The sequence below is a fragment of the Plecotus auritus genome, assembly GCF_963455305.1.
Source record: "Plecotus auritus genome assembly, chromosome: 2".
Taxonomy (NCBI): domain Eukaryota; kingdom Metazoa; phylum Chordata; class Mammalia; order Chiroptera; family Vespertilionidae; genus Plecotus; species Plecotus auritus.
Window position 1 is genome coordinate 10027870 of NC_137771.1, and position 140103 is coordinate 10167972.

General features: G+C 53.8%; 4 protein-coding genes across 4 annotated transcripts in view; 3 read left to right on the plus strand and 1 right to left on the minus strand.

Annotated features, from left to right (window-relative positions):
* The window catches only part of PADI3 (peptidyl arginine deiminase 3), a gene marked incomplete at both ends in the record, with an annotated part of 24504 nt that extends 6794 nt beyond the window's left edge, over positions 1–17710 (plus strand). The window contains 14 exons of the mRNA XM_080656000.1: positions 996–1068; positions 4569–4630; positions 5816–5933; positions 6257–6382; positions 7665–7843; positions 8064–8167; positions 8258–8369; positions 10248–10355; positions 11469–11620; positions 13328–13472; positions 13559–13661; positions 14903–14982; positions 15658–15783; positions 17477–17710. Of these exons, the coding sequence (XP_080512126.1) occupies positions 996–1068; positions 4569–4630; positions 5816–5933; positions 6257–6382; positions 7665–7843; positions 8064–8167; positions 8258–8369; positions 10248–10355; positions 11469–11620; positions 13328–13472; positions 13559–13661; positions 14903–14982; positions 15658–15783; positions 17477–17710 (1722 nt within the window). The remainder of the gene's footprint in view (positions 1–995; positions 1069–4568; positions 4631–5815; positions 5934–6256; positions 6383–7664; positions 7844–8063; positions 8168–8257; positions 8370–10247; positions 10356–11468; positions 11621–13327; positions 13473–13558; positions 13662–14902; positions 14983–15657; positions 15784–17476) is intronic.
* A 13821-nt stretch (positions 17711–31531) lies between these two features.
* PADI4 (peptidyl arginine deiminase 4) lies at positions 31532–57401 on the plus strand. The gene is made up of 16 exons (XM_080656001.1): positions 31532–31652; positions 37546–37726; positions 39388–39454; positions 41128–41195; positions 42358–42475; positions 43922–44047; positions 45784–45962; positions 46079–46182; positions 47109–47220; positions 48671–48778; positions 51399–51553; positions 52590–52728; positions 52925–53027; positions 54213–54283; positions 54940–55080; positions 56924–57401. The coding sequence occupies exons 1-16, from the start codon at positions 31561–31563 to the stop codon at positions 57155–57157; spliced, it is 1998 nt and encodes a 665-aa protein (XP_080512127.1). The 5' UTR covers positions 31532–31560; the 3' UTR covers positions 57158–57401.
* A 3141-nt stretch (positions 57402–60542) lies between these two features.
* PADI6 (peptidyl arginine deiminase 6) lies at positions 60543–81038 on the plus strand (the record flags this gene model as incomplete). Its single annotated transcript, XM_080657088.1, has 16 exons — positions 60543–60646; positions 61359–61542; positions 63298–63370; positions 66129–66196; positions 66686–66794; positions 67548–67673; positions 69239–69417; positions 69645–69748; positions 72251–72362; positions 74025–74132; positions 74341–74495; positions 75282–75438; positions 75534–75657; positions 76952–77022; positions 78099–78260; positions 80805–81038. The coding sequence occupies exons 1-16, from the start codon at positions 60555–60557 to the stop codon at positions 81036–81038; spliced, it is 2058 nt and encodes a 685-aa protein (XP_080513214.1). The 5' UTR covers positions 60543–60554.
* Positions 81039–82687: 1649 nt separating this feature from the next.
* Positions 82688–107988, minus strand: RCC2 (regulator of chromosome condensation 2). Its single transcript, XM_080655044.1, has 13 exons — positions 107743–107988; positions 106288–106573; positions 100886–100979; positions 97484–97627; positions 94902–95033; positions 94459–94547; positions 92792–92906; positions 90694–90860; positions 88837–89017; positions 88488–88593; positions 87613–87685; positions 85719–85796; positions 82688–85003 (listed from the first exon to the last, which is right to left on the minus strand). The coding sequence occupies exons 2-13, from the start codon at positions 106564–106566 to the stop codon at positions 84899–84901; spliced, it is 1563 nt and encodes a 520-aa protein (XP_080511170.1). The 5' UTR covers positions 106567–106573; positions 107743–107988; the 3' UTR covers positions 82688–84898.
* Between the last annotated feature and the right edge of the window lie 32115 nt (positions 107989–140103).

A 140103-nucleotide genomic window follows, 5' to 3' on the forward strand; every position in this document is an offset into this window, starting at 1 on the left:
TTATGGCTGATGGGAACCACGTCTTGTCGTATGGGAGCGATGGAGTTACACTCCATGTCAGGAACGATGTTTTGGAAAACTGTCCCTTTAAGAGCACTGACCATGAGCTCATCCAGCCCTCGCAACAAGGTGGCTTTGATGCATCAGGCTCCAACTGCTTTATCGTCCTCACGGCCTCCGGCCCCGCCTTGGACAGTTACTGGGTGCTGGCTGTGGGCCAGGCACCATGCTGAGCATGTCACACGAGTTCCTTCCTTAATCCTCACAGCCTATAATCACTCCTGCAGGTAGGAACTGTTATTATCCCCCGCTCTCCAGCTGAGGAAATTGAGGCCCAGAGCAGATAGGAACTTTTCCCAGGATATTTCCACGTGTTGCATCTGAATCTGAGCCCTTACACAATGCCGCCTGCCCACCACTTACAATAGCTGATGTTTCCTGGCACTTTCTGTGAGATCAGTCTTTTACACGTGTTGTTTTAGGCTGTACTATAGTCCTCTGAGATGGAACCTGTATGGTCCCAGTTTGCAGATGAGGAAACGGAGGCGGCTGGGAAAGGTGAAGGGCTTTGGCCAAGGTCATACAACCCAGAGGTGCTGGGCTCTCTGAGTCCAGGCCTGTCTGAGTCCCAGAGATAAAGACATTGGCTTGGAGAGTGTCCCAAACCCTGCCCAGTCTGAACTCCTCGTTGTACAAATGGTGGGATTGAGACTCCGAGGGGAGAGGGGCTTGCCAAAATCACACAGTAGTCATTGGCAGCACTGGGACCAGGTCTCCATAGAATTCCTCACAAATAGGCCCATTTTACAGATGGGCCAACCAAGGCATGGACAAATAAATGGCACAGAGAAGGCTAAAGGAAGAGCTGAGTTGGTAAACTCAAGTTTAGTGCACAGAGATCTCCTCCCCTCCTTGCCAGATATTCCAAGGCCTGTCCTTTGGGGGTGGGGGCTCTTGGCTTTAGCCAACATGACCCTGGGCCCATCTCTCCACAGGTTCAGATTGCCTACTACTCCGAACGTAAGCCCCTGCCCCTGGCGTACACAGTGCTCTACCTCACCTGTGTTGGTAAGTTGGGGGCCATGGTGAAGGTGTGGCCAAGGGGCATTGGCCAAAGAAGGCAGGATGGGAAGTGGTTGAGAATGACACTGAGCAAGGATCTTGTTACCAAAATCAATGACTTTTATTTATTTATTTTTATATATTTTATTGATTTTTTTACAGAGAGGAAGAGAAAGGGATAGAGAGTTAGAAACATCAATGAGAGAGAAACATCGATCAGCTGCCTCCTGCACACCTCCCACTGGGGATGTGCCCGCAACCAAGGCACATGCCCCTGACCGGAACTGAACCTGGGACCCTTCAGTCCGCAGGCCAACGTTCCATCCACTGAGCCAAATCGGTCAGGGCGAGTTTTATTTTTTTTAAAGTAAGAAGTGCACATTTAAAAAATTCAAACAGTAAAAAAGAGTATATAGTTGACCTTTAAAAAACATGGGTTTGAACTGCATGGGTCCAATTACATATGGATTTTTTCCCCAATTGACCCATGCAGTTCAAACCTGTGTTGTTCAAGGGTCAACTCCGTGGTTGGGAATCTGAGTCTGCAGAGGGCTGACTGTAGTTATATGTGTGAGGTCAGTGCCCCTCACCTCCAAACTGACCCAAGACTACAGGTTCCCCAGGCCCAGCATCCTTCGAAGAAATGCTGTGTTTATATAAATAGACACATGCATACGTGTTTATTCCCCCCTTTCGTAAGCAAATGGAAGCATATATAGACATGTAACTGGACCTTGCTTTTTCCAACTTAAATTTTTTGGGGCTAATTCTCTACAAACTGATATATAAACTCTATGCAACTATCAGACAGGAAATATAAAGTGATTAATATGTTAAAGGCTGTAGAGGAAAAGGTGGGTAACATGCATGAATATATGGGGAATTTCAGCAGAGAGATGAGGACTATAAGAAGGATTCAAATGGAAATGCTGGAAATAAAAATCCGATGAAACATGTTTTTGATGGGTCCATAGGTAGACGTGGCACAGCTGAAGAAAGAATTGGTGAACTCGAAGACAGGGCAACAGTTACCAAACTAAAACACAAAGAGAAAGAAAGAACGAAATGAACAAAATAACAGAACAGAGATTCAACAGCTCTGGGCCAGTATCAAACAGTCTAAACAGAACGTTATAGGGCTGATCTTAAATCTCATATGGAAGAGCAAAGGGCAAGGATAGCCAAGACAATTTTGAGGAAGAACAAGAGGGAGGGATACATGGTACCAACGGCTTTTCTCCAAGTTGTAGTAGTTGAGGCAATCTGATTAAATACAGACCAGAGAACCGGTAGAGAACTGGCCATAGACCCCTGCTCACGTGGATACCGTGTGAGAATCAATAAACTTGGAACCATATCTCGTACTATACTGAAAAATAAATTCCAGATGGGTTAAAAATCTTTTTGTAAAATGTATTTTTATTGATTTCAGAGAGAAAGGGAGAGATAGAAACATCAATTATGAGAGAGAATCATTGATTGGCTGCCCCCTACTGGGGATCGAGCCTGCAACCCTAGGCATGTGCTCTTGACTGGAATTGAACCCGGGACCCTTTGGTCCGCAGGCCGACACTCTATCCACTGAGCCAAACCAGCGAGGGCGGGTTAAAAATCTTAAGGTGAAACCAATATTTTAGAGCTTTTAGAAGAGAATATCTGTAAACTCAAGGTCAATGTTGTCTTTAACAAGGAAAAACAATAGCACAGATCCTAAGGGGAAAGACTGATAAATTAGGCTGCATTCAAATTTGAAACTTCTATACAACAGAGGAATCCAACTCTGGACTGGGAGAAGAAATCTGCAATGCATATGGCTTACTTGGAGCATAGAGATTATGGAACACTGCCATCAGTAAGGAAAAAAGACAAATGACTAGAAATAGGCGAAAAATATGAACAAGCAATCCACAGAAGAGAAAGCCCCAGGGATCAGAGCCCAAAGGAAAAGACGCTGAACTTAGTGCTGCCAAGGATGTGGAGCTGGGAGCTCCTTGCACTGTGGGTGGGAGTTTGCACCACTGTGGGTGGAACAAGCACTCGGAGAGCAATTAGCAAGAAAGTTAAAAATGCTCCATCTTCAGGAGGCATTTTAGAAGCAGAACTGCTGAGTTATAGGAAACGCACATTGTACATTTTGATAGATATTGCCAAATTGCTCTCCAAAAAGACAGTACCACTTTGTATACCTGCCAACAGCACGTGGGTGTGCCTTGCCAACACTGTGCGCTCTCAGCCTTCTCCCTTTGTGCCAATCAGAGAGGTTGTATCTCATTGTTGCTTTAATTCGCCTTCTTTTAGTTAGGACTGAGGTTGGCTATCTCCCTGCCTCCCCCTCCTTGAACACACACCTGCACCCTTGTTCATTGGAAAATATACAAGCAGAAAAGTGCAGAACGCTTTATTTTGGTACTGATTTCAGAGAGGAAGGGAGAGGGAGAGAGAGATAGAAACATCAATGATGATAGAGAATCATCCCGCACACCCCCCACTGGGGATGGAGCCTACAACCCTGACATGTATCCCGACCGGGAATCAAACTGTGACCTCCTGGTTCATAGGTCAACTCTCAAGCACTGAGCCACACGGGCCAGACAATAAAGCTTTATTTTATACACACACATTAATGAATAGTTACAATAGAACAGCCATCGCCCAGGTCAAGAAATAGAACATGACTAGCACCCCAAAGTTTCCCCCAAATATACCCCTCTCTGATCTCTGGCCTCCTTCCTGTAGAGGTAACCACTACCTTGTGATAGTATTTTCTTGCTCTTCTTTGTGGTTTTTGTCCCCTGAATATGCATACCCAAATAATATAGTCTATTTTTGCCGCTCTTTGAACTCCCTATGGGTGGAATCACAGTGTACATATTATTTTTCGGGTGGGACTTCCTTTGCCCACATTCTGTTTGTGGGATACATTCATTCACTTGTTGCATGATGGTTGGGGATCTTTTCAAGTTTAAAAATTATTTCAAATGTTTCCTTCTTCCCCCTCCCCCTACCTCTTTCCCGTGAATGCCCCATTTGTGTTATAAAATCTCCCCCAGTTCTAGGGAGACATGTTCAGAAAGTGGGATGGAAGCTGGGATTTTAAAAGTATGAGATGAAGCCCAGACAGGCCACAGCCGGCAGATGGCGGAGCCCGGATTCACATCCACATCTGTCTGACACTGAAGTCCAGGTTCACTCCCCCATCCCAAGGAGATGAGACAGCTTCTCACAGACCAAGAATGCCAGGGCAACCTGAGCTCAGTGCAGGGTGGGCCCCAGACAGTGAGGGCTGTAGGGATACAGAAGAGGGAGGGATCAGGGAAGGCTTCCTGGAGGGGGCAGCATTTGTCCTGGGCCTTTACTCTAACCCTGCTTCCTCCCTAAGGCTGCTTCCTTTCCCCAGCCCAGGGAAAGGAAGGGCCCTGAGAGCAGAGGTAAAAGGTGAAGGTCATAGGCCTGTGCTGACCTTCTGGGAACCCTGTGGTGACTTACCCTCTGCCCTCCCCTTGCAGACATCACTCTGGATAGCGACCTGAACTGTGACGGCAGGCAAAACGGAAGCTTTGTGGACAAGGTAGGACATCTCACCTGGGCCCAGAAAGGGGTGTGGAGTCTAGAACTGCTCTAGGCTGGGTTCATAGAGGCGAGGTTGTGACAGGCACCCCCCTGCCTCCAGCCGATGCCGAGGTCAGGGGAGCCAGGCATGGTGGGACTCTTCTATTACCAGGAGAAAGGTCATCACCAGGGACTATGAAGCACACACGTGCTCAGCCCCAGGCTAGGCCTTGCTTTGTGGGAACGTCCTTCTGTATTTTTCAATCTAGGTTGGGGGTCAGTAAACCTTTTCTGTAAAAACAAGGTAGTAAATATTTTAGGCCTCACAAGCCATACAGTCTCTGTTGTGGCTACTTGATTCTGCCATTGTAGTGTGAAAGAGCTATAGCCAGTATGTAAACAAGTGCATGTGACTGTGTTCCAATAAAACTTTATTTACAAATACAGGCCAAGGGCCGGATTTGGCCCATGGGCCATAGTGTGCTAACTCCTTGATCTAGGTGTAAAGGGAAATCTACCAAGTATGAAACTGTTAGAGAACTTTGGGCTGAATTGTGGTGGCACTTCATGTAGTAGGAGCTCGGAGGAAAAGGTCAAGGTGGCCTGGGTGAGCGAGGAAGATTTTCTGGAAGCAAGTCCACTTGAGCTGGGCTCTAAAAGGATGTAAAAGGCAGGGCAGTCCCGGTGGAGGGAACAGCAGGAGCTGAGGCTGGAGGGAGGGATGGACTTAGAATTAGGAGGTTGCCTGTTGCGAAAGAGGACAGACAGCCACGAAAGACAGCTGCCAGTTTGGACTTGATGCTGTGGGCAGTAGGGAGCCATTGCTGTTTATTTATTTTCTTTTTTTAAAATATTTTTATTGATTTTAGAGAGGAAGGGAGAGGAAAAGAGAGATAGAAACATCAATGATGAGAGAGAATCATTGACTGGCTAGCTCCTCATGCCCTGCACTGGGGATCGAGCCTGCAACCCAGGCATGTGCCCTGACTGTGAATCGAACCGTGAAATCCTGGTTCTTAGGTTGATGCTCAATCACTGAGCCACACCGGCCGAGCCATTGCTGTTTCTTGAGCAGGAGGCGCTTCAGCGAGAGTGGACCTGTCCTCAGAGGGCAGGATGGGATTGGCCAGCCAAGAGGATGCTGGGGAGGGAGGCACAGGTTTGGTCCCACCCCCCATCACCAGCTTTGCTTTGTCATTGGCAGCGCCAGTGGGTCTGGGGGCCCGATGGGTATGGGGCCATCCTGCTAGTAAACTGTGACAGGGACGATCTGAACTCTGATGACCGGGACAACTGTGACCAGCATGTACGCTGCCTGCAAGGTGAGGGGCCCAGGGTAGCCCGTGTCCCTGGGTGTCTAGGGTCATTGCTCACCTAGTTTGTAGGGACTCCAACTCCACGGCCCTGAAGGTGGAGCTCGGGGCCAGAGGTCCAGCTCCCAGACACACCTTGACGGTTCCCCAACCTGCCTCGGGCTGGCAGCTGCCCCTCGCAGCATCCCCGGTGCCATGCACGCCCCCCGGATGGAACTCAAGAAATAAGCTCTCACCTTCCTCTCCCTCCAGGGGAGCAGGGCATGCTAACATTATCTGAGCACCTACTGTGGGCCAGGCCCTTTCCCCAAATTCTCTGTCTGGCTCCCCAGACCTGGAAGACATGTCCGTCATGGTCCTGAGGACCCAGGGCCCCGCTGCCCTCTTCGACAACCACAGACTCGTCCTCCATACCTCCAGCTACGATGCTAAGTGGGCACGGGTCTTCCACGCCTGCGGTGAGTTCATATCCCTTCCCCTCTGCCCAGCGCCAGTGGACAACTCTGCCCGGGCTCCGGGTGCCCTGGGGGCCAGAGGAACAGTCAGATGCGTGAGCCCTGGGCCCGGCATCTCGAGCACAGGCGTGGCCCGAGGTTGTTTTATTGGATGAATGAATTTTTAAAATGTGTTTTAAGCATGTTTAGAAATGTGTGCTCTCATAATATATCAAATGTGCACAAAAGCAGGGAGAACAGTGTAACGAACCCCCAGAAGCCAACCCCTCAGATTCAGCAGTGATTGCTCTTCGTCCTTCTTGCTTCATCTACCCCTCACTGTTTACCGAGGTATTCCTCAGCCAGTCCCGGACACCACGGGCGTTGGCCCTGCAGAATTCAGCGTGCATTTCCCGGAGAAAAAACCATGACTACTTCACGTAGCCACAATGCCAGTATCGCAAGTCCAAGCAAGGATGTAAAACACCTTCTAACAATACAAATGGACACAAGTAATAAGATGCTCACTTTTTTAAAAGACCAAACAATATAAAAGCATCTAGAGTAAAAAATAAGAGTCCTCTATCCCTAACCCTAAACCTGTCTCTTAAAATGTGTTCACTGTTAAGGATCCGGTATGTGTTCTAACCACTTTTTCTATATGTACTAAATGTGCCTCTCTCTGTGTGTGTGTATGTGTGCACGTGCGTGTGCGTGCGTGTGCATGCATGTGCATGCGTGGTGTGCCTATTCTGCTTTCCAACCTGTTTCTTTCACTGAACTATATACTCGACCCCTCTTTCTGTGTATTTATCTGGTCTGCTTCATTCTTTCCCCAGCTCCATAGCATCCTGAAGCATAGAGATGCTGTACCCTACCCTGTCCCCTGGGTCATTCGGCTGCGGATTTTACAGTAGGTTCATTGAGGCAGGGACCTAGCTCACGGCTGTATCCTGAGTCCACACTGTGCCTCAGAGGTACATAGTAGGTGCTCAGTAAATGTTTGTTCGATGAACACGTAAACAACCAGTGAAGACCCTTGTGTGCGTATTTTGTAGGAAAGATACCTAGAAGTGGAATCGCTGGTTAGGGGTACACATGACTTTGTTAGATGCCGCCAACTTGTCCCCCACCCCCAGCCTTGCCCACACGGCGCATTAATCACCTTTCCCCCCTTTGCCAGTGGGAGGTGAGGTGCAGGAATTGCCTGGCCTACATTTTGGGTGAGGTCACACAGCTCTCCTGCGTCCCTCACGCTCCCCGGGCCCACCAGGGAGCCACGGCTGCTACTTTGGTCCCCTCCCAGGTCCCGAGGACTCGTGCGAGGCCTACAGGCATGTGCTGGGCCGGAACAAGGTGTCCTATGAGGTGCCCCGCTCCCACGGGGACGAGGAGCGCTTCTTCGTGGAGGGCCTCTCCTTCCCCGACGCTGGCTTCTCGGGGCTCGTCTCCTTCCACGTCACCCTGCTGGACGACTCCAATGAGGTAGGGTGGCCGGGCAGAGATGCAGACAGAAAGGCTCTGTCCTGGGAGAGACGGGCACTGCTGGTGGGAAAGACCCCAGCCGCCCCCTGCCCCCTCCCCCGCCCCCGCCGGTCCTCTCTAGAACCCGAGATGAAGCGCTTGCTCAGGGCCCGCAGGTCTGAGTCAGTCCGGCCCCTGGACCCCCGGCCCGGGCTCTGTCCTCTCTGCTCTCCCCCTGCAGGATTTCTCCGAGTCCCCGATCTTCACTGACACGGTCGTGTTCCGGGTGGCCCCCTGGATCATGACGCCCAGCACCCTGCCGCCCCTCGAGGTGTACGTGTGCCAGTGAGTCTGGGGAACACGAGCGTCCTTCCGACCCTGGTGGCCCCCCTGGCCTGGTTCTGTCCTGAGCCGCTTGCCCGGGCTTGTCTGCAGGGTGAGGAACAACACGCGTTTCGTGGACGCGGTGGCGGAGCTGGCCATGAAGGCCGGCTGCAAGCTGACCATCTGCCCGCAGGCCGAGAACCGAAATGACCGCTGGATCCAGGTACCACGCCACCGGGCAGGGCCCAGCCAGGACACGGGCCCGGAGGGGAGGCTGGCCTGTCTCCTCAGGGTGCGGCGGGGGCTAACGGGGAACACCCAGGAGGACCTGGGCGCTGGATCGCCCTCCCTGGACACTGCTCTGTCTCATTCTAGACCTAGGGCTTGCCCCCTGTCTCCAGAACTTTCTGGAGACCAGGAATACACTGTCACTGGATTCAACACCCATTCACCCCCCGGATCTGGGCTAGGCACTGGGTTGGCCACACACGCCCTGCCCTTAGCAGCCTGGACCAGTGGTTCTCAGCAGATGGCGATTTTGTCCCCCGGGGGATAGTGAGCCATCTGAGGCATTTTAGTTGGCCACACTGACGTGGTGATGCTACGGGCTCCAGGCCCCTAAGGAAAGGAGTGATCTGGCCCCAAATGTCAATAGAGCCGAGGCTGAGAAGCCCCAAGGTGGTGAAAATCCCAGCTCTCACCATCGAAGATGCGGCAGGGGCACCAGCTAAGTGCCAGCCGGGTTTGCAGGAGGTGGCATCACCTCTGTTGGGGGATCAGTGATGGCCTCCAGGAGGAAGGGCATCTGAGCTGGACCGGACTTGGCAAATGGATGGGGAATGACTTCTGCCATTCAGTGAGCGCTTACTAGCCATGTGTCATCGCCATAGTGTCATTCATCTTCTTGACAAGTCCCTGTCATTACCCACCCGAGGAGCTCTCCAGGTGCAAATGCCCAGGGCCAAACAGCTGGTTAGGGCCATGCTGGGACTCAGGGGCTGGTGGCCCTGGCCGAGGAGCAGCATGTGCAAAGGCCCAGAGGTAGGAGGCATGAGAAGAATGTCACGTGCTCACTTTGGCCAGGGCCAAGGTTCTGTCAAGGGTAAGAGTTGAGGAGGGAGACCTTGACTGCCAGGCTAGGAGCTGTCATGGCTGGAGGTTCATCCAATGAACCAAGTTTACTAATGAGACAAGTTGGATTGGATTCTGGCTGTGCTGCTTACTGGCTGTGCACCCTTGGACAAATAACTAGACCTCTCTGTTCCTCACTTTCCTCATTTGTAACGCGGGGTAGTAATAGTGCCTCCATATAGGCGTGTCGGGGGATTAATGGAGTTAATACCCATCAAGAGTCTAGGGCAGGGCACCTAACAGTGAGCTTCTCATTGGGTTTGTAGGTTGTCTATGCTGGGCCATCTTGCCTCCAGGACCAGAGGGGTCAGAATTGGCCTTGGCACATTTATGAGTCTGAGAAGGAGGCAGATCTGTATCTCCTCAGGTCCTCTCAGCCCTGTCCAGCAGTCAACCCCTCATGACTGCGTGTGGAGGCCAGAGGTGCTGGCTGAACCAGCGCCTTACTTGTCCAACTTGGGCCACCCTGAGTCCTTCTCTGTGTCCACTCTGCCCTGACCCAGCACGGGGACACCCCCAAGGTCATGTCCATGTTCTCATTCATTCCTGGCCTTTCTTGCTGTGTGACCCTAGGCAACTGCACTCCCTCTCTGAGCCTCTAGCACAGCCTTGGGCAAACTACGGCCCGCGGGCCAGATCCGGCTGTTCTATCCGGTTCTCTTGCTCTCCCCTCCACTCCTTTACTTTGAATTTATATTAGTTCACACAAACACTCCATCCATGCTTTTGTTCCGGCCCTCCGGTCCAGTTTAAGAACACATTGTGGCCCTTGAGTCAAAAAGTTTGCCCACCCCTACTCTAGCACCTCCTCCAGCCAGCAGGCATCATGACCCCTGCCTCCTTCACCCCCAAGGGCAAAGTTCCCCAAGGCAGAGAACGCCCGCCCGTGCACAGTCTTCCCTGAAGTGCCGTGTCAAGCAAGTGTGGGAAGTTGTGGCTGTCCACAGCGGGGCGTCTCTCTTGTTCGCAGGACGAGATGGAGCTGGGCTACGTTCAGGCGCCGCACAAGACCTTCCCGGTGGTCTTCGACTCCCCAAGGAATGGGGAGCTGCAGGACTTCCCTTACAAGAGAATCCTGGTGAGTGGTCCAGGGGGCAGCCTGGACTCTGAGGGGTATGGAGTACAGGGGGCAGCGCCGGGTCTTTAACAACAGGAGTAGCGTTGCCAGGTAACATGTAGGAGATGCCCAGTTAAATTTGGATTTCAGATAAGCAATGAGTATCTTTTTGGTGAAAGTGTATCCCCAACATTGCATGGGACATACTTATACTAAAATATATTTGTCGTATGTCTGGGATTCAGATGTAACTGGGCATCCTGTGTTTTTATTTGCTCAGTCTCGCAAGGGGAGCAGGGCAGTGCAGCTGTTAAGAACACAGGTTTTGGCATCAGAACAAGTCGGCTCTGCCACTCACATGCTGTGTGACCTTGCCTGAGTCACTTTCCCTCTCTGAAACTCCGTTTCCTCAACAGTGGAACTGATATGCTAGCCCTGGCCTCACAGGTGCTTGTGAGGTTCCTCTGTCTGTGCAGAGGGAGCCTGCTGGTGCTGTTGGTAACAGGATAACTGTGGGATGATGGGTGCTGACCAGGATCTCCTTGAGGAAGGAGGGGAGATTCCATTGGTGCCTAGAGAACGGGGCCCCTCCAACCCCCGCACTGGATCACACAGATGGTAGGGACTCTCACCTCTTAACATCCTTCTGAGAGGTGGCCCGGGAAGCTCTCTCCTCTTCCAGAGCTGAAAGACTGAGGCTCAGAAAGCCATCAACAGCCTCGTGGTCCCCAGAGACAGGCCACTCTAGAGCAGCCAGATGCCTGCCCTTGGGCTGGACTTGGCAGAAAGTCTGTGCAGAGTAAAGGGGTGGCCATGGCCTCGGGCTCCGTGTCTAATGGGGGGTGCAGGATCAGCCAGGGCCCTCTCTGCTGTCCCCCTGTGACCATGGGGAATGACATGCTCTAACATGGCAGCAGGGCCAGAGGGCCTGTGTGTGTCCCAACTTTGGCCCTTGTGCATACCTGAAATATTGAATAGATCAGATCCCAGTCTTTGACTCAGTATTTCCATCTGAAGAATGGGCAGCCACCCCTGCCCCACCTTTAAGGAATTCAGAACCCAGAAAGTTGCTTCAAGCTCTTCCTGATGGCCATCTGCCTCCCCTCAGCCATCCTGACTCAGTTTCCCCATCAGGGTCCAGATTTCGGCTATGTGACTCGGGAGCCTCAAGACAGCTCTGTGTGTGGCCTGGACTCCTTCGGAAACCTGGAGGTCAGCCCCCCAGTGGTGGCCAACGGGAAAGAGTACCCCCTGGGGAGGATCCTCATTGGGGGCAACCTGCCTGGGTGAGAGAGGAGCAGGGAGAGGTGTTGCTGGGATGGAGGCTGAGGGTGGGGGATGGTGATGGTGGCTGCGGGGTGAGGGGCTATTCCACTCCTCAAAGAGAACCAGAAAGGAGTGATGAAACGGTAGTCTTGGATACAGGGGGGAGGGGCGGCAGGTAAGGCAGTGGGCTGTTCACCAGACACTGTCCACAATTACCTGGGGGGTTTGAGAAAGCTAGAATGAGCCGGCCCCAAGAGGTCCTTCAGCCCTTTTATTTTACAAGTGGGCTCAGAGAGGGTGAGTGACCTGGGAAGGTAACACAGAATGCAAAGTTATAACTAGACTTAGGTCTTCCCATTCAGAAAATAAATAGATGTTGCTACCAATTAAAAAAGAAGAAAAAGCTTTAAGTCTCAACAGTCCTGGGAGAAACTGCATTGAAGTCAGAGCTTGTTTATACTATGATGTAAATGACTAATATCAAATCTTTTCCTGAGAGCAGGAGAAGGGAGATATAGGACATGAAAATTGAAATGGCAGTAACACATACAGAATAACAGATTATGTCTTTATTCAAACGTAACACCTGGGTACCAATGGAAAAGAGAAGGGATTATATGATAACTAGAGGCCTGGTGCATAGATTCATGCACTGGTGGGGTCCCTCGGCTTGGCCTGTGGGGATTGGACTGAAACCAGCTCTCCGATATCCCCTGAGGGAACCCGGATTGGGAGAGGGCACAGGCCAGGCCGAGGGACCCCACCGGTACACAATAGGGGCCGGGGAGGGATCGCGGGAGGGCTCCAGGGCATGCCCTTCTCACCCAGTCCTGATCAGCCAGACCCCAGCAGCAAGCAAACCTACCGGTCAGAGTGTCTGCCCCCTGGTGGTCAGTGTGGGTCATAGCAACTGGTCAAACAGTTGAACAGTAGGACACTTAGCATATTAGGCTTTTATTATACAGGATTATATAGGATGGTCATTAGCTATGCAACAGACCAATGCGTAGAGTGAACCAAATTCAGCAGAGCAGTTAGAACAGACTTGGGATCAAATAACAGGTGACTCAAGAAGCTTTGGGCGGGAACTAACTGCCCTCAAACATATGATCCCACAGAAAGAGGAAGTTAGATATTTTTTCAGAAGGCAAAGAAGAATGGGATTGAAAATCACTACCGTAAAATGCTGGGGCCATAAAGCCCCTCCAGGGTGATCTTGTCCGCCTCTCTCCCCACTGATGTGCAGGGGGTGAGGCTGCAGTGAGAGAAATGTAAGACAAACTCAAGGAAGGACCACCCAGCCATGGGGGGTGCAATGTAGGGGTGCAGTCAGTCTCTTGGAGAATGTGAGGATGGGGTGCGAGGGCAGTTCTGAGGATTTGCCTGGATGATGAGCCCTGGTGTGAGTGACCTGTCCTGTGCGCCTCCTGGAGAACTCACCTTGGGATCAGACTTGGGATCAAATGCCATCTGTATGTATGTATGTATGCATATATGTATGTATGCATGTATGTATGGTACTTCCTGCTTACAAAGGCAATGCATGCTTTTTGGTAGATATTGCAGATAGCTTGAACTCGTCTTTCCATTTCTGCATGGAAACTGCGTAAAGGGGTGGCCATGGCCTCGGGGGGGAAACTGAGTCAGGATGGCTGAGGGGAGGCAGATGGCTGGGGAGATTTTTTTTTTTAGTTAAGCAACCCTTTTTTAAACCCCTTGGGCCCCAGGTCACGTGGCCGCAGGGTCACCCAGGTGGTGCGGAACTTCCTCCACGCGCAGAGGGTGCAGCCCCCCGTGGAGCTCTTTGTGGACTGGTTGGCCGTGGGCCACGTGGATGAGTTTCTGAGCTTCGTCCCAGCCCCCGATGGGAAGGTAAGGGCTTGGTGACATGACTGTTGGCGTCTGGGCAGGGGATGAGCTCCAGAGCCCATGCTGAGGAGTCTGCGCTCTCTACACAGGGCTTCCGGATGCTCCTGGCCAGCCCCAGCGCCTGCTTCAAGCTCTTCCAGGAAAAGCGGAAGTGGGGCCACGGCAGGGCCCTGCTGTTCGAAGGGGTTGTTGGTGGGTACCACTGTCCCTCATCACAGCCTTCAACCCCTCCCCCTAAAGCAAGACACATCGTGACTTGAGAGAGGGCTGGCAAATTTTAAAGCAGGGCTGTCCCCCTCAATTCAGGAGCCCTCACCCCTGCCGCTGCTTGCCCTGCTCCTCCAGCCACCATGGGCCACGGCGGGGGCAGAGCTGGCAGGACAGCCGGTGGATGATGGGCTTGGGATGGGCAGGGACAGAGTGGAGACAGGGCCAGCCTCATGGGCATGCGACCAGGGTAGCCCACAGGGCCCTCTGCTCAGAGGGCCCCTCCCTTGAGGTTTAATGCTCTGCTGCCACTGTCTTGAAATTCTTAATAATTTGTGCTTTGTGAGTGAAATCCCATTGGTTGATGGAGCATCTAATGGGGGCTTGGATCCTGGGCTCATGACGGCCTGTGAACAGTCCCATCTCCTGCCACCTCCCATGGTTGAGCCCCTTCTGCCAACTCCTCTGCTCCTTGGAGCCCAGCCCCAGGCTCCCCCTCCCCGTCCCTGTCAGGTGACTGCTGCAGCCAGCCGACCCCTGTGGGAGCCTTGTGGGGAGGGTTGGGCACATGTCCCCTCAGCATCTGGGGGAGGGGCTGGCCTCAGTCGTCCCTGTCCTGGACTGGAAGCACCATGGGGCATGTGGTGGGGGATGATAATGCATGCCTGGTGGGGTTGCAGCGAGGGTTAAATGAGGTACTAAAGGTAGAGCTCCGACCTCAGGTAAGAGCTGGATAAATAGCAGGTGTGAGAATTGTGCGCTGCTGGCTCTAACCTCCCCTTCCCTGTCCAGCCCTGTCTCCTCGGGCACCCCATCTAGCAGGCAGGAAAGCCAGGCCTCCGGGGAGCTCCATGCTTCACCCCTTGGAGGGCAGGGACAGGGTTCAATGGTGGGCAGGTGGGTGGCCCAGCCCTGCCCCTCCATGAGACCAAAGAAGAGGAATCATCACCCAATGCCCTGGGGGGAGGGGGTTTGTAAATTTCCAATTAAAGGCATTAACACTTCCAATGAACTCAAGCAAAGGTCTAAGTTCCTAGCGCTGTGGTCCCCTGCCCCTCCCACCCCTCCCACCCCTTCCACACCCAGACTTGCCCCATGGCCAAGCTGAGCTGCTGACTCTGCAAAACCAGTAGCTGCGAACTTGGCCCCTGCCTGGCTGCTTCCCAGAGCAGGGGGCCCTCACTGCTGGCGTTGTTCCTGCCCCTCTCTCTCTCTTGCCTTCACAGGTAACAACCAGGTCAGCACCATCTCCATCAACCAGGTCCTCTCCAATGAAAACCTCATCAGCTACAATAAGTTTGTGCAGGTACAGTGTCCCCGTTGGCGGAACCCAACCAGAAGCCAGTGGCACGGGAGACCTGATTCTCCAGGATGGGCCTCCCAGGGCAGGGAGTAGAGGTGTACAGCGTGTATGGAAGGACAAACGGAATCTCCTGGGTCCTGCCGGCACAGATCCAAGATGGGGTTGGACAGCAAGGCTTGTGTCAGAGACAGTGCCTATACCAGGAGAGAGGAGGGGCTGGGGAAGACGGAGGGCCGGCCTGAGTGAAAGAGAGGCTGGGGGAGATGGCTGAGGGCCAGCCCTGAGTGAAGGAGGGGCTGGGGGAGACCGAGGGCCAGCCCTGAGTGAAGGAGGAGGCAGGCAGGCTGAGAGACAGACACTGGGGAGTCGCCAGTGTCTCCATGGTGTTCAGACTGTGAGACTGAAGGAGTTCCCTAAGGAGGGAAGGGTCTAGAGAAGAAAGAGGGTCAAGGATGGAACCCTCTGGAACGCTCACATGCTGAGCCCCGCGAGTGGGACAGGACCTTGGGGAGTGGGACACGGGACAGCATGTCTGACGAAGGGATGCAAAGAGAAGGTTCGTGGGGAGAGCTGAGCCATTGGCACCTGGGCCGCCCGCCTCCTTAACCAGACATGACCCCACGGGGCCCGCAACACATGTGGCAGGGGCTCCCCAACTCTACCTTCCTCTCTCCCCAGAGCTGCATCGACTGGAACCGGGAGGTGCTGAAGCGGGAGCTGGGCCTGACGGAGTGGGACATCGTGGACATCCCCCAGCTCTTCAAGACAGAGGGGAAAAAGGCGGTGGCCTTCTTCCCTGACTTGGTGAGGCCGCCCCCCGTGACCTATGGTTTCCTCAAGTTAGGCGTCAAGCCTTCCCTCTGTGGAGGGGCACGCTGCTGGGTCACTGCCACGGTTGGGGTTGGGATTGGGGTTGGGGTGGCTGGTGGGGTGTCAGAGAGCAGCAGGGTCCCATCACGGCCAGCAGAAGGGCTGTTAGTTGGCTGATGGTCATGGTCACTACAGATGCTCACTGGCCAAGCCCCTTGCTCAAGGGCCATCAGGGAAGGGCCCTGCCTGCTCCCAGGGACCCCCTTGTATTTGCGGAGTGAACGGATGGTTACCCGAGGAGGTGTGTGTAAAGCCCGCGGCATCAGCTGGGGCCGAGGTGCCCATTCTGCTCCTTGTCCCGGCTCACAGCGCTTCATCCATCCCCCACACATTCGGGTACCCTGTGGGAGAGGCGGAGATGATGAAGGCTGCTCCCTGCTCTCACGGAGCTTCTAAGCTAATCCGAGATGGGAGACTTCCCCTCTCTGCGGACCTGTCCCAACGATCTATCTTGTATAATAACGTCATGTGGCGGTTCAGAGGTCGGACAAAGCACTTGCAGCCTAAGAGGCAGGACTGAAAATCCAAGAAGGCTTCATGGAAGAAGTGGCCTTTAGTTGAGCCCTGAGGGTTCAAAACTTGAACTTGCATCTGGAATGCCTGGACCACTGAGGCTCCACCCCAGGGGTTCTGATTGAGCAGGTCTGAGGCAGAGCCTACTAGACACTACTACCTTTCCAACCAGGACCCAGGTGCCACCGATGCTGCTATCTGGGGACCGCATGTTGAGTAGCACTGCTGGAGATCACCCAGGTCCCCTCTTCCCTCCCCTCCCCCCTCCCTCCTCCCTCTCTATCCTCCTCCCCCGTCCTCCAGAGAAGCACAACTTTCCCATCCTCAGAGCCTGGCAGAGAGCCTGTCCACACCACCATTGCTTCATCCCCCCTCCCCTTCCGTCCTTTTTCTGGCCTTTTTGCCTTCCTCCGTTTCCCCACCTGCAGGGCCTCTCATCCCTCCCCTTCCTTCCTGCACATTCATGGCAGCCTTGCAGTTATGTATGTGCTCCCAGAGCCTGTGCAGAGGCTCAGATGCTCGTGTTCGCAGGAAACAGAGGGCCACCTGAGCCAGCTTCAGCCAGAGAGGACGATGTAGCACAAGGACACCTGGAACCAGCTCTTACCTCTGTGTCCATTTCCATCGCTCACCCCCTCCCTCTTCCTTCCTCTCCCCTCCTCCAGCCTCTCTGCCCCTGGGGGTGAATATGAGTATGACCACGCATTATAGATACAGACACAGAGATTGACTTGACTCCTGCCACGTGAGCTTCAGATATCCGAGAGAGAGAATCTGATGGGTCCCGCTTGGCTCAGATATCTACCTTGATCCACAGGCTAGGAGGCGGGAGTCTGTAGCACAAGTATGGCAGCCACCACAATCCCCCAATGAGAAGAGCAGTTACCAGAGAAATAAGTGCTTGTGAGCCGGGCAGACGCTCCACGGGAATGCACGGCTGGCTAGAGGTCCTACCAGCCCACGTTCCTCTCCCACTTCTTGAAAGGGCGAGTGGCGATTTTCAAGGTTGTCTAAGAGACTAACTAATTCAGGTCCTACCAGGCAGAGGGAAGGTGTCGGGGTAGGAGCCAAGGATGAACTGCCGCCCCTGACCTGGCACCTCCCCGCTCTGCAGGTGAACATGCTGGTGCTGGGCCAGTACCTGGGCATCCCCAAGCCCTTCGGACCCATCATCAACGGCCGCTGCTGCCTGGAGGAGAAGGTGCGGTCCCTGCTGGAGCCGCTGGGCCTGCACTGCATCTTCATCGACGACTTCACCCCGTACCACATGCTGCACGGGGAGGTGCACTGCGGGACCAACGTGCGCCGGCAGCCCTTCTCCTTCAAGTGGTGGCACATGGTGCCCTGAGCCTGTCCCGCCCACCATCCTCTCCCCCTGGGGTGGGACATGGGCCGGGGTGATGGAGACTGAGACAGGCCCCTAAGGAAGCGTCAGGAGACCCCAGGTGTCCAGCTGGAATGCCGAGCGTGACCCGCGTGACCCGCCCCTCTCCGAAGCCGTTTTCCTGCAAGTGTTCACGCCTCACCAGCAGCCCATTTGGTTCTCAGGCTGGATGCCTCCTGGCCTTCCAAGGGGGACCTCATGTCTTGTGGCCTCTCATGCAGATCAACGCGGCCCATGGGGACTCGGCCACACATCCCCACCCCCAAAGCCTTCCCGTGGAGCCACATCCTCTTTGGGGTCTAGAAACATCCATGCGTCTCACCTGCCCTTTGGCCTGTGTGTCCGATGGAGGGAGGACCCATGATTCCGCTCTGGCCTGATTGCCTCTCTCTCTGCAAGGGACCGGCCCCAAAGTCAGTTCTTCCCCAGAGGAGAGATTCCGCCCACAGCCTCACCCGCAGAGAAGGAGCTGGGGGCCCACTTCGCTTGAGGGGGGACCATCCCTCCAACGGCCAAGCCCCTGACCAGACCTTGAACTCTACCCCGCCCAGTGCCCAACGTGAGCTTTCTCGTAGCAGGTGCTCTAGGCGTGGGTTGAAGAAATGATAGTTGTCCCTTAGCTTTATAAACCCCCCATCATCTGCCATCCAGAAATCTGACTTTGTGCAAAAACCTCCTGGAATTTCTTGGAGATGAAAGTACCTGGGGGATTCCTGGAGATTGGGAAGACTCTGGGTGCAGGGGTGAAACATCCTTCATAACGCATAGGTGCTTTTTTGGCCCTGCGACCTCGCTCTGCAGGCGGGGACACCCCCGGCAGGATTTAGCCCTGCTATGCCTCAGAAGGGGCTGACAGGGGTCCAACCCATAGAGCCAGCTCTGGGAATGAACCCTCTGAGTGCAGGGGGAGAGGGAGAGAGAGCGGGTGGTTTTCTCCAGATGTGTGTCAGTTACACATGTGTTCTGTATGGGTCCAGCTGTGTTTCCATCACTGGCTAATAAACCTACAGAAGCACAAACGGTTTGCGTCTAATTTTGGCCCTTCTCTGGGATTAGAACAGGACAGTAAGAACAGTTTAAGAACAGTTGCCTGCAGCTGAAGCATGTGCTTGCCTGGCCCCCGAAGAATTTGGGGCAGCGAAGCCCAGGTTTTAGGAAGACTATGAGATTGCTCTGCCTTGGCCGCAGGATGGGTTAGGGCTGGCATGGACACATCAGTGCAAGCCCAGGGGTCAGATGCTAGGCTGCAGGACCCAGTGAGCATGGCAGGGCTAGGGGCGGGGCTGTGGCCGGAAGGTTGCACTGTGAGTGTGGCAATGGGGGAAGCCGATGTGTGTGGAGCATGGGGCAACCTGCTGCGGGCCCTGAGCAACATCCCCTTCCTGCCCTTGGGGAGGCCTCAGGAGCCCCTAAAAGGCCAGTGAGCTTGCTACCAAGCCCCAGGAAATCACTGCCTCTGTCATCACCATCCCAATCGCCTTAAAACTCCCCATCAGGCAGGACAGGACAATAAGAACAGTTGGCCCTGGGATGGGCAGGATGGGCTCGACCATGTCCAGGCACTCTGCCCATACACCACAGGCTCTAGGTGAAGCAACATGGCACAATGGAAAGGCCATGTGCCTCAGAGTCCAATGATCCCACGCGGAACTGGTACTCTCAGCTGTGCACTTACTTACCCTCTCCGAGCCTCAGTTTTCTTCTCTGCGAAGTGGGCATCATTGTGCCTGCCCCACAGAGCTTGCATGGGACTTAAGTGACATGATTAGTGACATGATTTAAGTGCCTGGCACTTGAGTAAGTGCTCAGTAAATGATGACTATTGCTATGTAACATCCCCCAGACCCTCCTCTAGCCACTGCTCTTCAGATAAATTCCCAATTCCTGCTTTCTAATCGGGGACAAAGGTCCTTTGAGATCCAGAGGTCAGATGTGGAAGGGAAAGAAGGGAAGACTGTCACAGCAACTTTTAGATCGTGTCCTGCTGGTCTTATCTTTAAGAGATGAATCAGGGAGGAGGCTCCGGCCCAGACAGGAAGCGAAGGCCCGTCTTTCTTATGAGATTTACAGCTGTGGGTGGCACTGGGCCTGCCTGACTCACACTTTATTCAGAATTAGGAATAGGTAACTGCAGGGCCTTGGACGGAGGTTGCCCAACGCTGGTCTCCTACACCTTGGCCGGCGGCCCCGGAGGGTGGGGGCGTCAGGCTGGGGCGGCTAGGGCTCAGGGCAGATGGCAGGAAAGGAATTCTGGATGACACACGGAGCCTGTGAAAACCGTCACTTCAAAGTCAATGTCATCCCACAGCCCCTGCTGCGTAATGACGGTGGGTGTGCGCCACGTGCCGGGCATGTGCTGGACACGTCACACACGACATACATCATCTCCTCTGCTCATCACAACAGGCTAATGGGCACTTACCATTACTCCCCTCACATTACAGATGAGGAGACCGAGGCGCAGAGAAATGAAGGAACTTGCCCGGGCCACAGAGCGGTTAAGTGGGGAGACAGGTTTGAGCTTAGACAGGTGACCTTCACAGCCTGGCTTCTTAACCAGCCACTCCAGTGGTTCTTAGCCCATCTGCGTATGAGAACCACCTGGAAGGTTTATAAAACGAGCAGGGTCAGGACCCCGCTCTCAGAGACTCTGTCTGGATACAGCATCAGTGACCCCCCCCCCCCCCCCCGCCACATTGTCCTCCTAAGCATCCCTGCCCCTCCCCCTCCCTAGTAACACTCCTCTCTATCTAGAATCAGCGACCATGAGAACTCCGTGGTCACATGTGGGTGCAAGGGGCTCTGGGAAATGCGGTCCTTGTCTGGGTCTTTAAATGAGTCTCAGCCAGCCACTCCAAACCCAGAGGAGAGAGAGAGGCCAGAGAAAAGGTCTCTTTCATGGAGGAGGCATCGCAGGTCCCAGCCTTTAGTTTTCGGCTCAACTTGCATTTCTATTCATTTCAGGTTGTCCCACCTTCAGGGAACTAGAGTCCTAGCTGCGGGCACACAGCGCTGGCCCAAGCCCTGCAGGTCCCTCTCTGCCTGCTCCTCGCCCCACTCCCAGGCCCACTCCGGCTGCGGTTCTGGGGCTCGCCCGCAGACCGAGAGCCACGTCAGCAGGGTTATCTGGAGAGAGATTAGTGAGTCTGCAGGGGGAGCAGACAAGGCCCTCCTGAAAGGCCTGGTGGCGGAGGAAGGTGTGTGGGTGGGTGTCTGGCTTTCCTGCTGCCTGTTTGTGGCGAGGAAGCAGCTGATGTGTCCATGTGGAAGTAGGTTGAGGTTCATCTGTCTCCCTGGACCTGCCTGGGGCCCAGGAGTGAGAGTCTGCAGGTGGGAAAGGAACCAGGAGCCGACCCCCAAGCACGTTCTCATTTCATGCATTAGATGTTTACTGAGTACGTCTGATGTACCCAGGCCACCAGCGTGTGCTGAGCTCTGAAGCCTTGGTTTTCTGACGGCCATCCAAAGAGTCTGTTGCACACTTTTTCCTGATAATAAGCATTTTTTTAATCCTCACCCGGGGATATTTTTTCCATTGAACTTTAGAGAGAGAGAGTGGAAGGGAGGGAGGAGGGAGAGGAAGAGAGAGAGGGAGAGAAAGAGAAAGGGAGAGAGAAGCATCGACGTGAGAGAGAAGCATTGAACCTGCGGCCAAGGTATGTGCCCTGGACTGGAAATCGAATCCGAGACCCTTCTGTTCGAGGGCCAATGCTCGAACCACTGAGCCAAACCAGCCAGGGCTAATGATAAACATTTTTTAAAGTTGAAGTTTCTGATACACTTTTAATGAGAAGTCTGCCTACAGCAAAGCCTTGATTGGCCAACAGGTCTGAGCACTTTCCACCCACTGGGGGGAGGGCTGTGGTGTCTCCCGTTCGTCCAGAATGATGTGCCAGTGGCCGCCACTCCCCTACGACCTGAAGCTCAAACAAGCAGTGGGCAGATTTCCACCAGGCCCAGGGTAAGCGAGGGGCGGGGCTCCCATTCCTCAAAGTGAATCACCCCCATTCTGGGCCCCCAGACCTTGATCTCCCGGTCCCCAGCATTTTCTTGTGATGGTGACGAGGATAAGGATGGTTGCTCCAAGACAAATGCAGCCCTAACCGGTTTGGCTCAGTGGATAGAGCGTCGGCCTGCGGACTCAGGGGTCCCAGGTTCAATTCCGGTCAAGGGCATGTACCTTCGTTGCAGGCACATCCCCAGTGGGGGGTGTGCAGGAGGAAACTGATTGATGTTTCTCTCTCAGCAATGTTTCTAACTCTCTATCCCTCTCCCTTCCTCTCTGTAAAAAAATCAATAAAATATATTAAAAAAAAAAAAAAAAAAAAGGATGGTTGCTCCTAGGAGGCAGGGACAGGAGTCACCCTTGGAATTCCTAGAAAGGAACGCACACCCGGAGCACCCAGGGTGGGCACTGTCACTGCGGGCACTCAGTAGAGTGTCTGCCGTGACCCAGCTGAAAAGAAACCACCGCTAAGCCTCTCTCTGAAGCAACCCTGTCTCTGAAGAGTTGAAGGCCAACAGGAAAGCGAGTTTCTTCTTTGAACCATTCTTGGGTCTTTAAAGGAGTCTCGGCATCCTGAGAAACTGCCTCTCCGTGTTAATTATATTAATCTGGAACGTCCCAATCACAGAAATGATAGCTGCCCCAGGCAGTTCCCAGGGCTCCGGCAAGCAGGGACCTGAGCGGGGCGGGGATGGGCATCGCTCAGAAATGCGTTTTTATGTGATAACACCACCCAAGAAGATACTGGACAGCTCAGTCATTATAGTTCTGTATTTTTTATTTATTTTTTATTCACTTGACACAATCCTCAAGGGATTTGAGGCCACTTATAAAAAGGGCACTTATAAAAAGTCAGCCGGCTGGTGATTAAAAATTATAGCAAAGTAAAGACACCAAAGCAGGGAAAATCTAGAAAAGATGGGCCGGGGGATAGGACAGACACCTCTGACCCTGAGAATCAATGTGGTTAAGATCAGAATTAGGATCTGAGCTTCCCAGCAGCCCCTGCACAGAAGGGAACCAGAATTAGCCATGTCATCCTCCTGGTCAGAGGGAAGGCAGCCTGCCGGACGATTCCGACCACACATGAGCCGGTATGAAAGGACACGGAGTGGTCAGTGTCCTCAACGACCTCGCAGCAGCGAGTTCGATGAGAGATTTCCTGGGGTCCAGCCCCCGTGTGCTCATCTGTAAAATGTGAACGATGCGCACCTTCCCGGACTGTTGAGAACTAGACTAGTGCCTGGCAGACAGTACGCCCCCAGCTCATGTTCATTTCTTCACTTTCTCTCCTTCCCGGTCCCCACAGCGCTGGTGCCTTAGTCACTGTCTCGGAGACAGCTATGGAATACTCACACCTATGGGATTCGGCACAAGTACTCCGGCCCTGGGTCCGGCTCAGGGAGAGATTCTGGCGCTCCAGCCGGGAGTGAGCAGCCATGGACCCTGACGTGAGGAGGCTCACGGAGGAGTAGAGAAGCGGGGCTGGCAAACAGGCAAGGCAACATGGCCTGGTGAGTGCAATTATAAAGGAATAATAGTAGCTACAATAGCTTCCATTTTTAATAACTTAAGCTGAGCTAGGTACTGTACTTGTCAAGAACAGCGTGGGAAAGGAAACCCACGGACACAGCAAGGAGTCCATGCATACAAAATCCTAAGCAAAGCTCTCAGCAAACTGAATTCCAAAAGGATACCATGTCAGATTATACCACGTCAGATCAAACTAAATAGATTCCCAGGAATGCAAGTTTCACCCTAGAAAATCAGTTCAATAGATTAATAGGTCAAAAACAAAACACAACAATTTACACAATCAACTCAATAAATCAGGGAAAAAAAAACAGTTGATAAAATTTCTATTTATAACCTTAAAGCGTAAGCTAAGAATAGAAAGGAACTTCTTTATCCTGACGAAGAACATCTACAATAGTGGCTCTCGGAGGGTGGTTCCTGACCCGCAGCATCCGCCTTGCCTGGGAACTTGTCTGAAATGAAACGCCTCAGGTCTCACCAGGACCTACTGAACCAGAAACTCGGGCCGGGAGCAGTCGGGGGCAGCAGCTTTCTGGTTGTTGTTGTTTTTTTAAATATATTTTTATTGATATCAGAGAGGAATGGAGAGGGAGAGAGAGATAGAAACATCAATGATGAGAGACAATCATTGATCGGCTGCTTTCTGCATGTCTCACACTAGGGATTGAGCCCATAACCCGGGCATGTGCCCTGACCGGGAATTGAACCCTGACCTTCTGGTTCATAGGTCGACACTCAACCACTGAGTCATGCCGGCTGTGCACTTTCTGCTTTTTAATAAGCCCTCCAGGTAACTCTGGTGCTGCTAGACTTGGAGATCCACTGATCTACAAGAAACCCGCATCACAAATCATACTTAATGATGGAATGTTGAAACTACCCTCCTAGGATCAGAACAAGACCCGGGTGCCCACTGCCGTCACTTCTGTTGAACAGCAAGTTCATTGAACAGAAAGCTCATGCAGTGCAGGGAGGCAAGAAAAGGAAGTAAAAGTTTTTAAAAAAATAAATTTTATTGATTTTTATTTTTATTTTTTTTAGAGAGAGTGAGAAGGGTAGAAACATCGATGTGAGAGAGAAACATCAATTGGGTGCCTGACCCCGGGGATCAAACCCGCAACCTGGCTATGTGCCCTGACCGGGAATCCAACCAGCCACCTTTTGGTGCACGGGAGGATGTTCCAACCAACTGAGCCACACCGGCCATGTGGAAATAGAAGCTTAAGGGTTGGAAAGGAATGATGAAATACGTAGAAAATCCAAAAAGATAGCTAATCTATAAAAATTATTAAGGTGGTTTAGCACGGCAATCGCTGCAAAACCAATATACAAAAATCAACTGCATTTCTATATTTATGGAGTACAGTATGCAACTGTGCTGGAAACATTCGAGAAGATGTAATGGAGAGAGACACCATGTTCCTAGATGGAAAGTTCAATATTGAGATGTCAATTCTCCTATGAATTAATGCAAACCCAATTAGAATGGCTGTAACGTGTGTGTGTGTGTGTGTGTGTGTTTGTGTGTGTGTGTGTGTGTGTGTGTGTGGGTGTGTAGAACTAGTTAGCGGATTTTAAAATTTATATAGAAGTGTTAAGAGCCAAAAATCACTGAGTCCCTCTTCAAGACGAAACGTGAGCTGAGTTGCTCTACCAGGTACTAAGACTTATTATAAAGCTGTAGTAGCGAAGACAATGGAGAACTTAAGCAGAGATAGACGAATAGACCAATTTCATAGACTGGAGGGACCGACATTTCTTTTTTTTTTTTATTAATATATTTTATTGATATTTTACAGAGAGGAAGGGAGAGGGATAGAGAGCTAGAAACATCAATGAGAGAGAAACACCGATCAGCTGCCTCCTGCACACCTCCCACTGGGGATGTGCCCGCAACCCAGGTACATGCCCTTGACCGGAATCGAACCTGGGACCCTTCAGTCCGCAAGCCGATGCTCTATCCACTGAGCCAAACCGGTTTCGGCGGGACCGACATTTCTTTATTGAATAGAAGGAGTTGTTTATAAACCCTATATACTGGTCTGTCACCGTTTTCACATATTACATGTTTTATTTTCTCCCAGTGGCTTATCTTTTTTTCTTTCTGAATCTGTCTTTTAATAAACAGAAGTTTTTAATTTTTTTGTTTTGTTAATCCTCACTTGAGGATATTTTTCCATTGGTTTTTAGAGAGTGGAAGGGAGGGGAGAGACAGATAGAGAGAAACAACAGTGTGAGAGAAACTCATCGATTGGTTGCCTCCCGCCCAGCCCCAGGTCGGGGATCAACCCTGCAACTGAAGTACATGCCCTTGACCAGAATCGAACATATGACCCTGCAGTCCGCAGGCTGGTGTTCTGTCCACTGAGCCAAACCTGCTAGGGCAGAAGTTCTTAATTTCTATATAGCTCAGTTTATCATTCTTCTTCTTTATCATTTGGTTCTTTGTGGGCCAGTACCTAGGATACATAAACAACGCCCACTGTGCAAGAGGCGATCCTGGCCTCCAGCGGAGCAGAGGCTGTGTTGACCCTCGGGAGGGCTGCTGGGGGCGACTGCCGGGGCCAGCTGCTCCGGAGCCCGGGAGCTCAGGGAAGAGCAGGGGGCCCACACGGTGACCAGACCGTGATGCCATGCCAAGCTGCCTCTCTCCGGAAGAGTCCCTGCGTGCCTGAGGGTGGAGGGCAGCTGTGGCAATAAAGCCTTGCTACCTCCTGGTGGAGGTGGATGTGTGGGCATGGGGGGCAGAGGAAGGAAGGGTCGCTGGGGTAAAGGTCTTAACCCAGTCTCCCGGTTGGCTCCATGGTCAGAGAACTCATCAAACTACATGCAAGTGTTTCATGTGCATTTTTCAGGGGGAAGGTGTCCTCAGCTGCCTTCGGCTCCTTGAAGGTTGGGGATGCCCCTCCCGCCCTATGACAGATGCTGTCAGTGTCCCCCATTGCCTCCCTCCTCAGTTCCGGGGACCCTGTCCCGGCACCAGCATCTGCACTCTGCCCAAGGTTTCTCTCCCTCCGGAGCCTGCCGACCAAAGTGCCAGGGAATATGTCCCCAGGAGCAGCCCTCAGCAATGACAGTGGTGGGGGGGGGGTGTAAATGCCCAGCTCCCCTGCTCCTGGGCTCAGCTCACTCTGGGGTGCAGCCCCACCCCACTCTCCAGGGCTCCCCAGTGGGTTCTGCTCATCACCACGCTGGTTACGATGGTCCCCGGCTCACTCTCACACCCTTCCTGGCTTCCTGCCTTCCCTGCCCCACAAATAAACTATGTCCACTCAGACTCTTGTCTCCGAGTCTCCCCCTGGGGGTACCAAACTAAAACCCCAGAAGACGAGAATGCGTGTGGAGAGTGAGGAGAGACTTGTTTTGATTCTGCACCACCCTGCCCGGGACCGTAGGCCAGTGACAGCTCCTTCCCGAGCCTCAGTTTCCCCATCCACAGGGAACGGAACTCCAAGGGCACTGCTATTGCTCCCTTTAAGTGCTCAAAAGGGCAACGCCATAGGAGTTAAGAGCACCTACTGTGAGCTGCGTGTTCTGTGACAGCTAATTTTATGTGTCTGCTTGGCCAGGCCATGGCACTCAGATATGTGGTCCAACAGCAGCCTGAAGGTTGCGGGGAAGGTGCTTCTTAGATGAGACTCACATTTAACTCGGTAGACTCCACAGTGTGGGTGGGCCTCGTCCAACCAGTTGAAGGGCTAAGATCAACGACTGGACGTCCCCCAAGGCAGAGAGGATTCTTCCAGCAGGCGGCCTTCAGACTTGGGGCTGCAACATCAACACTTCCGGGGTCTCCAGCCTGCCTGCCCTCCACCCCAGCCTCCACATCATGTGAGCCAATTCCTTAAAACCTCTCTCTCAGGATCTAGACATTGGAACACATATGGATATATTCTTAGAGAGAGAGTGGACTCCTATGGCTTCCATTTCTTTGATCTTCACGTCGTGTTCCTTGAAGACGATGACACGTCTGTCTACTGTGTCCCTAATACCTGGCACCATGCCTGGCACAGAGGGGCGCTCAGCAGATGTCTGTCGAGTGAATCTGAATCAGAAGCCTAGAGAGTCTGAGGTCTTTTATTCCTCCCTCCCTAATCGCCTAGTAAAGCCTTGTGGTTAAGGCTTTGCAATCAGCTCGATCCAGATCTTCTTTCTCTACCAGCTGTGTGGTTTCTTCTAGTCATTCAACCTCTCTGAGCCTCCATTTCCTGGCCTACAGAATGAGATTGGCCCTCCCTTCCCCATGGGGTTGATAAGAGGGTCCGGTGAGATGGTGCGTGTCAGCAGCTGAGCCCGGACCCTGCTCAGAGCTCAGGGTCCCATAGTCACTGTTATTGGTTGGGTACATAGACAACAGAATCCTAATATTCCTTGCACAAAGGCACTTAAGAAATCACTAAGTTGGGAGACCAACCTTGAAGTCAGAACATCCCAGCAAAATCAAGATCTGGTTCCTTAAGACCTGGGGAGAGAGCCTGACACCTAGCAAGGGCTCAGTAAACTGCATGAAGGGGTGGTGCAGAAACACAATGTTGTGGCCATTTGGCGCCCTGACCAATGAAAACGAGGAGGAGAGCACTACCGTGTGGGGATGTGTGACAGCCCCACGCCTCGTCACCCTGCATCCTCGTCATCTGAGGGCTCTGGGCCTTACAGGGCCAAGAGGCATGTTCATGCAAACCCACAGGGCCCGGGAGTGGCACCGAAGATGCCGGGCCACCTGCCCGTGAGGAGGGGCACAGGAAGGCCCACAGCACCGGGAGGAGCTGGCACGCTCCGCCAAGACCTCTGTAAGTCCATCAAGCAAACTAATCCGGGCAGAGTCCTCCCCCCAGCCTGGCGGGGCAGAGGGCGGGCATCAGTGTTATTTTAACCCAGGCCTAGGTTCAAGTTTGCATGGCAATGTTGGTTTAACAGAGCTCCAGTTCCAACTTCAAGTTGCTGCCGGAGAGATGTAACCACAGTCAACCAGAAAAAGCAAAGTCCCGAATTGCCTGCCAGGTCCCACACCCGGCTCTGGCCCTTTCCCTCCCTAACATCCCTCCTGATCAAAATGGCCCTAAGGTAACATCAGCAACAGAATGGCCAACATCGGGACCATGAATTCATCTCATGAGGAACTAAATAAACACAAAATACCGTGATCAAAGTAGTAGAAACGAAAACTCGTTGCTGGGAAGGCCAGGGTGACGTGAGCAGGAGACCTCTGGGAAGCAGTTTCAAATATTAGAAATTCTACCTTTAGGAAAATAATCAGGGAAGTAATTCTATTCAGGCAAATGTTTATTTGGGATGAGGGAGAGGGAGAGGGAGAGAGAGAGGGAGAGGGAGAGGGAGAGGGAGAGGGAGAGGGAGAGGGAGAGGGAGGGAGGGAGAGGGAGAGGGAGAGGGAGGGAGGGAGAGGGAGAGGGAGAGGGAGGGAGGGAGAGAGAGGGGAGAGAGAGAGAGAGAGAGAGAGAGAGAGAGAGAGAGAGAGAGAGAGAAGAGACTGACTTACGCTTGCTTAAAATGTGAAAACATGTGGGAACGGGCCAGTCTAGACAATCTCAACACACTCCCAACTTTCTACTTGATGTTATGGAGAGGCTGGGAGAGTCTTTGTGTTGGAAGGGTGATGGTTTTAAGTCATACCTCTGAAAAAATGAAAAGTCCAGCAGGGTAAGAGCCGTTTTTCCATAAAGCCAACAGACTATATAATTCCCTTATTACATTCACTGTTTATTACCTGCCTCTTTCTCCTACAGTGGTCGGCAAACTGCGGCTCGTGAGCCGCCGCTCTGTTGACTAATGAGCTTGCCGACCACTGGGATAGGGGCTTAATCACAAGGAACAACAACAGCCTGTAATTATTGGAATCGAGAGTCTAGGTCAGTGGTTGGCAAACTCATTAGTCAACAGAGCGGCAAACCGCGGCTCGCGAGCTGCAGTTTGCTGACCACTGTCCTAGAAAAAGGAACTCCATGAAGGCAGGATGTTGGTCTGTTTTGGTCACTCTGTACCCACCGTGCTTAGAACAGTGCCTGGCACACAGTAGGCACTCGATAGATGTGTGTTGAATTAACAAACCTGCTTTGGTTTATTCTCTTTGTGGCTTATTCACGGCCAATTTAACCTTCAACTTGCTGAAGATGAAAAGGGAAGGAAGGAAAAAAGATAACTACCCCCAAGGAACCTCAGCCTTGGGGCAGAGCCCAGGCTTCCTGCTGGCTTTCTATGTGACCATGGGCATGTCACACACCCTCTCTGTGCCTCGTCTCCCATGCACAGAACGCAGAGTGGACTTGGTGTGCTCTGAGGGCCCCTAACTGACAATTGATGGTTCTCTCCTCCAGCCTCCATTAGAAGCTTAAACTAATCCTAATCATATGACCAGCTACAAAAATGGGGTTTATTAAGACCTACTGTGTGCAAGCAGTCCTGTGGATGCATCAGGGTACCAGGTCTGGCCGTGGTATCTGCTGGCACAGAAAATGGAATTTGAGCCTGGAGAAGGCGGTTTTGGATCCTGGATCCCACGTTATGGGCTGTGGGGTCTAGGGAGTATCACTTAGCTTCTCTGAGCCTCAGAGGCCTCATCTATAACGTGGGCATCATATGGGACCCACCTCGTGGGGATGCTGCATGAAGGAGGATTGGAACTCAGGCCTGCCTAGCCCCACAGCCTCCGGGTCCCCAGGTGTGATGCCTCCTTTGGGTGCTCCTGCCGGGACTGCCCCTCCATCCCCTCTCCCGCCACTGGCCCAGGTGCAAGCACGGCTCTGTGGCCGAGTGAGTGTCCCATTGGCAGATGTGACCCACCTGCAATGACAGCCAGAGGCCCCGGCAAGAGGCAGGCATCCTGCAATGTGCAGGGAACGCTGGCTTCCCGCTCTGCCACACGCTAGCTGTGGCGCCTTGGGCAAGTCACCTTTCTTCTCTGAGCCTCTATTTTCCCTTCTGTAAAATGGGTAGGTAGTCACAGTCAGCTCCTATATACCTTGTACTGCTGTGAGAAGTAGATGTGACCTGTTGCCTAGCCGGTTTGGCACCTTGGATAGAACGCACCTGTGGACTGAAGGATTCCGGGTTCGATTTTGGTCAAGGGCACGTACCTTGGTTGCAGGCTCGATCCCCGGCCACCAATCAATGTGTCTCTCTCACATCGATGTTTCTCTCTCTGTGTCTCTCCCCCTCCCTTCCACTCTCTCTAAAAAATCAATGGGGAGCCGAAACCGGTTTGGCTCAGTGGATAGAGCGTCGGCCTGCGGACTGAAGGGTCCCAGGTTCGATTCCGGTCAAGGGCATGTACCTTGGTTGCGGGCACATCCCCAGTGGGAGGTGTGCAGGAGGCAGCTGATAGATGTTTCTCTCTCATCGATGTTTCTAGCTCTCTATCCCTCTCCCTTCCTCTCTCTGTAAAATATCAATAAAATATATTTTAAAAAAATAAAAAATAAAAAAATAATAAAAATAAAAAATAAAAAATCAATGGGGAAAATATCCTCAGGTGAGGATTAACAACAACAAAAAGCAGATGTTATAAAACCAGAAAAGCTCATGCCACGTGGGCAGGCAGCTCATACGTCTCATACTCTGGAGCAGGATGTTTGGTTCAAACGCTGACTCTGCCGCTGGCCGCTTACCCTGTCTGAGCTGCTTCTTCTGTAAAGTGGGAATAAGAACGCACTGACGCTGAGAGCTGCCGCCAGAATGAGATGAGAGAATAACAGCACCTACCGCACAGCTGTCTCCGGGAGCTACTCCACATCAAGTGCAGGCCAAGGCACCCAGCACACAGACAGCACCCATGTGGGTGACCCAGCCGGGGGAGACCTGCCCCACGCCAGGCTGGTCTGTGCATGTGTAGCCCGGGCCGTGACCTGTTGCCTAACATCTTGAAACCTCCCCCTGTCCTAGCCTTAGCCGCTCTGAGAGCCCCGGTGGGCGCAGTTAGGCAAGATTGGCTGCACCCAGGTGTTCACGGCACCAGGCAGGGTGGGGCTACGGGCATGAGGACCCAGACCTGTGACCCCACCTCCAGGTGTCCTGAGCCCTCTGCCCTTCCTGGGAAACTGACGGAGACAGCCTGCTACTGATTCTGGCATCAACACCCAAGGGGTCAAGGGGCAGATCCAGGGCAGAGGAGGGGCTGAGAGTGCCAGCCTCGGACCTGAGTGGGGAGGGGCTAACCCACCGAGCACAAACCGCAGGTGCTGACTCATGGTCTCCGCTGGGCAGTACAAAGGAACCAGCCAGGGGCTTCCTGCAGCAGCAAGGACGAGCTGGCCGGATTATGGCCCAGGGGACAGTGATCCACGTGGCCCCAGAGCAGCCCACCTACGCCGTGTGTGTGCTGGGCACCGAGACTCAGCTAGATGTCTTCGGGTGAGCAGGGGACATCCTGGGGGCGGGGAGCAGGTCCAGTGATGCTGGATGAACAGGTTCTGCTGACACAGGCTGTGCGGTTGGCTCGGGCTCCAGCCTCTGTAGCTGTTGCAGGGGGAGAAGCTGGAAAGGGAAGACTTGAGTGGCTCTGGGAGGTGCCCAGACTCAGGGCAGTGGGGTCTTTGCCACGTATAAGTGGGAGTTCCCTGGGGGCCTCACCCCAAATCAAGTATTATCACTGAGGCAATCGAGGCTCAGAGAGGGTTTGTGATTTGCCTAAGATCACACAGCAAGTGTGCCCCGGAAGCAAGGCTAGACCCTGGACTTCATGACCCAGACCTGGTTCATGGTTGCAGCCAAGCCTCCCTCCATGGGTGCCTAACAGCATGGGTGTGATGAGACAGGCTCGGCGTGGGAGAGCCTGAGGCCCGGCTGCTTGGGCCTCTGAGCCTCAGTTTCCTTGTCTGTGAAATGGGAATAATACCCACTTCAGAGGGCGGTTAAAGATATAAAACCCATGAAAATGTTTAAGTTCTTAGCACAGTGTGGAGCATATCCCTGGTAGTTGCTCATTCCTTCACCCAATACCAACTGAGTACCTCCTATGTGCTAAGCCCTGGGTCAAGATCTAGTTAAATCAAACGGTCCAGGAACACGCTCGGAGGGTGTTCATCGCATGGTCAGCGTCGTTGTTGTTAGTAATAATACTGGCAGCCCTGGTTTCCTCCATCCCAGGCTGGGCATCTGTGGTCCTAGAATGGCACCTGCAGGAATTTCTTTGAAAGCATCACTGGCCTGGACCTGGGCAGCGGGAGAACAGCAGTAACTGCTAAGGTGGCTTCCCAGGAGGGGAGGCGGGAGACCAAGAGGGCGAGGAGGAAAGGAAGAGAGAGCCTCGTGTCATCTGAGGCTCCTCCTTCAGGGAGACAGTGAGCCTGCCACTCAGCTCCCTGACGGTCTCCCAGACTCACGGCTGACATTCACATCACACTTCCCACACAAAGCTCATTCCATAGCCTATGAGGTAGGCAATGTTGTCATTCCCACTTTACAGAAGGAGAAACTGAGGCTCTGAGAGCCACACGGCTAGTAGGTGAGGATTCAAACCCAGGCAGCCTGGGTCCCGGACCTTCCTCTCTCCACTTCGGTCCCTGGACCAGCCTTCCCATCACTTCTAACCTGCCCTGCACAGCAGTCCCCAGCCAGCGCCTTGGTCCCATCTGCGGCCTGAATTCTCTTCTTAAAACACAGTTGGGTTGGCACCCCTCCTCAGCAGCATGCACCCTTGACGCCCTCCCGGCACAGCGCATGCCTCCACACCCTTGCTCAAGCCGTGCCCTCTGCCACTGGGCTCAGACCCCCGGGGGGTAGAAAGAGGCGGGGACAGACCACACAGGTGTAGGTGCCTATTCCAGAGCTGCTGTCAACTCTGCTAGTGATTTTCACTGGCTGTTGGGAAAGTGCTTTCCCTGGAACAGGAAATACATTGATGATATGCAAACAAAATTCCTGGAAACCTGTTGAGGCGCTTTCTGTGATGCGCGTGGCTGGGGTCAGGGCTGATTCATGACCCCAGGGACTAGGTGCCAGCCCTTCCATCGGGATTTCTAATCCTCACAGAAGCCCTGCAAGGTCAACACTACCATCGTGCCCATTTTATTTTATTTTATTTTATTTTATTTTATTTTATTTTATTTATTTATTTTTATTTTTATTTATTTATTTTTTTTCACTGTATTCCCCCATTCAATCTTGGCTGCCACAATCAGACAGACAGAAAGCACAAGGACTCTTTTTTCTTGCATCATTGTGCCCATTTTAGAGATGAGTAATCTGAGGCTTCAACAGGTAAAAAAACTTCTACCCAGGGTTACGCAAACTAAAGGTGGCAAAGCCAGGAGATTTGAACCCAGGCCTGTCTGATCCTAAACCCACCTGCCTCTCCAGCACACATGCCTCTGAGCGCTGCGGGGTTGGCCTTGCTGGGCACGGCTGCCTGGTCGATGGAATCCATGCAGCTTCCACGGGGCTTGGGAAAGGCCCAGAATGGGTGCGGGGTCCAGGAGGCCCAACCACGGGGGGTGTTCTGAAGCTTCCAGCCATGAGCTTCTTCTCTTCCTCAATAGGAGACCATGCAGCGTGACCGTGAGGAGCATGAGCAAGCCTGTTCGTGTCTCAGAGCCTCCGTTTACCCATCTGTAAAATGGGAGAATCAACACCCACCTTGCTGGGTTGTGGCAAGAGTCAAATTGTAAAATGCAGGCCAGGGGTCCGGCAGAGTGGTCCCCCTTTGCTAGAAGAGTCACGTGAGCCCCTGCATGTGCGAGTGTCGCAGACCCACGGGCGGCCGTGGGTGAGGAAATGCGGGTGCAGGAGCTGGAGAAATGATGTCACTCGTGTGGGCTCGGGTTCTCAGTGCCGCCTCTACAGAGGCTCCTGGACGTTACAGGAAGAGTCAGCTCTGAGTTGTCTTGTGTTAACACGCGTGGGTGCCCCCTGCACAGAGACACAGTGAACCCCCATGCCTGAGACTCCCTTGTTGTTTGGCTGCCTGCCACCTTCCCGGAAGCCAGCGCCCCATCACCTGAGAGGACAGGGGTTGACTAAGGGAGACTGAGAGAACCTGGGGCAGAAGTGCGGAAAGGGTGGGTGTGCGGTTTCCTATTGCTGCTGGGAGACGTTACCACAGATCTAGTTGCTCAAAATGCTGTCTCTCAATAAAACTGAAAAGAAAACAAAACAAAACAAATGTATTATCTTACAGTTTGGGAGACCAGAAGTTCAAAAACGGGTCTCACGGGGCTAAAATTCACGGCGCTCAAGTCAGCGTGTCGGCAGGGCTGAGTGCCTTTGTGGAGGCGGAGAGAATCCACTCCTTGCCTTTGGCAGCTTCTGGAAGTCACCTGCATTCCTCGGCTCATGGCCCCTTCCAACAATTACATCACCCTGGCCTCTGCTTCCATCACCCATTTTCTTTTTCTTCTTTTTTTTAAAATATATTTTATTGATTTTTTACAGAGAGGAAGGGAGAGGGACAGAGAGTCAGAAACATTGATGAGAGAGAAACATCGATCAGCTGCCTCCTGCACACCCCCCCTGGACTGGGAATGTGCCCGCAACCAAGGTACATGCCCCTGACCGGAATCGAACCCGGGACGCCCCAGTCCACAGCCCGACGCTCTATCCACTGAGCCAAACCGGCCAGGGCCCATCACCCATTTTCTATCACTCTACCCCGCCCGACCCCTCTTCTAAAGACCCTTGTGGATACACTGGTCCCACTCAAATAATCCAGCATAATCTCTCCATCTCAAGATCCTTAATCACATTTGCAAGTCCTCTTTTCCATGAGAGGTAACATTTGCATAGGTTTTTGGGATTGATATGTAGTCATCTTCGGGTTTCTGTGATTCTCCCTGCAGAGAGAAAATCTCATTTGGGGGAAGAAATCCCTCCTGATTGGAGTGATGGGGAAAGGATTTGATGGTGCAGGTCCCATTGAGATGGGTCTTTGGGCTGGGTTGGATTAGCGACTCCTTAGATTGTGATGAAAGAACATGCTCCCTATACTATATGTTACCTGTCCTTTAATATTTGTTAAAATTTGTTTTATGGCGAATTACGTGGTTATATATATTTTTAGTGACCCCTGTGTGCTTTGCTTGGGAAAATGTATATTCACTAGTTGTGGGTACAGAATTCTATATATGTCTCCTAAATCAAGTTTGTTACTTGTGTTCCTTTTTTGTCTGCTTAATCTATTGTTAATTGTGAAAGAGGAGTTGAAATCTTCAACCATGATGGTGAATTTGTCCACTTCTCCCTCTATTTCTATCAAGTTTTACTTTTATATCTATTGAGCTATGTCATTAGGTACATACAAGTTTAGAATATCTTCTAGGTGAGTTGAACCTCATTCTTTGGTTGAGATTTTCTCTATTGCTAACATTGCATTTTGTGTGTCTGGTATTAATATGCCCACCCTAGCTCTCTTTTGGTTAGTACTGGATTAATGTACTTCATCTTTTCTGGATCCTTATATTTTAGGGGTATCTCTTATAAATAGTATATAGCTATTGTTTCTTTATCTAATCCCAAACTCTCTTTTAACCATTAACATTAATCCATTTACATTTATTTTGAATATGTATATGTATGGATATGTTTTTTTAATGTTTTTATTAATTTTCAGAGAGAGGAAGGGAGAGGGAGAGACAGAAGCATCAATGATGAGACAGAATCATTGATCAGTGCTTCCTGCATGCCCCCTAGTAGGGACTGAGCCCATATGTGCCCTGACCAGGAATCGAATCATTACCTCCTGGTTCATGGGTCAACACTTAACCAGTGAGCTACACTAGCCAGGCTGGACAGGTTTTTACCATTATTTTTATTTGTCTGTGGTTTTTTTCCTATGTTATCTTTTGCTCTTTTATTGCCTTTTTGAATGGAATTTTCCTATTATTGTATTTTCTGCATGTGTAGAATTTTATGAACTCCATTCCTACTATTTAAATTTAATCATAAAATTTTAACTCTATAAAATCTAGAATTAAACACTGTTAATTCCACAATTTTGATATTTTTCAAAAATGTTTTTATTGACTTTAGAGAGAGAGAGAGAGAAAGACCTTCCACACAAACCCTGACCAGGGATCAAACCCATAACCTAGATATGTGCCCTGACCAGGAATTGAACCAGTGACCTTTCGGTGCATGGGACGATGCTCAACCAACTGAACCACACCAACCAGGGCTACGATTTTGATATTTGAAAACCTTTTTTATACAGACAAAATGTATAGTTACCATTTTATTTGCTCACCATTCTTTCTTGCCTATCAGACCATGCTTCTGGCCTCCGATAGCTTCTTCTTAAGTATGTCTTTAGAAATTGGTTTGGTGAAAGTGTGCTGGTTTTAAAGTATCAGTTCTTCTTCACCTGAAAATGTCTTTGTTAAAATATACTTTGGTCATGTCCACAATTCTAAGCTGATAGTTATTTTTTCAATATGTACTTTGAAGGTATTGTTCAATGGTCTGCTGGGCTTCATTGTTGCTATGGGGAAGTTTGCTCTCAGTATGATTGTTGTTCCTTCACAGATGATCTGGCTTCTCTTTCTGGATACCTTTAAGACCTTCTCTTTGTCTTTGGTGTTCTTCCGTTTAACTACTGAATTGTGTGTGTATGCGCAGAGAAGGGAGTCCTTGGAGATTTTCCTGACTTCTCATGATCACAGCAATGTTTTAAAAAATTATATTTTAGCCAAAACCGGTTTGGCTCAGTGGATAGAGCGTTGGCCTGCGGACTCAAGGGTCCCGGGTTCGATTCCGGTCAAGGGCACGTAACTTGGTTGCGGGCACATCCCCAGTAGGGGGTGTGCAGGAGGCAGCTGATCGATGTTTCTCTCTCATCGATGTTTCTAGCTCTCTATCCCTCTCCCTTCCTCTCTGTAAAACAATCAATAAAATATATTTTAAAAAATTATATTTTAGCCAGATTCAGTTGTTTTTCAAAAAGGAAGGCCTTTCAGAGTACTGGCCTGCCGTAATAATTCCAGAAGCAGAAGTCTGTCTGATTCTTTGTTTGGGCACAACCCTGTGTGTGTTTGTGGAGAGTAAGCCGCCGGGAGTGCACGTTGCTCTATGCACAATCCGTGTGTGTGTCTTTGCTGTGCACATCTCTCTGCAATTTTCTTAGTTCCCATGTAAGCCCTCTGGACCAGGGGACTTGTTTTGTTTCTCATGACCTCCTGACAACCTCCCATGGTCAGGGTCAGACTGGCTGCTACCTGGTGTGGACACTCTTTGGGAAAAGGAAAACAGCTGGGGAGAGCTGTGGTGGGCCAGACTCACCGTGCCTCTCTGTCCTCCCTGTCGGTGCCTCTCACAGCTCTGCCCCCACGGGCTGCACATTCTTCAGCATCAATACCTCCCCAGAGGTGGTTGTGGATGTTACCCACAGCCCTCCAGCCAAGAAGAATCCCACAGGTTCCTCCAAGTGGCCCCTGGACCCCGGGCTGGAGGTGAGCCTGAGGATGAGGGCTGCCAGCAGCAGCACGGGTGATCAGAAGGTGAGTGGGGCAGCTGTGGGGTGGGCTGTGTGGGAGGAGGCCAGCAGGGCAGCTACCCACAGTCTGCCCTGCATCGACCCAGAGCCCAGCCCCGGGAGGGCTTCCCTCTCTCTGAAAAAGCTCATGATGGCTCATGCCAGCCATGGCGTCCTCACAGACAATATAGAAATGCCGGGGGGTTATTGATAGGCCAGGGTTTTGATGAAATTCACTTATTCAGCAAATGTTTCATAATCACCTACTATATGCAAAGCACTGCCAGGCCCTGGCGATACAGAAATAAACAAGACGGGGGGGCGGGGGGGGCTGCAGCCTTCACGGAGCTTACAACCTATGGGTGAGGGTATCAGACACTATATAGGTGAGCAACTACAGATGGTGGTGAGCGCTATGAAGCCCGCAGCCAGGCAGCAGGAAACTCCGGTCCATGCCAGCGTATTTAGTTTCCTGTGGCTGCTGTACCACAAACTGTTGGCTTAGAACTGTGGTCGGCAAACTGTGGCTCGCGAGCCACATGCGGCTCTTTGGCCCCTTGAGTATGGCTCTTCCACAAAATACCATGGCCTGGGCGAGTCTATTTTGAAGAAGTGGCGTTAGAAGAAGTTTAAGTTTAAAAAATTTGTCTCTCAAAAGAAATTTCAATCGTTGTACTGTTGATATTTGGCTCTGTTGACTAATGAGTTTGCTGACCACTGTCTTAGAACAACAGAACTATATTCTCTCGCCATGCCGGGGGACAGACATGGTAAATCCAGGTGTCGGCCAGGCCACGCTCCCTCTGGAGGATCTCAGGGAGAATGGTTGCTCTGCCGGCGTCTGGTGGCTGTTGGCACTCCTAGACTAGGGCCTCATCACTCCAGTCTCAGCCTCTGTGCCACACTCCTTCTCGCCAATCTGTCAAACCTTCTTGTTTCTCCCTCATCACTGCATTTAAGGCCTGCCCCAGTCATCCAGGATGATCTCATCCCAAGGTCCTTAATTACATCTACAGAGATCTTTTCTCCAAATAAGCTCACACTTAACCGGTTCCAGGGATTAGGATGTGGACATATCTTTTGGGACACCACCATTTACCACTGCACCCTCATTGGCTGTAGATGGGCTCAACAAGACCCTCTGGGGTTCCCACAGAGGGCTGGGCCAAGGGCCATTTGTTCTCTGAGCAGGACAGACCTGGCAGGCTCCCCACTGGGGCAGAGAGTTGCTATGCTATAGGAGCACAGAGCTTGGGTATCAAAGCAAGTTGGGGAGGGTGCAATCAGGGAAAACTTCCTGGAGGAAGTGGCAAGCTGAAGAATGGTCTGAGTGACCCACCAGAGAGAAGGAAAGAAGAGTGAGAGCTCTTACATAGGTAGGGGATGTGACCTGTGTGTTCACCCTGGGAGAGGAGAGAGTGAGACTCATGTTGTGGAAACTGGGGAAGATCTGATGGTGAGAAGGGAGAGTGGAAGGGAAGGTGGGGGTGGGAGGGCAGAAAGCCAGTATTAAAGGGTTTCCATCAGGGACATCACTTTGTGAAGGCAACAGGAAGCTAAGGAAAACATGTCATCCAGGGAGCAGCAAGGCTGCATTTATGTGCCTGATCAGGCACACAGCAAGGGGCAGTTCGTGTTTGTTGAATGACTAAGAGAAGTCATGAGTGGTTTCCTGCTGTCCTATAGGTTCAGATTTCATACTACGGACCCCAGACCAATCCAGTGCATGCCCTGCTCTACCTCACCGGGGTGGGTAAGTGACCAGGACCCCTCCCCCTCCCACACAGCCTTTCTCTAGGAGCTTACTCAGACTGAGCAGAGAAAAGGCACAGCTTCTAGCCAGCCACGTAGCTGGTGGTTCGTAAAGGTTCCCTCCTCAGTCCGGGAGCCACAGAAGGTACAACTGGGGAGAGAGGGCTTTGCAGGCAGCTTCAACTTCTTAATATTTCATTTCTCAACTTAGGAGATGGTGCACAGATTTTCAATATATGAGTCTTTTATCTTTTTGACACTTTAACTACTTATTTTTTTAAATGTAGATGATGACATTGTCTTATGCAGTAATATACACCAGTGTTCCCGAAATTCCATTATTGGCATCCCATTACTTTTGCCATATCAATGCTCTACCTAGACTCCTATTTATTTAATATTCTTCTTTAAATAAAGTATATTTCTAAATCTTGAACAACAACATAATGACATTATTATTATTTAAATGTGCATTAAATGTACGGACTGTATCTGAAACCTTCAGGTTTCATTTCAGTAATCAATGTCATTCATTATTACACATTCATTTCATGGATAGACATTTTAATAATAATGAGGATAATGATAATAATAAAGCACTAACGCTATAAACTAGGCACTGTGTCAGGCTTTACATTTATTTTTTTAAAAATGTATTTTATTGATTTTTTACAGAGAGGAAGAGAGAGGGATAGAAAGTTAGAAACATCGATGAGAGAGAGACATCGATCAGCTGCCTCCTGCACGCCCCCTACTGGGGATGTGCCCGCAACCCAGGTACATGCCCTTGACCGGAATCGAACCTGGGACCCTTCAGTCCGCAGGCCGACGCTCTATCCACTGAGCCAAACCGGTTAGGGCAGGCTTTACATTTAAACCTTACAACAATCCAATGAAATTGTTACTATTGTCCCATTTTACGGATGAGAAAACTATTGCCCATGGTCACTCAGCTGGTTAGTGAAGGAGCAGGGACGTCCTGGCCACTAAGCACCAGGCTGCCCTGGCCCCACAGTAACACGGGGATATGTTTAAAAGGTCATCTGGGTCGATCTCGCACTGTGAGCTCCCAAGGTCGCTGCATCACGGCTCTGTGTCACTGAACGACAGAGCCGTCAGGTGGTCTGATGAGGGAGGGAGAATTTAGAAACGGACATATGCTTGCTCAGCCATGCCACGAGGACAGAGGCGGGTGTGTTTGGGGCCATGATTTGTTCCCAGGGGGTCACAAAAGAGCAGGTGGGGTTGAAGTGACCACTGTGTCCTCCACCCAAGGGCGCTAGGGGCTGGAGTTGGGGCAGAGGCCTTGAGAGCCTGGCAAGGTATCCTTGCGGGGCTTCACACCAAGCATTCCATTGGGGTGGCTGGGAATTCTTTCTGAAACCCCTGAGGGTGGCCTCACATGCAGGGTCTGGGTGGTACCACAGCTGCGGTGGGTGCCCCAAAGGAGAAGAGGTGTGGTCAGGAGCCCCAGCTGTGCTGTCCGAGTTGCAGGCAGGCTTCGTGCGCTCCGGCCTTTCCAAGCGTGTCTTTGAACCTGTGCCTCCTCTGAAGGGAGAGAGAGAGGCCTTGGTGCTGAGGGTCTCCTAGGGAAAGGATTGTCCATGGGGGTCAGGCTGGGTGCCCCTACCCTGTACCCTTACCAACCCTCTCCTCTCTCTTGGTGGATTTCAGAAATCTCCCTGAGCGCAGACATCACCCGCACCGGCAAAGTGAAGCCCACCAAAGCCGGGAAGAGCCAGGTACCTCGACCTTGACTGACAGGCAAAATGCTCCCCGCAACGCCACTGGAGTCTCCTCTGGCGCCCCCTGGTGGTGATGGGATGGCTGGCGGTCTGCCTCACATAATCCCGTGTTCACTGGAAGACACAATTTAGCAAGAACCAGAAAAAAGAAGGAAATTTAAAACACCATTATCACTTTGGTTTACATATTTTCCACCTCTTCTACAAAACTAGGTTTTTCACCGGCTGTGACTTCAGAGAATGTGTTGCCCTACAAACTGGAAACCAGAGTCACTCAATTAATGCGCCGCAGAGAGGAAACTTTGCAGGCGGGTCTCAACTCTGGCACAAAAGTCCCCCGCCCCAGGCTTTAATGCCTGGTCAGGGAGAGTCCCATGATGCTGCCCACGGGGGGTGAATGACAGAGAAAGGAAGAAACGGAGGGCAGGGATGGGAAGGAGCCAGGCGGGGCAAGGAATTTATGTTACAGAAAGAGAGGGGTGGGGCCTGTAGGTAAGGGGAGTCTTAAATGGGATGCATGGATAGACCCCAGGGACCGCCCTGATGCTGTGTTCACATCAAGAGGAAATGACCCGTCAAAGGCTTAAGATTCCTTTGTTGGTTCCGTCCAAAGTGGGGGAAGAATTCCACCTCTGAGGGTGGAATCCATCCTCCGTCCCACCCCACACGCAGTCATTCCCGGAGGGCGAACGCTCTCCCACCAACAAAAGACATCATGGCTATCAGCCCCTGCCCCAAGGGGCTGCCTAATGCGCTTTAATCTTCCCCAGACAGTCACTGGCTGCCATGAATAGTGCCATACTTGGGTGAGTGAGTCATTAAAAGTTCGCATAAGAGTAACTCTTTAGATTAGAATCTTGGCACAGATACTTAGCTCAGTTTGGTATGCCAATCCAACCGTTTTCAAAGGCTGTGAAAACCAGTTGTACTGTCATGGGCTCCTTGTTTAAAGTGGATGGATTGCATTTTTGGTGAACTTGCTCATGACTTTCAGGGCAAAAATCCACTCTTGGGGACCAAAGAATGACCTAATGTGGGAGCAAGAGATGTGAACTGTGCGAGGCCCTGGGGTGCTGGGAATGGGTGGCTCTGCTTCCCCAGGAGTTGCAGGGACACACACAGGTTCTAAGTGTGCCCCGTCTCTGCTGGGTGTCCACAGAAAACCTGGACCTGGGGCCCCCGCGGGCAAGGCGCCATCCTGCTGGTGAACTGTGACCGAGACAACCTCAAAACCTCCACCATGGACTGCGCCGATGACAAGGTGCTTGACAGAGCAGGTAAAGACCCCCAAGAGCTATGGCAATAGAGCTTCATCATTGAATAAAGCCTGTTGTCCCGAGCCTCATACCCGCCCTCAGAAATCGGGACTATTGCAGGCGTGTTCTTGTTGGGGTGTCCATGGTATAGGAGAAGGAATGGACAAGGGTCCTGAGAGGGCAAGTGACCTGCCCAAGGCCACACAGCAGCCAGAGAAGAATGAGGAGCAACACTGCACTGAGCCCCAACGCCTCCTCCAGGCCCCAGTTTCCATGCCCCCCACATGCTACCCAACCCAAAGTTCTGCTTTTGGGTCAAAACTGGGGCCCAAAATAATTCAAAAGGAAAGCCTGGCTACTTCCCCAAACCCAGGTCCGAGCATCCCCGAGGCCCCGCGTGTGCGGGTCCTGGCTCTGACAACTCAGAATTATTCATTCGTTCGCTCCTTTTACACAGGCTGAGAAGTATGTGCTGTCTTCCTCCCCACTTTACAGATGGGGAAACCGAGGCCTGGGGAAGTTAAGCAATTTCCTCAAGGTCACACAGCTAGTAAGTCGCAGGCTCAGGATTTGAACCTGGGCATCCCGACACCAGGCCTGGTTTAGGGGCACAAGGATGGTGATGGGGCCGGATCTCCGCCGGCACACCTCTGAGGTGTGGCAGGTGGAAGGCACATTGCCCACCTTCCCTGGAGAAGGGGGCTAAGGGGGTAAGGCTGGCCAGTGAGGGGAGCAGCTGTGGCCTTCCCGGGGAATTGGTAGGATACCATGGCAACAGATGCATGCAGGTGGCCTGGCCTGATGCCAGGGGGCAGCCTGTGCCCAGTGCCCGGCACACAGGCAGCCGGTAGTGGGCACTCCCAGGACCTGGGCGTTGTCATAAGCCCGTTGTGCAGATGACCTCACCCTTCCCTCTGGGTGGGCACTACTCCTAGCCCTGTTTACCGATGAGGAAACAGGTGCCGAGAGCTGAAATGACTTCCCCTAAGCCCCCCCAGGCCCAGGGTTCAAACCCCGCCCGCCCAGTGCCCTTAGCCTGTGCCTATTGTCCAGCTCAGCTCTCCCCGTGCCTTTGTCGGCCATGATTCGGGTGATTCACAGACTTCTCTTCCCGCTCAGGCCCAGGGGACAACCCTTTCCACTTATTCATCCCAGTAGCCAGCCCCTGCCACGGGCTAGTCATTGTTCTAGGTGCTTCCAGCTTGTCTGGTTCTGGGGGCTGGGTTCAGAGCCGTGAGCAAGATACTAGTACATAAGGTGGCGGCTTTGCTGGGCTTACCTCTGAAGCTCATCCTAGCAGGAGAAGACCATCAGCTTGAGTAGCTTTCATTCCACAATGAAAAGCATCATTTAACCCTGCAAAGGACATAGAGAAAATGAAGCCAGGTGGCATGGGAAAGGGTGGTCCACTGGTGGGGAGGGCAGGGCTCCGGGGCCTGCATCTCAGGCCCCACCTTCTCGCCCCAGACATGCAGGACATGTCCCTGATGACGCTGAGCACGCGGACCCCCTGGGACTTCTTCTCCCAGCACCAGCTGGTGCTCCACGTGGCCAAGTCCCAGATGGACAAAGTCCGAGTGTTCCAAGCCAGCCGTGAGTTGTCCCGGGCCATCATTTCCACGCTCCCTTCCTGCCCCCGCCGCGGGCACAGCCCCTTCCCACCCGCTTTGGCAAATAATTCCTGAGCACCTACTATGGGCCAGGTTCCAGGACCCGAGGGCAGAGTCGGGAGCAAGACAGACAGCAGCTCTGCCCACCCGCTCCTGGAAGGGGCACAGACAGAATGCAGACAGACTGACAGGTGATGTCTGAGCTGGGAGCTCTGAGAAGGAAAGAACCCTCCCAAGGACTGTTGCAATCTGTCACCATTCTCTCTCTCTCTCTCTCTCTCTCTCTCTCTCTCTCTCTCTCTCTCTCTCTCTCTCTCTCTCACACACACACACACACACACACACACACACACACAGAGGACTCTGGTTTAAGGAGATTCTTGCATCCACATTGACTGCATGTGTTGGGTTATCGTTTGCTCTCCAACATCCGACAGTAATGTCTCAGCAGCTCACGAGCACCTGCTGCTATGTGAGTGCCAGGCTCAGTTCTAGGCACAGGGCAGAGAGCAAAGACCACAGCGAAGTCCCCGCCCTGGTGCCGCTTCCGTCTCAGAGGGCTGGGAGAGATGAGGAGGAAAATCATTAAGTAAGCAGTGCCTCGGATGGCGTTAAATGCGATAGAGAAGAATGGAACAGGGGACAGGGACGTGGGTGAGAGTGGAGTCAGGGGTTGGGGGAGAGGAAGGTCAGGGAAGGTGTCCCCCATTAGGTGTCATTTGAGCAGAAGGAGGTATGGGAACAGCCGCATACACACCCTGGGGAAGGACAGCCCAGGCAGAGGGAACTGTGAGTGCAAAGGTCCTGAGGCAGGACAGTGCCCGGGGGCTGAGGGGCGCCGGGGCGCCCGTGCATCTGGAGTGCAGTGTGCAAGGGCAGGTGGTAGGTGAGGGTGGAGGAGAAAGGGCAGAGGGGCAGCGGGATCAGGTAGGCATGGGGTGACTGGCTTCTAGGGTGGTGCTATCTGAGAGTTTTGTGAAGGAGATGACTTGATTTTTTAAAAAAATATATTTTATTGATTTTTTTACAGAGAGGAAGGGAGAGGGATAGTCAGAAACATCCATGAGAGAGAAACATCGATCAGCTGCCTCCTGCACACTCCCCACTGGGTATGTGCCTGCAACCAAGGTTCATGCCCTTGACCGGAATCGAACTTGGGACCCTTGAGTCCCCAGGCCGACGCTCTATCCACTGATCCAAACTGGTTAGGGCGAGATGACTTGATTTTACTCACATTCTAGACCAACGTGACTTGACTAACGTTGGTTTGGCGACAAACCAACTCCTTGGCTCTGCCGAGGCATCCCTCCTCCAGGTAGTCTTCCCTGGTCCTCTGGGCGTCCCTCCAGCACAGCACGTACTGCCATCTGTGATGCTGACTGTCTTTGCTCCTCCCTACTCACCCAGCGACTGTGCACTCCCTGGGGACCAGGACAGGGACAGTCTCCTTGGTCTCCCCAGGTGTCAGCGTAGAGCAGGTGCTCAGGAATGAATGAATGAATGAATGAATGAATGAATGAACAATGAATGAACCACAATGTATATGTTGGAAGTGGCTCAGGCACTCCCGCCACTCCATTCTTGGACCTCAGGCCGGGGTGGGGGTTATGTCCCAGTTGGGGCTTTAGTCCCTTTCTCTAAAGGGGAGGCTTCGGCCAGATTTAGCTGTGAGGGGCCCTCAGGGTGACATAGACCTGAGCCTCCCCTGTTCTCTCCTAGGGGGCAAACAGCCCTCGGGGTACCGGGTGATCCTGGGGCCCCAGCAGCCCTCACACCCCCTGGAGCTCCCGGGCGGCCAGCACAGCACAGACTTCTACGTGGAGGGCCTCACTTTCCCAGACGCCAACTTCCCCGGCCTCATTTTCCTCACCATCTCCCTGCTCGACACGGCCAACCCGGTAGGCCAACGTGGAGGCAGAGGGGGCCCTGGGCTCAGGCAGTGGCCCAGCAGGGGAGGGGGCCGGTGGGGACCCTGGCTTCTATGACAACCCCTCCCCGGCCCCTCTCCCTGCAGGAGCTCCCCAAGGCCCTGGTGTTCCAAGATAGTGTGGCCTTCCGTGTGGCCCCCTGGATCATGACCCCCAACACTCAGCCCCCGAAGGAGGTGTATGTGTGCAGGTAAGGGGCTCTGGGGTGCTGGGGGAGGGGCATAGATGCACCAGGGGGACCCAGAGACCAGGAGCCCAGGGTTCTGGTTGCAGGCCCCCAAGCGCTGGCTGTGTGAATGGGGGGAAGTGTAACCCCCACTGCATTGGCTGAGGGTCGCGGCTTGTCTGGACCCGCTCAGAGGCAGGGCAGTTCCTGTAGCTGTCTGTGCAGTGTCTGCCCTGCCCGCATGCAGGCTGAGGGCTGCTTTTAGCTCCCGGGGGCGAGGAGTCTGCTAGACCTGCAGGATGAGGGCCCTCAGCCTGTGAGTTGCTCAGAGTGTGGCCCTTGGACCTTCTGCCCCAGAAACTGCTGGGGCTCATTTAAAATGCTCCTTCCCAGGCAACCTCTGAACGGTTGGGTCTTGTAACCGGGGGTGGGCCACCGGCATTTAACAAGCTGCTCCGTGAAGCCTCGGTGTCCAGTCCGCAGCCTAGGGGCCCCTTTTGAGTATGCTGGGGTGTCGGGGCCCCTCCCTTCTCCTCTTCTGATTGCTTCAAGGGAGGAAGGGGTGAGAGTGTAACCTGGTAATCAGGACACAGGCTGGAAGCCAGAGAGGCCTGGGTTCAAATCCCAGCGCTGTCCCTAGACGGCATGGCCTTGAGCATTGACCTCCCTGCTCGGTGGAAGAGGATACCCATTCGTTTCTTTCACGGACTGTCACGGGGTTTAATGAGATGATATTTGCTAAGAGCAGAGAGACGGGACAAGCCAGGTGTCTCTTCAGGCTGCAGCATCTCCTGAGCACCCACTGTGCGCCTCCCCAGTTCCGGGCAGGCCCGAGCTCTTGCTCCAGCCGAGGGGCCCTGCAGGGGTGCAGCTTACCCCCTCAGATCTGGGCCACGGCCACTGGCTGCTGGGTGTGGAACACTAAGGCCTTTCTTCTCTGCTCTTTCTAGGACATTTGAAAACGAGGACTTTGTGAAGTCATTGACCGCTCTGGCCAAGAAAGCCAGGTGCAGGCTGACTGTGTGCCCCTTGGAGGAGAGCATGGAGGACCAGTGGATGCAGGTTCGTGGCCCTGTGGGGTGAGCAGAATGGAGGGTGTAGGATGAGTGACCCTTAGGTCAAGGGTCACTGGGGGACCCAGGCTCCGCGGGGCTCAGCCTAGAGCCTTGCTGGCCACCCTTCCTCAGATGGGCAGGAGTTGGAGCCGCTGAGGGTCCTGGCATAGGGGACTCGGGCAACTGATTTGCCTGACCTTGACTGGGCTGCTGCATGCCCATCAAAGTCACCAGGATGAAGGCCACCTTCTAGTTTAAACACTCTCAGACGACCTCCGGACATGCCTCAAAGCTTCTGGGCCCAGCCACCAGACCGGGCCACACCCCTACTCCAGCACCTTCCATGGCTCCCATCCTCTCCTCCTCAGCCTGCCTCCAGGGCCCTCCCAATCTGGCTGCCCCCTGCCCCCGGTGCCAGCCTGCCACCACACAGGCGACACGGTGGCATCATTCTATTTCCATTGCCCATCATGCCCTGAGCTCCCTGAGGGCAGAGACGGCGTCTCCTTCACCTCAGCACCCCAGCGCCTGGCATTGGGCAGTGCCAGTGGGCTGAACCGAACTTCTTTTCTGTGCCCTTGCTTTGCCCCGAGGCTCTGCCGGTCCAAGCCTATAACCTGTCCCCCCAACACACACACACCTCTGCCTACGCTGTTCCTTCTCTCCGACCACCCTCCCCATTCTCATCCCACGCCCACATCATGCCTGCCCACTCCCAGCCTGAGAGCTCCCCCTCCGTAAATGTGCCCAGTCCCCCGTGGGAATTCATCCCTCTTTCTGCTACCCCCCCCCAACACCCTCTCTTCCTCTCTCGTCATTCCCTCTGTGTTAAATCAGGTTGAACCACGTGGAACGCTGATAGGCCTCCATTCTTGGCCTACAGGAATGGCAATTTCATATGGGTCAGCTTAAGTGACTTCTGCCCAATATCGCATCTGTCTGCTAGAGCACAGGCAGGATTTGCACCCCATTCATTTCTGGTCCTTCCCCTAACCTGTCCCCCTTTGGGAGAAGGCCATTCCTACGCCTGCCCTCCAGGCTCAGCTCAGCAATGCTCCCCCCGACCTGTCCCACCCTCGCAGCCCTTCCTCCGTGTTCCCACAGACCCCTCCCTTCCTTCCTATCACCTCCTAACCGGGGTGGTAAGTCCCCAGCCCCCTGGATCTCACCTCCAGGACAGTGCCTGAGGCTCGCTCAGGATGGGTCTCCAGGACCCAGCAGGGCACCCCCGAGGAGTGGCGTGAAGGACACTCAGAATTTCACAACACGTTTGTGCAAACCCAGGACAATAAGCTCTGCTGTCTCAGAGCCCCGCCCCTGGGGTCCAGCATCCTGCATGAACTTGTCCTTGGCCACCACGGGGAGAACGTGTGGAGGGTTCTCCCCGCCCCTCCCCGCGCTGCGTGCTAATACCCAGGCAGCATGTGACCAGCCTCCCTTCCGCTCACTGTGCCCAGGATGAAATCGAGATCGGCTACATCCAAGCCCCGCACAAAGTGATGCCTGTCGTCTTCGACTCTCCGAGGAACAGAGGCCTGAAGGAGTTCCCGGTCAAGTGCCTGCTGGTAGGTGCTGGTGGGGCACTGGCGCCTGAGACCCCTGCCTTGAGGCCTCCTTCTTCATTGCCTGTTTCCCCACACCCCATCTCCGGCTGAGCGTCCAGCTCCCCCAGGTGCGATTCCTGCCCAAGCAGCGATCATGCAGGTGCACCGTGTTATCTATATATATATAAAAGCCTAAGCGACCGTCTGACCATCCGACCATCCGACCAGTAGCTATGATGCACAATGACCACCAGGGGGCAGACAGGCAATGCAGGCGCTGCTGAGCAACAGCAACTTTGCAGAGTGCCCTCTTGTACTCTGGGACCCCTTGGGGGGTGTCAGATGGCCGGTTTCGGCCCAATCCCCACAGGCCAGGCCAAGGGACTCCACCTGCCGGAGGGACCCCACTCACTCCGCAGACGCCCTTTGAGCCCCGGCACCACCCTAGGTGCAGCTGGCCGGGGAGGGACCACGGGAGGTTGGCTCCAGGGTGTGTCCGGCCCATCTCACCCAGTCCCACCCCACCAGCCACCTTCTAATTAATTTACTTTCTTTTTTTTTAATTTCTTTATTAATTAAGGTATTACATATGTGTCCTTATTCCCCCATTACTCCCCACCTCCCATTCATGCCCACCCCCTTGTTGCCTGTGTCCATTGATTAGGCTTATATGCATGCATATAAGTCCTTTGGTTGATCTCTCCCCCTTACCCCCACCCTCCCCTACCTTCCCTGAGGTTTGACGTTCTGATTGATGTTTCTCTGTCTCTGGATCTATTTTTGTTCATCAGTTTATGTTGTTTAATTAATTTACTTTCAATGTGCAGGAATCCGTGCACCAGGCCTCTAGTTTTGTTATAACCATGGTGGGATCTGGCTCTTTCTTTCCCAAAGCCCTTTCCAGCCATGAGCTCACCTGGTCCTCAGGATAATCCTGCTGAGGACGAAGTTCAGACTTGGCATCCTCGTTCCATGGAAGATGCTCTTGCTGCAAGGTGGGGTGGGGCTGGCCAGGACCTTCCCCAGCTGCCAGCTGGAGGCTCTGTCTTGTGGGTGGGGTCTGGCCTGCAAGGGGCCCCACTGGGATAGGAGGCAAGTTCAAGATCAGAGTGGTCATTTCCCAGGTGTGACTTTATCAGCCAAAGACTTGGCATGTGTTTGCGGGGTGGGGTAGGGGTGACATATTGTTAAATCCTATGCTTGGCCAGCCTGGCAGGACTGTGCAAACTCAGCTTAGAATGAGAACAGTTACATTTGCTGCGCATGCATTGACTCATTTCATTCGTCTGACCACCTTTCATGGCTATGCTATCCTAGGCCCATTCCATAGATGAAGAAACTGAGACTCAGAGAGGTAAAGCAGCTTTCCGAAGGTCACACAGAAAGAGAAGGGAGAAGTTGGAATTCACACCAGGCCAGTCTGCCTCCGTGAGCACTCTTAACCAGCCGTCTTTGTGCTTTCCCGGGCGGAGCCCAGGCCCGCACTCCACCCCCACAGCCCCTTGACTCCAGGCGCCCAGGGAAAATGGAGGAAGAGTGTGGGGTGCAAGGGTTGCTATGATGAATGCCTTTCCAAGGAGCACTCTGCACCCCAAGGGAAGGGGAGGTGGCCCCGCCCCCAAGGGAAAGCTAACTTTGACTCAGTCACTGTCCACGTCTCGCTTGCTCTCCTGCGCCGAGCGGTGCGGTGCAGAGATGTAAAGTTCACGGTGCCTCACTGCTCTGGAACCAGGTGACTCTGTGTGAGGCCCAACCAGCTGCCGCTGAGACTCGGGCCCTGCTCCTGGTTTCAGTCCTACTCTGGTCAGTGGCCTCCTCTCCCACTTTGATATCCCAAGTGTGACAAAGGTCAGAGTCTGAGACTTCACAAGCCAAACCTCCAGAGTCCTGCCAGACAGACAGACCCCTCAGCACAGGCGATGGCCTCTTAGCCAAGCTCGTCTGCGATATTCCAACTCCGCTCACTCAGGAATAGACTTGGAATGGCATTGAAACGCATCAACAGGCAGCTCACTGAGGGTCACTTGCCCTGTCGCTCGCCTGGCCTCCTTCCTGTTCTTCCAGTTTGCTCAGCTTGTTCACACCTCAAGTGGCCTTTGCATATGCCATTCCCTCTGCCTGCAATGCTCTTCCCAGTTTGTGTGTCTGGCTGCTTCCGAACCTTCAAGTCTCTGCTTCAATGCCTCCTTCGGGAAGCCGTCCTGACTGCTGTGAGGGAGAGGGCAACGGTGACCTTGGGCTTTGACCTCTGTGAGAGGCAGGCACCATCCCCTGAGATGGGGAGAACAGTGGGAGGAACAGGGGACCTGAAGCAGCCACACACCACTCTGAGCTCAGCATCTTCTCTGCAGAGTGAAGAGAAAAGGGATATGTTGTGGATATCATCCCCTAGTTAAGAAACTGGGCTTACCAGGCAGATGGCAGGCACTTGGGACCCAACTAATGCCCGTGCCTTTGCTTGCCCACCCGACCCAGTTTGCCTTCGACGTTCCACAGTAATAATGGTGCTTGTGATGGACCAGCTGCTGACCATTACCGAAGTCCTCCCGGTGACCAAGCCCATCTTGAAACTCAGACCCCCCCCTCTCTTCACCCAGGGGCTAAGTGCTCTGACGCTTGGCATGCGCTTCTCCCCTCTCAGGGTCCAGATTTTGGCTACGTGACTCGAGGCCCCCAAACAGGGGGCGTTACCGACCTCGACTCCTTTGGGAACCTGGAAGTGAGCCCCCCAGTCACAGTCGGGAAGAAGAAATACCCGCTGGGCAGGATTCTCATTGGGGACAGCAGTTACCCCAGGTAAGGAGGGGAAGGGCAGCCACGGGTGGCCAGGACCCAGGGATGCCGTGCAAAAGCAGAGGCCAGACAGAAAGCCTTTCCTACTTGCTCCCAACCCAAAAGGGCTCAACAAACTTTAGCGCATGTGAAAGGAAGCACAGTACAGGGCCAGGATGCGGGCTTAGGATCCCAACAGACCCAAGGTCACCTTCCGGCACTGCCACGCCCACGCTTTAGGCCAGTGACGACTCACTGAGCACCTACTAGGTGTCCGGCGCTACGCTAGGAGGCGGGAAGGAATGCAGCCATGAGCATGACAGACAAGTCCCTGCCACTCGCGTAGTGGGGGAGACACAGGAAAGTAAACAAAGATTTTAAATAGCGAAGAGAATAAAAAAGAGAGGGCAGAGGAGGTGGGACTGTGTCAGTCGGACGGCCAGGGGGGGTTCCTCCGGGGAGGAGGCTATTGAACTGAGTCCTGATGACAAGAAGGACGTGACTGTGCAAAGATCTGGGGAAGAGGGCCTCTGGCAGCCGAAAGAGCATGTGCAAAGGCCCTGAGGCAGGGATGTGCTTAGTGTCGTTAAGAAAGCCAGCGTGGCCAACACAGATTGAGCAAGAGGAAGAGCAAAGGGCTAGATCACAAAGGACCTTGGAGGCCAGAGCAAGGAGAAAACGGGAACTTAGAAAGGCACGGGCACATCCCCAAGGCCACACAGCTAACAAGAGATCACCAACACGTGGGGGGGGCGGGGGGGGGGGCACGAAGATCAGCTCCAAACCTCATGTTTATTCACACCAGCATCTAGGCTGGGTCAACAGGCAGTGCTTTCTGAGACTAAGCTCTGGTCCTATTTACATTACTGACTCCCTGCCTCCGTTTCCCCAATTAACCTGGGATGAAAATTCTTCAATTCCTCAAATGTTAGAGGATAATCAAAACAGCCCAGGCTCCTGAAACCCTCTCCTGATTCCTTGGCCAAGCCCCCAGTCCGCAGAGACCTCCCTGCCGACCCCTCCCCACTCCCCTGACACTCCTTCCATCCTGTGGGGGCAGCGCCAAGAGCCAGGAGATGCACCAGGCCCTGCAGGACTTCCTCGCTGCCCAGCAGGTGCAGGCCCCCGTGAAACTCTACTCCGACTGGCTGTACGTGGGCCACGTGGACGAGTTCCTGAGCTTCGTTCCTGCGCACAAGGTGGGGCCACATGCTCCTCCCTGAGCCCCCAAGCACAGCTCTGCACTCTGCCTCCCCACCCCGCACCCCGAGGAGGGGGCATGGAGGAGGCGGCCAGCTGGGTCCAAGCCACACTCCCTGCACCCTCCGCAGAGCCCTCCTCCTTGGGAGACCCCTGGGCAAGGCTGACCTCTGACCCCAGTGTTTCTGCCTCCAGAGCTTCCGGCTGCTCCTGGCCAGCCCCAGGTCCTGCTACAAACTGTTCCAGGAGCAGCTGAAGGAGGGCCATGGGGAGGCTCTGCTGTTCGAGGGGGTCAAGCGTAAGTGGGCCATGCCTTGTTCTTCCGTGTGGGCACCTTCCTCTGCCTTCACAGTGCCCTCCTATTGCCAGATGGAATCATTCAGGCACTGGCTAGCTTCTGAGCACCTGCTGTGTGCCAGGCACTGTGCTACGCGCCGGGGCTGCTGTGTGAACAGGGCCTCGGGGTTCACAGTCCAGGGGAAGTGAGGCAAGAAAACAACTACAAAGAAAGGGAAGAAAGAAAAAAAGAGCCCTAACCGGTTTGGCTCAGTGGATAGAGCATCAGCCTGCAGACTGAAGGGTTCTGGGTTCGATTCCCGTCAAGGGCATGTACCTTGGTTGCGGGCACATCCCCAGTAGGGAGTGTGCAGGAGGCAGCTGATCGATGTTTCTCTCTCATCGATGTTTCTGGCTTTCTACCCCTCTCCCTTCTTCTTTGTAAAAAAATCAATAAAATATATTTTAAAGAAAGAAAGAAAGAAAGAGGGGGAGGGAGGGAGGAAAGAAGGAAGGAAGGAAGGAAGGAAGGAAGGAAGGAAGGAAGGAAGGAAGGAAGGAAGGGAACAAGTACAGCAAAGGGCCTTTGGGGGGTGTCTGGAAGGAGCTCAAGGAAGGCTTCCTGGAGGAGGAGGCAAAGACCAAGCAAAAGCATGAGGGATGCGCAGGAGCTGGCCAGGCATTCGGGGCAGTGGGATGAGAGGAAGAGGGATATTCCAGACAGAGGGGATAGTGAATGCAAAGGCTCAGAGGCAGGAAGACGCAACATGTGTTGGAGGAGCTGAAAAAAACTTTAGTCTGGCCAGAGCACGGAATGAAATTTTTTTTTTTTTTTTTAGTAAAACCCACAGGCACAGGCCAGGGTCAGAGGTTGAGAAGTCTCGCGGCTGAGAGTTTTCACCTAATATCTGTAGTGTGTCATGTGGCTTTGGGCAATGGCCTGACCTCTGTTTGCCCCTCGGTGAACTAGATCCCTTTGGAGAGAAGAGCCTTTGAAGGAGTGAGAGCAACACTTTTAATGAGAACTTACCCTGATGAAACATGTCCTTAAAGGCATGTGCCTCCCGGAGGCTCACCACAAACCTGTGTTAGGAATTGTTGCTGCTCCATTGTATGGGTGGGAAAACTGAGTCCCCATTGCTTACTAGGAAGAGGGAAGTGGGCCTCTGATTCATCTGCATTTTTTTTTTCTTTTTCTTCGTGACAGAAAAGAAGCAGCAGAAAATAAAGGACATTCTGTCAAACAAGAAATTGAGGGAACATAACTCGTATGTGGAGGTACCAGTCTGGGTGCCGGGAGATGCTGCAGAACAGGCAGAGCTGACACCCCACCCCACCCCCGGGCCCTTCCCTGATATCAGAGCTGACACCCCCTACCCCACCCCCTTCCCTGAGATCAGAGCTGACACCCCCTACCCCACCCCCTTCCCTGAGATCAGAGCTGACACCCCCTACCCCATCCCCTTCCCTGAGATCAGAGCTGACACCCCCTACCCCACCCCCTTCCCTGAGATCAGAGCTGACACCCCCTACCCCATCCCCTTCCCTGAGATCAGAGCTGACACCCCCTACCCCACCCCCTTCCCTGAGATCAGAGCTGACACCCCCACCCCAGTACCCTTCCCACGAGGCAGAGCCTCCTGGGCTGCATGCTGGCTCAGGGGCGACGGGCCCTGGGATGTGGGCAGCTGTAGGAAGATGGAGAGCTCGACAGGCACACACACAAGGTGATGCACGGAAGAGAGAAAGTCAGGGGAGACAGGTGAACTGCTCAGAAACGGGGGGACACAGGCAGGAGCGAGGCCAGGTGCTGCAGTGACAGTGCCTGGAAAACAGGGACAGTGGGGGAAGAGGGAAGAAAAGGAGGCGTCTGTGACCCTGCCCCTATCCCCCCTGGCCATGCCCACCACCCTCCCCTCCCCCCACTCCCCCAGAGGTGCATCGACTGGAACCGGGAGGTGCTGAAGCGGGAGCTGGGCCTGCGGGAGCGGGACATCGTGGACATCCCGCAGCTCTTCAAGCTCCGCATAGACTTCACAGGGACCCCCAAGGCCGAGGCCCTTTTCCCAAACATGGTGAGGAAGTGGCCTTCGGGCGGCCCACCTTTGCCAGTGGCCTTGAGTGAGACAGGCCATCTGGGCTCTGGGTGCGGCCCACGGGCTTGGTTGTCTCCTCATGCTCGGGGGTTTTCATGGCCCATCGGCTTCCAGCGCCCCTGTGGGCATCGCAGCGGCACCCTGGGAGTCAGAGCCGATCGTCACCCCCACTGACAGAGGAGGCACAGGGAGGGGGGTCTCCGGCACAAGAACGCACAGCTGGCGAGAGGTGGGACTCAGCCAGGGGTCCACTGCAGAGCCCACACGCTAACCATTAGGCTGCACTGCTGAGACCGGCTTCCCTGGCGGGGAGAGGGGGGATGAGGTAGGAGTGGGCTGGGGGACACACACAGCAAACAGAATGCTCCCAGGTTGGGTTAAGCGCCATGAAGGAAATAAAGGTGGGGCACCTGTTCAGACTGGGTAGCTGGGAAGGCCTCTCTGAGGAGGTGGCATTGGCAGTGCCAGGGCCGGCACTCACCTGTCTGACGGGTGGACTTGAGGGTCCCACCTTTTTGTGAGAACTTTTAACTGTGACCCAAGCCCCATCTTACGTGGCTGGCTGTGTTTTTACCACTCCTCCACCCTGTTACTCTGTCTCTTCGAAGTAACTTCACCCACTTCTACTGGGGCCCCTCAGCCACCCACCCCCTCCTATGGGAACTGGGGTTACAGTTGAGAAAGAAGCACAGTGGTCTTCAAACTGGGTTCCCCAGGACTCTAGGGTTCCACGGCCGTGCCTCAAATCCAGTGGTTAAGATTTCTTTTATTTTATGCATTGAAGTTCTGCAAAAGGTTTTGTTTAGAATAAAGGACTCCTTGGCCAAAACCAGGCAGGAGGGGGCACCCCCTCTCACCCCCGGAACAGAATTCCTTGGCCCCAAGCATTGGTTTCTCTCCCTTGGGCCCAGCCAGGTTTCCCAGCTCCGGAGAGAAGGTTGATGCCACCTGCGAGGGATGAGGGTCTCAAATGCTGTGTGCGGGCCGACTCTGGGCCTTACTGCCTGAGGCCCCTGCAGGGAGGCTCTCCCATAGCCCGAGTGGGAGGTGGGTGCGGGTGGGGACAGGCAGAGAAATTGAGAGTGTGGGCACTCGGTGTGGGCTGTGTCTGAGCGCTGACAGTGAGATGCCTCTTCAGTGATTCCTGAGCCCTGGAGACTGACTCTGCACCTACTGTGTGCCAGCACATGTGTCCTTATCTAATTGTCACAGCAATGGGAACAGTGTAGGGCTCATTTTGCTGATGAGGCTCAGAGAGGGGAAGGGACTTGCCTGAGGTCACACAGCTACTGAGTAGCAGAGCTGAGATCCAAACCCACATTGGCCTGGAGCCAAAATCCTAGTCTTTCCATCTCACTAGGCCACCTCCCAGTATAATGGAGGAAACAGCCATTTGCATAAGTGATAATAGACAGAACATGCTACAAAAGAGGTCGTCACATTCATCCATTCAACAGATACTTATTAAGTGCCTACTGTGTGCCAGGCACTGTGCTTGGAGCTATGGGAACATCCATGAGGAGTTTGGGGATTCGCAGGCGCCTTCACACACGGGGTGGCATTTGAGCTGAGCTCAGTTGAGTAAGAGAGTTGGCCAGAAGGTGGTGGGTGGGGAAGAAGCCTGGGTCCCAGAGTCTGACAGACTTGGGTGGAAGTCCTAGACTAGCTGGTGGTCTTAGGTAGCCCGCTATACCGTGTGGGCCTCAGTTTCCTCATCTGTGAAGTGGGGCTGTTATTTCTGAAGGTCAGAAGGAGGGGGCGCTGGGATAGTGAAGCAGGCTGCACGCCACCGCCCCTGACCTGGCACCTCCCCGCTCTGCAGGTGAACATGCTGGTGCTGGGCAAGTACCTGGGCATCCCCAAGCCCTTCGGGCCCATCATCAACGGCCGCTGCTGCCTGGAGGAGAAGGTGCGGTCCCTGCTGGAGCCGCTGGGCCTCCACTGCACCTTCATCGACGACTTCACCCCGTACCACCTTCAGCACGGGGAGGTGCACTGCGGGACCAACGTGCGCCGGCAGCCTTTCTCCTTCAAGTGGTGGCACATGGTGCCCTGAGCCTGTCCCCCTGGCGTCCTCTCCCTTGGGAAGCTTCTGGCCAGAGGCTCTGGTCCCCTGCAGTGTGGCCTAGCAAGAGTTCTTGGGGACACATTGGCTCCCCAGGGGGTGGCCCCCCTCTGGGCAGTGGCTTGCTTCTGTCCCCTGTGTCCCCTCGGAAGATCCCAAGATGGTCCTGGCATTGCAAACTCAGTTCTGCTGTGAGAAGCTGCAATAAAGGTTTATAATAATCACTTTGGACATCAAGTCAAGCGACCCTTCATTCATTCTCACTCGTTGTCATGGTTGAACCGAACATTGCAAACTTGAAGGCCAGTGTTCCTGCCTGCGCCTGAGAATCGGGTGCCGTTCATGTTGTGCTTTGGGGAAAAAGGCAGCAGAGGGGTGATGCAAGAGCCCAAAGGGGACGTACGGGGTTGGCTGTGTGTCCGTGTGCCCGGGGGTTAGCGAATCCGCCTTGTCCTCCCTCGATCGTTTCAGTCCGCCAGCTTGAAAGCCCCGTGAAGCAGGGGTTCTTGCTGCTGCTTCGCCATGGACCACCTAGCGGGGGGTGGTGCATGTAGGAGCCATGGGTTATTGTGGAATGGATTCATTAGTCCCTTTTCTGTGCCCTTTTTACATATTTTCTTCTATGGCCCTGACATGGGGACATAGATTCCGCAATAGAAAATAAAACACGATGACCTGAGATCTTTGAAATTGAGGCCAGGTCTTGGCTCATAGAGCTGGGTGGTCAGACACCCAGAGGTACTGCTGTCCCGTGGCTCGTGGAGAACACGGGTGGATAAGATGGGCAGGCGAAGCCTCTGCCCTCACGCTAGGGAGAAAGGGAACATAAACCTGGGGAAACGTGCCTCGTGCCTCGCTGGAGAGAAGCAGCTGCTCCCCATCCACGTGCTGTGCACAATGCGTCAGCGTTTCTTACGAAGCAGAAAAAAGTGCCTGTGCAAGAGGATGTTGGTGTGAGGCCATCCCCAAACCCGACTGATAGGGCTGCCAGGAGCCGACGGCCTCCTGAGGCCGCAGAGAATGGAGAGAGGAGCTGGTGGCCAAAGCAGCCCTTGCACTCAGGTCACTGCAGTGAGCACCCCCAGCCATTCATGGGGGGTGGGGCCAGCTGTCAAGGAGCCAGGGAAGCCCAGGTGGAGAAAGCACCAGGTGTAAGTCCTTCCAGCCCCACAGAGCACGGGCCATCCTGTGCCGGTGCCTCAGCAGGCACTCGCCTGCTGCCCTCCCCCTCCCCCGGGGCCACAGGTTAGCTTCCTGCAGCTGCGGTAACAAATTACCACAAATTGGGTGGCTAAGAACAACAGGAATTCATTCTCTCATGGTTCTGGAGGCCAGAGGTCCGAATACCGCTTCACCGGGCTGAAATGGAGGTGGCAGCAGGGCCGGTCCCCTCCGAGGGCTCCAGGGGAGTCTGTTCCTCAGCTCCTCCTCCCTCTGGAGGCTGCCAGCTGGCCTTGGCTGGTGGCTGCATCACTCTAGTCTCTGCCTGTGTGGTCACAGCACCTTCTCCTCTGAAGGCGAACCATCTCCTCTAAGGGGCTTCCTCTCTCCTAAGGAGACTTGCGATAGCATTCAGGGCCCACCCAGGTGATTCAGGATAAGGTCCCCATCGCAAAGACTCGGTCACACCTGCAGGTTCAGTCACACCTGCAAAGGCTCTTGCCAGATGAGACCGGCAGGTTCCAGGGATTGGGACCTGGTAGCTTTGGGGGCTATTATTCAATCTGCTGCAGGTCAGGAACCAGCCCCGGCCAGCTGGGCAGGCAGAAAGGACAGAAGGAAGCCGGTGTCCCCTTTCCACAGCCCCACGCCTATTCCTCCACCAAACCCTAATGGGAAAGACCTCCCTTCATAAACCCGAGTTGGGAGGTTTACTTTTGCGTGGGTCTGGACTTTTGAACTTCTGAGCGGAGATTGTTTGGCGACTGTCTTATCCCTGATTCTGAGAGGAAGACTGGCTCGCAGGAGGTTTGGGGTGGGGAGGGGGCTCTCAGGACCCACACCTGGGAATACTATACAGCCATTAAAAAGGATGAAGATGCTTTTTACACGCTGATATGAAGACCTTCTGTGTGAATTGTATCGTGAAGTGGACAGAGCCAGGTAAGGAATACTGTGTAGCATAGCCTGCCCTTTATGTCAAATAAGGAGGAGGATATACACACATGTTTGCAGAGTCACACACACATTTATTTGGAAAGACAGAGAAGAAACGGATGCCACAGGCTCTGCCCCCGAGGAAGGGAACGGAGTGGGTGAGAGACCAAAGGAGGGAGACTTTGTAGCAGCCCCTTTTGAACTTGGAACCAGGTGGACATGGTACTTTTCAAGAATCACCACAGCCCTCATTCTCTCATGAATGAACACCGTTTTGAAGTCAGCTGGTGGGCCCGGGGCTGGAGCAGGAGTTCCCGTTTCTCTGCTCAGTGAGTTCAGCGGAGATGAGGCGCAGCTGGTGAACGTGGTTCCCCACGGGCTCCTCTGTTCATCCTCCCAACACTTGCCGGGCTGCAGGGACCTGGCGACCCGGTGTGGACAAGGAGCTCCCCCTCATGGCCTGGGGTGGGACATGGCCTCCCGGGCCACACCCCAGACCTGCCAGGTCCTGGATCGGTGACTTGAACCGGCCTCCGTGGGCATTTTTGCAACCACTAGAGCAGGGGTCCTCAAACTACGGCCCGCAGGCCACATGCGGCCCGCCGAGGACATTTATCCGGCCCGCCGGGTGCTGCTGCCTGTCCTGCTTAGCAGCCGACTCCTCCCGGGCCCGCAGTGCGCATAGGAATTTGTTCATAGTTTTTTTTTTAACTATAGTCCGGCCCTCCAACGGTCTGAGGGACAGTGAACTGGCCCCCTGTTTAAAAAGTTTGAGGACCCCTGCAGAGCGTCCAGAACTACTGACCCAGCGCTTTGCAGGGCTCACCTCGTCGGTTTCCAGGAAACACACCCCTAGAACTGAGGCCCCAGAGCCTGGTGCGGCTACCACTCGCGGCCACCCCGACCAGCGCCCCAGCACCCCTGCGGATACTTGCTCCCGACAGCTTCCCGCTGAGTCAGTTCCCCAGCGCTGGGGCCAGGTTGGCCAGTCCCACCCAGAGTCCCTCCTGCTCCCAGCTGAAGGCCAGAGACCTGGGCAGCCGGCCCCACGCGGGCCTCGTGTCTGCACGCACAGGCTGCCCAATGAGCTGTGATGAGAGGCTCTGGCCCCACCTGCTCCGCTGCGGCCTCCATGGAGAACAGCAGTCCCACCTGGGCAGCTGCTGACGCCTCCTTAACAGGGGGCGGCCTGGAGAGGCCCCGAGCCTATTAGAGGGGAGGGCAGCGGAGCGCCGGGGGGCCAGCTGCAGTTGTTGTGTTGGTGAGGGCGCTGAGCGTACAGGGCCGTGCCATGTCCTACCAGAGCATCATCCACCTGTCCCTGGACAAGCCTACCCGTGCGGTGTGTGTGGTGGGCGTGGAGATCACTTTGGATCTCAGCGGGTGAGGAACTGGGGCTCTGCCAGGCTGCTGGGGGTGGGTCTGGGCAGGGAGGCTGGTGCCTGGCCCCTCGCCTGGGTCTGCCCCTGGGTTGTGTGGAGGTTGGGGGTTTTCTCCTGTCTGTGTATCTTCCCTCATCCTCCTGCCTTAGCTCAAGGGGCCGAGTTTGGGTCCCTAAGGGCTAAGCCCAGATGCTGCAGGGTGCTGACCCAGATCCTATATCTGCCCCTTGTGGGCTGTGGCGCCTTAGAAGCGGGTGCCCCTTCCCTCTGTCCCCTTCCTCTGAGATGGGGGAGGGGCTGGCTCTCAAGGGAGACTCCTGTAAACTGGAGCCTCGCGGGGGGGGGGGGAGGGGGGGGGGAAGAGGCCAGGTCTTCCCTGGGGTCATAGTCCGACCCTCCGAGTCCCAGGCCACGTCTTCTCTGCTACAGGGGTCCCCTGTGGCTCCTTCCTCCCTGGGAGTTGGGGTTTATAAAGAAGATGTCGCTTTGGTCATTTCCAGGGCATTGGTGAGAGGGTGGGGTCTGAGCAGGAGCTTGTGGGAGAGAGGACTTGGGGGTCCTTAGAAGAAGGCTGAAGTTGTTCTAGGACCCCCACCCACCCACTGCCGAGCGTAAATTAGGGTGCCTCAGCCCTCTAAGGGGAGAGAGGCTGGGAGGCCAGGCTGAGAAGGTGAGGCTCTTGGGCCCTAAAGTCTGTCTCTCGGGCAAACCAGGTGTGCCCCGCACAAGTGCACGTCCTTCACCATCAGCGGCTCCCCGAGGGTCTTGGTGAACATCCCCAAAATGGTCCCGGTGATAACCAACGAGGAGGGGACCAACACCCAGTTGCTTCTGTGTGACTCCATGGATGTGCTGATGAAGATGACGGCCCCCAGCCTTGACATCGGCGAGGACAAGGTAGGCCGGGGAGCGAGGCAGGGTCGGGGGAGGGGGCAGCTACTACCACCGGGGTCTCCCTCCTGACAGCGGGCATTTCCTGAGTCTGTGAAAAGTTGGGTGCCAAGTGTTTTGCATGCCTGATCTTCTTTAAGGCTCACAACAAACCTGTGAGCCGGGCACCCCACGACCCCATTGCACAGATCCAGAGACCGAGGCACTGAGAGGACGTGCCCCGCCTAAGCCGGTAACCAGCAGAACCGGGATTCAAGCTCAGACGTGCCTGTTTGTGTGTGTGCTTCTGACCGCGACGCTGGGCCAGCTTCCAAACCGGCTGCTTTGAAAAACCTGCCTTAAAAGGTGTCGGCAGCAGAGCGCCAATGCGCCTTGTGGCTAAGGCTGGTCCTCTGGAGGCAGAGGTTCTAATTTAAACTAAGTGCTAATGCGATGCTATGTGCTAGGCATCGTTACCCCATTTTACAGACGAGGAAACTGAGGCACAGAGTGGCCTCTCTGAACTTAAATGGCGTAACTAGAGTGGGAGTGGGGGGAGGCTGATCCTGGATTCGAGCCAAGTCTGTGCCCTCTCTCCTGGGCAAGTGTCTCTCTCACGGGGCACCTGTGGCAGGTGGGTTGGCGTCCACCTGGTGGGACAGGCCGTGAGGCTCATCTGGGTGAGGCTCTGGTGGTGGTTTCTGGAGGGAGCGGGTCCCTCTGCAGCGTCATTAGAAGCGCCAGGGACTCTAACACTCAACACCTGAGCCACAGCCCCACCAATGAAGTCAACCTCGGGGTAGCTCACCGCTCTCCAGGTGACTCCACTGAGGTGAGGGTGAGAGTCACCTGAGGCACGTTCAGGGCTCGGGCTGCCTACCAGCAGAGCCTGCTGGGGTGGCCCGCTGGGAGGGTTCGGCTGGGATGGCAGGTGGGTGGTACATACCCATGCGACACTGTGCCCTGGGCAGGCAATTCCCTAGAGGCACGTGGTACCCTTAGCCAGCATTCGAGTCTCCCAGGTGAGAGCGGAGGCTGTGATGTGTACCCGCTGAGCCCAGGCGAGCTGGGAAGCATTCTCTGCCCAGGGCTCAGCCACCAGTGCGGTCAGGAGTGGCGTCCGGAGTGAGATGCTTGACCGTGGAGGACACGAGCCTCCACTGAGGAGGTCACAGGCATGTAGGTGTGGCCTGAGCTAATGTCTGGTTCTCAGGTTCCTGATGAAGGCCTGTGGTCAAGGCCAGTGGCTGAAGGGCAGGCCTCAAGCAGAGCTGGCGCGGGACGTAGGAAAGACTTGAGTTCCAACTCCAGTCCCCGTCCCAGGTGTCCCACGTCCTTTTGAGTGAGTGGCTTCACCTACAGGAGGCCCCACTGCCCGCCTCACGGGGTGACAGGTGAACCCCAGGAGGGAGGTAAAGTGAGGAGGAGGATGTCGTTTAAAGCGTGACCTCCAGAGCCAGTGGCCTGGATCTTCAGTCCTGTGTGACCCCTTCCTGGGTGAATGCCAAGGGCAAGTCCCTTGGTCCCTCTGCCCCGGGCGTAGAGCCCACCTGGAGGGGTGGCTAGGAGGCCTGGGCGTGGAAGTCCTTGGAGTGGTCACAGCATGTTGAACCGGTTGCTCTTCACCGACTGAGTTCCAACATAGTAGGTCTGTCCCGGCTCACAGCCAGACGTCAGATGTGAGACCGAGGTCAAGGGGCTGGGCTGGGGGGCGGGGGGGTGTGGCCCAGGCCCTGCTCCTGCCTTCAATGCTCCCATGGGTCCTGGATGCTGTCTCCACAGGTTTCGGTGGCGTACTATCTGCCCGATGAGGAGGTCCCCATGGCCACCGCTGAGCTCTTCCTCACTGGCCTCGGTGAGTGGGGTTCCCACCCCTGGAGAGGAGGGGTGGGCGTGACAGAAGCCAGGGAAAGGGCTGTCCCGGGAATGAGATGCCTTCCACGGGCCCTCGAAGGGTTCACACGACATGCCCGCGCGCACTCCCTCCTCAGAGCTCAGCCACTTCTCTCCACCTCCCTCGCTGTGACCTAAGTCTCAGGACGGACGCAATCTGTCCAGGTGTTCCCGTGTCTGGTGCCAACGTGCACCGCCTCTGGGACAATGGATGAAGTGTCTGGTTCCAAGTTAACTTTATCACACCAGACCCTTTCCCTGCTCGCTCATACCTAAGAACATTCCTTCCTAATTCTTACTGGTATAGGTTGCCACTACCTCTCCCCTCTTCTGGATCGGTCCAGCACAAGCTATAATGGCTATTCTCTTAAAGATAAGCTATACCATTTATTCTCTTAAATCTGATTCTATAGGGTGTCCCCCCCCCAAAAAATATATATGTACACACTTTGAGTAATTATAAAGGCAATGTTTATTAAAAATACATTTCATTTTCAAAATTGAGCTATCAGCTGTTAAAGTGTATATATATTTGGGGGGGACACCCTCTATATCATGGGTCCTCAAACTACGGCCCGCAGGCCACATGCGGCCCGCCGAGGACATTTATCCGGCCCGCCGGGTGCCGCTGCCTGTCCTGCTTAGCAGCCGACTCGTCCCGGGCCCGCAGTGCGCATAGGAATTTGTTCATATTTTTTTAAACTATAGTCCGGCCCTCCAACGGTCTGAGGGACAGTGAACTGGTTCCCTGTTTATAAAGTTTGAGGACCCCTGCTATTATCTTCAAACTCACCACCTCTCTGCTCCTTTGGAGCCATCTCTGCATCCTCAGCTTCTCCCTCCCAAACCTGTTCAGCGTAGAACCCCCCTTTTCTCTCTCTTTCTCTCTCTCTCCTTTCTCTCTCCTTTCTCTCTCTCCTTTCTCTCTCTCTGTCCTTATCGAGGATCCTAACATGAGGCCAGTGGTCGACTTGATCTTCCTCTCCCTTGACCTCCGTCAGTGTTTAATACAACCTGTTATCTTTGGATGTTTCTTTTTAAACACTCCAGGGACCCTGCCCTCAGTTTCCCCACTACTAGCTGGCTGGTCCTTCTCTGATGCTTTGCTGGATCCCTCCTGGAGCCCTGCAGTACCTTGGGGCTCGGGCAACTCATCACGTGACTCTACAGTCAGATGACTTCCCAAACTCGAGTCGGGCGTCTCCCATAAACTTGGCTTGGCTATCTGCTGGCCCAACACAACTTCTTGAGTGTCTAACCAACACCGTAAATGTGATCGATCCCAAATTGGACAGATCTCTCTACACCAAGCACCTATTTTTAATTCCCTTCCTCATCACCGAAGATAGTAGTCGATCCTTCAAGCTGATCCAACCAAGCACCTTGGTGCCACCCTCATTCTCCTTGAGGCCTGTGTTCATCTGTGAATCTTGGGCTAAACCTTAAGCTTAGCTGGAATCCAGCTACTCGCCACATGCGATGCCCTCAGCCTGGTCTGAGCCGCTGTCCTCTTGCCTGTGTCCCTGCGCAGGCCCCCCAGTGGGGTTCCCTGCTCCGTCCCTGCCCTTCGACAGGTCCAGTCTTAGCTCAGCCCCCCGAGCGGCTCACCTGTGGCAGGATATCAGCTACTGTCTCCCGGGATCCGAGCCTCCCACTGCTTCCATGGCCTTGGATGAAAGCCAATGTCTCCCACTCCCCCCCCCACCCCTCCTCCCGCCCATTACTGTTACCCACAGAACCCACAGGACCTCTAACCTGTGCCCTATTTCTCTTCCTCTTGCTCACTCTGCCCTGGGCACATGGGTGTCTTTGATCCTTGAACTTGCCACCTTGCACTTATATTCGATTTGCTTTTTCCTCCTGATATTAACACGGATCGCTTTCTGGCCTCCTTCGGGTCTCTGGTCACATTTCCACTTGGAAGATTTCTCTGATCATTGAAAACAGACAACCCGCTCCATCCCCTTCCTCCTCTCCATGGCGTTTTTACCATCGGACCTATATGTGCTTTGCTACGTCTTCTCCCCTTGCCGCTTGTGTGCGCACACCTTTACACTTGAAGGAGGAGAAAGGGCCCGTCTTGCATGCAGCTGTTCCCCTAGGACTAGAAAGGTCCCTGCTCCGTGGCCGGCATCGGGGCCTAAGCATCTGCCGGGTGCAAGGTGCACAGTGGTCGCCAAGGCCCGTTTCCATGGCGCTGACATCCGGTTGAGAAACAGCATGTTGGATGCCAAAAGCTGCGGCTGGGAAAGGCGTATGGTGGTCACTTGCGTGGTGGGGAGGGGAGAAAGTGAAACGTAGATGGTAGGAAGGGTGACACCTGGGCGGAGCCTGGTCCTCAGGCTCTGGAGGGGCTTGCGGTGGCCAGCTATTGAGCCCTTTCTATGTCTCAGAGCGCCAAGAGCCTTCCAGAAGGCTGGGGAGGCGAGCCTTCCGGGTAGGGGTCCCCTGGGGAGCGGCCACCAGGCACGCAGTGGCATTGTGACCACAGTGGACTGGTTTTGAGTTCCCAAGAGGCTGGGGGAGACACGGAGACAGGGCCTCTCCAGGCTTCTTCACAAGAAGCCGTCTGTCTCCGAGGAACTTTCTCTGCTAAGCCGAGTGCGCCTGAAAGGCTGGAGGCCCTGCTGCCGGCCTTGGGCAGCCCCAGGGGATCAGCCACAGCCTCGAGGCTCCACCCAGCAGTCCAGGGGCTGACCTATCTATCCCTCCTGTTGCAGAGGTCTCCCTGGACGTGGACATCAACCGCAGAGGGCAAGTGGAGGTGACGAGTGACATATGGGCTAAGGTGAGGCAGCGGAGGGAGGGTGCAGACAGGGGCCCTGGAGCCAGATCCGGCAACAACCTTACCATGTGGCCTTCACCATGTCTGTTAAAGTGCTGCAACATAGATCGGAGCTGATAAAGTCCGTTTCTAGCTTTTTCAAAACACGAGAACGTGCCTGGCAATATTGGGTTGACATCCACGCCTGGTGGCAGGGTCAGCTGCCCCCGTCAGAGGGGACGCGTCTCCTCCGCTGGTTCTCAGTCCCCACTTCCCCTGACCCTAGGAAGAAAGCCGGTGGCTCATCCCTAGACAGCGTTCCCTTGCTCTTGGTCCACGTACCTCAGGCTGTAAGACACTTGAGCTGGCAGATTCTGACCTAGGGGTTCCCATCCCCCTGAAGAAAAACTTGGCTCTGTCCCTGATGGGGAGTGAGCGGGTCAGCATCTGGGAAGCAGAGGGTTTATTAGTAGCCGACATCTTCCTGAACCCACGTTCCTATCGTCTTTGCAGAAAAACTGGGTCTGGGGCCCCCGTGGTTGGGGAGCCATCCTGCTCGTGAACTGCAACCCGGATGGCAAGGACCAGGATGTAGACAAGACCAAGGTGTTCTTGTCCAAAGGTAAGAAAGGACTGGCCCTGGCCTGGGACACTGCCACCTTCCCTCCTGGGGCTCTGCCTTGCCCCGGCTTCACCGCCCCGCCCCTCGGCAAACCAGATTCCAGGCCCACGTCCTGATCCGGCCAATCAAGTCTCTGACCAATGGCTTGAAGCTTGTAAGTAGGAAGGACAGGGCCCCAGGGCCCCAGAGGGAGAGCATGGGATCAGGTGTCCTATAACAGTTACTTCCTGGCTATGAACTTGAGCATGTTGATGTCCCTGACCTTGTTTTGTCATCTGTAAAATGGGCATGACACCGTTGCCTTGCAAGGTGGACGAGAAGACTAAAAAAAGGCACAAAGGGACATGTAAGACTCTTCTAAAAACCCTCTGAGTCTGGGGCAGGAACGCTGCAAAAGGAGTCTTGGTCTGGTCCTGAGGAGGTGGGGTAGGGACCTAGGTTCTAGGTCTTAGCTGCAGAACGGATGTCCTGGTTCACACCAAGGCTGGAGGGGAACCCCTCGCTGAACTGGCCATGCCGGGCCTTGTTCTAGGTGCCTGTGGACTGCCCTGTGGGGTCAATGCCACCCTCCCTCAAAGTGGGCCCAAGGATCGCTAGCTTCCTATGGCCTTGCCAGGAGCGAAACGTAACACAGGCCTGGGCAGCCTGGGCCAGCACAGGGGGCAGAGGTCCCCGGCGCTCCAATTCACAAGCCCCCGTCCCCGGAGTGCTGGCCTCCAGACGCCCTGAACCTTGGCCTTGCCTCTTGTCCAGAAATAAAGAATCTGTCCCAGATGGTGCTGAGCGTTCAGGGGCCCAGCTCCGTGTTAAAGAACTACCGGCTGATTCTCTACACCTCCAAGGAAGAGGCCAAGAAGGGCAGAGTCTACCGGCCCCAAGGTGAGCGCTTTGCACCAGCTCCGCCTCCTCTCTCACCTCCAGGTGAGCTGTGGCTACAACTCCCCCCCCCACCCCCACCCCCGCCAGGGGGCCAGACCTGTGTGCCTAGGATTGTCCGGCTGCCATAGCCACCGAACTCTGTCTACACCTGTAGGTGAGGCCTTGCACCTCAGGGCCTCCTTCCCCAGTGTGGGTGCCTGTCCTGCAGGATTTTCGCATCTGGAGGGGGCGACGTGCACAATAGCTAGAACGATAGTGATTGCCTATGCAGATAGGTAATGGCTTCTCCCCGTTTCTCCCGCCAGAAGAACTGCCTCCATTGCTGACATTTCTGAACCAGGCCCCCACTAGATTAGGTTTCCAGAATGCAGAGGCCAGGAAGCCGGGTGCAGCGATGCTAGCATGTCCATCTCGGGCACCACGTCACACATTGCCACCTTCAGCCCTTATCAACCTGGCAGGCAGGTGGCCTGCCCCTGCTCTAGAAAGTGGAGCCATGTTCAGCTTCAGCCAGGCCTTTGTTGAACCTGTGGTTTATAATGGACCAGCCTGCCCTAGCTGGTTTGGCTCAGTGGATAGAGCGTCAGTCTGTGGACTGAAAGGTCCTGGGTTCAATTCCGGTCAAGGGCACATGCCCTGGTTGCAGGTTCAATCCCCAGTAGGAGGCGTGCAGGAGGCAGCCAATCAATGATTCTCTCTCATCATTGATGTTTCTATCTCTCCCTCTCTCCCCCTCTCCCTTCCTCTCTGAAATCAATAAAAAAAATATATTTTTTTAAAAAAATAAAAATATAATGGACCAGCCTGCGTCCAGCGTGGGAGCAGGGCCAGCTTGTGAGACGAGGGCCGGAAGGGCCTTCCAAGTAAGATGACCTTGTCGTGCCTGGATCATAAGGCTTCTCGCCACTTCTTCTCCCTCCTTATCCAGATAATGGGTATGATAATCATAGCACCTGTCTCTCTTGGGGGCGAGGAGGCCAATGAGCCAGCGAGCCTTCCCCACCGTGCCTGGCACAATGAAATCTTAGCTTTGTTTTAAAACCAGCAACTAGGTCAGAGAGACGGTCAAGTGCAGAACAGCTGAGAGGGCTGGTAAGGGGTTTGTAGCTGGTGAACTTGGGACCCTTCCCCAGAGCTGCTCCACCCCAAGTGAAGCATCTTGGGGTGGAGCAGCTCTGGGGAGCCCAGGGCCCTGGAGTGGTTGAAGGTGCTGGGTCTGCGGCAACTCTAGGGGTGGCCAGCCATGATCCAGTCTGTGGAGCTGGGAACCCACCGTGCACCAGTCACACTGGAACCCCTGCAGTGAATCGAAAGGGCTGTGCCTCTGGGCTGGCGAGCTGTGGGGGTCCTGGTGCAAGGCTCACCTTGTACAGTCTGACCCCTCAAGGCCTGGCTCAAGGCCAGCGGAGAAGCCTCTGGAAGGCTAGAAGCAGGAGGCCCCAGGAGCATGCGCAGCTGGCCCAGCTTCTGCACGGCCAGCGGCAGCAGAAGGGAGCTGTGCGGGAGGAGGGACCCTGGGCCAGCAGGTGAGGTGACAGCTGGTCGGTCCATCCTCTCCCTCCTAGCCGGCAAATCGGACACCTTCGACTTGGTGCTGGGGCCTGGCTGGCACACCTACACCTTTGCCCCCCTGGAGAGCCCCCTGAAGGAGACCTTATACGTGGAAGCCACAGAGTTCCCATCTGCCAACTTCTCCGGCCTGATTTCCTACTCGGTCTCCCTGGTGGAAGAGTCTGAAAACACGGTCAGTCCCCAAGGAGGCCACCACCTTTGCAGCAGGGACTGTGTGGGGAGGGCAGTCTTTGCTGGGAGGAGAGGGGAGAAGGCGTGGTGGGTGGAGCTGGAGTCTCATGGCCTCTTTGGAGGAAAGAGCACAGGTGAGCGCCTGCAGGTGGCTGCACTGGGCAGCTGGAGGCCGGGGGAGGGAGCTGTGGATCCAGGTCACCAATAGGACCGTGTCTTCTATTGCAGCTCATTCCAGAGACCCTGATGTACAAGGACACGGTGGTGTTCAGGGTGGCTCCTTGCATCTTCATCCCGAGCACCCAGGTGCCTCTAGAGATCTACCTGTGCAGGTGAGAGCCCCTCGGGCTCCTGTGCCAGGCCGCTTCCTCCCCAGCACCCCCTTTCATCATCTGCGGGCGGTTGAGTAGAGGACTAGACTTCTCCCCAGGAAAGTGAAGTCCTTCCCCTTGAACCGCCTGGTCCCCGAGATGGTCCTCAATACGGGTCTGAGCACTTACAGCGCGAGGGCCGGAGCCTCCCAGGCGTTAGGGAAGGCTGACAGGTAAACGGTGTGACTTCAGGGAGCACTAAGTACCCTACCGCAAGGTAAGAGGAAGGAATGGCAAGGACGAGGGTGTGTTCTGGGGACCGCAAGGAGGCCTGCAGGGCTGGAAGAAGGCAGGCGACAGGAGGACGGAGGACGGAGGAAGGAGGAGGACAGGGTCAAGGCCAGCAGGGCTGCGCGGTCCCTGTGCATTGGGGCATGGCCTTGGGGCTGTAACAGACCCCAAGTACAATAGTTTCTAGTCCGCCAGTGCTGAGGGCCTTTCCAGGTTGACACCTGGAGAAGAGCCCATGGTGACTGGTCTGTTTTCGGGGGCTTCAGTTGTGGGGAAGCAGGAATACAGAACCAGGTCTCCCAGGGTAGGAGGTTTGCCAGGCAAATCAGCCGAGGTGGGCCGTGGGCAAGGGTATAATTGTGACGCATCCTAGACTCAGAGCGGGGAGGAAGGAAGGTGAAGGGACAGAGTGATGGGAATGAGAGCAGTCCAGGGCCAGAGGTCCCCATGAGGTCAAGCCTCTGGCCCAGCGACTGGACGGGGCGAGCAGGGGAGATGGCGTGGATGGGACTGGACATTAGATCAAGATCTCAGGCTAGAAGGCTGAGGTAGGGTTGGTAATGAGATCTGTCAAGTCAAGGACCCAAAGAGGCCACCATGGCACGGAGGCAGCAACACGTGGCAAGGAGGACCACTGCCTCCGCCAGGCCCGCGGGGCATAAAAGAAAAATAGCTCTTCCGAGGGGGCTGCTGGGGAGCAGGGTCCTCGGAGGAACGGCAGGTTTCAGAATGAGAACAGAAAAGACAGGAGCTCGAGGAGTGTTGCTGATAACACACGCACACACTCCAGCGTTCCCACCTTTGTCTCTTGTACCTGAAGACACATTGTTCAGCCCTGGCCAGCGTGCTCAGTGGTTAGAGCGCCATGGGTTCTATTCCTGGCCCCAGATGTAGAACCAGGTCACCAACCAATCAGTGTGCCTCTCTCACATCAATGTTTCTCTCTCTCTCTCTCTCTCTCTCTCTCTCTCCCTCTCCCTCTCCCTCTCCCTCTCCCTCTCCCTCTCCCTCTCCCTCTCCCTCTCCCTCTCCCTCTCCCTCTCCCTCTCCCTCTCCCTCTCCCTCTCCCTCTCCCTCTCCCTCTCCCTCTCCCTCTCCCTCTCCCTCTCCCTCTCCCTCTCCCTCTCTCTCTCTCCCCCTCTCCCTCTCCCTCTCCCTCTCCCCCTCTCTCCCTCTCCCTCTCCCTCCCTCCCTCCCTCTCTCTCTCCCTCTCCCCCTCTCTCCCTCTCTCCTTCCCTCCCGCCCTACCTCTCTCCCTTTCACTTGTCTCTAAAAAAGCAATGGAAGAAAACTTCCTCATGTGAGGATTAACCAAAGAAAACAAAAAAGACATGTTGTTCACTCACAGGAGGCATCTGCTGAAACCCTGGTCTTCTGGGAGCCCCCATAGTGGTGGTATTCAGGCACGGCTTGATCCAGCTTAGCCACAGATGGCTGTGACACTGGGGCTACCCGTCCTTACCCAGCACACATCCTCAAGGCCGCCCTAGACCTCGTCAGGCTGATAAGCTCCCTGCAGCCTTGTAGACCCCAGAAACGGCATTTTTGGAACAATAACATAGAATGGGAATGCAAGTTTTATACTAGAACCAGGCTAGAATCCCAATGTTGATACTTCCGATAGTGACCTTGCTGGCATTCAACTCGTGAGGATCTGTTTATAAAATGGGCGATCTTCTTAATCTCAAACATCATTGTTTATCTCCAACAAGGAACCAACATACATTGTGGACCGGAGGACTGTGCTAAGACCCTAGGATGTAAGGCCCTGTCACCCGTACAAACATGACAACCTCATTGGCCATCTCAAGGGGACACTTCACTTCTTGACTTCTCAGGGGAAATGCAGCCCCCTGGGGCCAGGAGTCGGCCCTCTGGGTAGACTTGGGCAGGAGAGCCTGGGGCGGCTCCCCAGCTGCCTGGGGCAGGGGTGGAAGGTACTGTTGATGTGGCTGCAGGATGAGGACAGAGCCTAGGCCACCAGAGCGGGAACAGATACTAACAGTTCTGGACCAGACCCTGCCATGAGCTGGGCCCTGTGATGCTGGGCAAGACGTGCTCTGAGCTACCAGCCTGTGTCCCTAAGGTTGGGGGACAGCTACTCTGCATATCTCTCGGGCAGGGACATAATCTCTCCTGACCGCAAGGAGGTGCCCCTTCCCTGGAACAGCAAGGCGATGCCCCCGGGGGAGCCCCAGGGCCTTCCCAGTGCCTGCTTCTCTCCCCCGGCAGAGAGCTGCAGGTGCATGGTTTTGTGAACACGGTGATCGAGCTCAGCGAGAAGAGTAACAGCCAGGTGGCGTCTGTCTACGAGGACCCCAACCGCCTGGGCAGGTGGCTCCAGGTAACGCCCCACCTGGGGAGACCTGTCGGTGGGGGAAGGGCCGGGGAGATTGGACTGGAGCCCGCACAACGGGCATCTCAGGCTTCCGGTCAACCTTCCCAGCGAAGCTAAGCCTAACTGGAGGCGCCTTTGTTCTTAGGGCTTCAGTGGATGGAGGCTCAGGTGACATGACTTGCCCACATCGTAGCCCCTAAAGCATGGAGCTTAGAGTCTACCTTCCTCCTGTTTCAGAGTGCACGTGGTCAGGACCACGGAACACCCTAGGCAGCGGAAGGGTCCAGTGCCCTCAGCTACAGGTCGGCAGAGCTGGCGCTTTGCTCCGGGGTCCAGCCGATCTGAGAGCAGGACGTCCCCTGGTGCTCCATCCTCCACAAATAGCTGAGTGATTGCCGTGTGCTGGGCACCGTTCTAAGTGTTAGAGATAAACTAGAAGGCCCCACCCTGCCCCTGCTCTAGCAAAGACGCTGAACTCAAGTGCGGTAAATGCAAGAAATTAGGTATCTATGAGTTACTAGAGAGGGGTGGGCAAACTTTTTGACTCGAGGGCCACAATGGGTTCTTAAACTGGACTAGAGGGCCGGAACAAAAGCATGGATGGAGTGTTTGTGTGAACTAATATAAATTCAAAGTAAAGGAGCGGAGGGGAGAGCAAGAGAACTGGATAGAACAGCCGGATCCGGCCCGCGGGCCGTAGTTTGCCCACGGCTGTTAACTAGACCAAACTAGGTGGTCAGGAAAATCTTCAAACTCGGGGAAACCCGGAGCTGGCCATGCAAAGATTGGGTTGGGTGGGGGCAGGTTAGAAGCAAGAGCCCTCTGAGCAGAGGACAGCTGCCTGCAGGTCGTAATGTGGGCTGCATTATGAAAAGGGGCTGGGCGGGCCAGGTCAGAGTGCAGAGGTCACAGGCAGGCAAGTGCTGGGTCGTATGTCAGACACCTCTTCAGCCAAGGGTAGGAAGAGAAACGAACCCAGAGCAAGGTGGGATGACATTGGAGGGTACGCATCAGGATGTGAATGTTCTGGTCAAGTTTGGAAAGAGCCCTCCAGCTGAGAAGGAGAACAGGTCTTGGGAAGGGGCCAGAATGGAAGAGAAGCTCAGGAGAGAGGTCACGGTGGCTTCCCCATACGACCTCGGGGATGCGTCCACGCTGAATGGATTTTAGAAATAAAGCCGAGGCTTGTTCCTAGATTGGGTGCAGACGGTGAGACTAGGTGACTCCCATCTTAAACTTGATGGATGCAAGAATGGTCAGGAAAAACCCCAAGCAGGGGCTATTGCTGAGCTGAGTTTTGTTTTTTTTCCCAATATATTTTTATTGATTTCAGAGAGGAAGGGAGAGGAAGAGATAGAAACATCAATGAGAGAGAATCATTGATCAGCTGCCTCTTCACACTGGGGATCGAGCTGGCATGTGCCTTGACTGGAAATCAAACCCAGGACCTCCTGGTTCATAGGACAAGGCTCAACCACTGAGCCATGCCAGCCGGGCCTGAGCTGAGTCTGAGGGCTGAGCAGGAGTTGGCAGGAAGAAGGGGTTCTTATTGCCCCCGCCCCCCGAGATGGCCCGGTACAGGGAGCACTGTGCCAGGCGAGCCGGTCTCAGGCCGGAAAGCAGCCGATGGAGCGAGAAGATATCACACTTGTTTTCCTGTCCCTCCAGGACGAGATGGCCTTCTGCTACACCCAGGCGCCCCACAAGACGATCTCCTTGGTCTTCGACACCCCCCGGGTCTCCAACCTCGAAGATTTCCCCATGAAATACTCACTGGTGTGGGGCTCGGTTTGGCTGATCTGAACTTGGTCCAACCTCTCAGGCCTGCTGCCTGCCCAGAAATGATGGGGTGCCAGGGGAGAGGGCCCAGGTGGCCTCTGGGGGCAGGGGGTGTGGGGGTCTACCCGAGAGACTGGATTAGGGGTGAGACCGGCTTAAAGCCCACCCCTCCTAACACCCCTGCCCCGGCTGGGTCTCCTTCCAGAGCCCAGGGATTGGCTACGTGACCCAGCTCACCGAGGACGGTAAGGTGATCACTATGGATTCCATTGGGAACCTGATGGTGTCCCCACCCGTCAAGGTCAGAGGGAGAGAGTATCCTCTAGGCAGGATCCTCATTGGCGGCAGCTTTTACCCCAGGTGAGGGAGAGGTCAGGTGGTGGCTAGATGCCTTCAAACTAGAGGAAGGGACCCTGGTCGTTCACCTGGCTCTGTCTGGCCCCCACGTGACTCAGCATGTCACCTGCCCAGGCCCGTTCCTTATCCTCTCACGTGAGGATTTTGAGTCTGCCAATCACATCGGAGACTAAGGAGGAAAAGCAGACAAAGGACTCATTCTTTGAGTGGGGGTCCCGGGTTCAAATTGCAGCCTGCTAAGCTCGGCTGGCCTACTTGACCCCACAGGATGCCCCGCCACAAGATGGGCCTCCAGGTGGCCGCCCTCCAAGCTAGACTTCTGGGTGGCCACTGATCTAAAGCCAGGAAGCGCTGCGTCCCAGTCTTTATTCTAGGACAGTGGTCGGCAAACTCATTAGTCAACAGAGCCAAATATCAACAGTACAACGATTGAAATTTCTTTTGAGAGCCAAATTATTTAAACTTAAACTTCATCTAACGCCACTTCTTCAAAATAGACTCGCCCAGGCCGTGGTATTTTGTGGAAGAGCCACACTCAAGGGGCCAGAGCCGCATGTGGCTTGCGAGCTGCAGTTTGCCGACCACGGTTCTAGACTCTCTTGGCTCAGTCCCGAGTTGGGCCAGAGTGAGGGGTTCTTAATCACCACCCCTTCCCCCACGGGCCAGTTGCTCCAGCCGCAGGGTTAGAACAGCCGTTTGCCTGAAGGTAGCCTGGCACTCGGTGGCGAGCAGTTGGCGGCCCACGCGGGCCATGCGGGCTCAGAGGCTGTGCCTTCCTCCTCCTCTTAGCAAGGAGGGCCGGGACATGAGAAAGGACCTCCGGGACTTCCTCTACGCCCAGCAAGTCCAGGCCCCGGTGGAGCTCTACTCAGACTGGCTGATGATCGGCCACGTGGACGAGTTCATGTGCTTCATCCCCACACAGGTCAAGAGTGAAAGTGACAAGGTCTGTGCTGGGGACTGCACAGGGGCGGGGCGGGGGAAAGACCCGTGGAAGCTTCTGGAGGGGATGCTAGCATCTGACCCTCGTCTGTCTCTCAGGGCTTCCGGCTGCTCCTGGCCAGCCCCCGCTCCTGCTACCAACTCTTCCAGGAGAAACAGAAGGAGGGCTATGGAGACATGGCCCTGTTTGAGGAAGTGCGGGAGGACCAGCTCCTTTCTAACGGTAAGGCGACAAGCCGGCCATGGAGTGGAGGCCGGCCCTTCTTCCCCAGACGTCCTTTCTGCACAGTCATTTTACTTTGTCTTTCCTGGTAGAGAAGTCCCCAGGAAGCTTGAAAGCATCACGTGGGCTGTGTTAGAGCATCTTACTCCAGGGCAGGGCTATTCTGGCGGGTGGTACAGGGATGGCTGAGGCTGCTAGGATGCATGTGGAGGGGACTCGATCAGCAGGCGGCTGGCTCAGGGTGGGATGGGGTGGGAGGAGACGGATCAGATGCTGACTGTCGTCTCCGAAACTATTCAGGGAATGTTAGGTTAAATACCTGGGCACTGGGACTTGAGGGGTCTCCTGGCCGCCCCTAAGGAAGACGTAAGCGGACCAGCAGGGATGGTGTGGCTGGGGCCGCGGCAGGCCTGTCCTAAACATGTGAGGGTCCGGGATGGGGTGGGGCGCTGGCAGTTCTCTAGACCAGTAGTTGCCAACCAGTGGTCCGTGGAGGTCAGAAAGGTTGGCGACCGCTGCTCTAGACCCTTGCGATGCCACGTAAGGTCTGAGGGCCCCCTGGGTGCTTGTTAGAAATGCAATATTTCGGCCCTGCTCTCCACCTCCTCAACTTTGGGGAGGGGCCCAGGAATCTCGCCATCCTAGAAGGTGACACTTGCAGAATATGAGCCGCATATCACACACCACATGCTAAACCAGCCTTGGGCAAACTACGGCCCGCGGGCCGGATCCGGCTGTTCTATCCGGTTCTCTTGCTCTCCCCTCCGCTCCTTTACTTTGAATTATATTAGTTCACACAAACACTCCATCCATGCTTTTGTTCTGGCCCTCCGGTCCAGTATAAGAACCCATTGTGGCCCTCGAGTCAAAAAGTTTGCCCACCCCTGTTAAACTCTGGTACCCCAACTGAAGTTCCTGAAGATGAGGCAACGGAATAACTTCGTCAAGGGTCAAGGTCCCAGGTAGAAGGCAGCCTGGTTGTACAGGTCACAGAAGGCACGGAGGTGCCCAGGTGCGAGGTGCATGGGGCTGAAGTCACATGCTAACCTGTTTTAGGCTGTCTCCCCATCCTATCAGAGTGGCTGGTGGCAGTATAAGTCCTGCCTGGGTTTTCATGGACCCAGGTGTGACCTTTGACCCAGGGGGGTCCCTGGAGACTAGCCAGGCCACCCACACTAGTCACTGGCCCAGGAACACACCTTGTCAGCCGTGCCCAGGGCTGGAGTCTCCCCAGCCCTGCACAGCGTTGCCTGCTCCCTGGCCTACAGGCCCGCCCACCTTCTCCTTCCTCCAGGGAGGGAGGTCACGACCATCAATCAACTTCTGGATAATGACATCATGAGGAAGCAGAACGACTACGTGGAGGTAGGAGCCGGGAGCCAAGGATGTGAGGGAGGGACCTCCTCCAGAAAGTGGGGGAGGCATTGGTGATCTAGACAGGCTCCTAACGGAGCAACTACTATATATAGCCCAAGCATCATGCAAGACACGTTTCTGTAATCCTCGAAACTGCCCTGCGAAGTCGAACCCATCTTGATTATGACAGGCTCAACGTAAGGTCATGGGTCTACGCCGATGAGCTGGGTACTGGGTTTGAACCCACGGGACTGCCAAGTTCATGCTTCATCCACTGTTTCTCCGTGTCTGACCAAAAAACAGTGCTGTAGCTCAGCAGCCTCCGGGCAGAGGCCCTGCTGCCCCGACTTCCCTAAGAGGCTGAGTACCAGAGGGTCAGGGACGGACCAGGACCTTCTCCATGCTCAGGCCCATTGGCTCGCTGTTCAGAATCACCCAGCACCTCGGATCTCTGAAAATGAGAACCGCGGGCTGCGAGAAGCATGGGGCGGGGGGCGGGGGGGGGGGGGGGGGAGAGATTACCTGTCTTCTGGAAGAAGGGCAGAGTTGTCTGGGATCACATGGTCAGCACAAAACTGCTTTACCCACTGGGACTTTATGGCTCCTGGCAAAGGCATGTTCAGAGCCACAGTACACTGGTTACCTTTGCCGAAAAGGAAGGGAAGGCCGCCTGGCACAGCAGGGTGGGTACTGGCCGGGTATGGGGTCAGAACAGCCCTTGACAGTGTCCTGGGTATAGTGGTCACAAGCCCTGTGTCAGACCAGGGAGATGCTCAGGTATTGGGCAGCCCCAGGTCTGAGCAGGGAGTGCCCCTGGTGGGGACCACTGCTCCCATCCTTCCTAAGGCCCCTCAGCTTCCTGCCCTTGCCCAGCCCCCCCACCCTGGCCAGGCCTGAGGGCCAAAGGGGACCATGCTACAGAATCGGGACTAGTAACTGCCTCGGGGCTGACTGGCTAGGAGATTCTGGCCTCCCGAGATCAGGCCTTGACGCCCCCACACGGCAGCGAGTGATGGAAAGGTGGGAGCTACTTCAGGCCACTCCCTCCATTCGGTGAGCTCACTCCCCACCCGGCCCGCCCGCAGAAGTGCATTAACCTGAACCGAGACATCCTGAAGCGGGAGCTGGGCCTGCTGGAGAGGGACATCATCCACATCCCACAGCTCTTCTGCTTGGAGCAGCTGAGCAACGTGCCCCCGACGGAGCAGACCGAGAAACTCTACGCCAGGCCCTACTTCCCCAACCTGGTGAGGCACGGGGTGGGCTGGCTGCCCCCTGGGTGGGGGTGGGGGGCTGCTCAGCCAACTGGCTGGTCCCCTGACGTACATGGTGCTGAGAGAAGGTGGAGGGAGGACCCGCCCCCCCCTCCACCCCCATGGGAGCAGTGAGTGGGGCACAGGCTGGCTGGGTGACTTGCTAAGCAGTGACCATGGGCTTGGCTCTGGGCTCATCCCCAACCTTAGGGTAGTCACTATGCAGCCACCTTACCAGGATGCTGTGCTATCACCAGACTCGAAGGGGCCGGGCAGCTGCTGGCTGAGACAGGGGGTGGGGCAAGCTCCCGGGACAGGGTCTTCCTGCCAACATAGCCTGTGACTCCCAGGAGCACCGCTCCTATGTAGACTAGGAGTTGAAGTTGGGGGTGTGCGTGTACATGACTCCCCTGTGGTGCCAAGCCTAGGCCACCTCTGGCCTATACCTGGCCTTTCTCACACAACGGCAACCTGGCACGTGGGCACTTAGCATGCTTCCTGAGACGCCTGGGCTCATTAATTCCTTCAACATGTGCAGGCCTCTCTCTTCTGAGGCCCAGGGACACACGGGGACCTGTTAATTTGACAAGACCCATGTGGCCCTCTGGGCGTGACACAGGAGCCGTCATAGGCCTTGGGAGTAGGTGCAGGCCGGGGGAGTTGCTCTAAGGCAGTGGTCGGCAAACTGCGGCTTGCGAGCCACATGCAGCTCTTTGGCCCCTTGAGTTTTTAGCAAAGGCCAGCTTAGGAGTACCCTAATTAAGTTAATAACAATGTACCTACCTATATAGTTTAAGTTTAAAAAAATGTGGCTCTCAAAAGAAATTTCAATCGTTGTACTGTTGGTATTTGGCTCTGTTGACTAATGAGTTTGCCGACCACTGCTCTAAGGGAAAGATGCTAGAGCTGAGATGCAACAAATGGACATTCCAGTTGAGGGAGGCAAGGTTGTGACGCGGACAGGACAAGGCCAGAAGAACAGATTAGGGATGGGAGCCAGGGACGTTGGCAAAGCCAGACTTTGGCCAGGCAGGGTTTTGGTTTTGCTACTGAGAATCACGCAGGGGTGGGGCCGTTGGCGGCTCAGGCAGAAGAGAGCTAGACCTGCCAACACTGACTGGCGACGTCTGCATGCACGCAGGCCTGGAGAAGGGCCGGGTATGTGCTTGCTATGGCTGGTCTCGTCAGCCCGCGGCAGCCGGGTGTCCCCTTGCATTGAACCCAGTGGCACTTTCTTCCGTGGCCCAGCCCACCCAGGCCTGGCCCATCCTGTCTCTCTGACAGCTGCAGCTGATTGTGATGGGCAAGAACCTGGGCATCCCCAAGCCTTTTGGGCCCCAGATCAAGGGCACCTGCTGCCTGGAAGAGAGGATCTGCCAGTTGCTGGAGCCCCTGGGCTTCAAATGCACCTTCATCAACGACTTTGACTGCTACATGACTGAGATCGGAGACTTCCGTGCCTGCGCCAACATCCGCCGCGTGCCCTTTGCCCACAAATGGTGGAAGATAGTGCCTTAGACGCAGCCTAGTGCTGCCAGCCCTGTCTGCCCCTCTATGCTGGGGGGTGGGGGGATGGAGAGTTGAGAAGCCCCCTTCTTATCCTGTTCCCCACCCCTCAGAATCCAGTGGGGTGGCAAAGGCTGCCACAGCTGTCACCCTTTGAGTAGAGATGGAAACTGTCTTCAGCTGCGTAGTTACTAGCTCCCCATTAAAGCTCTAGTTCTGAATGCATTAAAGCTCTAGTTCTGAATGCATCCTGGCAGTGGCTGCCTTGTTCTGGGGAAGGGGTAACAGCTCAGGATGGAGCTGAGCAGCTGGGACACCTGGGGTCAGGCTGCCCCACTTGCCTAGGCTAACATGTGGCTGTGTGGACCCCATGTCTGTAGTGGGAAGTGGTAGGAATCAGATTGAATTCTCTAGTGCCGTGGTCGGCAAACTGCGGCTCGCGAGCCACATGCGGCTCTTTGGCCCCTCGAGTTTTTAGCAAAGGCCAGCTTAGGAGTACCCTAATTAAGTTAATAACAATGTACCTACCTATATAGTTTAAGTTTAAAAAATGTGGCTCTCAAAAGAAATTTCAATCGTTGTACTGTTGGTATTTGGCTCTGTTGACTAATGAGTTGGCCGACCACTGCTCTAAGGGAAAGATGCTAGAGCTGAGATGCAACAAATGGACATTCCAGTAGAGGGAGGCAAGGTTGTGACGCGGACAGGACAAGGCCAGAAGAACAGATTAGGGATGGGAGCCAGGGACGTTGGCAAAGCCAGACTTTGGCCAGGCAGGGTTTTGGTTTTGCTACTGAGAATCACGCAGGGGTGGGGCCGTTGGCGGCTCAGGCAGAAGTGAGCTAGACCTGCCAAGATTGACTGGTGACGTCTGCATGCACGCACGCAGGCCTGGAGAAGGGCCGGGTATGTGCTTGCTATGGCTGGTCTCGTCAGCCCGCGGCAGCCGGGTGTCCCCTTGCATTGAACCCAGTGGCACTTTCTTTCATGGCCCAGCCCACCCAGGCCTGGCCCATCCTGTCTCTCTGACAGCTGCAGCTGATTGTGATGGGCAAGAACCTGGGCATCCCCAAGCCTTTTGGGCCCCAGATCAAGGGCACCTGCTGCCTGGAAGAGAGGATCTGCCAGTTGCTGGAGCCCCTGGGCTTCAAATGCACCTTCATCAACGACTTTGACTGCTACATGACTGAGATCGGAGACTTCCGTGCCTGCGCCAACATCCGCCGCGTGCCCTTTGCCTTTAAATGGTGGAAGATAGTGCTTTAGACGCAGCCTAGTGCTGCCAGCCCTGTCTGCCCCTTATGCTGGGGGGTGGGGGTGGGGGGCTGGAGAGTTGAGAAGCCCCCCTTCTTATCCTGTTCCCCACCCCTCAGAATCCAGTGGGGTGGCAAAGGCTGCCACAGCTGTCACCCTTTGAGTAGAGATGGAAACTGTCTTCAGCTGCGTAGTTACTAGCTCCCCATTAAAGCTCTAGTTCTGAATGCATCCTGGCAGTGGCTGCCTTGTTCTGGGGAAGGGGTAACAGCTCAGGATGGAGCTGAGCAGCTGGGACACCTGGGGTCAGGCTGCCCCACTTGCCTAGGCTAACATGTGACTGTGTGGACCCCATGTCTGTAGTGGGAAGTGGTAGGAATCAGATTGAATTCTCTGCAGGCGTCCTCAAACTACGGCCCGCCGAGGACATTTATCTGGCCCGCCGGGTGCTGCTGCCTGTCCTGCTTAGCAGCCGACTCGTCCCGGGCCCGCATTGCGCATAGGAATTTGTTCATAGTTTTTTTTTTAAAACTATAGTCCGGCCCTCCAACGGTCTGAGGGACAGTGAACTGGCCCCCTGTTTAAAAAGTTTGAGGACCCCTGCTCTAGTGGAAGCATGAGCCCAGCCAGGTTTGGAAGCTTAAGCTGGATGGGCCCGTCCAGGCTGGGGGAGGGAGGGCTCCTGCAGAGCCGGGGAGGCCCAGCTCAGGAGGGCGATACCTGCCTCGAGAGCAGCAGATTCGCCACAAAGTGGCTCTGGTCTCTCTGGGATCCGCAGGGGTAGCCTGAGGGACAAGGCACAGCAAGGGCAGCCCTGGTCAACGCCCACTGCGCCTGTGTCCAGGAGAGGAAGCGTCCACCCTGGGACATGGAGCCGCCTATTCCCATCTGCCGTCCGTGTTAATGGCACAGATGCTATTAAAGCAAATGGTTCTGAGAACTTATAACCATGGCTGTTCCCACCCTGCTCCTCCCCTGGCTGATGGGAAGCTGCAAGCAGTCTAGGCACTTGGGATGGGGCAACACCTCCTGGAAAGGGCGAGTCTGATCACGGCACAGCCAGGCTCGAAGGCTCCGTGCACGGGCAAGCAGTGTTGAGATAGTGGTGGTTGCAGGGGTCTGGTGGATGGTGCGGGGTAGCTCAGCCACGTAGGCCTGGAGGAGCAGCCTGGGCAGAAGAGGAACTACCTAGGGCCTCTGCACACACACCTGGCCGCCTCCTGGTGCCCCCTGGTGGGCAGCTTGCCACACTGCAAGAAAGGGGCCAATGCTGGGCGAAGGGGCACATTTGTGACCAGGCCCCCTTTTGAAGCGTTGGTGGGAAGGGTGAGAAGTGACTAGGCGTTTCGGGCACACAAAACATACCAATGTTCTGGTACTTTCCACGCCTGTCATCCTCACAGCCCCAACGCAGGATCCACAAAAACTCCACTTCTGAGTTTGGGCAAGTGAGGTGCTGAGCCTCCCCAAGGGGCAGAGTTGGGAGTGCCACACTCCTCCCACCCACCTGCGGTCTAAGCCCAGAAGCTCAGCGGGCCCGCTGCCCTGGGCTTGCCCCTTCACGGGAGCCTCGGCTTGGGCAGCTGAGGGAGGTGCGTGTGCAGGGAAAAAGAGGTGATCACGCTCTTTGTTCTACTGAAAAATAAGCGCAAGAGCCAAAACAGAGTAAACAATGATGTCGTTTATTTAAAATGTTTACTCCAAGAAATATATATAAAAAAAATAAGACAATTACAGCACTAAACCAGGCACCTTCGACCAAATCACCCCTCCTTAGGCTCCCCTTCACTCTAATAAGCCTCTTCCGAATTCTCCTTCCTGCGCTGGAAGACATGGCAATGCCCCAAGGTCAGCGCCAAGCACTCACCAAGCCACGTCCCTTCCTCCTGGAGCGCGGGGCCGCCACCCTCCTGCTCTACAGGGTTTCCCCGTTAGGAAGTTCATCTTAAACTCAGGCAAAAGGAGTGATGGTGGGAGAGCAGAGGGCAGCCTTCACTTGGAAGGCAGTCCCTTTCCTGCTCAGTCCCTGCAAGGGCTCTAGAATGGGCTGGCGGTGGCCTCAGCTCAGTCCGCAGGACTGTGGAAGCCCTGCATGGCCAAGGGCGGCTCCCGCAGCCCGGATCCAGGCTCCGCTCCCGCACTCAGTGCCTACAGGGCCCGAGGGGAGCTGTGCCTCTGAGGAACACGGGCACCGAACCCGCTCCCAGAGAGACTTGTCAGGGAAACGGGTTCCACATGAGGAAGCTTGAGTTAAGAGATGGTGGTTTCGGGGTGATTTGGACAAATCAGGTTAGGTTAGCAGAAGCTTCTCCCCGGGACTGGCTGAACCCAGGACAGCGGAGATGAGCAGGAAGTGAGACCGAGTCTTGGCCACAGGCCGGCTCCTCACGCCTGGCCAGACAGACACAGGCCCTGGGAGGGCAGACGCCACAGCGAGGAGGGAGGACGGGCAGGGGAAAAGCAACAACCGGATCATTTTTGGCATTTTAACATCAAGACAATGACAAGTGGTAACAATAGCAAAACAAAATTAAAGACCATATTTAACTTTCCCATCCACCCAAGTCTCACGCTGAAGTTCTACCCCATCTCCCCCAGAAGCACCACGGAACTAAAAAGTCTATTTAAAGCACCCAAACCAGTCCAGACCCTCTCGAAGCCAAGAGCCCCAGGCAGCGCTGTCGCCTCTCTTGGGTCCCAGTGAGAGGAGGGTTCCGGGAAAGGCACCTCGTAGCTCACGCAGAGCAGCCACCGCGGGACGAGCTGGGCACAGGGCGCCTGGCGGGAGGCAGCTGGCAGTCTTAGCGTCTGCGCTGACACGCGGGGACGGGACTTCTGCGTAATCCCATCTATTTGGTACCACAGCCAAGCCAACGTGACTAGAGCTGGGTTAGCAGATCGGAACCCGAGTCTCAGACACAGCCCGGGCTGTGGCAGCTGAATCCAGCGGCAGGGGCAGGGGCGGGGTGTGATAAAAACAAGCACAAAGGCGCTAAAGGCTGGTACATAGGGCGGGTCCTTTGCAAGGACTCAGAATGCACTTTTCTCAGCTGGCAGATCAATCTCTAACGGCGAGCGCTGCAAGGCGGCCCTGGCCCCTCAGAGGAACCTTAAAGCTGGTTCTTGAACCAGATACAATGTCCCCACGGCGGACCCCCCGGAGCCGCATGGTTCCATGGTCACCTGATTTGTCACTTGGACTTCATGTGCAGATAAAGTAGATATAAATGGCTAAACACATACCCCAGAGCCCCCACCAGGGGGGAAACGGCAGGTTCTATTAATGTTGCAGCCAAGAGGCGGGGCTTACAAGCAGCCGCGGGGAGGACACGGAACCCAGGCGGCCGGAGCCGCTCTAAAAGCGGGAAGGAAGTGACCCAGATGCTTCCTAAGCACGCGGGTCTGGTTTCGGATGGAGATGGACCACCAGGGACCCTCTTTGCCAACAATGCTGCCCGTGAGGGACACTGTTTTCTGAGCAAATGGCTATCCTCCCCCAGGTGGCACCCACTCCGATCACAATGCTAATTACAATGGAAAGGAGAGAGTTTTGAGAAGTATATTTGAGGGGGTGGGGGAGAGAAAAACTTTAAAAAAAAAAACAAACCTGGTTGCTCAAAGTTTCTGCCTCTTGTAGGAATGGTAAGTCAACTATGAGCAAATATTTTAATCAAACATGGAGAAAAAAACCCACTTTGGAAAGCATACAGAAAAGGTAGTTGATGTTGAATCACTTCTAAACGGAACCTCAGGGAGTCTAACAAAAATGCACCTCCGGTCAACTTCTCGTTTAAATTCCTCGTCTGACTTCCGTCCCAGTGCACGTGGAAATGACAGCTGCCGCGAGAGGGGGAGCGGAGGCCCTGGGGCAGTCAGAGGGTGCGCGGGTTATACTCTGGCAGCTTCTTGATCTTCTCTTTCTCAGTCTCACTCTCGTCTCTCGCTATCACCAGGGAGTGCGAGTAGCCCATGGCAACCTGGGGGGACAAATCAGTGTTGGGTGTGCCCGGGCACTTTGGCACACAGGCGTGTCACTGAGTCTGGATCAGACAGACACACGGACAACAGGACACTAGCCAGCTGGAAGGGTAAAGGTGGGATAATGGATCAATGAAGGAAAGTGGAGTTAGAGATGCAAGGTGCCTAAAGTGCTTTAAAACCCTGTACTCCAGGTCACTGGTCTCAGCGTGGCCTGTCACCAACACCTTGCCAACCAGGCTGCCTGAGGAGAAGAGAGGGAGACCCACTGAGCAGGAACTGGCGGGGACACTCAGATCACGCTCCCAGTTCTGCCCGCCTCTCTGGACCACAACCCTCTGTGTGAGGTGCACCCACCATCTGTGCCTCGGCAAACAGAGCCAGCAGCTGGTAGACCTAACAGAGAGAAGGGGCCTTACCCCACCACCAACCCCATCCCAAGGGGGTGCAGTCTTGGGGGCAGCCACAGGCAGCTATGAGAGATGGACTCGCAATCCACTTGGTGGCTGGTGGAGGTGAGTGTCACTCAGGAGAGCAGCCCTGGAGCCTGGCTGCCGTGCCTGTGTGTCTGCTGATGGCTGTCACCATCAGAGAACGCTGCACAAGCGCACGCAGAGACCACAAAGGGGAACAGGAAGATGTGAGCTGGCACATCCCTCTGCTACCAGCACCTCCTGCTCCCACAGGCGGCAGCGGCGGCGGCGGCGCACTCACCTGCTCCGTGAAAATGCCGTCCAGAGTCTTCACCTCCTGCGCGGCGGTGGAAGACTTGGGCTTGTGGTCCCCGTAGCCCTGGCGAGGAAGCAGAGGAGACGCTCACAGAACCGTGTCACTGTGGCAAGCGAAATGGGAACGAAGGCAGCCCACCAACCAGGGCTAGAGGTGGGGGGCTCTCTGTGACCGAACCCCGCTGCTCAGGCGGGGCCAGGCCAAGGTAGCAGAATGTACCCACAAAAGCTGCCGCCAACACGGACTGGTTCTTGAAGAAGACGGACCCTAAACTGTAACCTCTGGAGATGTGTGTGACAACACGTGCCTTTCGGGGCGCCTCACTGGTGAGACAACACCAGCATGAGCCCCAGGAGAAATGGCGCTGCAGCCCTTCAGGCTACAAGGTCACGGGGACCGCCGGCCACCTACCTGCCCACCCTGCGGGCCGAGACCAAATAACCGGTATTATTCAGGAATGACACCACGGTCCCTACCAGGGACCAAAGGGTCAAGGACTACTGGGGCGGGAGGTGGTTGCCATGTGCAGAGGCTCAGGATGTGTGATCTACTGGGGGTCGAGCCTGCAACCCGGGCCTGTGCCTTGACCGGAACTGAACCGTGACCTCCTGGGTCATAGGTCGATGCTCATCCACTGAGCCACGGTGGCTGGGCTCCCCTCTAGGTTTAAATTGACATTCCGAGTTATTTCTAAGGCTCCCTCTCTAAGAACAGGCCATCAAAACTGGGCCAGGTTCTTAGTTCAAGGCTCCACATGGGGCCCTCAGAAGCTGCCCACTGAACGTGGGTGCACAGCGCCCAGCAGGAGGCACGTAGCTCAGAGCAGTCCTGGAAGTGGCGCAGAGATCAAGCACTTCTTCCCCGTCTCCATCACCCATCAGCTCCATCACCCACCAGCTCCATCACCCATCAGCTCCCCGCCCGCGACAGGAGACAGCAGGGAAGAGAGGCAGACAGCGTTCCCGGCAGGAAATACAAGAGCCACGCTGAGGATCAAACCACAAGCAGAACAGGCGACCGTGAGGACAAGCCACAGCCAAGCTGTTCTTGACGAGGAAATGAGACGTTAGGGACTCACTGAGCATCAGAAGCTGGGGAAGGCCAAGAATGTGGGAGAAAGTAAGAGCCATCAGTTCTAATCACTCAAGCAACTGAGATAAAAAGGGGAGCACAGACTTACAGCTCCCCAGAAAAAAGGAGAGAACCATGTCCCCAGATGACGTACGAGGCTGCCCAATGGCGCACTGCTCTGTGAACCAGCAGGGCTGCGTGTGGAGTTAAAAGGGCTCCGAGCGTCCAGGGGAGAGGCGGAGAGTGGATGCTCGCTCACCCCCCTTTAAAAGAACGCTGTTTGATCCTCCAGACAGACGTTCCTGGAGGGAAGAGCAGCCATCGCCTTTCCTGTCACCCTCGGACCACACCAAGGTGTACAAAACACGGGAAATGAGGGCTGGTGCCTCCCCACCCCATGACGGGCCCCAGCTGATGTGGACAGAAAGGGCTTTCACAAGTACGGCTGACCCTCGAACAGCTCAGGAGCGGGGGGCTAGGGACTAATGCACCCCGAAGTTGAAAATCCATGTGTAACTACCATCAGCCGCTCTGCACACACGGATTCCCAGCTGTGGGGGTGACCCTGGGACACAGGTTTGCGCTGTGTGCGTCACCTGACCTGCAGTCGACTGAAAACATCTGTGTTGTCCAGGGTCAGCTGTACCTGATGGCACAGAACCGTCTTTGAAGACTGATGTACTAAGATCAGAGACTGTTACAGGCCTCGATGCAGCAAGGAAAAGACATTTCTCGGTTCCACGTGTTTTAGGCATCAGTGTCAGCGAGCAGGACTGGGCTCCACCTCCCAACAGAGGGGCCAGCTTACCAGTTCCCCGAAGGTCGGTGACGGGCCCCAGCTGATGGTGCTCTCGTCCGCAGCCACGATGATGCTGCTCTTCCTGCAACAGGCAGAGGCGGTCACCACCGCGGCCGCCAGCCGAGCTGTGCCCGACCCAGCCACGGCGGTGCGTCCTGCTCAAGACGGGTGCCACCTACTCGCTTTAAAATCAGTGTGTCCCCCTGAAACTCCACCATGCACTCATGTCCTAGGAACTTGGCACAGGGAGGGCGAGCCGGTGAGCGCGGGCTGCTGCTGCCCACGAGAGGCAAGGGGCGCTGGTACCGGAGAAACCCACTGCAGAGCCTCACACAGGGCCGACCTGCTGCCTCACCTCCGCCCGGGGTCTACGCCCTCAGGGGTGGGCGTGGGGAGTCACTTCTAAGTGAACACACTGGGAAAGGAGACCGAATCAGGATCAAGTGGGAGCTCTTTCCCAACGGCTGGACCCACAGTCACCTGGGCGAAGCGAAAGGTTCCAACAGATGACACCCCGCTCCGCCCCCCCACAACCTGGCTGCTGATTAACAGACTCCCCACCAGAACTGGACAGCTCAACGGGCTCCTCCAAATAAGGTGAAAATCACGGGCCTGAATTTTTCTAGCCAGTGTCTCAGAGCAACGGAAACCCCACCTTTTCCAACTAAACAGAATTTTGAATCTGTAGTATGAGCAGCGCACACCAAGCCTCCAAATGACAGCGAAACAAGTCCCCTTCTCAGACCTGCCCCCTGGACAAGCACAGCCCCTCCCCTCCATCGATGCCCTGACGGACAGCAGACCCTCCAGGGAAGAGGCATCTCTGGGGTGCAACACCCCCAGGAGGGGGACAGTCCTGCTCACCCCCAGACACGGTCACGTACCCACAAGCCAGGCTCCGGATTCTCCAGCCACAGAGGTCCTGCACGGTCTTCGGGTACATGGTGGATTCCCGTGAAGTGTTGGTGGCCCCCCAGAAAAACAGGCCACCTGGAGAGGCAAAGACGACCCTCTGAATTCTTACCGTCAGCAACATCAAGGACAAAGGCACAGGGCACTTGGCACCAAGGACAAAGGAGTGTTGTATTAGGAAGAACACCAGGAAGAAGCCGATGAGATCAAGACGCCTGGCCTTGAACAGGCCCGGAGCTCTGGCTCCCAGAACTTTGCCAGGGAGGGAAGCCCACGAAGGCTTGGCACCTTCCTCCCCAGGCCCGGACGGGGGACACTCACCCACTTCGCTGACGGCGAAGGAGCAGGTGTAGCCGGCATAGATCTGGGACGCCCCGCGCCCGGGGAAGTCGAACAGCTTCACCAGGCGGGGCACCATCTCGTCCTTTTGCTCCGCGTGGCCCAGCCGGCCGTAGCCGCCGAAGCCCCAGGAGAAGACACGCTTCTGGGAGTCGAGGACCAGCTGCGGAGAGAGAGCACAGGGTGGGGACAGGCCTGCCAACGGGGTGACGGGTCCTCCTTTCTGTCCCGGAGAAACTGGTGCAATGGCTGACGGCACCACTGAAGAGACTCTGACCCGTCACCCGCCTCCCAGGGTGGGGGAGGCGGCAGGAGCGGCAATGCCAGGGCTATGCTGGCTGCTCTGCCAGGGACACTATTTTCCATTCTTCATTATTTTTGTTTGGCTGACTTTTTTAAAACGTCTTTTTATTGATTTCATAGAGGAAGGAAGAGGGAGAGAGAGAGAAAAATACCAATGACGTAAGAGAATCATTGATCCTGCAACACCCCCTACTGGGGAGGGAGCCCACAAACCGGGCATGCGCCCCGACTAGGAAATCGAGCCGTGACCTCCTGGTTCACAGGCTGACGTTCCGCCACTGAACCAAGCTGGCTGGGCAGGTCTTCCCCTTCCCTGTGAGAAGAGGGTTCGTCTCCAGAGCAGGCCGACGCACCCACTTCCTGACAATATGAACTGGATCTCAGAGGGAGCAGAGGGGGCCTGACTCCCCACCTGGGCGCACAGGCGACCCACATCTTTTCTTCCTGCTATCTTTGATGTTTAAAGTTTGGATCATGTGAAGTACGACCTAGTAGAACAATCTGACAAAAGAGGCCTAAACAAGATCTGGCTTTACATCCCGACTAGACTGCTTTTAGACTTCAAGCGACTGCAGTCTCCAAGTCACGGAGCACCCGGCAGGGAAGACGCCAGGTGAGGAGCTGAGCCCAAGGCCACCCCGCCAGTCAGCCGCCACCAGGAGACCAGCTGAGTCTCTGGACTCTCAGCCCCTCGCTCTTTCTTTTCTTTTTTAAAAAATACATTTTTATTGATTTCAGAGAGGATGGGGGAAGGGGGAGGGAGGGGGGGGAAGGGGGAGAGAGAGAGAGAGAGAGAGAGAGGAAACATCGATGATGAGAGAGTCACTGACTGGCTGCCTCCTGCACGCCCCCTACTGGGGATCGAGCCCACAACCCGGGCATGTGCCCTTGACTGGAATCAAACCAGGAACCCTTCAGTCCCCAAGCCAACGCTCTATCCACTGAGCCAAACCAGCTAGGGCCACCCCTCGCTCTTTCAACAGAGAAAAAAACCATGTGCAACTCACAGGCATTCGCAGCAAAACGGCTGCAAGGAGGCAACCAAGACGAGGAGTATTTACAAAGTGGACTGCCGTTTATCTACAATGACCTTAAGGGAACCACATGGGTAATTAATTAAAAGCTGGATAAAAACTACCCAATAGCCTGACCGGCGTGGCTCAGAGGTTTGATTCCCGGTCAGGGAACATGCCAGGGTTGTGGGCTCGATCGCCAGTATGGGGGGTGGCGGGAAGCAGCTGATCAATGATTCTATTTCATCGATGTTTCTATCTCTCCCTCTCTCTCTGAAATCAAACAATATATTTTAAAAAAACACACAAAAGTATTCATCATCTCTGTAACAGGACGCCAACTACCCCCTGGAAAGACGCCATGGTGTTCTGTTAAGACAGAAGCACAGCAGGAAAACACTATGATCCCAACCCCAAATGGCTGCTCAGCCTCGTCTACGGAAGCAGGAAGGAAGCTGCAGAACCAGGTGCCGGGACACCGGGCACGCGCACCCTCTCCACGGAGGGGACGCTCAGGACTCACCGTGTGGTTAGCGCCACACGCCACATCTCGTACAACCACGTTGGGGACTGGCAGGATCTGCCCGTCTTTCGTCTTCTCAATGAAGATGGCCACTCGCCGGGGCACCAGCTCGCAGTCGTACTCTATCCGCTGCGCACGGGCGATGAACTTCCCGTCCGAGTTGTGTCCTGCAGCGAAAAGAGCCAGTAGTCAGTCAGCGGCAGCCGTGGCATGGGGCACGGTCCCCACAGCAGCGGGCTGAGCACCTGCCCCCACCTGGCCGGCTGGGGGCTAGCAGGACACCTTTGCCAACTAAGGCAGCCATCTCCAATCGGAGGCACAGCGGGTGAGTGGCATGAAATCGATTTTGTGGGTTGAAATCAGTTATTCAATTATTTTTTTAAATGAATAAATACCAATCAAGACATTATTCTGTGTATTTGCATTTCTACATTCAGATTCGGTTGCAATGTAGAATGTACTTCATACTGTGGGCTGCAAGTGACAAAGTTGGAAGGTACAGGTCCAGAGGAATGGGCTGTACCCCACTTGGGAGCCTCAAGGAACCCCTGGACAAGGCCAAGGATGGACAGAAAAGTTCAACACACAGCCCCAGACTTGCGTTTTTATGCATTATTATAACCTAAACGTATCACTATGGTTGGTAAAATAGTAAGCTGGCACGTTCTCGCCTTTGCCTCGCCTGACCCAGTAAATGTGTTCTGAGAAGTGTGTGTGCTGGTGATCCGCCTCTCCAAGGTCACAATTATGTCCCAATTCCAGAAGAGATCTCTCTGGATTTAGACAAGGAGACTGAAAACAGGTTTGCAAGCTGGCAAGTAAAGAATAACTGACTCTATAGCTATAAATCGAGTCAATTTCTCAATCCCTTTAAATGAGTATAAACTACGCAGATGAGATTCTGTATGATGTGCTTAAAAGGTGACTGGCACAGTCACTGAGTGTTAGCCATTTTTATCACCAACATCACTTGCTTCTCCCTGAAGGAAAATCACATCGCTGACAGGCCGCTTGTCTGCAGATCTGGGGCAGCCATGGGCGGCAGGGGAGCCACACATGTTCCCGGAAGTAGACAGAAACGCACTTCGGGTGTTTTGCTCGGGACTGGGGACAGCCGGAGGCCTGTGGCTATGGAAACGGTTCCTCCAGCAGTCTCTGGCAACTCCCCGGCAACCAGCCCTGAAAGTGCATAGGGGGCTGTTCTTTCTTATTCCTTTCTGACTGGAGTTATATTTAGTTTCACAAAGTCACTGTTCCCTGAAGTCTAAGGCCGGCGAGATGCTCCTCCTTCTATTTATACAGCCTCCCATCTGCCTGCTTTTCATGACGTGGAGCCCAGCAACCCAGATCCGGGGGCGAGGATCTGGAGTGGCATGCAGCAAGACGCCAGCAGAGGGCGCCCACGCCTCACCTCCCACTCGGAAGGGGCTGGGGTGGTGGGAAGGCGCCAGGAAGGGAAAAACACTTTGGTGTCAGATGGGAAAAGAAAATGGAGACCTGGTAAAATCACGCGCAGAGACACTTGCCGCTTATTGAGAACTGCTGAGAGCTGCTTTCCGAGTTTTTCTTTTCTACTCAATGAACTTTAAGGAGATATGTTTTTGGAGAGTACATTCTGTTTAGGGATGAGAACGGGAAGGGATGCAGCCGCTTCTACTGTGGCTTTTTTTAGCATGTGGTTCCCAGGTATGTACTGGAAATGATCGCCCAGGCCAGGGTTTCCAGAACAACCTTAATCTTGGTAAGGCCCTCGCTTCCAATAAAAGCAAATCTCTAAAAATATGAAACGGATCGGAGGTGGTTTGATCCCCTTTTCCACTTTGAAATCCTTCTGTATATAAATGAACTCCCAAGTCAGAAAAAAGAATCTTTTGTCAGACCAGCGCCCTGGCTTTTTCTTTAAGGCAAGTCACTGTAACACCCAGCACCCCTGTGAGTCACGCACGCCCCACCCACTAAACATGAGACCCACTTAGTGGACCAAGGCTATTATCTGCGATCAATTACGCACATTTCTAGCACGCGTGCAGCCCCGCAGACTTCAGCTCTAAAGATACAGTAAGATTACAGAGCTTTCAAAAAAATAGCACTTCCATACCCAGCTGACCATATTCAGGGCACCCAAAGGAATAGAGGTTTCCCTTGCAATCCATTATCATGCTGAATTCGGCCCCACAGGCCATTTTGGTAATTGGCTGGCCGTTGTACATTATCTGAAAAGAAAAGACAGCAGACTTTCAGACATATTTTTTAAAAGATTGATTAAAAAATCTCTATCTCTGGTTGGTGCTGAAACAGTTACAAGAGATTTATTTTTTTAAAAAAAATATATATTTTATTGATTTTTTACAGAGAGGAAGGGAGAAGGATAGAGAGTTTGAAACATCGATGAGAGAGAAACATCAATCAGCTGCCTCCTGCACACCCCCTACTGGTGATGTGCCCGCAACCAAGGCACATGCCCTTGACCGAAATCGAACCTGGGACCCTCGAGTCCGCAGGCTGATGCTCCATCCACTGAGCCAAACCGATCAGGGCCAGTTACAAGAGATTTAATGGGCTCAACAATTTTGAAGGCAAAAGCTTAGAATATATATACGTAAAGAAACACTTTAGTGACCCCCACCTTCCACAGAGTCAGGTTCAAAGACAGGTCAGTTGTGTCACAGGTCTTTAACTCTAACCCTCAAAACAACCAGCACTGTGGCTCCCACATCCTGGTGCCCAGTGACCGGGGAATTCCACGGACCAGCGTGGGCATGGGGGCTAAAGCAAGCGGGAACTCACCAACTCTGAACCCTCAACTCTCACGTGGACACTCTGAACAGTACAGCCCCAACTTTTCAAAGAAAAGCTTGTATAAGTGTTATTGCCAACTAGTAAAATAAACTATCGGATGCTCTCCTCTACTCTCCAGAGATACTTGACCAATGGTCTTAACTGAAGGCGTGAACAAGAAACATTGGTTCAAAATTAGAAGTTAGAAGACAGCGAAGACCCTGAGTAACTGAACATGGGGTTAGGAAACTTGCTATTTCCTGCGCCCTGCTGGGCCTGGGAGAGCCCTGAGGAGGAGCGGAGGCAGGCACAGCGCCGAGGGATCAGCGATGGAGCCGGGATGGGGTGGGAATCGGGGCCCTGCCCACCCTCCCTGCTTCTCTAGAAACCCTCACACCTGCTGCAGGGCACGTGGCTGACAAAACGGGATCCCTTCGAAAATCATTCAAACCACAGGCTAAGACCAAGAGATCTGAGTCCATCCTTAAACCCACTCATCAGACACCCATTAGCATCCTGCTGCCTTGTATTAAGTTCAGTTTTTAGGTATAAATCCCACCCCTCCACTAGCTCCTATTTGTGTTCTAAGCATCTGGTCGGTGACTACTGGCAGATAAACGCATCACACACGTAAGATTTTTTACTTTCTTTGGGATAGAACGAGCTTAAAACGAGGCCTCTAACAAATGACTTCATTCTGAAAGAAACTGCTTTCGGGGCATTTTTAACTGTGGACATACATTACACCTGTTTTAGAGACGACAGCGTATGATTCCACTCAAAGCGCCCAGACTCTGTCCCAGGGATCAAGAGAAACCCACGCTCCCACCCTAGACAGTCAGCACAGGAGGGCGAGGGGGCGCGTACCTGTGCGGGGCTCGGGACCCTCCCTAGACAGTCAGCACAGGAGGGCGAGGGGGCGCGTACCTGTGCGGGGCTGGGGACCCACCCTAGACAGTCAGCACAGGAGGGCGAGGGGGCGCGTACCTGTGCGGGGCTGGGGACCGCATCCGTCTGGTTGCCCAGGCCCAGCTGCCCCATCTTGTTCTCTCCAAATGCGAACACGGAGCCGGTCTCTGGAAGGAAAGAACGACACCACAGGAGGGAAAATAATGCTGCGGGTTCAGAACTGGATTTGGAATCAAAGGCTCCCAGACGATAAAAGCAGCTCCTTTGCCAGGAAGAACGCAAACGAGATGGTACTTATCCCAAAAGGTGGGGGAGCGGATGCCATTTCACAGCCTCGCCTCCTGGCAACCGCCCAGCCTGTGGGTGAGGCTCTCCACGCCTTCCCCACAGGGGAAGCACCCACAAGGCTCTCTGGGGCGTCTTTCTGATGGTGACCAAGGTCGCCATGGCAATGCTACCCCACCGCCCAAGGAGGACCACTTGGCCTCTTGCCACAGTACCAAGGAACCAAGCCCTCTTACCGGTCAAGGCCAGGGTGTGGTTCCGCCCGCAGGCTGCTGACACTATGGCTTCGTGGCTGAGACCCTCGATGAGCCTGGGGGCTTCCACTCTCTTGGTGTCGCCATGTCCCAGCTGCCCCTTCTCGTTTCGGCCTGCAGATCGAGAGCAGGATGAAGAGGTAGGAGAGAGGGCAGCGGAGCAGCTTCCGGGGCAAATCTGGCTCCCAGACGTGCCCCCCCTCCAGTGTGACAGCCAAGGAGGTGAAAGGAAGCGCCAGCATCCCAGTCAAGGGCCGGCTTCCGAGGCCTGCCCGGCGGCGGCACTGGGTCCCCAGGGACGTCTCCGCAGCAGCCACAAGGGCCTCCGTCAATGTCTCTGACCCTCTTTCTGGGGCGGCAGCTAGGCCCGCCCTGAGCACTTCCCTGTGGCCTGACGTCACACACCAGCGAAAGAGCTCATGGAAACTCGCTTCTCACGGTCCCCGGCAGACAATTCCCTCATCCCGGGCTACGCGATGTATTTTAAGTCGGCAACCATTCCGACACCTGCCGCACAGGAGTTTAATTACCTCCGTGCTCTGGGCAGCTACCGTGGCCCATCTGGTTTCTGCCTGTCACTTCTCTTCCTTTTACCTGCCCTATAAACGAAGCTCCCCGAACAGAGCCAGCCCACCTCCCACAGACCACCCTTCACAGGACGCCCAGCCGCGGGAACCCCAGCGACGGCCAAGGGCCAGACCCGCTCTGAGCACAAGCCCTGCCTCCGGAGCTGCGCTGGCTATGGGGTCAGGCCGAGGGAGGCCAGAAGGCGACCCGGTGCCTCGTCCCTGCAATGCCCAGGCCTCTGGCAAAGCCCTTCAGCTCCAAAGCAGACGTGGCGAGTTGTGTGGGCCACGAGGAGCCTGGACACCCCTAAACCTCCCCATTTTCAACACGGGCTACAATCGCTGCAAAACAAAACCCCTCAGGCCAACAGTAGGCCTGGAGTGGAGAAAAACCACTTGATACTCAACAATTTGGGAGATCTGGGGAGGTTTTACAGGGCCAAAAGGTCAGGGCACTTCGGGGAAGGTGGTTCACACCCATCGGAACAATGAACTTGACCTTTGGGTCGTGGAAAGTGAGAGCAGGGCCGCAAGATGAGCACCCACCCTGGAGAAGGCTTGAGGAGGAGTTACCCGAGGAAACCATTGTCTGCACATGAACCCGATTTCAGCTACATCGTGTAGCACAGGGGATGAGGGCAGGAGAGGCAGACACCAGCTTCCAATGGGACCACCCAAGTTCACTGTGAAAGGCACTTTAACACTGAACAAGTGCTGGTGGGGTTTGCTCGTGACATCCCCACTGGCCCATCACCACGTCTCCTCATGGGACACGTCTCCGCCCCAGGGCCAGGTCAGGTGGACAGTCTACAGAGTCATCCCCTACCCACGGGGCTGGCAGAGGGGACGTTTTTAGAAGCACCACAGAAGTGAGATCCAGTGGAGCTCGGGAATGAGAGATGTACAGTGGGACTGACAGACTGCTGTGCTCAGGGCTGGAACACGAGGGGGCGGGACACACCTCTGTGCCAACCGGGAGAAAGCGAAAATCAAGGCAATGTCAGCATGGCGTCAAGAGACTGAGAGGATAAATTTGGGCCAGACACAAATTGTTAGCTTTTTTCCACTGAATGACAAATTAGCAGCGTGCAGGGAGAACAGATGTTAATATATTTGAACTTTGGTTCAGCAGCTCATGAAATTGCAAAAAATGGTTCAAACAGACCCAAATAAAGACGCAGTCACATGGACTAAAAGCTGGCCGAAGGGCCGGAAGCAAAGGGCAGGGAGCCGTGGCGGTACCCGGGCACAGGCAGAGTCCCAGCTACCAGAGGGGCGTGGGGGCAAGCTGAGCCTCGGCAACACCTGGATCATGGCCTTGAGGGGAGATGGCCGCAATGCACGCAGCCCCCTGCAGGGGACACTGAAATGGGGCAGAGCCGCGAGAAGTGGGAAACCCCCCCGCCCCCCAAACACCCAGGCAAGGAAACCCAGTAGCAGGGGAAGCCAATCAACTTGGAAAAGGGAAAGTCTCTGGGGAAACACAGTAAGACATGGACGCAATACACCTGCAGGCCTGTGTGACCCCAGGAAGAGGAACAGGGCTGCGGAGAAGACGCAGGGCTGATGTCACCATGTGGCCGCTAGAAAAGCTGGTGGCATTTAAAGTGCGAGAACAGAGGTCTTACGTCACCGCTGCAAAGCGAGAGGGGGGACCATGTGCTGGGGGGGGGGGGGGGGGACCGCAGGCCCAAAATAGAAATTCAGTTCTAGGCACCTTGGTATCAGAAAGTCCCCGAGTCAATGAGAATGTTCAGGAAAAGGTTGCCTAAAAAGGAGGATTCGAAGAATTAGGGGGCTGTGTAAAGATTTTTAAAAAAAGCAGAAGTGGAGGGAGGTGATGCATCACAGGGTGCAGACAAGACTAGCTGGGAACCAGGAAGGGGAAATGGGGGCTGCAAGCCAGCGGAGCTGTGCCTCAGAGGCGGCGCAGGAGGAAGCTGGCCCCGTGGGGAACCGGCTGCGTGAGTCACCCAGCACTCAGCCCAGCGTACTTACCCCAGCTCCACAGCTTCCCTTCTGTGGTGATGAGGAGGCTGTGGGCAGCGCACGACCCCGAAACCACCGTCCGCACCCGGACCCCCGACAGGCACCCATATCTGTGGGGCCCCCACAAATTCTGACCCAGATTGCGGTAGGCAGCTGCAAAGAGAAGAACGCACACCTGACACCGGCAGTGACGAGCCGGTGAGGAGCACCCCCAAAAGGTCACTAGCCACCCGGGGTCCACTCTCTCGTGGTACAGCTGCAGGGGTCCTTGGGGTGCCGCCTGAGACCTTAGCACCTCCAGCACACTACCCCGAGCTGGTGCGGGCCTAGTCGGTGGCCACGTGGACCCTGACGTTCCACCTCCACGTGTGGCTGTGACCCATGGAAACTACCCACCAGGCCAAGTGGCCAAAAGCTGGGTGCTCACTTCCTGCTCCCCACTGGGGAGGACTGGTCACCCAGGAAGCTGGCAGTGGACCTGGGGTCTCCCTTGCCCTCCTCCTCACTGCCAGAGCACTCTTCACTTTCCCTTCAGCTGTCTGCAGCCAGGAGACGCTTTCTGGATCCCCTCTGGGCATCACCCTGCTCCACCTGCCCTGCCTGCAAGTCTATCAGGCCCTTTGCAGGGGCCCCAACTGACACCTCTGCCCACCAACCCGCCTCCCCCCATTAGTTTGCTCCTTTCCCAGGGGTCCCCTTGTGTTGGCCAGGTCATGACCCCTGGCGTTTGCTCATGTATTCACTTCCCCAGAGAACCCCTTGCTGCCCCCTGCTTGTTCTTCAAACCTCAGGTCAAGCACCCCCTCCTCTGGGAAGCCCGCCCTGTCACACCCCCTTCAACCTGTCGCTCCCTGTACACCAGCGCCTGGGGCATCCTGTCACAGCACTTGCCCTACTAAACTCGGGCACCTCCCACTCTGCACTGGCCACCGGGCCTCACCAGCGCCAGGCACACGGTAAGCACCCAGCAACGCTAGCGGGCGTGTGGGAGGAAGAAGAAATAGCTGCCTCCTCCAGACCCACCCTCGCCCTGTTAGCGGATGGGGCACTATTGTTTGCTGAATATTTTCAATTTGGGACTCTCGAGGCCAGATCTCTAGGCCTCTGGTGACTATGATGAAACGCCAGCCCCTGCCAAATCCACTGTCAGGCTGATCCAGACATGGGAACTGAAAGGCTCATTTCTCCATCGATTTCCTGGCTCTGGGGAATAGTGTCTAGGACAGTGGTTGGCAAACTGCGGCTAACAAGCCGCGGTTTGCCTCTCTGTTGACTAAAGAGTTTGCCGACCACGGGTCTAGGAGATTGTTCAGTGTCAGGCCCCATCCTGCATACGACCCACCAGCAGAGGGCGCCACCCATGTCCTCTTGTTTTGTGACAAGGGGCCAGTCAGGCAATGGAGGGCAGTCTGGATCCAGGACAAGTCACAGTGTCACACAGTGACAGCCTTGAGCTTCACCTGAAGTCACCCCTCGACTACTAAACGGTGGAAAGAAAAACCAGAAACTTCCCGGGAAAGGGCTACCTCCAAATGACGGCCTCCCCAGGTTACCGTAAAACTCTTCAGCCATGGGTGCGCCACAAGCATGCAGGCGCAAGTGGCGGGCCTTTCAAAATTAAATTCAAAATATTGTGGCAGTTGACTGGTTAAGAGAAACCCAAGGTCGCCAGGCTAGTGTGGCTCAGTGACTGAGCGTCGACCTATGAACCAGGAGGTCAAGAGGGTGTCCAGGAGGCAGCCAATCAATGATTCTCTCTCATCATTGATGTTTCTCTCTCCCTCTCCCTTCCTCTCTGAAATCAATAAAAATATAAACAAAACAAAAAACCCAAGGCCTATTTATCAAGAAGGCAAAACCAATGGTAGCACGGTACCAGAACCAATGCTGAGGTGACACGTGTCACTTTGTGAAGAACATGGCAGCAGCGGGCACCCCGGAGGTAAAGTGCCGCAGCGGACTAGCTGGGCAGAGGAACCCTGGCCGCAGTGGCCCGCGCTACCCTGGAATGGCCGGCAGCAGTCCTGGCCCTTTGGCCAGGCTGGCGGGCATGAGCGCCCGTGGCCTGGTCCTAAGCAGAGAGGGAGCATGAATCACTCATTTCACAAGATCCTTGGGCTCTGTGTGTCCAAGGGCTCTCCCGTCCTCGCTGAGGGAAGGCCCGCTTCAAGGATGGCCAGACACGGGAAACAGTGGGGTGAGGGGGGATCCTCTTCCCTTCACGTTTTGGCACCGTCTCCTTTCCCTTTCTGTCTACTGGCAAGGTCAGGGAGGGCCGAGAGATATTCAAAAATACTTTTAAATGTTTTTTAAAGTAATATAAAACTTCATTCAGAGGGAGAGTGGTTCCTAACCCACAAGGCGGCTTCCCTGCCTCCTGAGCCCCCTCCCACACCCGCCGGAGACAACCAGGCTCTGCCGCCCACGTCCCACGGCAATTTACTTCCCCTCTGTGGGCCCGAGTGTTATCACTGCGAGTGGGCCGCCATGTGAAGAGCAGCTTTGAGAAAAGAGGCCACCCAGGCCCGAGGCTGGCAGACTTAGGTCATCACACACCTGAAGGGACTGTCTGGTGACACCAACAGCGGGCGGGGGGACGACACATGGGCCCTAAGTGTGGGCACTTCCCATAAGCAGGAGAAAATGGCTGGGACCCACTTCTAATTCAGCTGGGCCCCAAGCAAGCCCAGAGATCCCTGTGTTTTCATGAAATGAGACAATTTCCAGGTCTGAGGCACCAGGGAGTGTCAGGGTGCAAATATTTGCTCACTGGGCAATGCTGGAAAGGTCTTTGGGAGCTCTCCAAATGAAATCAAGAAGCCATAAACTGTGGCACGGTGCCAGCCTCCCTTCGCCATGACGGGCCAGTACTCTCCTGAGGAAAGACACCGATTTTCTAAAAGCATCTGGGGATTGAAGGTCGTTCTCTGACTTCTCTGTCTCCCTACTCTGGACTGGTACTCCACAACATTTGGCAGCTTGCAAAGCAACGTGGACTCTTCTGAAATATCTAAATTTGACATGTGACAGATGTCTAGGACATCTTGACATCCCACAGGGCCAGCTTTTACATTTTAATAAAAATAAGTGACATGAGAAGGAAGATGGGGGGAAGGTGTCCATGTTTATTTGAGGCTGCTGTTTACATTTTTCTGTTGAACCTTAAGGGAATTGGTTTTTTAAAAGGGGAATTGTGAGGTGAGAGACACGCACTTGACTAGGGTTCAAATCCAGCTCCATCCCTAGAATGGCTGTGTGGCCTCAGGAAAGTTACTTGGCCTCTCTGAGCAATCTTGTAAATGAAGAGAATACCTACCTGGCGGATGGTCACCAAATTCCATCGAACACCTAGTACATAGGAAGCACGTGAGAAATAGTAACTTCTTACATTTTTAGAACTGTTTCTCATACCTTGCTGCTTAGGCACTTCTTTTCGACCAATCAAGTCCCAGTTGGTTGCCCCAAAAATCAAAAGCTGCCCTTTGCACTTAGACCCTTCAATTTTCTGCAGAGACACAGAGGAAAAAAGAATTAGCTTGCAATGCTGCTTCCAGCTTTCTTAGTCCGTCCAACAACAGCAGGAAACAAAACTAATACAATAGCAACACTTTCGCCCAGCGATCGAGACCCGAGGTGCTCGCCACCTTGTCGGCCCACTTCAGTGTGCTAATCCCAACGCTGCCCCAGTTATGCATGGGCCCATTTTTATCCTTTGATTTCTCTTTAAAATATTTTTTGCAAAACAAATGACATCCCTCCCCCTTCCACTCTGCAAGAGGCCCGTGTCACCAAGGGAATCTCAACCAGCTGTCCTTGGGGCAAAGTCTACATTTTCTCACAAGGATGACATTCCGCACACGGACTTCAGCCTTGGGACCCCGCGTCATCTCTGCACGGTAATTTGGCCAGTAATTCCCCATCCTTCCTCCGTGCTGCCGGCTGTGCCAGGAGCATCTCCTGGGGAAGGCGTCACAGCACTGTGCTCAGCTTCTCCCCCTGGTGGGGCTGGCGGGTCCCGCCCCTCATCCTCACTGCTGGCCCATTAGCCGGGATCAGTGGAGTGGAACAAGGGACCACCCAGGGCCGGGCCCTAGGTGGGAAAGCTGTGAGCCAGTCCTCATCCTCAAAACACAGTCATTAGGAGGATGTGCCATCTTTGAAGCCACTGCCCAATTCTGGGGGGCACTCATTATATTTCCAGCACTTTGCTGTACTTCTGAATGCCCAAATACACTTTTTAAAATAGACTGTCGTCAAAGATTCACTTCTGAACTATCCACTCAGTCCCACCAGGCAAAGGAAGCAGTGACCTTGCATCCCATCCCCCACCCCCCACCCCGGGGACAGAATCTTGGGAGCTTAAAGAAGAAAGGGCTAACTCGCTCTGGACCCCTCTACAAGGTGACTGCCCCGGTGGGACGTTTTGGCAACATGGTGCGTCATTTGTAAAGACGAACACGTCTTCACCATCAATGACTATCTCTTAGGACCTCTGTGTGACCCCACAGTGCAGGTCCCGTCACACTCCCCCGCTTGGCCATGTTTCCCTGGCTGGAAGCTGGTCCACCTACAGGACACCTCTGGCAGTGAGCATGCGAAGGGGGAACAGACAGCCAGGGATGGAGACCAACTTGGCTGCATTTAAATAATTTAGAGAAAGGCCTTAATCGGAGGGTAGTCCATCCCTGCAGAACCCGGACTCAAATTACTTGAATGGGAGCCTAGTTTCCCCTGGTTATCTCTCCCCTTCTTTGTTTAACTGGCGGGCCCGGCTGGAACATTCTACAGGTCTACGCAGATGAATGGCAGCCAGTGGGTTCTGTCAAGTTCCCCGTGGAAGGAGCAGCCCTGGGCCTCTGCCATGTCACTGACTTGCTCTCTAGTATTCTTCAGGTTGGCGTGGAGGGCGGCAGACACGGGAAGGAACTAAGGCACCATGGGATGAGCTGCCAGGCCAGAGAATGGCTGGTGGGAAAGGGGCTGTGGAATGAGGGCAGCTCAGGCCTGGCAGGTCCCCTCCGCCCCCCCTTTCTCCCTCCCCCTGGCGGGCAGAGGTCCTGGGTGCCATGTGCAGAACCAGCAGCTCCAGCACTGCCTGAACATGCTGCCAGCGCCCCGGGCAGGAGCAGGGTCTCCTCTGTGACCTGGAGATGCCAGCATCTGCATCAGTGGTCAAGAGGCTGTGGACACTGGTCCCATCAAGCCAGCTAAGCATTTACACAAAAATCCAACCTTTCTGACACAAGGTGGTGTTTCTAAAACTCCTTGGTGAAAGGAGTCTACTGCACTGCCTGCGGTGTGGGCTGTTTTCTTATTCGGGTTTTTGTCCCGGGCCTTCATTCCTCACCGGTCAGATGGAGGGAGTTGTCTCTTACCTATAACCTATACCAGTGGTCGGCAAACTCATTAGTCACCAGAGCCAAATGTCAACAGTACAACGATTGAAATTTCTTTTGAGAGCCACATTTTTTAAACTTAAACTTCTTCTAACGCCACTTCTTCAAAATAGACTCGGCCAGGCCGTGGTATTTTGTGGAAGAGCCACACTCAAGGGGCCAAAGAGCCGCATGTGGCTCACGAGCCGCAGTTTGCCAACCACTGACCTATACAATTATTTGCTGTAGACTATTACCTCTATTTCTCCATAATTTAATTCTCCCCTCTATCTTCTTTGAAATAAAAAACTAAAATAAGGAGAATTCCTATCACCCCTTAAATCACAGCCCATGTCCCACTTTGTCAGAGAGCTGCATGATCCAGCTGGGAGAGACCCCGAATGCCTGGGGGCTCCATCCAGAGACCCTCCAGGGGTGGCTGTCAGGGCTGGGAGACCCTCCCAGGTAGAAGCCACCTTCACTGAAGGGCAAGAGATTCTTTTTTGGACGAACTCAGTGTCTGCGACTTTGCATGTGCCTAAAGGTGAGAGAAGACTCTCAACTGGATGAATGAATCTCACTTCACCTTGCTGCCTCCTGACAACCCGGTCCCATGAGCTGGGCAAAGATAAACGACCCCGACGGGAAAATGCACTGAGCTTCTTCAATCAACAAAATGGGGTTTCTGGTCCAAAGCAAGTTTTGAATTATTGCCCAAGTGCAAGGAGCATGTTTATGAGAGCGAGAGTCAACCTTTAACATATATCCATTTAGAAGGCTGCTGCTCTCTCGGTGGAGGGAAGACCGTACAGAGAAATGCCAGCAACAACCAATTCCCTAATGGGCTTTCCACTCCGACTTTAAGCTCGGCTTCCAGTTGTATTTATTTGGCCCTTTCAGAGGGGAGATTTCTCAGGGTCCACGAAACCTCAGCAACCCAACACTATAAAGACTATGTGTTCTAGGTTGAGCCCAGGCTACCTGATTTGTCTACAGGATTATGAAGTTCATAGGGAATTCAGGCTGCATCAACCCCAGACCATCACAACATGCTCACATCTGACACAGCGACATATAAACCCAAGGACCTTGGAGAGACCATTTCCTGAGGCTGAAATAAGGACATTTTATAAAAATGCACACCCTTCACTTAAGGCAGCTCCCCTCAACCACACAAGTATCTGGGGTTCCTCTTTCACAAGCCCGAAGTCTGCAGCTTTGCGTTAACTGAAGGCAACACAATTTCAGACAAACTCCTGGCGGCTCCTCTCACACAAACCTCCTTCAAGCAGCCCTGAACGGTGGCGAGGCTGGCAGGATTCTCAGTAAAAGCCTTTCTGAGACGAGCTGGGGACTTGTCGGCCTGGGACTGCTTAACAGGCAGAGACCTCGCGTTTTTTCCTTTGCTGCCCAGGAACCTGGGATACTGGGGATACTGGGCAGGAGGTCCACACAGGATTGGGCAGTGCTGACCCAGACCTGTGGGAGGGCAATGGGGCAGCACGGGCCTCCTGGATGCTAATAAAAACTTTAAAAACTTGGGGTATGCACTTTCCAGGAGGCATAAGAAAGCATTTGTTGACCCTCAGTCTCCTGAGCCTCGGAGGGTGTGCTGACCAGTGCAAAGGAAACTGCTTAAGAGACCCTTTGCTTTCTAAGACAGGGGAAGGGATGTACACACGTGGACATGGACGTAAGGATGTCTCTCTCAAGATCCCAGAAGATTTAAGTGTAAAAACCACCTTCAACAGCAATGGACAGCCCTGTCTCCCAGTCAGACTCTTCAGTGCCACTGCCACCAGACAGGCAGCTGGTGGGCGCCTGGAGACACTCCCACTCTCTCTCCCCGGCTAGCTCCTGGGGTGAGTCCCAGCGTTGGGTAAGAATCTTACCTCCTCACAACAAAACTCACTGCTCTAATAGGTTGGCTGTCAACTCACAGGAGAGAGACTAGAGCAGAGGCAGAGCCCACCTGCTCTCTTCAGCTCTCCTACCATCCAGAGACTGAGGGCAAATGTCTGGGGCCTCACACAGAGGATTCGACTGGTCAGAGGAAAACAGCTGTGTTCAGTTTCTTAAGACTGTGGCCATTTCCCGGGCACGGTCCCACCCCAGATAAGCCATTTTAGGGACCTGGGTCTCCCCCCCAGACGGCGAGGGCAGTTACCAAGCATTTTCACAGGAACAATGTGCAGGGGCGTGAGGATGATGTCAGAAAACACCTGGGCCCGTGTGGAAACCCAGCTGCATGTGATTCTGGGCTGGGCCCTGACATTCTGTGCCCCAGTTTTCTCCTCTATAAAGCGGATTATTTTTAACCATTTCAACATTGCCAGCGCTCCTTGAGAGGAAAGCACCCTGGTGCCGTTAACCCTTACACACCCTTTGGGGAGAGCATAGGCCCTCTCCAGAGGTCAAATTCAAGGACCTACGTGGAAGTTCTTCCTCTCTCAGGATTGCCTGAGAATCTGGGGAGCTCTGACACTCTCCTAAACATTCATCTCACACGAAACTTGTAGGTTTCCAGGGTCGCAGAACCCAGGCTAAGAGCTCTGGCTCTGCAGGGTTTTGCAGGCACCTAAGTTGAGATGGTCACGATGATACGATGTTAAGGCCCACTCTAAGGAGCGAATTCCAGCCCACTCAGAACACGGAGATGCTTCTTGCAGAGTGGAGGGGCGGAGCGCTACACAGAGCTCTCACCTAGACCCCAAGCCATGAACAAAGCCCAAATACCTCTCAGCCGGGGGCTTCCCACCTCCAGGGGGAGGACTCTCCGGAGCATGCGCCCTCGCACCCGCCCCAGCGCCGGCCGCCCCCGTCTCCCCGGCGGCGCGAGAGCCAGTGCAGGGCGGTAAGGGGCATGCGCGGCGGCCACCAGGCCCCGCCCCCCCGGAGAGCCGGAGCCGAGGCGGCGGGAACCTCAAAGCCGAGGCGCAAACCGCCGCTCCCCGCGGCGCGCAGGAGACCCCTTCTCCGCGCCTCCCGGGCTGACCGGTGGCCGCAGGAGGCCGGGGGCAGCCGGGGGCAAAGGGCGTCAGGCCCGGCGCGCGCATCCCCTACTCCGGTCCGAGACAACTTGCAAAAGTCTCCCTTCCCGGGGCGGGAGGGGGAGGGGTGGCGGAGGCGGTCGGCTCGAGCGGCGCCGGGGGCGGGGCCATGACCCCCTCGCGCGGGCGGGCGCGGGCTGCAGACGCCCCTCCCCCGCCGGGGGCCCGGGGCGCGCGCCCCCAGGATCAACCGCCGCGCGGACGGGTAGCGCGGGATTGAAGAGGGCACCGACCGCGCCCGCCTCTGGCCCGCATCCACCCCGCGCCCTTTTGTTGTGCGGCGGCGACGATGATTCAGCCCGTGGCCTGCGCCGGCCCCGCCGCCCCGGCCAGAACGCGCGTGGCGCGCTGCGGGCCTCAACCCCCTGCCCTCCGACCCCGCACTCACGACGCGCTCCTTGGTGTGCTCGGGCTCGGTGATAACCACCGCCGCGCCGCCCGCCTTGGTCGCCGCCGGCCGCGCCGCGCGCTTGCCCCCGCCAGGTGCCCCGTCGAGCTCCAGGCCATCCTCGTCGCCGCTGCTGCCGCCGCCGCTGCTGCTGCTGCAGCGCTCGGGCCGCTCGCGCTTCCTGCCGGCCGGGCCGCCGCGCTTCCTGGGCCCGGCGCGGGCCGTGCCGTTGCCCGAGCTGGGCTCCTCCCAGGCCGCCGCCGCCTTCTTCCTGGGCATGGTCGCGCTGGAGAGACACGGGCAGCGGCGCACAATGGACGGGTTATAAACTGCGCGGGGGGAGGGGAACGCCGCGGAGCCACCGGCCTCCACTTCCTCCCCTGCCCTCCCCAAAGTGGCGGCCGCGGGGTGGGCGGAGAGGGGGTGAGCCGGGAGGAAATCGCGCCCCTCCCGGGCCCGGCGCGCCTCCTCCGGGGAATCCCACACGGGAGCCAGGGTCCCCGACTGCAATCCGGCGAGAGAAAGAAAAAAAATGGAGACCCCGACCCATCCTCAAGTTAGGCTTGTCTACATCGCAGCACAATTGCAGACTGGTTCCCAAAAAAGTAAAGGGAGAGGAGAAGAAGCCTCCGGCCCCTACGTTCTAATTAGAGAAGGCGTCAGGGCACTTGGAAGAGCCTTCTTGGCACCTCGGTGGAGAAAGGGCTCCCCCCGCCCCGGTCACCCCACCTGCTGCTTTTGTCTTCCTGCCCCCCTCCCCAATCCCGCTCAATTAAAGGCAATTCTCTCCGCCTTAGCCCCCGCCCGAGTCCCCAATTCCGCCCCAGCCTGGGGGTTCCGACCTCAGACTCTTAATTTTCCGAATCCCTCTGGGTGGTCTGCCCCCGACGAGGGAAGGGGGGCGACTAAAGCAGGTCCCCAACCCCAAACACCTGCTCGCACAGACACGAAAAATAAAAACTTTAATGGTGCCCAACTCTCCTGGTCCTTCCCCGAAGGTCTGACTGAACCGATGCCTCCGATCCCGGCTACAAAGTGCCCTGCTCCGCAGCTACTTTCCCTGGGCGTCCCTGCGCTTTGGCCCTGTCGGCCTTTTTTTTTTTTTTTTTTTTTTATTGATTTTGAACAATGGGATCTCTGTCTGTCTCGGATTAAACCACGTGGATCCGCCTTCCTTCCCCTTTTTATTCATTCAGTCCCCCAACCCCCCTTCTTCAGTTATTTTTATTTTATTTTTTTACCTTTTCTTCTCTAAGAAAAAAAAACAAAAAAACTTTCCCAGATCCCGCAAACTGATCTTTGTTGATTTTGATTTTCAGCCCCTACCTGGTTGGAGTGATGAGAACCCGGAGAGAAAAAGGAAGAGGAGCAACTAAAAGACGAACCCGAGGGCTTTCCCCCCGCCCCCCTCCTCCTCCCCCACCCCCGCCCAGACGAGGGCTCCAGCCCACTCACCAGATAGACTTAAAATGTAAATACAGGCTTCCAGAACAAACGCTACACACAAAACAGAAACACTTGTGCGGCCCGGGGTGGCAAGCGAGCGCACGGCGGGGCGGGCGGCGCGGGGGCCCGACGCGCGCGCGCCCCCTGCCGGCCGGCGGACCCCGCGGCGGTCCGGCCCGCGCCCGCACTCGCGGGACAGCTCGGCCCACCCGAACCTGCGCGGGGCGCCGCGCCGCCAGACTCCACTCCCCGGCCCCGCGCGTCTCACAGGCCGCGCAGCACGCCCTGGGCCTGCTACGCAGAGCGTCCTGAGCGCCAGAGGTTCCTGCGGGGGGTTTGGGAGACTGTTAGTCTGTTTCTCCCCGGCATGTCTAGACAGGTCACCTGAGGACACCCGCTGGAAAATACTTTGCTCACGCCTCCGCCAGCGAGGGACGTGCCCTAATTGAGTGATTGGAATGAAGCACGAATACAATTTGAATAATTTCCCCCTGTACAGAAAGAAGCTGTATTTCTTTTTTTTCCTTGCCTATGGATGTGTCCCCAGGATGTGGTAGGATGCTGTTACATGGTAGGGTTACATAAAGGTTTGCTAATTAATTAGTAGTTAACTTGGAGGCCAAGGATGTACTGAAAGCTAGTTTTGATGGAAATTGTTCATCTTTTGACAAATATTTAGTGAGCACCTGGTACATGCAAGACACAGTACTGGGTGCTGGGGACACAAGATTTCTGCCCTGCAGGAATGCAAGGTCTAACAGGCACATTTATGTCAATACACGTGTGGTAAGGGTTGGGTTCAGGACAGGCTACCCCAAAATGTGGCACCTTGGTATATTGAATATATTTTTTAAAATATATTTTTATTGATTTCAGAGAGGAAGGGAGAGATAGAAACACCAGTGATGAGAGAGAATCATCGATTGGCTGCCTCCTGCACACCTCCTACTGGGGATTAAGCCCACAACCTGGGCATGTGCCCTGGCAGGGAATCCAATCGTGACCTCCTGGTTCATAGGTCCATGCTCAACCACTGGCTGGCATATTGAATATTTTAAGCTGACGGCGTTTTGAGAAAATGGCGGGAGATGGAAGGTCACTCTGACCTTCGCCCCCACTCTCATGTCTTCTTCTCTGAAATAAGCCATAAAGCCCTCAGGGGAGAGGTGCCCTTTGGGTACTGGAGGAAAGGAGCATCCTTATCTGTGATCAAGGGCCACCAGGAAGAATCCTAGTAAACAGGCCTTGATACGTTTCCCTCATCCAGACACTTGCCTCCTACTCCTCAACCTATCATAGTCCCACGGCTATCCGCTCTTCAGCAGAAAAACACAAAAGCTGTTCTTTGGGTCTTCATTTCCTTATATTTCACAGAGTACTTACATTAAAATAAACGTGTGTCCTTTCCTCCTGTTTCTCTGTCTCTGCCAGTGTAATTTCCAGTCCCAGCTGGAGACTCTGGGAGGGTTAAGGACAGCTTTTTCCTCCCCCACACAAGCGCTGCAAAGTGACACCTTTGTTGGACCATCACGGCAAGGGAATTCATCCTATGCTGGGTCAGGTAAGGCATCCCTGTGGGAAGTTCAGCTGACTTACAGGATGGATAGGACTCACCAGCCCTGGCCGCGTGGCTCAGTTGATGCAAGCGTCGTCCTGTACACCAAAAAGTTGCGGGTTTGATCCCCACTTCGGGCCCATATGGGAAGCAACTGATTGATGTTTCTTTCTCTCTCTCTCCCTCTCCCTTCTCTCTCCCTTAAAACAACAACAACACACACACAACAACAACAACAACCCACCAGATGAACAGGGATGGGAAGATTATTCCAGGGCGGCTGGAGGGGGCAGTACACACAGACACAGAGTCTAGGGATCTTGAGAGACATGCCCCTCAGCAGGGAAAGCGTCCTCTGGGGCTGAGTGAGAAGAGCCATGAGGCAGGAGCTGAAGAAGCAGGCCGGGGCTATCTCACGGAGAGACTCGTGAGCCACATTAAGGATTGATTTTTTTTTTTTTTTTGCCAGAAGATCCTGGTGCCTCCTGGGAGGGGTCTGTGTTATGATCTCAGTATCACATGGTCTCCTACCAAAGAGTTTTACCTGCTTCCTTTTCTCCTTGGCTATTCTGTACAAGGAAGTTCCTTCTTCAGGCAACTTCCTGAAGATGGATAGAGTTCTAGGATGTTAGCTGTTCATTCATTCCTTAATCACCATAGCAAGAAGCAAAATTGAGAGGCAAAATAATGTCTAAAGAAAGACAGACAAACCTCGAGGTCCTAAGGTACTGTACTTGATGAGAGTCAAAAGTCTGTGTCCAGGGAGCCAAGAGCACTTTTACGTAAAAGAACTCTGGAAATGAGATGTTCAGAAAGGTCAAGAGAGGGAGTCAAAGCACCCTTTGAAACAAGCCCCTTCTTCATAGCAGTAAAAGCGATTTAGGAGATTAAACCTTGATGCTTTGATATAAAACACAAATAGAACCAACCAGAGAGGAATTTCGCCTAAATATGCCATCAAGGCCCCTTCAGGAAATGGCACGCTGCTGCTTGCCAGGCCGCAGTAGTTGGTTGAGTGTTTATTCTCCAAACACCCTGTGTGGCCAATTAGGAACAGTACTGACAGTACCTTTAAGCTTTCAGCCAGCGAGTCTTTCATTCTTTTTTATTTTTTTTTTTTCTCCTTTCCCATTAGGAACCTCTTTGCCAGAGCAAAAGACACATGCGTCAGAAACGCTGATGCAATGAGACGCCAATATCGGATTGCATCATATGATCCTAGGTGTGGTGCTCCGAAAACTGGTTTTTCTTGAGGTTGTGCGGCAGTAGAAGAGCGCTTTGGGGCTAACACCCGAGAACTGGCCTACTCGTCAGATGCCTCCTCCAGGCCTCGGTCCCACAGCACTGTTCTCCGGACAGCCAAGCGGCCTGCCTGGCTGAGACGGGTGCTGCAGACACTCATCAGTTAGGCGTGTCACGCGCCGCTTATGTAACAAATGTTACCTGGGGAGGCGCACCTCCCAGGCAAGCTGGAAGTTACACTTCCTCCTCCCAAATGTGCTCTGCACTGTATCTCACTTAATCAAGCAACTTCTCGGGGGACAGACCAGTTTGGTGCAAAACCGGAAGAGAAGGAGGGAAAGGAGGTGGGGGAGACTTCCCGGGGAACCTCCAAGGTGGCTGGCTCGGTATCATAAGCAGGTCACATGCAGAACTGGGGAAATGTGGGTTCCAACTGCCAGCCAGCCATCACCGGAGCCCGCAGCAGGCTACTTGGCTTTTTCTGGTGTTCAAAGTCATGCATCTAGTTAGATTAGGCTACTTTAAGATCCCTCCCAGAAATGGAATGCTATTCAACTTGGCCAAAGGAAGCTCCACCTCCTGTTGGAAGATTAATTTTCTGGTCCAGTGCCTCTAAAAAAATGATCACTTCTCCTGGGAATGATGCTACTGACCAAAGGGAAATTGGTCCTCATGGTCTGTGTTGGTACAATTGGGTAGGATGAGACAACTTCCATCTTCACGGTCCAGCGTGGCTCTGAACACCCTGGAAATGTGGCCAGTGCCACTCGAGATGTTCACTGGGAGTGTACTGACACCGAATTTCAGAATCTTAGCACAGTAAAAAAGGACGGGAAAGATCTCACGAATAAGTTATTATCTTGATCACATGTCAAAATAATATTTGACTTATGAGTTTAATGTAGTATTAAAATGAATATCAGCTGCTTCTTTTTACTCTGTTCAGTGTGGCTACCACAAAATTTGAAATTACATATTTCAAATTTTGTGGTTATTTCAGACAGCACTACTTTTTAAAAAAATGTTTTTATTGATTTCAGAGAGAGAAAGGGAGAGGGTGAGAGAGATAGAAACATCAATGGTGAGAGAGAATTATCGATCGGCTGCCCCCTACCAGGGATCAAGCCCTCAACCCTGGCGTGTGCCCTGACCGGAAATTGAACCATGATCTCCTGGTTCCTGGGCAGATGCTCAACCACTGAGCCACACCACCTGGGCAGGACAGCACTACTTTGGAAAGCATAGCTGGAAAACCAGTCATCTGCCCTCAACCAATACTTTCTGTCTCTGGGCCCTAGTTTCCCCATCGGTTAAATGGCAAAATAGAGTTTGGGCTAAATTTCTCTTGGGGTTACTTCTGGATTGACTATTCCCTTCAATGAAGAACTGAAGCCCAGAGAAGCCCCGAGACCACTGAAAGCCACCCAGCTGCCTGGTAGGAAAGCCAGGAAGAATAGCACAGGCCAGTTCAGGAAACTTCTGTTGTGGTCCACGGACCAGCAGAAGCAACATCATCTGGATGTTTGTTAGAAACAGAATCTCAGGCTGGCCCAGATGGACTAACCCCGAAGCTGCATTTTTATCAAGATCACCAAGTGTGAGAAGTGCTACTCGAAGCCATGCCCCTTTTCTCAAGGAAAGTGTCTTTGTCTGCGCCCTGGGGAAGGAAGCTCTTCATAGTCTGGTTCCAGGGTGAGGAGGCATAGGGTGCCAGACACCAAGACTCACATGCCGGCTAACGAAGACTATGATTTAGGAACGTTCTTGCTTGATTGTCTTTACCTGCCTGCTAATAATATTAGTCATTACAATAGCTGTACTCGTTCTTTGGGCTTGTTCTCATATAGCCCAACTATTAATAATTGCTAAGCTAACGGTATATAAGATAACTTTTGTATTAATAATAATACTCTTTTTAAAAAATATATATGTATTTTATTTTATTTTTTTAAACATATTTTATTGATTTTTTACAGAGAGGAAGGGAAAGGGATAGAGAGTCAGAAACATCGATGAGAGAGAAATATCAATCATCTGCCTCCTGCACACCCTCCACTGGGGATGAGCCTGCAACCAAGGTACATGCCCTTGACCAGAATCGAACCTGGGACCCTTGAGTCCCCAGGCCTACACTCTATCCACTGAGCCAAACTGGTTAGGGCTATATGTATTTTACTGATTTCAGAGAGAGGGAGGAGAGGGAGATAGAAACATCAATGATGAGAGAGAATCATTGATTGGCTACCTCCTGCACGCCCCCCACTGGGGATCGAGCTTGCAACCGAGGCATGTACCCTTTACCAGAATTAAACCCAGGACCTTTTAGTCCGCAGGCCAACACTCTGTCCACCGAGCCAAACTGGGTAGGGCAATAATAATAATACTCTTTATGGTTTCTCCTTTGACATTTAGAAGGAATATTATTACAGAAGAAAAAGGGATGAGTGTGTTTCTGAGAGAAGTTAAAAGGAAGTAGTATATCCTAATAAGTTGGTTATTTCTGAGTGTGTAGAAAGAGACAAACCAAGAAGACAAAGGACATTGTAGAAGGCTGGTGGAAAAAGAATCTTGGGAAATAAATTTTAAAAAAGATTTAAGAAAGTTCAACCAATATTTTCTGAGCCTCTACTCTGCCCAGCGCGTGGAGCCATGTACCGCTTCCCTTCCTGGGAGCTTGAGGGGCTTGTACTTGTTTGCAGCCCCGGCCACCTGCATCCTAAGAATCAAGCAGCCCTGTCACAGCCCCGCCCCAACCTCTCCCCTCCCCGGAGTCCAGGAGAAACTTGACATGAAAACAGGCACGCCTTGGGAGTGAAATCTAATTTTTCAGACCCAGAAAATCAGCATCGAAATCGATTTCATCAGCGTCTGCGTGTTAGTGTGTAACCACCAGTCCCTCCAATTCTGCACGGGTGTTTGCATTCATGTTGTGTCCCTGGCCTATGACAGAACCACAGTTTGTAGAATTGGCCTCTAATCGATCGCTCTCCGGTCATTTTTTAAAGACTATCCCTCCTCCGAGCTTGCACAGAAAAGCCATATACTGCAGCGATTCCATTTTTCTCTGGCCGTTGGCAGTGTGGCTATATGGTTTTGAGACTAGACAAGGAGACAGGAGGACGAACGAATTGTAGGCCTTACAGATGTCCGCCCAGCATTGATTATGTAATAGAGTCCAGAGGCCAGGTGATTGTTCTGCGTAGGGTTAAGAAACAGAGCTTGAATGGACAAGAGGAAAAGGCGTTGGGCTCAGCTGTAGAAGTGGATCATTTGTCTGGAAGGTTAATGACAAGATAAGAAGGAGGGTGGGCTGTTTAATGTTATCAGAGGAAACCCTTGCATTTCAGGCTCATATCACGTCTTGCAAAACTCTGACCACCCTTTGGACAATGAACAAACCAAGCCAATGTGAGCCCCCACAGGGCCCCTCCGTTCCAAGACCTGGGCCTCTTCTCCAATTAGGCTTCCATGCTGTTAGGTTCAGGCTGTGGACAACCTTCCTGGACCTGGGGCCCCCGCACTGCAAAATGACGGGAATGGGCCTGTGCTTCATGGATGGCCCCTCGGACATCCACCCTGGACATGGCCTGTGGCTGTGCTTTGTGAATGGATGTTACGCATGTGCCCTTGGGCATGCTCAGGGCATGCACACCGTAGACAGGCACCATGGCTGTGCACTGTGGCATTAGATACATGTTGCATGAATGTGCTCCATGACATGCACTGTGGGGGTGCTCCGTAGACAGGCACCATGGCCATGTCCTCTGTAGTCATACTCCAGCCATACACTATGTTATGCTTGGAGGTCATGCTTCATGGGCCTGCCCCATGGACGTGCACCTGGAAGGAGTTTTGGCTGCTACACAGATGAACATTTAAAAAGTTTTCAATGGCTACATATTTATTTCAGTGCATGTTAGAAATGCATGTATGTTTGTATAAGTAGCAATCAAATCCATGCTTTTAATAATGAACGATAGCCCTAGCCAGTTTGGCTCAGTGGATAGAATGTCGGGCCACAGACTGAAAGGTCCTGGGTTCGATTCTAGTCAAGGGCATGTACCTTGGTTGCAGGCTCGATCCCCAGCTCTGGTCAGGACATGTGTGGGCGGTGGGGGTGGGGGAGGGGTACCAATTGGTGTGTCTCTCTCACATTGATGTTTCTCTCTTTCTCTGTCTCTCTGCCTCTCTTCCACTCCTTCTAAAAATGTTCAATGGAAAAATATACTCGGGTGAGGATTAACAACAACAATATGATAATGATAAAAGAATGATAAAGAATTTCCTTTTTAAAATGATTCATTTCAGTTTAAAATAGTTGTTTATTTAAAGTAAGATACTCAATCAGGTGTTTGCAGATCTTGCAAAAACGAGGAAGGTGATTCTCAAACAACCTTGGTGGAGAGACCAGGGTGTGCTGCTCTCTGTCACCTCTGCCAGCCCTGACATTCTTTGGTCTATGATGGACCACATACTCTGACAATCTAGAAAAATCTACTGAGGAGTCAGGTAAGTGGATAAGAAAGCAAGCCTGTTTAAAAAAGTGCACGTTGCAGGTCTGGACCCGATCCAAGAAACCTCCTTGGCTTTGAATAAGTGACCAGGTTTGCAACCTGTCATCAGACACCAGCGTGCTGAGAGGCCGTCGGAAGCAGGAGGCTGGCCGCAGAGGAGGCTGGGCCGTGCGGGTGGGAACCTGAGCGCTGCCGGTCCTGTCCTCGGGGTATGTGTGAAATCTAGTCCTTTCTGTGAGCATTAGGTTGCTCTGGAAAGTGCCATTTTCTACCTGGAATCCAGCCCCCTCCTTTGAGGAATGAGAACAGTAAGACTCAGAGAAGGTGTCTCCGAGTCGAGCCAAATGGAGGAGGACCATGTGCTGACGCCCCACCACGCTGCCAGGAGCCACCCTGACGACGTAGCCACTCGTTACTTTCATCTCCTGGGTAGTTTCCATCATAATTATCACGCACACAATTTTCAAAAGAGTGCGTTTATTACCAAATTTTATTGAATTGCCTGAGTCTTGGGCTGGTTCCCCTTCCTTGCCTTGGGGGAAGGAAGGAATTTGCCTGGACACAGCCTTCTCCCACACCATCATTACTAATGCTCCGTTTCCAAACAGGGTGCGAGGGACCTTTGGGCAACCAGTCTGACAGGGAGAGGGTTCCCGGTGACTCACAGGGGGAAGCACGGGTGGCTCCAAGAACCCACGCTAAAAGGAGTAGACTCTAGCGAGAGGCAGTATGGGAGGGAGAGGGAGCGCACAAACTCCGGAACTGGCCCGCCTGGGTTCAAGTCCCAGCTCTCCCCCTTGCTGTGTGGTCCTGGACAAGTTACACAGCTTCTCTGAGCCTCACTTCCCACCTCTGTAAGTAGCCATGGCAACAGAATCTACCATGGAGCCTCACTCTGTGGCCTAAGTGAGCTAGGCTTAGAATGGCGTCTAGTATGTAGTATGTGCCATTGGGCAGCTATCATCCTAGACCAGTGGTCGGCAAACTGCGGCTCGCGAGCCACATGCGGCTCTTTGGCCCCTTGAGTGTGGCTCTTCCACAAAGTACCACGGCCTGGGCGAGTCTATTTTGAAGAAGTGGTGTTAGAAGAAGTTTAAGTTTAAAAAATTTGGCTCTCAAAAGAAATTTCAATCGTTGTACTGTTGATATTTGGCTCTGTTGACTAATGAGTTTGCCGACCACTGTCCTAGACCTTAGGAGGACAGCCCATGGATCCATAGACCCAGCCAGAACCACAGCTCTGACCAGACTCGCACCATGACCTTGGCCCAGTTACTGCACTTCTCCGGACCTCAGTTATCTCATGTGTAAAATCAGGGCATGATGGAGCTCACTTTACAGTGTTACTGGAAGGGGGACCTGGCCCTGGCAGGTTTGCCTAGAGCCAGCCAGCAGTGTGTGGGTTCTTGGCTTCGTGCAGGAAAAATGTCACCATGTGAACCCAGGTGACGAAGAGGGAACATTTATTAAAGCTGGGACAGTGAAACAAGAAAGGCCTTAGCATAGAGGAAGCCACAGGAGAGCCGAGGCTGGGCTCCTAGCTCCCTGGGAGGTCAGAGAAAAGGGGGCCTTGGGAACAGGTTCAGGGCTTAGCCTGGGACGAGCTGCCGCTGCCCACTGCTCCCCTGGTTGCAAGCCTCGTGGGGTCCTTTAGGGTTTCGGAGGTGCATGCCTGTGGGGGAAGGAGAGAGGGAAGAAGAAGGGGAAGGGGAATGGCGGGGGCTGCTCCTCAGAGGGAGGCATGAGCTGGGTCCTTTGTCTTGAGGTTTTTATCTCTTTCTTACAGGCGGGAATCTTAGGGGAGGTCTTAGGGGAGGGTCTCAGCAGAATAGTGATCAGTTTTTGGGTGTACGCCTCCAGGGTTGTGGTCTCCCCTGATTGGTCAGTGCCGGGGCAGGGGGTCCTTAGTCATTGCAGCTGGTCCTGGTGTCAGCCACCTGGTTTTGCTGCTTTTCTGGGCCTGGAGCTGAAATACAACTGAGGCCTGGATGTTATTTCTAAGGCTGTGACCGTATGCATCTGCTGTAAATGGCTCTGTCCGTGTGTCCAGCTATGTGTTTCCGTTTCCCTATCCCACTTGTCCTGGCTTACTGGCCTGTCTCAGTAGGAGTCTTATGAGGAGTCATGAACTTGAATCCAGAGCCTCAGGGGGTACAGAAGGAGCCCCTGAGAAAGAAGAACTTGCATTAGTTAAGACTCTTGCCCTTGTATTGTTGGAATCTTGTTGGGAGTGCTCAGGACAGAGTGAACCAGTGAATGTCTCTGATCACATGGATGGGGAGGGGGTGACAGGTGAGTCAGTGAAAAAGACCCAGAGTGAGGAGCCAAGATTGATCTCATGGTCTGAGTCTCTGGATGACCCTGGGCAGGGTCCCTCCCGCTTCTGGGGCCTCAACTGCACCAAAGGTACAAAGAGGAGTGGAACCTCATCAGGGGTCATCTCGTGAGAGGTTTCTTTGGAGGTGCTGGGCCTCAGCTCCCGCCCCCACTTCCACCAAAGCATATTAAAAAAAGAATAATAGCAAACATCTGCTGGTTGCTGACCACGGGCCAGGTACTTGACATCCATGCACGTCTACCAGTCCTTTGTTCCTTTTTCCTGAATTGTATTCCTTGGTAAGATTGTGTCATCGCTTCTTGGACCATCCACCCAACTCAAGGACATTTTGGTCCTTTCTAGTGTGTGGCTAGTTCAAATAGAGCCGCTACAGACATTTGTGCACAGGTTTTTGTGCGGACATGTTTTTGTGTCTCTTGGATAAACGCCCAGGTGTGTAATTGCTGTGTCATAAGGTTAGTGTATATTTAGTTTCTTAAGAGAAACTACCAAACTGTTTTCCGGAGTGGCGGTGCCACGCGACATCCCCGCCAGCGGGTGTGAGGTCAGTTTCTCCACATCCTCACCAGCATCTGTTCTGTCCCTGTCCATGCTGTTCTAATAGGGATGCAGTGAGTCTCCTCGGGGTCTTGATCTGCGTTTCCCCAGTGATGTTGAACGTCTTTTCATGTGCTTATTCGCCATCTGTAATTCCTCTAATTCCTCATCAGTCAAGTCTCATCATGTCTTTGGCCCATTTTCTAATTGTATTTTTTTTTTTTTACTGTTGAGTTGTGAGAGTTCTTTATATAGTTTCGATAGGAGTCCTTTGTAAGAACTGTGGTTTACAAATATTTTCTCCCAATCTGTAACTTGTCTTTTCATTCTCTTAATGGATTTTTCATAGAGCAAAATTTTTTAATTTTGATGAAGTCCAATTTATCAATTATTTTCCCTTTTATGGATTCTGTTTTGGCCTCCTAGGACCTAGCTTTAGGTTCCAAAGACATTCTATCATTTTCTTCCAAAAGTTTTAGAGTTTTACTTAAATTTTTTTTTTTTTTTTAATTTTAGAGAAAGGGAGGAAGGGGGCGAAAAAGAGAGAGAAACATCGGTTTGTAGTTCCACTTATTTATGCCTTCATTGGTTGCTTCTTATACATGCCCTGACCAGGGATCCAGGGGTGGGCAAACTTTTTGACTCGAGGGCCACAATGGGTTCTTAAACTGGACCGGAGGGCCGGAACAAAAGCATGGATGGAGTGTTTGTGTGAACTAATATAAATTCAAAGTAAAGGAGCGGAGGGGAGAGCAAGAGAACCCTCCGCTCTTTTGGCTCCGCGGGCCGGATAGAACAGCCGATCGGGCCGGATCCGGCCCGCGGGCCGTAGTTTGCCCACGGCTGGATTAAACCCGCAACCTTGGTGTAGGGGACAATGCTCTAACCAATTGAGTTTTCCTTTTTCAGTCTGAGATCCATTCCGAGTTAATTTTTATATGAGGGGTGAGGTTTCGGTCAAGGTTGTTTTCTGGCCTGTGGGTATCCAGTGGTCCCAACACCCCTGTTTGAAAAGACTGTCCTAACTCTGTCGGGCTTGGACTTATAATATCCCTGGCCAGGGACACCGTCCTTCAGGGAGCCAGCAACTTGGAAGAGGTGGTGGAATCAAGAGGAAGAACCGGCTAGGACTTGGAAGGGTGCTTTACAATGCCACAATGTGAATATTACCTTCACGTCCAGCTGGTGTGGCTCAGTGGTTGATTGTCGACCCATGCACCAAGAGGTCACCAGTTTGATTCCTGGTTGGGGCACATGCCTGGGTTGCTGGCTCAATCCCTGGTGGTGGGCGTGCAGGAGACAGCCAATTGATATTTCTATTTCTCTCTCTCTAAAAAGTCAATTAGAAAAACACACATATTTAAATATTGCCTTCACCCTGGCTCTTTGATGCTGGGAGAGAATTTTAGTCTCTCAGACACCACCCCCACCCCCCGCCCCCGCCCCATTCATGGGAAAGAAATTGCAGAGAACAGCTTCCGCGCCCCCAAACACATAGATGCACCAGGATTAATCTCATGTCAGTAACCTCGCAGAGTCCTCCGTTAGGGATGTCCCTCTCCATTCTCTGCCATCCTGTCAACTGCAATGAGGCCCGATGGTCGCTTGTCAAAATCTCTTGTTTTAGACCAGAAAAGGCAGCTAAAAATAATACTTGGGGACGGTCTCTGCTCACACCATTATGATGCCTTAAAGTTTACCAAGCGCCTGTGTCTTCTCTCTTGGGCCTCACAATTGCCTGGTGAGGGCATGAGCCACAGGTTAGTATGCCCATTTTATAGTAGGAGAAACTGAGGCTCAGAAGGTCAAGTGGCTCACCTTTTCGCTTTTCTGCATCCCTCCGCTAGGCGAAAGCGCCCAAGATGATAAAGCAGAGTTTTGATAACGGTCCTAGCACTTCTCTCTCTGGAACCAAAAGACAACAAACGACAGGAAGGAGATTGTGACCAATGGCCCAAGAATCTCAGAAGAAAGAGAGGCACCGAGAGAGACCAAATTCAGCTTTCCATAGACCCCTGACAGGCAAGGAAGGAATTGTTAGCATCCTGCTTCCCCGCGAGGAAACTGACAGAGGTGGGATTCTGTGATGGTTCATTTGAAGTGGCAACTTGACTGGGCTAAGTAAAGGCTGCCTGGATACCCGGCAAAACATTACTTGAGTGTATTTGTGAACATGTTTCCGGGAAGAGATTGGCATTTGAATCGATAGACGGAGTAGAGAGATCTGCCTTCACCCATGTGCGTGGGCAACATCCAAACCCTTGAGGCCCAAAAAGAACAAAAGGGCGGAGGGAGGGTGACTGGCTCTCTCTGCCGGAGCTGGGAGGTCAGCTCCCCCCACCCGTGCTCATTGGTCGTGGGCACTCCTGGTTCTCGGGCCTTGGGGTTTGGACTGGAACGGTACCACCCTCCTTCCTGGGCCCTCAGCTTGCAGACGGCAGCTCAGGGACTTCTCAGCCTCCATCACCATCAGAGCCAATCCCTCACAACGAGTCTCTTGCTCGCAGGGGTCCTCAAACTACGGCCCGCGGGCCACATGCGGCCTGCCGAGGACATTTATCTGGCCCGCCGGGTGCCGCTGCCTGTCCTGCATAGCAGCTGACTCATCCCGGGCCCACAGTGCGCATAGGAATTTGTTCATAGTTTTTTTTTTAAACTATAGTCCGGCCCTCCAACGGTCTGAGGGACAGTGAACTGGCCCCCTGTTTAAAACGTTTGAGGTCCCCTGCCTATAGCTCAGATGTCCTATGGGTTCTGTTTTTCTGGAGTACCCTGACTCATACACTCTGCACTCTATTTTCTGTCTCTGGATTTGGGCTCTAAGGACCTTGCCTAAGTGGATGTGATGATGTTTCTGGAAAGTCTTTTTTAACTATGAGAACAATACGGAGGCCCATGTAAGGAAAAGTAGCAAGATACAAGAAAGGGGAAGAAAGACCGTCCAGGGAGTGACCCCACTTTCTGGGAGCCCTCAAGGTGAGCTGTGTGTTTCACGGCAAGAGACTCCAGCGAGCTGAAGCTGATGAAAATCTTGAACTTGGGGCCCTGGCTGGCTCAGTTGGTTAGAACATCGTCTGGATACGCCAAGGTTGCCCGTTTGATCTCTGGTCAGGACACATACAAGAAGCAACCAATGAATGCATAAGTGGGTGGAATAGCAAATCGATGTTTCTCTCTTTCAAATCAATAAATAAAACATTTAAAAAATACTTTTAGCCCTGGCCGGTTGGCTGGGTGGATAGAGCGTCGGCCTGCGGACTCAAGGGTCCCAGGTTCGATTCTGGTTAATGGCATGTACCTTGGTTGCTGGCATATCCCCAGTGCGGGGTGTGCAGGAGGCAGCTGATCGATGTTTCTCTCTCTATCCCTCTCCGTAAAAAAATCAATAAAAAATATAAAAAATACTTTTAAAAAACCATGAACTTGGGGTGGCCAGGACCCAGACTCTTACTGGACCTAACTGAACAGACGGACAGACAATGACAACCATGTCCAGGCCTAGGGACCCACAGAGTCCTCTCCAGAACGCTGCTTTCCCAGGCTTCGTCCTCACCATGCACCCTTGTCCTCCGCCACGGTATAGGGTCTTCCTTTACGTTTTAGAACCTTAACACAACCAGTGCCCTTTTGGCTGTGTTTGTTTTGGTGTGTGACCTTTAGGTGCAGATGGAGGAGCAGTTACTAAACCTCCTGCCCCCTGGCACTGGGTCTGAGTTCTTGGAAAACAATTGAGTTCCTGCCCAAGGCAGATTGTATGCTAAACACAGGCCTTTTGGGCCAGAAAGAAAGTTAGCAAACAAAGTGTGCTGTTTTGAGAAATCATCATAACTAGAGCTACCATTTCTTGTGTTGGGTACTTAAGACACATTATTTTATTCCTTCCTGGGATTTGGCATTATTTCCAGCAGAGGGAAGGTCAGAGAATAGCTTCAGCTTACACAGTTGGCATGTGTAATGATTTATTATTATTATTATTAATTATTGAAAGGGGGCAGCAATAGAATTTGGGAAACCAGCTAGTTTTATAAGAAATATTAATCAGCCCTGACCGGTTCGGCTCAGTGGATAGAGTATCGGCCTGCGGACTGAAGGGTCCCGGGTTCAATTCTGGTCAAGGGCATGTACCTTGGTTGCGGGCACATCCCCAGTCGGGGGTATGCAGGAGGCAGCTGATCGATGTTTCTCTCTCATCGATGTTTCTAACTCTCTATCCCTCTCCCTTCCTCTCTATAAAAAAAAAACAATAAAAAAGAAAAAAAGAAATATTAGTCATGCTCTGTTAACCGTGACTGTTTTATTCTGATTAGAGAAGGCACTTTCTACCCTGGCTTGAGTTCACCTGGAGATGCCGCCCTTCCTCCCCAGTTGGAGCTGCCTGTCATCATGCAAAGATGAACAACTTTGTGCAGAAACCGGAGTCGCCAGCCCTTTGAAGGTCCCCAGCCCTTTTGCACACCTGCAGGCCTTGCAGACCTCCAGCCTGCTCACCTGTGAACTGCCCACCTGGCACTCCCTCTGGCTATCTCCCCTATAACCCCAGCCCTTGCACATCACTAGCCCTTGGAAGACCCCCTAGTCCTTTTGCATGTCTGTAAACTGCCCTTTTGCCTACTTTTCCTTTGTGCTTTTGCCATATAAGCAGCTGGCTTATGGGAGGCTGCAGAGCAGATTTCTGTGGCTGACCTGCTGCTCTCCCGTGCTGCCGGCTGTTCTGGAATAAACGCTCATATACGAGTCAACCCTGTCTCTGCTTATTTGGCTTGAGTAGTGACACGCAGCATGGACCCATTGTTTATCCAGTTACATCATCATCATCATCATCAATGATAGATCCTCCCTTCCCCCAACTGATGGACGGAGTATGACGTAAACTGCGGCCTGGACATTCCCGAGCACCTAACCAGGCACCTATATGGACTGTACATTGAACCACCAATCAGCACCTGCCAAATACCCTAAGCCCGCCCCCCCCCCCCCCCCGATTCCTAAGTACCTAAGTGCCTAATCATGTGCCTTATGTGAAACCACCAATCAGCGCGAGCCGAGTACCCTAAGCCCCATCCCTTCCCATTCCTCCTCTCCAAAGGCGTGTTCACTCCTGCACGTGTGCTCTCTTCCTTTGCGAGGCAGCCCGGCAGGGTCCTTCTCCTCTAATAAAGCCTGTGGTCCTGGTCTCCGGCCCTCTGTCTCATTTTTCAATCATCATCATCATCATCATCATCATCATTGCAGCTAGCAGGTATAGAGCTAGGTGCTGGCAAAACTGCTTACTGAATATACATAATTTTATAGAATTCCCCTGAGAATTCTATCAGGTGGGTGCTATTTTCATCATCGGGCCCCGTCTTACAGCTGATGAGAATGAGAAACAGACCATCATGTCACTCTCAAAGCAGCCCAGCTGGTCTATGGGGACCTAGGCTTGACCCAGGCCTCCTCAGCACACGGGGTCACCTTTAGCTCATCCTGACCCCAACCCGCTTCCTGGTTCCAAAGCCCTCCTCTTCGCAGCCACCCCGTACATGGTTAAAACGAACAACTTCTCTATGTGCAGACTTGGGGTCTGGGGTTTGAAATGATCCCCTCTGATCCCAGGCAGGGGCTGGGACGGGGCACTTCAGGATTCATCCTCTGTGCCCGCAGACCATCCACTCTCCCGTTCGGAGGGCACAGGCCTGAACGTTCCACCAGGGCCTGGCCTTCTCCCCTGCCCCGGGCTGAGCTATTCCCTGTGGCAAAGTCTGAGACATTGTGTGTTCTCACTCCTTCACGGGATTTGCAGGTTTGGCGACAATCTGCTCAGGTTGGGAGGGGAAACCAGACCCACAAGTGAATCTGAAGTCTGCTCTCTCAATAAGAGAGGTTTCAGCTCTTTTTGGAAACAGCTTTTTCGAGCTCCCAGGCCCTCGGGCTAACCCCTTTGTTCTCCTGTTCCCATCTTAAGAGGGCTCTTCCACTCCCTGTTCCTCTTCTTTGTTCAGACTCTTTTCATTGAGGTGTAATTTGCATAAAGGGAAACACCCATTTCCACATGCAGTTCACTTACCTGCACTTTGTCGCACCCTCAGGATGCTGAGCATTCCTGTCGTTCCAGAAAGTCCCGCAGCCCCTTCCCTCCCTCACAATACCTGGGCGAGGGCACCCACCAGATGCCAGCTCAGAGCCCAGCCCAGGGCTGGGCTGCAGCTGTCCAGGGCCCAGAGCCAGGGACACCTTCACAGAGCGGCTCCACTAAGGGCAGTGCAGGAGAGGGAACAGGGGTTGCCCTGGGTGGGGACCCAGGTAATGAGAGGCTGGTGTGAGGTGCAGAAAAAGCCCAGCAGAGGGCCTTCCCCGCTGTGGGGAGACAGGTACTAGAGAGCCAGTGCGGCTAATTCAGGGAGTGCGGCGTGCGTGTGTGTGTGTGTGTGTGTGTGTGTGTGTGTGCGCGCGCGCGTACCCTGCCCTGGGACACCTGGGATTTACAGCCGAGGAGCAGCGTGAGGGGTAAAGAACTTTTCTTCATGGGGGCGGGGGCAGGGGGAGTGGAGAGACCTAGCCAGGCAGGGAGGCTCCCTTGATTTATTGATGACGTTTGTTTTGCCCAAGGCCCAGATCAGGGAGACAGACCTCACACATGCACAAATGGGATAGGGGTGGCCCCATTTATAGATTTCATTTTGGGGGGCAGCTGGGATGTGGGGATGGGGGAGGAGGGAGGGGAAAGTGGAAGACAACATTGACAGGAAAGCACTGTGAGAGGTAGCTGACTGTCTGAGGGTTAATCTGACCTCGCTTTCCTTTCGATGCCGCCGTAGGTTCCATTCTATCAAAGGGCTCCTTTCACAAATATTTCCTGGCTGAATCAGACACTGCCCCTGGCACTGGGGTACCGCAGGGACCAATCAGGACAAAGATCCTGCCCTCCCGGGGCTTCCATGCTACCGAGGGGGCAGAGGGGAGACAGACCTTCAGCAGGATAAAGACGTGAACTGTGACCCTGCTGGGGAAGGGGAGCCAGAATGAATGCCACCCTGGCAGGTTTCCATGAGCACACGGCGTGGGCTTGGAAGAGCTCACTGGGAAGGAGACATTCTGGCTAGGGAGCGAGCTGGGCGACAGGAGGACACCTCGGGGAAACACTGGGCCGAGGGAGACGCAGGTGCCAAGGCCCTCGGCAGGCTCACGCCTCGTGTGGGGATGGGGAAACTTCCCCTTTTCCAACTCTCAGTCCTTCTGGCTGGTTGAAAAATTCAGATAACATAGGTCATATTAGCAGGAGAAAATCCAGTTGTAATACCTGCTCATGGGGAGTTCACAGAAGCATGAAAATTCCAAAGACAGCAAAGAGGGGCAGAGGTCGTTCAGAACTAAGGAGGGGGAAGTAAGGGGCCACAGGGCGGGGAGGAGTTATTGTTTAGCAAACAAATGTATATCAGGCCATCGTGAAACAATGGAACAAAGAGAGAACTGGTCAAACCTTGCTAGGTTCCTCCCTGTCCATCACACCTTGCCTCCTTCAGATTAAAATACAGTGATGCTAGCTCCTTTCCTGGAGCAAGTTCTCGGTCTAACCAAGGGGAAGGCCAAAGGTCCTTCCGGAGCCTTCTCAAAGGTCCTTCCGGAGCCTTCTGGACCCTGATTGTTTTCGGCAGGAAAGAATCTGCATTCTAGGCCAGGGTGGCACATCTTGGGGGGCTTGTCCTGAGCGACACTAGGGTGTGGAGGGTCCTGCAGGCAAGGAGGCCGGTGTCAGGGGAGCGGAGGGAGGAGCGTGGTGAGGGGCGCAGGGTAGGTCAGGCTGGACTGGGGCAGTTTGGCCTGATTTTTTGTTTGTTCGTTTAACATATCCACGTGGGGATGGTGAGCAGGCAGTTGGTTCTCAGAGTCTGGAGTCAGGAAGGGGTCTGGCCGGAGAAGTCAGTCGTCTGCTTTGGTGTAAACACACGATTCAAAACCTTGAAACTACGTAGGCTCTTAAAGGACCAGGATCTTGGTAATAGCACCGGGAAGCCCCTCACAGCTTCACATTTCAGAATGAGGTCCAGAGAGGAGTGGATACTGGTCCAAGGTCACACAGCCAGCTGATGGCAAAGTTAGGAATAAGACCTCGATATCAGATTGAAGCATCCATCTTATATAAATACTGCTGTTTGAAATTTTAGCCCTGCTATTTGGCTTCTGTAAATTCTTGCTTGCTAAGACTACTCCCACTTCAGAGAGGCCATTAAACCTTCCCCAGACAAGGTTATCAGTGCTGGTGCCAGGCCAGGCCTCTGGTTGAGGTCTCGAGGCCCCAGCACATATGGGCTCTTTAAGAACTTGCAAAAGGGGCCGGAAACACCCCATATTTGGGAGACAAAGAAGGTAAAAACATATAAATAGGGAAAAATCCTGCATGTTGGGGCCCAGAATTTGAGAGACATTCTCCTCTGGACCCGCGCGTAATAAATGTAACTCCATCTCTCTAAGTATTGCTTTGTTCTTCGGTTTTCTGTAACAAGATCACCCTGGACATCTGATGGGTTCCTCATCCCCACCCCCATCCCCACCCCTACCTGGGATGTCTGGTCACCCTGGCCTGCCTTCAGCAGGAATCCTGGTAGGTAGGGTGGATTAGCCAGAATCCTGCCTTATGCCTGACAGTTCCTCATATAATTGCACAACCGCTGATCCTTGGCTATAAATTCCCACTTTTTCCTGTCACATTCAGGGTTGAGCCCAAGCTCTCTCTCACGGCCATACCCCACTGCAGTGGTCCTTACATGTATGGAATCGTCCCCTTGGATGGCCTTCTTGTTCTTTAACAAGGGCCGTCCATCATTGTCTTCACAGTTGCAGCCACATGGCAGGAGGGTGTCTGCGACCATAAGCATGAAGTAGGAGTAACCTCCATCGGGGTGGGGCCTGGCGCTGGGCTGCGTCGGCACCAGGGACACGTGAGTGACCCAGAGATGTGGGAGGCGATGGTGGATGGCTCCACCTCATGCCTGTGGATGCAAAGGGGCCACATGCTAACCTGACTAGCTCAGGCAAGGCCTGCGTGGCGGCCTTTCAGACTCAGAGACCTAAAGTCACCAGAAAGGATGGTCTGAAGCGAAAGCTTTTAGATGAGAAAGCAGTTATGGTGGGTAGTCAGACCTAGGCCCGCATCTTCCCTGACAAAGGTCAGTCTGTACCTTAACTGAGCCCATTGTCTTGTTGCATCTGCGATAACGTATCTTTGGAATGTCCAAGCAATTGTCCTTTCCCCGGGCTCTTCAGAGCACGGGCACGCTCTGCGGAGACCACAGGCCCCTCCTGGCTACTGAGTTAATTGTTGACAATCAAACCCTGCACCCACCGCCCTAATCTGTTACCAGTGGAGTTCAGGGAATCCACTTACGTCTCCTCCTTGGATGGTCATGTATAAAACAAGGTGTAGCCCTAGCCAGTTTGGCTCAGTGGATAGAGCATTGGCCTGTGGACTGAAAGGTCCTGGGTTCGATTCTGGTCAAAGGCACATGTCCAGGTTGTGGGCTCAATCCCCAGTGGGGGGCGTGCAGGAGGCAGCCGATCAATGATTCTCTCATCAGTGATGTTTCCATCTCCCTCTCCCTCTCCCTTCCTCTCTGATTCACACACACACACACACAAGGTGTAAAACCGCCATTCTCCCGAGCATTATCTCAATACTTTGAGATTCTGCTTCCTGGCAATTGTCCACAGTTTGGCTCCAATAAACTCACAGAAATTCTTTACAGGTTTGAATGTTTCTTACGTTAACATGCCTTAGAGATGACACCTCTGTAGCCAGTGCTAAGGAGGACGTCTGGCAGCGTCCCCTCCGAAGGCCTGGGCTTGGGAGAGAGGGTAGGGATTTTGCCTTTCGTTGTGGATAAGGTTCCTTCCTTCCCCTCAGGACTGTTCTCTCTGCCAGAGAACTTTCCTCCCCACCCTGCCGCCTTCCCTGGATCTGCAAACAGCCCTTAGTCACCGGCTTGTGCCGATGCAGGCTTTTCGGGCACGCTGGGGGCCAGGTGCGCAGCCCTGGGCCCGGAGGAAGGAGGCACAGAGCATCCTGGCCTCCACCCACTAGATGCCAGTAGCAGCCCTCTCCCAGGCAGGACAACCAAAATGCTCGCAGACATTGCCAGATGTTCCCTGGGAGCAAAATTGCCTGACCCCTGCCCCCCTCCCCGAAGCTGAAAACCACTGACTTACTGGAAAGATTGTTTTCAGCTGTGGCAGCAGGAAAGGGGGGCGGGAGGGGGGCCCCTACAGGGCCAAGTGACCAGAACCAGATGCATGGCTTTGATCATTACACTGGGGCTCACTTTACTGCCACGTGTTTCGTATCTGGAGGGGCCTCAGAGACTGCTCTCTTCACCGTGATAAACTGTGGGGTGGGGAGGTGGGGGGAGGGCTCGGAGAACCTCCAGCCTCCCTCCGTACGGTGAGAGGTGACGACACGCAAGCAATGGCTTCGCTAATGGAATCTCCCATTCTGCGAAGGCAAGGGGAGGGAGGGCCAGATTGGGATTTGGTCCTGGCCCAGCTCTCCATGGCTGTGTGATGTCAGGCTCGTCTCTGAACCTCTCTGGGTGGCCAGGATCCGAGGCACCCAGAGCTGGGAGGCACCCAGGGCCTGCCCCATAAAAGCAGGTTCTCCATTTTCACTCCGAATGGGGACGCTGGGCAGGATGGCGCACACGTCTCCTAACGGCCTCCGACGTGGAACTCCGGAGAAACAAAACCAAGTGTAAAGATCGTCCACCAGGTGGGTGTGCGGGCACCTTACCGTCCGCTCATTCTGCTGTGCAAGCAGCGCCGAGAGCCAGGACAGGCCTGTGCCTAGAAGGACCACTCAGAGGTGTAGAAGGAAGCTGGGGGGTGGGGGGTGGGGCAGTCACTTAATGACTTTTTGTTCCCTGCTGGACTAGCTCCAGGGTTCTTAGAAAGTTTGATGTTCTCTTAAAGGTGTCTGGGGGAGAGGACACACACACACACACACACACACAGACACAATGGCTTTCAAAGAAAGGAGTCTTGCCTACTAAATTCCATGTACTTTTATTTTTAGTGCCAGCAAACACACCCACCCCTCCCTCTGCAAACCCTAAGAAGTCCATATAATAAGGTCAGCATGGGGCGGGGTGGGGGAGTCGCACAGATGAGCTGCTGGTGCAAGGACCATAGAAAGAGTCTAAGTAGCTTTGAACAAGCACTAAAGAGAAAATCACAAATTAGATCTCTCTGAACTTGACTAATATTGATTGACTGAGAGAAGTGAGCCTGACCCACCAAACAATTAGCTGTCCAGGGCTGATCTATTTGAGCCCCTTTTCTTCTTTGGGTTCTGATTGCTGGTCCAATGTTATGTTTGTTCTGGAAAGTCCTGGATTTGAAGATCTCAATGAGCCAGATCCTTCCCTTCCCATTCTATTCCATTCCATTCCATTCCATTCCATTCCATTCCATTCCATTCCATTCCATCCCATCCAATGGTACTGATCTGCAAATCCCCCACTCTAGTTAAGTGAAGCCCTAAATGAAATTGCTCTCACCCGGTCAGTCTCTATGTAGAGGAACCTTTAAATCAATTTCACTCCCAGGACACAACTTACATTAAAAAAATATGTTTTTTATTTTTGTTATTTTAAAATATATGTTATTTGTTGTTTTTTATTGATTTTTAGAGGAGAAAGAGAGAGGGATAGAGAGATAGACACATGGATGGGGATCGAGCATGCAACCTGGGCATGTACCCTGACCAGGAATGGGAATTGAACTGACGACCTCTTGGTTCCTGGGTCGATGCTCAACCGCTGAGCCACCCAGCCGAGCACAACTTACATTTCAAGGTAAGAACTACCGGCATCCCCTTGCCTCTGCCTCCCTTCCCCTCACGCGGCTCCAGCCACAAGGCCTCCTTGCTGCCCCTTGAGCGCTAACCCCTGTGCTCAGAGCCCTGCCCCTGCTGTCCCTGTGCCTGGAAGGCGCTGTCCCCAGGTATCCCGGCTCTGCCTCTCCTCAGAGGTCACCTTCAGGGAGGCCCAGACAGAACAGCCACTCCCACCGGTCCCCTGCGCGGGGAGGGCCCAGGCTGGGAGTTACATTATCTGTCCGACTGGCAGTGGGCTCCAGATATTTGTGACACCCTGGTATTTTAAGGGCAAGGAAACCAGGGGCAGGAGAGGCCAGAGCCAGGGCCCAGGCAGTGGGGTGCAGTGTGAGGCCTGTGTTCCCAGAACCTGCTGCTGGGCTCAGTTCTCACGATGTGACCCGAGGGCCAAGTCGCTTCGCCCTGCCGAATCTCGGTTCCTCACCTGGAGGAGGGAGGAGCCGCCTGCACTGGAAAGGATGTAGGCGAACTTCTGAGCACCGCACACTGCACAGCTCGTCGTCAGCATGTTCCCGGGAACCCACAGAACCGTGAAATAAGCGACGTGGCGTCTCAGTACTTGGACCAGCCAGCTCTCTGGAGCTCACCTGGGTTTTAAAGGGAATTAGAGGTGTGGCCGGGAACTGATGTTTTGAAGTCTGAATCCGAGAGCAGGACCCTCAGGACTTGCTTAGAACAGCGGTGCTCAGATTTTAGCCTCACCTGCGCCTGGGGCTTGTTCGATAGATAATCTGCATTTCTAACGCGTTCCCAGGTGACAAGATGCCACCCACTGTCCTGGCCCTCAGCCCAGCACGCTTTCTCCTCCACCTTCGCTGAGTCTACTGGAAGCTGTGGCTGCAGTTCCTACCTGATCAGTCCAGCTCCCTGCCCTTCCTCCACCTGACCCGGGATTTCCTCTTCTGTCCGCATGCACCTGTGCACAGGTGGTTCTTCTCACCCTCCCCGGCCCCCACGAGCGCCTTCTCACTCTTTGAGGCCCAGCTCAGACAACATTCTTGGCTTTTCTTATCACAGGCAGGGTGGCCCATGCCAATTGCCCTGGCCAACTCAATCTAAATTGTTTTAACCTCAGTGAATTGAACTTCTGAGTCAGAATACCCATTGCTCACTGCAGATCACCTCCTCCAGGAAGCCTTCCTGGACTCCCTAGGCTTGATCAGGTGTTTCTTTTGAGCCCTGCGCTTACCCAGCTCATAAATGGGCCAGTTCCTGTGACTGTGTGCACATCAAGGCATCTCAGCATCCCCAGTCCTTTTGGTGTTATTTTTACTGCAGCCAGCAGAGGGCGCCTCAGCACCACAATTCTGCCCAACTGGGTTCTTTCAGAACTTCCTGTTCTCAGGAGGCCTGGGACAAAGGTGAGGCTTCCCTTGTTCTTTGAGCACCAGGTCACCTGTGGTTCAGAGCTCAGGATTTGGGCCCAGACGTTCCTAACTGCCCGATCTTGGCTTTGTGACTCGCTCATCGGGCCCTCAATGTTCTCTTCTGTAAATCGGCTATAATAATGCCTCTTGGGAGTTTGTAAGTAGTTAATAAAATGTTTAAGTGAAGTGCTCAGCCAGCCAGGCTCAGAGGAACACGTCCCCCACTGGCTGGGTGATCAGGGACTGGAGATCTCACCCCCGCTCCGGGCCTCAGTTTCCTCACCTGTAAAGGGGAGATAATATTACCTCCCCACCAGCTGTTGTGAAAATCGAGTTAATATACACTGAGTGGCCAGATTATTATGACCTCTGAACGCATAATAATCTGGCCACATGAATTCATGCACCAGGCCTGTATGTATTAGAGGCCTGGTGCATGAATTCATGCATGGGTGGGGTCCGGTCAGCCTGGCCAGGGAGAGAGGACATGGGCGGTTGGCCAGACTGCCTGCTGGTCTAACTCCTGGTAGAGGGGACAATTTGCATATTAGCCTTTTATTATATAGGATATACACTGAGTGGCCAGATAATTCTGCGTTCAGAGATCATAATAATCTGTCCGCTCAGTGTATATAAAACACCAAGAACTGTGGCGGGCGCATGGGCGGTGCTATGTTGTCATTTCCCTTTATTGTTATTACTGAGGATGATGACAGTGACCCGGCTTCGATGTCCACCTGGCTGACCATGGGTCCAGAGTCAAGGCTGCTCCACCCTGCGTTCCTGGGCTCCTCCTGCTCCCCCAGAGCTATTGTTGCTGGTGGGGGCAGGGTCTGTCTCCCAACTTTCCTTGAGAAGGGCTGGTTGAGACCTTGGGCCTGAGCTGGGACGCCTGGTGCATCTGGAAATTTGGCTTCCTGAACGTGGCTGCAGCTCAGGTCAGGAGTGGGAGTCCAGGGTGCCTCCAGAATGCCCTGGGCTCCCCCGCAGAAACCAAGACTGCCCTGGGCCCCAGAATAGGCCCTGCTCTCTGAGGGGGAGGAGAGGCAGCAGGCATCACCAGGGCTGGTGGTCGTGTCAGCATTATAGCCAAACTCAGGGTCCGGGGTCAGGGGATAGAGCTTGGACCACCAGTTTCTTCATCTACATAGTGGGGACAAAAAGACCTGTCTCCCCTCTCCCTCTCAGGGCAGGCTGATAGAGCACCTCCATCCAGTGGAGTTAGATATGGGAGAAGCCCACAGTTTGGAGCCTGATGATCTGGCTTTGAACCCCGAGTCTACTTTCTACCAGCTGTGTGACATTGGGCAAGTGACTGAACCTCTCTGAACCTCAGTTTCCTCAGGGCGATACTGGGAGGACTGAACATGTTACATACATAGTGTGTGTTGTTGCTGCTTTACTGTTGTTATTAATGCTGGAACCCAAGTGGGTTTCTGTGAAATCTTCAGTGCAATATTGCAAGATTATATTCTCCGGGCCAGTTCCTTGAAATCAGCGGTGGGCTTGACCTTGAGCTTCCTGTCGCTTGACATTCTGGCTCCGGTTTCTGAGTGGAGAGATGGAGCGGCTGTCCTCGGGAGGGAGTGAGGGAGGGGTGCTGCTCCTCAGAACAGCCACTAGGCACTGGCCTTCACCTATGTGATTTCATTGAATCCTCAGAGCAAAGGGGAGAGGTCGTCATCACAATTTACAGGTAAGAAAATGGAGGCTCTGAGGCTGCCTCTGGGGGAGGAAGGGGCGTCAGAACCTGCACAGTGCCGCCCTTGAAACCTCTGCAGAGCTGATAGTCGTTGCTCAATGTACACACCAGGGGGCGCCATGCACAATGCAGACCCCTCCCAGAGATCCCCGCCCAGGGCTGTCCCTCTGAGCGGCAGCTGAGGCTGACTCCTGATTTCAGTGAGGACAGCATTGTAGCTGGTAATGACCGATTATGCCCATCACTGGCCTCTTGGGAACTAGGCCACTCCAAGCCATTGGCTTCAGTGCCCCCTCCAACCTGCGTGCTGTTGCTGCAGTGTCTTGAGTGTGCCCCAGCTGTTTGTGCTGTCACTTTAATTCCCACGATGGCCCTGAGCTTGGTGGAAGATAGACACAACAGGAATCGAATAAATGCGTGGGCTGCCAGGCAAGGAGATGTAAATAAGTTGTGCCTCTGAACTGCTCAGTGGGGTAACAGCCTTAGAATACTGTTTCAGGGCCTGAGCTGGAGAGGGAAGAGGCTCACATTCAATACCAAACACGGAGAGCACTGGTGACTCGCGCTGTGACTGGAGACCGGATGCCATAATAGTGAGTGATGGGCCTGTGTTCAAGTCCCGGCCCAACCACTGTATAAGTGACAGAAATGGCCACCACACTTTGTTTCTCCTATTGTGGAGTCTATTTTTTTATAGTGTTTAATATAAAGCTTTTTAAAAAACAGTTTTTATTGATTTCAGAGAGAGGAAGGGAGAGGGAGAGAGAGAGAAACATCAATGATGAGAGAGAATCATCAATCAGCTACCTCTTGAATAGCCCTTCCTGGGATCGAGCCCACAACCTAGGCATGTGCCCTGACTGGGAATCGAACTGTGACCTCCTGGTTCATGGGTTGACGCTCAACTATTGAGCCACACAGGCTGGGCTGTGGAGTCTTTTTCCATTCCTTGCTTTGACCCATGGAATGTGGTGCAAGTGAGGATTTGTGACCTCCAAGCCAGGGTCCCAGAGGCTTTGCCCACTTACACAGTCTCTCTCTTGGACCATTGTAACCATCATGTGACATGAGTTTGTGCTCAAGGGCTGGGGGCTGAGAGACCACGTGGAGGAAAGGGTCCCAAGCAAGGCCATCCTAGACCAGCTGACTGATGAGTAAGCCAAGTCCCAGCCAGGACAGATGACCATGAACTATATTAGATGCTTATTGTTTTAAGCCATTACATTTGGGGTTGCTTAATATGCAGAAATCATTTATCGAGACAGCCACTTAGAGTTAAATGATCATGGTCAAACTGCTTACCCTCTTTGACTCTCCATTTCTTGATCTGTGGGATGGACATAACGAGGAGTGACATGAGGAAATGAGACACACGTAAAGTACTTAGCATGGTGCCTGACTGGGAGAGGATCAGTGGGAACAGGCCCTATTGTTCCTGTCCTCCTCCTGGAGGACGTGCTCCTGGTGGCCAGCAGGGGGCGCCCAATACCCCTTTGGGTCCACAGGTTAGGAGGGTGCAAGGGAGGATGACACTTGTGGCTTCTCTGGGCATAAACATTCTATTCTAAGTTCTTCACGTGAACATTCTTTTCTGAGTTCTTCAGAGGGTTATCTATAGGAGATATAGGTATAGATAGATATAGGTGATATAGAAATAGATATAGATATAGGTATAGGTATAGGTATAGATATAGATATAGGTATAGGTATAGGTATAGGAATAGGTATAGACACAGACATAGACATAGACGTAGACGTAGACGTAGACGTATACATAGACATAGACGTAGACGTAGACGTAGACGTAGACGTAGACGTAGACATAGACGTAGATTTAGATATAGATATAGATGTATATCTCCAGGCATTGAAGCAGAACTGAAAAATTCAGAAGTTTAAACTCAGACTTGTTAGAGTAAATGAAATCTATTCCTCATGCTGCATCCCATTTGGTCTGAGCCAGTGTTGTCAGCTTGACCCTGCAGACTCCATTGCCAGTCAGCTTAGCTATACTGACATCACCTTGTTTTCTTATGATAAATCTGTGGAGGTGAATCTTGGTGGCACCGTGGCAGGGTGGAGCAGGCCACCAGCAGATGCAGTCAGATTCTCTTCCCCGTGGGGCGCTATCCGGTAAGGTAAAGTTTCCCCATCTCTGGCACCTAGACCTGCGTTCCCCCTCCCCCTTGTAAACATAACATAACCCGAGCCACATCACAACGGAGTCGGAGCTGCCGTCCCAGAGGAACTGCCTTGCACGTGTTACTCCTGAGACCTTAGGAGGGTTAGAACTGGGCACGGTAACACTTGGACTGAGCCTCCAGCAGCATTGTATCCAAACAGTTGCTTGTTATGAGCACAGGACTGGAAATTAAAGACACCCTTTAGAAGTAGCATCATCCCCGTGTTAGCTTATCTGCACCCTTAGAATTTGTTTTCCTCTCATTTATGTTATTATTTGCCTCCCCTTTCTCATACATACTCCTGCTTCACCTCCTAATCAGAACACGATTTGTTTTTCTCTTCCCCTTGATAGCTGTTATTTTGGGTCTCTAGTAAATGTGTAGTTGCAACTCACTTTGGCCTTTTATTCTTAGGTTAACACCCTCAACTCAGGACAGTTGGTGCAACCAGGACAGCTGAAATCCTGAACTCCGAGGGGAAAGTTTAATCTCTTCTATGCAATTTCCACGAATGGACTTGGCCTGGTAGAGATTTCAGTGGGTCTGTTTAAACGACAGATGAGCATCATTTGCCAGTAGCCTGAGCATCATTAATGTAAATGGGGCTTCCTTGGTACTCACTTTTGCTTTCTTAAATTTCTTAAATTTAACATTTGCTCACTAAATGTTAATTAAATCCCTACTATGTGCTGGGCACTGGGTTAAGCACTGAGAATGCTGCTGACGTAGGCAGGAAGGCTCCTGCCTTCCTGGAGTTTATTACACAGTTGAGGGCACAGATAAAATCCAAGCAAGCACTCAGCTATCCTATCTAATAAAGAGGTAATATGCAAATTGACCATCACTCCAATACACAAGATGGTCACCCCATGTGGTCAAAGATGGCCACCCCCATGTGGACACAAGATGGCCACCACAAGATGGCCAGCAGGGGAGAGCAGTTGGGAGGGACCAGGCCTGAAAGGGAGGGCAGTTGGGGGGAACCAGGCCAGCAGGGAAGGACAGTTGGGGGTGACCAGGCCTGTAGGGGAGGGCAGTTGGGGGTGACCAGGCCTACAAGGGAGAGCAGTTAGGGGTGACCAGGCCTATAGGGGAGGGCAGTTAGGGGTGACCAGACCAGCAGGGGAAGGCAGTTGGGGGTGACCAGGCCTGCAGGGGAGGGCACTTGGGGGGCACCAGGCCTGCAGGGGAGGGCAGTTAGGGGCAATCAGGCCGGCAGGGGAGCAGTTAGGCATCAATCAGGCTGGCAGGTGAGTGGTTAGGGCAGGGGTGGGCAAATTTTTTGACTCGAGGGCCACAATGGGTTCTTAAACTGGACTGGAGGGCCGGAACAAAAGCATGGATGGAGTGTTTGTGTGAACTTATATAAATTCAAAGTAAAGGAGCGGAGGGGAGAGCAAGAGAACCCTCTGCTCTTTCAGCTCCGCGGGCCGGATAGAACAGCCGAACAGGCTGGATCCGGCCCGTGGGCCGTAGTTTGCCCACGGCTGGGTTAGGGGGTGATCAGGCTGGCAGGCAGAAGCGGTTAGGGGCAATCAGGCAGACAGGCGGGCGAGCGGTTGGGAGCCAGTAGTCCTGGATTGCGAGAGGAATGTCCGACTGCCCGTTTAGGCCCGATCCCACTGGGATCCCAGATTGGAGAGGGTGCAGGCTGGGCTGAGGGACAACCCCCCTCCGCCCATGCATGAATTTCATGCACTGGGCCTCTAGTCCTATATAATAAAAGGCTAATATGCAAATAGACTGAACGGTGGAACAACCAGTTGCTATGACGTGTGCTGACCACCAGGGGGTGTGTGCAGAACATGGTGGGTATTGGCTGTGGCGGGATGGTGGAGCAGGTGAGTGGGGGAGCCAGATCAAGGCAGGGTGTCGGTCGCTGTCATTGGGGCGAGCCTCTGGTGGTTACTGAAAATTCTTTGCTCCCAAGTGCCACAGTCCCACCGGCGCTCACACCCACCACCAGTGCCGGAGCTGCCGCTCGCACCCGCTGCCGGTGCCTGGTGCTGGTCCCGATCACTTGGTGCCATCAGCGGGTGCAAGTGGCGGCTGCCAGCCTTGATTGCCCCTGAGAACTTTTCCACCTCTCCCTGCTCCTGAGGGGCAATCGGGGCAGCAGCTGGTGCGGAGCGATTGGGGCCAGCACCAGCAGCAGGTGCGAGCGGGGCTGACACAGTCAGTGTGTGGGAGTGGCGGTGGAGGGAGCGGGGCTGCCAGCAGACAGAGAATGGGGGGGGGGGCGGGAGGGAGGGCCGCAGCAGGAGGGGCCAAGCGGGGGTGCGGAGGATGGGCTGAGACCCGCCCCTGTGCCTACCGCAGCCTCGCGGCCTACAGTTCCTTTCAAGGTGCACGAATTTGTGCACTGGGCCCCTGGTATTACAGAATTACAAATTGCGTAAATGCTTTGGAGGAAACAAATAAATTTGCTTATTGGCTCAGCTGGTTGGGCATCGTCCTGTGCACCAAAAGGTTGCTGGTTCAATTCCTGGTGAGGGCACATCCCAGATTGTGAGCTCAATCTCCAGTAGAGGGCGTGCAGGAGGCAGCTGATTGATGTGATATATTGCTCTCACATTGATGTCTCTCTCTCTCAAAACATTAAAAAATTAATAAAAAATATATATTTTTAAAAAGCTTAAATGATACAAAGGTAAGTTCCAGCCTAGCCCATGGAATCTGAAGGTTTTTCTAGGATACTGTAATAGAAAATGATAATAACCACCCATGGTCTCCTTAGATATAAGCAAGCTCATTCACTCCTTACAAAAGCTCTCAGTTCTCAGAGTTGAGTGCCATTATCCCCATTTTACGGATGCTTATATAGAGGTCAAGGGGAAAAGTGACTTGACCGGGGTCACATGGCTTGCTAATGACGCTGGATTCAAACTCTGGCTTGTTTGATCCGTCCCTGCTGTGATTATAGATGCTGTCCGTGCAGTGATGGCTGGGCTCACACTACACCATTTGTCTTGGTTTGCTGTTAAGCCCTGGCAGGGAGCTCTTCAAGCTTCCTGGCTGAGAGAAAGCAAAAGAAGAGAAGTGGCCGGTGGGGGGTGCCCCCACACCGGGATTCCGGCTTCCCACCTGGGCTGGAAGAGGGGAGGGGAGTGCTGTGAGGCTGAGGCTGGTCATTGCTATCGTCAAGGTCTGGCCCAGAAGCTTGTCTCATAGCAACGGGAGCAAATGGTCTCTGTCTCCAAGATGCTCTGGCAGACCCACCGGGGAAAGGGCCTCTGGCCCCAACCTTGGGTGCAAATGCTGGATGAGGATGATGGGTTGAGGGGAGGAGCCCCAACTCTGCATCCACATCGACCAGCACTGTTCATACTCTCGACGCTGTAGGCAGGTGGCGTAGGAGTTTGGGAGCCAATCAGAGGTCCCCAAGCTCAGAATTTGGCCTCCTTGCTTCCAGTACCATTTGCCATTGGCAGCCCCAGTCCTGTCCTCCCTGTGGCCAAGTGTCTGGGCCCTGGTACACCTGATAAGCTCAGGGAAGGCCTGCATGGCAGCCTTACAAACTCAGAGACTTACAGTAACCACAAAGGATGGTCTGAAATGAAACTTCCTAACTAAAGAGGGTCGTGGCGGGTTGTCACGTCCTAGTCTGGCATCTTCCTTGATAACGGTCAATCTTTGCCTTAACTGAGCCTGCCTATTGTCTTTTTGCATCTAGGATAATAGACCTTTGAAATGTCAGAGGAACCCCCTTTCCCAGACCCCCCAGGCACAACCCCTGAACCAGGGAACGAGACCACAGAACCCCTCACTGCTATCTTGTTGCCCAAATACCATCTCCATGTGTTGTAAACGTTAATTATTAACTGTCCTGCACCCACCAATGTAAAAGAAGCGTGTAGCTCTCCATTTTACTCTTTCTCCAATCCCAGGGACTTCCCCCGCTTTGCTCTCTCCCACCTCTCTTATCTTCCACCAGTGAATTTCACGTCACCCTCCTTACAGGCCCTTTGATTGTTATCTATAAAATAAACTGTAAAACTGCCCTTCTTGGAGCGTTTTCTCAATCCCTTGAGATTTTGCTTCCAGCAATTGTCTGGCAATTGTCATCTGTTTGACTCCACTAAACTCATAAAATTTTTTTTTATACGATTGGCTGTTTCTTACTTCAACAAGACCTAGATTCAAATGCCAGTTCTCCCACTTTCTTGCTGTATGATTTTCCCCAAGTTACCTAAGTTCTCTGGGTCTCAGTTTCCCCGTCTTTCAAATGGGCGTATTAAGATGTGCCTCTCTGTTTGGGAGATTCAGTGAGATCATTTACATAAAGTATGTCATCCAGTTCCTGGATGATCGTATAATCTTGGTTGATAAACATCCAGTTCCTTCCAGGAACGTGGGCTGTCGGCAGCTTCTCCCCAACCCATGAGGAGTCCGCATAACAGGGTGTGACCCCCTTAGGTTCCTTCCCAGATTTGCTTCCAACTGAGTAAGTGCTTTTCTGTGTAAGAGACCATTCTTCAAGGAAGGCTCTTCCAGGAACATGGTTCTGGAAACATCTGCAGAGCCAGGGGCACAGCCTCGAATGAGCTCAGTGGAAACATTCTTGAGCATTGACCTATGAATCAGGAGGTCACAGGTTCAATTCCCGGTCAGGGCACATGCCCAGGTTGTGGGCTCAATTCCCAGCGGGGGTATGCAGGAGGCAGCTAGTCAATGATTCTCATCACTGATGGTTCTCTCTCTCTCTCCCTCTCTCTTCCTCTCTGAAATCAATAAAAATACATGTTAAAAAAATGCAGCCAGCAGGGTGGAAAAGGTTTCCCACCAGGAGGGCCGTGGGTCTGATTGAGGCAGTTTTATTTTATTATTATTATTTTTTAAAATATATTTTATTGATTTTTCACAGAGAGGAAAGGAGAGGGATAGAGAGCCAGAAACATCAATGAGAGAGAAACATCGATCAGCTGCCTCCTGCACACCTCCCACTGGGGTTGTGCCCGCAACCAAGGTACATGCCCTTGACCGGAATCGAACCCGGGACCCTTCAGTCCGCAGGCTGACGCTCTATCCACTGAGCCAAACCGGTCTCGGCAAGGCAGTTTTAAAATAAA

Excerpts from the sequence above, each read along its gene's own strand:
- PADI4 (XM_080656001.1), top strand. The coding sequence starts at position 31,561 with ATGGCCCAGGGGACAGTGATCCACGTGGCCCCAGAGCAGCCCACCTAC. Across the intron at positions 37,727-39,387 it reads GCAGCACGGGTGATCAGAAG|GTTCAGATTTCATACTACGG; the intron begins GTGAGTGGGGCA and ends GCTGTCCTATAG. Across the intron at positions 46,183-47,108 it reads AAGGAGGTGTATGTGTGCAG|GACATTTGAAAACGAGGACT; the intron begins GTAAGGGGCTCT and ends TGCTCTTTCTAG.
- RCC2 (XM_080655044.1), bottom strand. The coding sequence starts at position 106,566 with ATGCCCAGGAAGAAGGCGGCGGCGGCCTGGGAGGAGCCCAGCTCGGGC. Across the intron at positions 95,034-97,483 it reads AGGGAAGCTGTGGAGCTGGG|GCCGAAACGAGAAGGGGCAG; the intron begins GTAAGTACGCTG and ends CTCGATCTGCAG. Across the intron at positions 88,594-88,836 it reads CTTCGCCGTCAGCGAAGTGG|GTGGCCTGTTTTTCTGGGGG; the intron begins GTGAGTGTCCCC and ends TTGCCTCTCCAG.